This window comes from Girardinichthys multiradiatus, chromosome 22 (genome assembly GCF_021462225.1).
Source record: "Girardinichthys multiradiatus isolate DD_20200921_A chromosome 22, DD_fGirMul_XY1, whole genome shotgun sequence".
In the NCBI taxonomy this organism is placed as follows: Eukaryota; Metazoa; Chordata; class Actinopteri; order Cyprinodontiformes; family Goodeidae; genus Girardinichthys; species Girardinichthys multiradiatus.
The window spans coordinates 7,072,380-7,216,558 of NC_061814.1; the positions used below are offsets into that span (position 1 = coordinate 7,072,380).

The 144,179-nt window shown below is 41.1% G+C and overlaps 4 protein-coding genes, 1 long non-coding RNA gene and 1 pseudogene across 16 annotated transcripts; 3 read left to right on the forward strand and 3 right to left on the reverse strand.

The window, feature by feature from the left end:
- Positions 1-16,882: 16,882 nt before the first annotated feature.
- On the reverse strand, positions 16,883-25,816 carry si:ch211-189a15.5. 2 transcript variants are annotated; one of them, XM_047351624.1, is made up of 7 exons: positions 25,681-25,816; positions 24,175-24,605; positions 22,574-22,683; positions 19,889-20,015; positions 19,025-19,135; positions 18,343-18,838; positions 16,883-17,392 (listed from the first exon to the last, which is right to left on the reverse strand). In XM_047351624.1, exons 2-7 carry the CDS (start codon positions 24,511-24,513, stop codon positions 17,238-17,240), a joined length of 1,338 nt encoding a protein of 445 aa, XP_047207580.1. In that variant the 5' UTR covers positions 24,514-24,605; positions 25,681-25,816; the 3' UTR covers positions 16,883-17,237. The 2 variants fall into 2 exon arrangements, with proteins under 2 accessions (XP_047207580.1, XP_047207581.1); XM_047351625.1 differs by lacking the exon at positions 25,681-25,816 and adding an exon at positions 24,720-24,909.
- nvl (nuclear VCP like) lies at positions 24,331-43,947 on the forward strand. Of its 10 annotated transcripts, XM_047351617.1 has the most exons (25): positions 25,601-25,747; positions 25,873-25,958; positions 27,337-27,413; positions 28,012-28,082; positions 28,343-28,395; positions 28,614-28,704; positions 29,298-29,355; positions 30,343-30,540; positions 31,400-31,508; positions 32,179-32,255; positions 32,346-32,480; positions 32,693-32,794; positions 32,911-33,028; positions 33,623-33,767; positions 33,978-34,221; positions 34,425-34,646; positions 35,703-35,807; positions 36,116-36,178; positions 36,906-37,025; positions 37,362-37,461; positions 38,229-38,335; positions 39,672-39,748; positions 41,838-41,914; positions 42,446-42,543; positions 43,804-43,947. In XM_047351617.1, exons 3-25 carry the CDS (start codon positions 27,357-27,359, stop codon positions 43,846-43,848), a joined length of 2,472 nt encoding a protein of 823 aa, XP_047207573.1. In that variant the 5' UTR covers positions 25,601-25,747; positions 25,873-25,958; positions 27,337-27,356; the 3' UTR covers positions 43,849-43,947. The 10 variants fall into 10 exon arrangements, 9 of the variants coding, with proteins under 9 accessions (XP_047207576.1, XP_047207573.1, XP_047207572.1 ...); XM_047351620.1 differs by lacking the exons at positions 25,601-25,747; positions 25,873-25,958 and adding an exon at positions 24,331-24,432; XM_047351616.1 differs by lacking the exon at positions 25,873-25,958 and having other exon boundaries at positions 25,697-25,833.
- Positions 43,948-47,262: 3,315 nt separating this feature from the next.
- Positions 47,263-55,170, reverse strand: degs1 (delta(4)-desaturase, sphingolipid 1). 2 transcript variants are annotated; one of them, XM_047352233.1, is made up of 3 exons: positions 54,877-55,170; positions 49,864-50,606; positions 47,263-49,704 (listed from the first exon to the last, which is right to left on the reverse strand). In XM_047352233.1, exons 1-3 carry the CDS (start codon positions 54,998-55,000, stop codon positions 49,558-49,560), a joined length of 1,014 nt encoding a protein of 337 aa, XP_047208189.1. In that variant the 5' UTR covers positions 55,001-55,170; the 3' UTR covers positions 47,263-49,557. The 2 variants fall into 2 exon arrangements, with proteins under 2 accessions (XP_047208189.1, XP_047208190.1); XM_047352234.1 differs by having other exon boundaries at positions 54,919-55,159.
- A 7,066-nt stretch (positions 55,171-62,236) lies between these two features.
- On the forward strand, positions 62,237-63,531 carry LOC124859369. Its single transcript, XR_007036073.1, has 2 exons — positions 62,237-63,087; positions 63,348-63,531. It is a non-coding gene; the product is annotated as an uncharacterized LOC124859369 (long non-coding RNA).
- Positions 63,532-63,980: 449 nt separating this feature from the next.
- Positions 63,981-79,041, reverse strand: fbxo28 (F-box protein 28). The gene is made up of 5 exons (XM_047352122.1): positions 78,800-79,041; positions 76,129-76,238; positions 73,016-73,154; positions 69,202-69,397; positions 63,981-66,966 (listed from the first exon to the last, which is right to left on the reverse strand). The coding sequence occupies exons 1-5, from the start codon at positions 78,986-78,988 to the stop codon at positions 66,458-66,460; spliced, it is 1,143 nt and encodes a 380-aa protein (XP_047208078.1). The 5' UTR covers positions 78,989-79,041; the 3' UTR covers positions 63,981-66,457.
- Positions 79,042-89,467: 10,426 nt separating this feature from the next.
- Positions 89,468-90,768, forward strand: LOC124859627 (annotated as a pseudogene).
- Positions 90,769-144,179: the final 53,411 nt, after the last annotated feature.

Below are 144,179 nucleotides of genomic sequence, written 5' to 3' on the forward strand. Positions count from 1 at the left end.
GGTTGAAAATCAGACCTCGGTTCGGCCAAGAGGTATGTCAGTTCTGTGCGAAACCCCAGTGACCGTCTACCAGTATTCATCCCGTGAATTGAATGCTCCTAAGAAATCAACATACTACATCTGCAGGGTACAAAGACCCCCGTTCAACACTCTGCAGGAAGAATGGTCTTTGGAGCCATATGGCCTGGTTGGCAGCTGGGGTTATATTTTCATGTATGAAATAGGAGAGCTTTGCCTGTATCAATTGGATCAAGATGAGGTATTTAATGGATCACTGGCTCTGTGTACACTCACCCACAGCGACTGGGCTGTGTTAAAGCTTGCAATCCCGCACCTTAATGATAGCCCTGAAACAGTCTCAAGGCAGGAGAGGGAGGAAGAAGAAGAAGAAGAAAATGAACTGTCTCCTCGACCTGTAAAACGGGCGAGAATGTTTCATATACCATCCGATGTTGAAATAGCTGAGAGAGAACCTCTCTTTAGCGCAGTGTGGGGGTCAAAAACCACAGCAAATGGCCGCTGGTCTTTTCGGGCAAGCAGACGCAGGAACAACCGGACGAGTCCCTCAGATCTGTTTGTGTTAGAGGCTTTCAATCAAGACTGCGGCGTATTCAAGACAATGCTGGCTCTGCCGTTTGAAGCTTGGGCAGAGAAGATGAGTGAAATTGGACATCGTCTTTCCGACCTTTTCCAAAAGTCACGAAGTTGGATCGATGTCATGTCAGTGAAAAAAACGCTGATGTTTCCTGTTTTACGTTTAGAACGAACCCTCTTCTGAGGACACGCCCCTTCCTATGATATATATACGGGGAGATAACTGCAAGCTCACAGACACTGAGAATCGTATCTTGAGAATGAGTGGACCGACACCATACAGGGATCTCTACAACCACCGAGCAGAGATCCACTTCTCTCCTGAGCACGATGAAAGCTTCAACATTGGACCATATCATCCGCCTTCCCCTGACCTCTTCTCACCATCCACCTCAACATCCTCATTCTCAGAGAACCACTTCAGTCCTGCATCACCTACAGGATACAACATGAAATATCTACCGCTTTCTCCAGACCTCTGCTCACCATCACCGCTATTCATGGCTGAGTCTGTAGACGCGAATGTCCTGCCTGAAGACATGAAGGTGGTCGTGGAGGAGGAGGTAGCCATCGGCTACTCACCCTCTACCGAAGCCCCTACACAAACCCTGGGACCGATGGAGGACCCTCAGCCTTCAGCAGAGGATGAGAGTAACCAGGAGGACGAAATTGACGGTTGGTTCTCAACCACCCTCATCAATACGGTGAAAACAGCGATACTTCATTTATTCAACATAACCTCTTTGAACTATCTCAGAGAAACCTGCTATGGATGTATAACGAACCACCCAAGCCAGCGTCAACACCATTGCCTGGAGGTACTGGGGGAGGATTATTACCAAGTCAACTTTCAACGCATTGTACAACGACTCGTAACCCCCAAACTCATTCCTGCTATTCAGAATCTTCTGGTACTTCGAAGCATACAAGCGGATGACTTCAGAGTGAAGACGATTGCCAAGACGGTTTTATATGAACTGAAATCGGTACAAGGCATCCACAGTGCAATAGCGCACGTTTATGATCGCATGGTCGATGAGAAACATCTCAAACAACTTAACTCTGTTTCAGAGTGCTATGGACTGACAAACTGATCTCACATGTTTGATGACTTGTTGTATCATTTTTTTTTTTTTTTAGTATTCCAGTACTTTAGTTAATCTGCATTATATGATTTTTCTTCTTTTTTCTTTTTACTATTAAATACAATTAAAGTAGGAACATAGTAACCTTTCCCAAAAGTGTTGTTTAAAAGCTAGTAGTGTTTGAATTCATCTGCATTTTATCTGATTTTGTTTTCTGGTTGTTTTTTGTTTATATTAAATACAAAAATAAAATAAAAAAATAAGGATAAATCTACCCTCCTGTGTGTTTTTTCTCATTATTTAACAAGTAATCGGCAGAGTGAGCATAAGGCAGAGATGGCAGGAAGACGGCTGATGAAGAAAGTATATTATAGCCCTTCAAATCCGGGAAGTTTTGGGGGTGTAGATAGGCTGAGGAGGGTTATGCAAGATGAAACGGGAAAGAAGGTTGCGGTTGAAAAAGTTAAAGATTTTTTATCAGGAGAAGATACGTATACTCTACATAAACCTGCAAGAATAAAGTTCCAGAGAAACAGAGTTTTTGTCACCAGACCATTGAGGCAGTTCCAGGCTGATCTCTGTGACATGCAAGCTCTGGCCATGGAAAATGATGGTTATAATTATTTATTAACAGTCATTGACATCTTTTCAAAAAGGGCGTATGTACGAGTTTTGAAGAGGAAAACAGCCGCTGAGGTGGTAAAGGCATTTGAATCAGTTTTTACAGAAAGTCAGATCCCCAAAAAACTTCAGACTGATGCCGGTAAAAAATTTTTAACAAGAAATTTAAGGTTTTAATGGAGAAACACGGTATTGAACATTTTGCCACAGCGAGTGAAGCAAAAGCTTCAGTGGTCGAGAGATTTAACCGCACATTAAAAACAAGGATGTGGAGATATTTTACAGCTAACAATACCCGGCGGTACGTCGATGTACTGCAAAACCTAGCTAGAAGCTACAACCATTCCTACCACTCCAGCATTAAAATGAGCCCTATGGAAGTGACCCCAGAAAATGCCTTTCAAGTGTTTCAGAATCTGTATGATGTCAAGTCCAACAGATATTGCAAGGACTCAGTGACAACGTTTAAACAAGGGGATCTTGTCAGAATATCCAAGGTCCGTGGAGTGTTTGACAAAAAATACGAACAGAGTTTTACGGATGAAGTGTTTACAGTGGTAACCGGATACCCCGTTCTCCTCCTGTATACAAACTCAAAGATTTGGATGGAGAACCTATCGAGGGTTCCTTTTACGCTGAGGAACTTCAAAAAGTAAAAATATTTAACGACAAGATGTATCAAGTGGAAAAAATATTAAAACGACGTACGGTCAAGGGAGTCAAACAGGTTTTTGTAAGCTGGAAAAACTGGCCTGAGAAATTCAACAGTTGGATCAAGTTTGATGAACTTCGAAACGTATAAAAAAGGTTTGCACTAAACCTCACAGTTGACACAGCATCATGAACCGTCAGGTAGAGGATGATGGCTTTTACGTTACTCTTCCATCTAATGCTAGCATGGAAGTGTTTAAAAATAATACCAGTTCAAGTTTCCGTGTAAATTTAGCTCAACATATTGATTTAGAAGGCCAATGGATGGTTGCATTAGCCGAGATTTCATATCCTCATACATGGCATAATTTACCGGATTATGATGCCTACTTTGAATGGAGGAAGGTTGGTGATGTGGAGATCAATACGCAAAGGATCAGAAGTGGCTACTATAACAGCGTTATTCAACTCGAGACAGAGATGGAAATGTTTTTCAAAAAATTGAAATCGGGTTTACGCATTAAATTCAGCAAAGTTCAAAAGAGATTTGCATTTCAAGCAAACAGTCCGTATGAAATACGCTTCTTCAGCACTCTAGCTTATATGATGGGCGTGAAACCAGGGGAATGGATTCATGTTTCTGAACCAAAACTGGCTCCTTTTCCGGCGGATATAAAGGCTGGTTTCTATCACCTATACTGTTACAGCGACGTGGTCAGCCCTCAAATAGTAGGCGACACTTTTGCACCTTTACTGCGGACCGTCAAAGTACAAGGCACATTCAGTGATATGATTACTCAGACGTTTAATCCCGCCCACTACCTTCCAGTCTCCAGAAGACATATTGAAAATATCAATATAGAAATTAAATCGGACCAAAACGTTCCTGTAAATTTCATCTATGGAAAGACCATCTTGAGACTACACTTCAAACCGGTAATATCACAACGTAGCCTGAGATAAATTTTATTTGTATAAACAGAGATATATATAACCTCTAAGACTGATTGATTATCATTCATATTACCCTGGTCCTTCAACACTGCATCAAGCAGGCAAGAGAGAACATGGCACAGCTAAGTCTGAGACGTGATCCAAATCGCTTTGTAAATTACTATGTAAGTCAATCAGGTGGTAATCTGCCAGGGTTTTATGGGGCCCCGGTTATGTACGGACGCGGAATTGGATCATTATTTTCAAAATTATTCCGCTTCGTATCCCCTCTGGTTAAAAAAGGATTTGCAATTGCAAAACCCCATCTTAAAACGGCTGCATCAAATATCGCTTCGGATGTCATCGGTAGAGCCGTGAGTAAAATGAGTGGTTCTACACGCACCGACGGTCAAGAAGGTTCAGGAATTATGGTTTTATCCAAAAGACCCAGAACAAGACCCCCTGGTGATCGTTTAAGGACAGTTAAAAAACAACGACAAACGCGAAAAAGGAGATCAGTTGGAGCTGACAAACGAAGAGGAAGGAAGTCATCCGCAAGTTTTGATATATTTAAATAATGGCTCTTTTACATAACAAATCATCAGAGTGCACGCTGGCAGAGTTGGACTTATTTTCTGCCCCGATGACACAGCTATCGATCGAAGATAAAATTTACACCGAGATCCAGCCTTTATCAGCAATCACAGATGGAGGGCCGATCGAGTTTTTCATTCCGGGAGACGGAGAAAAGTATCTGGATCTCAACGATACGCTGTTGCATCTCAGAGTGAAAATTACTAACGAGAATGGAACAAAACTGCCAGATGATGCACCTGTAGGGCTCATCAACTACCCGTTAAACACCATCTTCAGTCAGTGTGACGTCACTCTCGGAGATCGAATGATTTCACAATCCAGCGCTACACATCCATATAGAGCCATGATTGAGACATTGTTAAACTTTTCTGAGGATTCTTTAAAAACCCAGTTTAGCTCTGGTCTTTTTTATAAAGACACTGCAGGTGCTCTGAACTCTATTGTTACAACTAACGGCCCTAACCAAGGTCTTAACAGCAGAGCAGGCTTTACGGCAAATTCCAGGGAGGTACATCTCCTAGGCCCCCTGCATGCAGACATATTTTTCTGCGAGAGACTTCTTTTAAACTCTGTTGACCTTAAAATTAAACTTACAAGAGCCAACGATGCCTTTTGTCTCATGGCCGCAAGAGACTCCACTTACAAACTCAGGATATTAGGAGCATCTCTTTTTATCAAAAAAGTTACTGTCTCTCCAGCTGTACGACTGGGGCACGCTTCAGCTTTAATGAAAGCAAATGCTCTGTATCCACTTTCACGTGTGAATGTAAAAACATATTCCATCCCTGAAAATTCAAGGGTATGCAACCAAGAGAATCTTTTCTTAGGCGTCTTTCCCAAGTATGTGGTGATTGCGTTACTGGATCATGACGCTTTTACAGGAACACGCAATCTCAATCCGTTTGACTTTAATCATTTTGATATGGAATATTTAGCTTTGTGTAAGGATGGCAGACAAATTCCTGCTAAAGCCTTCCAGCCAAATTTTAACCAAGGTCATTCAGTGAGAGAGTATTACAACTTGTTTACAGCTACAGGACGACATCTAAAAGATCTTCCACTGAGTATAACACGTCAGGAATTTAATCAAGGATACTCTCTATTCACATTTAATCTTAACCCGGGCGAGGACACAGATGCTCTATCTCCAGTTTCCAGTGGGAATTTAAGATTGGAAATGCGCTTCAGAAACCCGTTGCCTCATACCACCACGCTGATCATCTACGCTTGTTACGATTCTATTTTAGAGATTGATTCAAAGAGGCGTGTGCTGGTGGATTATTATTAATCTAATCAGGCATGAATAATCATGAAATTGAGAGCCTGATGCGTCATCTGCTGGGAGATTTGTTTTGCGGTGTGTGGCCGTGCGACCAGCTGCCGCTGCTAGCTGACAAATTCCCAGGGCCGGGCTACTTTATAGTAAACACACATCCTTCACACATGCCGGGGCAACACTGGCTAGCTCTGACATTGGATGAGAATGGTCAATCCAGCTTTTTTGACTCTTATGGATTCTCTCCGGATTTCGAGTTCTACCCGTCAAGCATCGTAACATTTTTAGAAGACAGATCCTCAAAAATATTGTATCATAATAATCAGCTTCAAAACACTCTGTCCACTGTGTGCGGTCACCATTGCATTTTTTATCTATGTCATAGAGCGTGCGGATTATCAATGCAGCAAGTGTTGTCGAAATACACCGGAGATGTGATTAAGAATGATTTAATGGTATCTAACTTTGTGAAAAAATATCAGAAATGTGTCATTTATCAAAGTTGTACATTTTATACTCACGGAACATGCTCTTTGGAGATGTTTCTGGATTGTTATGGAATTTAAAATGTCTTTTTTTTTTTTTTCATTGTTTTTTTTTTTTTTCTTCTTATGATTTAATATTTGTGTAATGATATCATATGTTAGTGTGTGAAGTAGAGAACGAAGTTAGACTTGAAAAATATAATCAATAAATATTTTATTGAATAAAAGAAATAGACTACATGTTTCATTTTTCTTATAACGGTTTATGGTGAAAATGTAATCCATCGGGGTGGTAGTGTCGTCTTACGAAGAGACCTTTTTGATCTCCCATCAGCATTTTTTGGATCTTCCAGCTCAGATCTCGACCAGTAGGGAGAATGAGTTATCTGCCTTCTTCTTCTTTTTCTTCTCTGCTTAACGCTGGGGGGTGTACCCCCATTTTCAATCGATGTACCCTCTGTTTTGAAACGTCTATATTCTTCACGAGCATAAGGGTTAATGACTGAAGATATAGGTATGTTTACTTCTGACATGGAGTGTAGAAAATCAGACCATCCTCGGGTTTGTGATGCTCCAGATTTTTTAAACGGAAGCATGAGATTTTTCAACAAATCAATCATGTGGGACCCCTTTATAACATTTCCGTTAAATACAAATTCACCTCGCGAAGTCCAACTCTCACTTCTTTCGGATAATTTCTTCAAAATGTACTCGGCATTTTTACGATTGTGTTTAGGAAGGCTTTTCAGTACTTCCGTAAGAACCTGATCCTTAGGGGCCTCGTCCTGCCCTGGGCCTTGTTTTTCTTGGGACCGCTAATGTTCAGGAACCTCTGTCACGCTGCAGCGTTAAACTGACTCTGTGTTTTTCTTCTTTGACACCTTGCTTAAGTAAAGTCAGATACCTCTGGAGAAGAGCATCGTATCTCTTGATTTTTTCATAAGAAGTCAAACCCAGCTTGTTTAATATCGCTCTCATTTCAGCATCCAAATTCTCCTCCGCCGTCTGTCTGATGGACGTGTCTGACTGGGTCAGACGCTTGAATTGATGAGGTGAAATGAGAAACATCTTCTGCGATGTTCTGAGAGACATTATCTCCTGATGATTCCACCCACTAGATCACCGATCAAGGGTGCAAGAGCCGTTAAGATGGGGAGAATAAAACCACCTCGTTGCTTTTTGAGAGCCAACTGTTTAGTTTTTATCCCGGTTCTTTTATCACCCAACAATCTGATGATATTTCTTTGTTTCTTCAATTGTCGGTGTTGAGAGGGTGATAGTTTAATGTTACCTTTTAGGATATTCAGTGCAATCTCGCACAGAGCCTGAATAAAGTCGGGAGAGCAGTGTGCGAGAATATCTTTACGTTTCTGTGGACAGGCCTGATACAAAGCTCTGAATAATGGTAAATTCCTTTTTATACGCGCTGACATGATGACTTACTTTGTTCTGGGTACGTACACAGCAGGCCACTGCTGAGGAAGTATCCCCGTTCTCAGTCTGAAATGTTCTGGGCAGGTAGGCGTAAAATCGATGATTAAATATCCATGAGCTTCTCTCGTTGCGTCTTCAAAACTCTCCAAGAAGAGACCCTTTTGAGATGGAAACATTTGGCGGGCCAGTATATTCAGCTGGAGTTTATCTCTCGGGTTCTTAAACAACACCATATAATTACAGTTCAAACTAATAGTGCGACTGAACTTTCCCTGATGAAAAACATTCTGAGTCAACATCATAACACTCATATTACGATGGTGACGAAACTGGGTAAAGACCTTCATCACGTTTTCATCATCTGAGGCTTGAGCAATAACATCGTCTAGAATAATCAGATGATTCTGATCAGGAGGAAACAGGTTTTCATCTTCAAAAGAATGAGGCAATCCTTCCACAAAGGTAATATTTTTATTCATCTTCTGCAATTCAGCATACATGGGTTGAAAAGATGTGTAAATCCATACAATATTTTCTGGAACAATATCCATGACATGATTACAGTTTTGTAAAATACTTTTTACAAAGAAAGTTTTCCCGCAGCCGCTGGGTCCAACTATCATACATGAGAAAGGTGCTCTAAATCTAGGATCAAAATCAATCTCCTGTAAATCCATGTGACTTTTTTTATTTTATTTCTTCTTCAACTCTAATAACCGAAAGGCAGAGTTGTCCCGTCAGAAAAAAGACGTCTCTTATCATACACCAGTCGAAACTTTTTAAGAAATGTCGCGTTTGTCAAACGGAATCTCTTTTTATCCCTCCTGATCGTGTGCTGAGGGATTTCAATGACACCCTCACTTGACCCCTGTAAGTAGCCCTTGACCAGCCCTTTGATGCTGTCAAAATTGACCCTCTCGCTGCCTTCATGCGTCTGAGTGATGCCTTTAGCACGTATCACTACTTTTTTACGGTTTTTAGTTTGGTATGCATAACTCTTGGGTCCTGTCGATGCAAACTCCGAAATGCTGTCACCATCTAACTCGTCAGTAAGATCACCCAGATAATTCCCCAATTCCAGAGGAGTTTCACCACTTTTTGTCACATAAATCAAACTGTCCGTGTCAATATAAATCAATCTGTCCTGTAACTTCTCCATGCTGCTGAGAAGTTTTAAACGTGCATAAGCGGTGGTGAATGCTGCTATAAACACATTATTTGTCTTACTTGGTGGATATATGACACGTTTGCTGTAGTTCCACTGCACTACACACATTTCAGGGTTGAAAAAATGAAAATAGTTAACCCTGTATTTACTCGAGAACATGAAGCTGAAAAAGTCTTCAGGGTTAGTGATGACTGTGGTCTGAGACAGATCGCTTCTTTGCGCAAATTTCCCCCAAAAACTGTTTAAACACAATTTTGCAACCTGCCTTTTGGCAGGATTCATCTCGATTTTCTCAGGGTCTAATTGGATGCCCTGATGCAGTTTGTAGTCGCTTATATACTTTGACTTACTCTCCTGATCCAATGCTTCAGACGGATAGCCTGAAGCCTCCTGCTTACCCTTTAAAAAGCAATGAATGTAACCTTTAAAGATTGTATCACTTCTCTTTTCAAAATGCCACACCTCTGTGATTTTAGCAAGACGATAACTACACTCCAACGCTTTACAGAATTCTACACTCGTCCAAACTCCCATCAACGCTCTTTCTTGATCATTATGCGTGCAAGGACCTGACTGGTAATTTAATTCAGCGCATGTGCGGCAGAGAGTGAACACAAGTTTACCTTGGGATGTTCTGTAAGGTAAAACAGGGAACAACAGGTTACGTGGTGGGTAGACCACAGCTTTGATTATACCGAAGTAGCTGCTGGGGTCATCAAAATCTTTGTAAATGATGGTGGGGTGTCCGAGGGGAAAAACGCAGTTGGCGTTTACATAAGGGTACAAAGATGTGTAATCCACATAGTGTACAGTTTCATCCGGTTCCGCTGTGTACCTCAACTTCATAGGACAGGTGCGTCCACCATACAGCGCATCCCGGGGGGATAGCGGTTCGGGTGCATTAACTTTCTCAAGAAAGCTGATCACCCCTGGGTCTGATTTTTTCATTTCAATCCACTCATGCTCCCATATGACTTCGAGACGAAGGCCGTACACAGTTTGTAACACCTTGCTTCTCTCAACAGTGGCTGCGTAAAACTGTTCAAATGCGACCCCTCTCAACGGACACTTGTCATGAGGCATGTAAACACTTTTTACAGCCGTGGAAAAAACAGCCATAAAATTCAAACGCAACTTTGACACCGTTAATCTCTGCATACCCATCCACTGAATATGGCCCGATTTTCTTTTCACCCCTATTTAATCCATGCTCGATAAATATGGCTCTGCTGTCTGCAATCCAGCCGAGCCATTGAATGGACGCGCTGGAGAACGTTTTACTGCTACGTCTGTAGTCCAGAGGTGATGGAATGGCTAAGGTTTGAGGAGGAAGGAAATTGGTTACAAAAACCTTCATGCAGGCTGATGCTATTGTGATACTTTTAAACGGATCCACACTTGTCTCCTTAAAGAACTCGTCTCTGAATTTTAAGCATCCTTGAAAAAGAATTTCAACGTCATTTTTACAATAACGAATAGCTTCTTTCTTAAAGTCAAAGACCTCTTTGCTCGCTTCTCTGTACTAGCTGCTAAACACCTGTTGTTCTTGAAGACTCATGCGTTCTACAGCGTAGCAGGATCGAGGAGGAAAAGCCCCCACATACTGGAGATGTTGTTCAGAGGAAAATAGGTGGGGAAAAAAAACCTTGCTTTGATCGGTAAAGCCTAACGCTTTCGGCATGGCACTAAGCTTCATGCACATGAAGGACAGGCTATCAATGTATTTTAACCTGTAATTAGGGTCGGTTAAACAGAGAAGTTTACTCCCTACCATGACGATATGAGGTTTAATCCCTAACTGCAGCATTGCTGTGAGAATCAGGTAACCATCGTACCCCCACGCATTGTGCGCTATTAAGGTGTAACCTTTGTACATTGGCCTCCTGAAATGCAGGAGAAATTTTTGGGTGCAATTCAGTCCATAAGCGTACCATTCATCACCTTTCAACGTTTTAGCACAGACCAGAAAGGGGGTATGCATGCCGCTCTCATTGACGAGGCATTCGAAATCATAAAAAATCAGTTTATCATCAAGCTGATTAATTGCACTGCAAGGCTGAATGTAACACTTATGATCATCGCATGTAATGTCTAGGCTGGGGGGTACATTTTCACCGCAAATACTGCATTTTACATTACACACGTGTGGTTTATGCGGTTTACTGATTGGAATAACGTATATCCGTTTGCATACTTTACACAGTTTTACCAACTCACAGTCACTCATAGGCCTTTCAGCACTATTTCTGATGCGCGGTTCCCTGTGTCTGCTGAAACATGAGGAATTACGACAGATTATTTGACAGCCTGCACAGTTTACAGGATTGCTAATCTCTTGCATACATGTATATGTTCGACACACTGGACAATAACCTTCACAATGGTGTGTATTGGCATTCTGATAGCTGGCGTAACAGTAATTACAAATATATCTGCACCCCATAAAACCTTTGAGATTTTTTATCCCATAGTAATGACCTTGAAATAACAGCAAAAACAGAGGGTTTGAACGATCAGGGAAACTGGTCTCAAATTTACACAGAGCAGTAGAGCCCGTGGTTCTGTGAAACACTACAATTTTTCTCTTCAGAATGGTTTCAAATTTACCAATATCACTAAAAGTAACTGCTGTTTGCTCGTCGAGGCCTGCCTGATGCTGCCATCTCCTCCCCAGTTCTACAGCACGGTGATCCGTGAGCTCAGGATCAGAGACGTGTGCGAGGCTGATTGCAAAACATAACTGATTACCGGTATTGTTTATAATATACAAATGACGCATTTTCTTATTAAACAGTTCACAGTCTAACGTTCCTGCAGCTTTACGCTTAGAACCTCCTGCTAGGTCATTAACAACCTGAAGAACAAATTCCATGTTATTATCTACAGGTATATTTGCATTCGATTGTACTAAATCGTCGAGGAAGTTTTCGAAAGCAGGCAGGATCATATTTCCATCATCTGTAACAGTAAATGTGATGTGACGATTGAGATTTTCACCCACTAATTCCAGCTGCACAACGTCGTTACGTCTGGTTAACGATCTCGCAGCGTCGGCTAATTCAATTATAATATGCATGATGTCTGTATAGAATGCTGCTAAATCTGGAACGTTACTTGGACAGGGCGGCGGTATGGTAAAAGGTCTCCTTATTTCATGGTTATTAAAATGTTCACGTTCAACCACAGCTGGAGGATCTCGCTCTATTTGATCAGAACTAACTGCTACGTTGTATTGAAATGACCCCCGTGCTGATCTGCGGCGTGTGACGTAGAAGGATTCTGATGAGTGTCAGGTGGATAATTTTGCTCAATGCTGTGTGGAGACGGTGCGCTATTTAAATCGGAAAGAGCCTGATTGATTACGTTTAAAACGTCACCGTGCCGATCTGCGGCGTGTGACGTAGAAGGATTCTGATCATTTTCCTCAATGCTGCTGTGTGGAGACGGTGCGCTATTTAAATCGGAAAGAGCCTGATTGATTACGTTTAAAACGTCACCGTGCTGATGTTCATTTATTACATTTTCACTGTTAGCAGGAGATGCATTTAAAACGATGTTATCTGCTACTTCTGCATTAACGGGGATTTCGTTAAGTTCATTAACTAAATTTCTTATTTCATCCAGGGCAAGTCTGATTATTTGATCAGAACTAACTGCTACGTCCGTATTGAAATGACCCCCGTGCCGATCTGCGGAGTGTGACGTAGAAGGATTATGATAATTTTGCTCAATGCTGTGTGGAGACGGTGCGCTATTTACTTCTGCATTAACGGGAATTTCGTTAAGTTCATTAACTAAATTTCTTATTTCATCCAGGGCAAGTCTGATTCGGTTATCCATTTCTATGAACATAAGAAACAAAATAAAAATAAAACTAACCTACAGAAAAAACAAAAAAAACAAAAAACAAAACACAGTGATCAGTTCAGTTTAAAATCCCCTTGATGTCACCAAAATGCTTCTTTAACAGAATCTGACATGCTGCCAGAAGCGTTAACGATGAGGCCTTATTACGAAGATTCCGTGAGGCTGTAGAGACTGTCTTCCTGCGCTGTCCGTTTCTGTGACCAATCTGTCCTACCATCAACGTTACCTCTGTAAGGAGAATGAACAAAAAATAAATAAATAGATAGTAAATATATATATATATATTGAAATAATCACATTAAAGCTGGAAAAAAAATAAAGGAATTCAAATTAATTCAGTATGTATGTATGAATTAAAACGTACCGTTCATTAATCCACTCACTAGTGTTGCTCTGCTTTGTAGCGCAGAGAGTCGCTGTCTTTTGGCCGGGGTTAAATATTCTGTAAAAACAGAAGACAATAAAAGTTATCTTACGCTGCGCAGCACAGCGTTCATAAATAAAACGAAAAATAGTTTTTAAAATACACAAGTTTTTTTTTATTTTGATCTTACTCCGATTCTTTGCGGTAAAACCTCCAGATTTCACTTCTTGTTGGACTGAAACGGTGCCTTTCTGCTGAAAGCTGTCTTGATCTTTGAAAAGCGACCTTCTGGTGGGCGGATTCAATGTGGCATCTTTGGATGTATCTGTAAACAGGTTTATATGACATTTTATTGAACTATGCTTAAAATACATATATATATATATATATATTGTTTTTATTTAATTTTTATTTCCTTACCTTGCTCCTGCTCGACAACTATGTCTTCCACAGAGCTCTCAGTCGAATCTGTAAACAGTTTTTTATCTGAGGTTTAAAATACATTCACTCTCAAAGAAAAAATAGATAGTTCTTAGGACTTACTTACTTTCTGGTGGTGCTGGTAACTTATCCGGTGTGTCTTCAGGGGAAATGATGATAATTGACGGGGGGGTATTCAAAGAATCAGTTTTAATTTCTGTGTTAAAAGAAAGTTCAGTTGTTGCGGGTTTTTTTTGTTTGGAAATAATTCGCCTTCTCAATTTTGACTGTCGATTCCAGCCACTGAACCCTCCAACTTGATCATTCGGGTTTACCTCTCTCATCAAATCTATAAATTGAAACATTGTCAAGGGTTAACTATAATATATATATATATATATATATATATTTTATTGCATTTAACATTTACTTACCATAATCTGATTGTGTCAAGATGAAATCATCAAGGTCATCAGCGGTGGGTTCTATGACAAAGAAACAAATATATATATATATATAAACAATATATATAAACAAAATTTGAGAACATTCACATGCATTTAATGATTTCTTAAAAATGAATACTTACTTACTTACTTACGTTTAAAGATGTCATTGTGCTTTTGTGAATTATCAGAAGTAGAAGCCACAATTTCTGGGTTTCCTGAAATATTTACCGACATTTTTTCTTGTCAGTACTGGTATTTTTCAATGTAACAAGTGTTATGGTTCAAAGACATTCAGCATTTGAAGACCCTGACACTGAGGTTAACCAATGAAACAGAGCCCCAACATTTACACACAGTATTTATACCAGAACATGACAGCGTTATCTCAACTGCAAAGACTATGTTTTTAAGACCAAAACCCTTCTTGAGTTCAAAGGTGATATGTTATCTAAGAAACAGACGTAACTGCCCCTTCCTGACATCGCCCCTAACAGTTGGATATGGTATAACTGTAACCCTGTAACTCTAAGATGAAAAAGTAAAATGTTTTAGAAAAGCTACAGGTAACTAAAATTATCATTCCTTTTTCCTAAAATGGAGTCTCTCATGATTCAAAAACAAACACATCATTGCTAGAGTCAATTTGTAACTTGGAAACAGTATACTGATGTTCTTTTTTTTTTTGTTAATCTGATATTCGTCTTACCTATTTCAGCTGCTTTTCCAGTATGTTGACGCAGAAGCTGAAGGTTTTTCTCGTTCCATCGATGTAGTGAAGCACAATTTTTTTTATTTACTTTTTTAGGTCTTTTCTATTTTGAACGGATTTAGACTGGCTCATATATTCAACAAATAGGTCCTGCTGTAAAGCAAAATTAACTTACAATTCTGTCAGGTTACACAGTTCCTTTATTAGGATTTCATGTGATAGGTCAACATTAAGTTGATTATACCTTTAAAATATAAAAGGATGCATGTCTTTTTTTTTTTTTTTTTTTAGATGTATAAACGCCTGAAAAAACATACAGATTATTAATAACACCCTTAAACACACCCCTGTGTGTTTTAATTGGCTCATTTAAGGCCTTCCCCGTAACACCCTTAAACACACCCCTGTGTTTTAATTGACTCATTTAAGGTATCGCCCCTAATGACGACAACCAATCAACATCCACTGTTACGCCCCTTGGACACACCCCCCTGCTTGACCACGTGACCTCCTGCCCACATGGCAACCACATGGCGCCCACATGGCCCCCACCGGAAGTCCCGCCCTCACCGGAAGTCCCGCCCACCTGTCAAAATGTTTGATGAAAGGGTGCACTTAAATTCTCTTCACATAGGTTGAACAGGATCTGCAAATTATTGTATTCTGTTTTTATTTACGTTTTACACAACGTCCCAACTTCACTGGCATTTGGGTTGTACGTTTCTGATGCCACCAGTTTGGTTTTTGATCAGTTTACGTGCCATTTCTTTACATACAGTAACTTCAGAAAATATTCAGGGTCCTTTCACTTTTTTAGTTGTACTATGTGGCAACCTGATACTGTAATCTATTCAATTCTTGTTCTTTCAATAATCTATGGTCAGGGTAGAATACAGATGGGACCAAGGCTTGGAGTTATAAACTGTATTTGGAACAAGCACACTTATGGTCACTTCCGGGCCATTAGGGTCACATGAGTCACAGGCCATATACCTTCTGTTTAATGTTTAGGTTGTTGTCACTTGACCAACATTTACATGTTCTTGAGATGTAAATGGACCGCTGATTCTTGACCCACTGAGTTTGCTCTTCGGAGTCGCAACATCCAGGCTGTCTGTTCTAGGGACTCCTCTGGAACCTCTGGAGATCATTGTGGAAAGAAGGATTCTTCATAAAATGGAGAACGTTATGGAGAACCCCGAGCATCTTCTTCATGAGACTGTTGTACAACAGAGTGTCTTCAGTCAGAGGCTTCTTCAGGTCTGCTGTAAGACAGACGGCTACAGGAGATCCTTCCTGCCCACAGCCATCTGCAAATATGTTGTCAATCAAATTTTACTCTATAAATAACTTTTCCTTAGTGCAAAGTATCACTTGGCAGCCTGGAATCATCTCTCCGACTGGTTTTACATCTAGTCACACCTTGGAATATGTGACCAAAATAACTCCCACTTGGCATCTTTAGGGACCCGTTTGGATTGTCAAGCAACATTCCACCAAACATTGAACTGAAAGGACGAAAGTAATACAGTCCTGATCAAATTCCTAAACTGGGGAAGAAATTATAAGTGTTCATACTTTATGCTGCTGGGTTGTAACCAGGTCGCAAGTAGAACTTCAAATACAAAAAAATAAATAGAAACAGGAGCCAGTGACCAAGCATGTAAGTTAGTGAAGATTCCATTTAAACATAATCAAGCTTTCATTGAATTTTCTGTCGGGCATTTACACGGTAACCACCTGCAGGCAAAGGCAAAAAGACTGTCTTGGAACATGGCTGGATCGTTGAGATGGATAAACAAAGCCTCTCACAAGGTGCCTTTGCTGCAGACGTTGGACCCAATCAGGTTACATTCTTCAAATGATCCCGAGGCGTATGGTAATAAAAAGTCTAGCAGACCCAAAATATTTACACCTCCACTGAGCCAGAGGTTTTACCAGGCTCAGTTTTGGATGTTTTTTCCCCCTTAGAAATGAAAGCTGTTTTTTGTATTTACTCAGGTTATATCTGTCTAATGTTAACATTTGTTTGATGATCTCCCCCATTACAGAAGAAATCTGTGAGGGCGAAGAACCTTTCACAGACCTGTAGATCTGCAGTTTGTTTCTAGATGTTCACAGAAGCAGGTGGTCCTGCTGTCACACATCTTTAATTTGGTTTTTATTTCAGATCTCTGTGCAGCCCATCCTCATGAGTTTTTTTCAATCACAAAAACATTAACAAAAGTATTTTTGAAATACCAATAAGTTTATTTTAGCAACAAATAATCATCACACCTATTGGAATTTTAAAGCATCTTATTACTAGACACCTAGTGAAAAATAAAAATTAAAACGTCTAAAACATTCCCTTCCTCAAAAAGCTTAGATTGCTCTGATTGGTGAGCTCCAGTGGCCTGATGATATCACTCTGCATCAGATTGTTTCACATCTGCACAAAGCCAAACAGAAGGAGAGTGTAAAAAAAAAAAAAAAATAAGGAAAATGATAAATATTTAAAAACATTGTCTCTTTCAGCCTCAGGATTTTCTTTGGCGATCCTTTCTCAGAGCTTGGTCCCTTGCTTTTGGTTTTCACACGTCTCTCAGTTCATGTCGACATGTTTTCCCTTCACCTTCTCTTCATCTCCTTGTACAGAAGGTTGTCCCATGCTCTCTGCCAGTGCTCTCAGTTGTTGTTCTTCATCAGTGGAGCTTAAGGAGGAAGACTCCGGTTTGTCATCCATCACATTTTCACTGCCTGTAGTTAAAAAAAAAAAAAAAGTTATTTTTGCCCCACTTCACTTCAACAAGGGCTGCAACTAACAATTATTTCCATTAATCTGTCAACCTATTTTTTGATAAATCGATTTGATTAATAATCTGATAGCAAAAGGTGCTTAATAGGAGATTGTTTTACAGAATTTGAACCAGGTGAAGCTAAAGCTCTGCCACTTCAAGAGTTCTGGATAGAACATATTTAGAGACAAAGAAGGCTTTTCATCTGAAATGCAAAATGTATATATGTTTTGTACAATTTTTGCCTAATCATTGCTCGGAATGGGTTATTCTTTCTGAAAAGGCATGTTTTAGAGTCAGTTAATGATTATTCGATTACTAAATTAGTTTCAATAATCAATTAATCACAATTAATTAGGTGAGTTGTTTCAGCCCCAACTTCAACCAAGAGTCGCCTTTATTAATTTATCATTTGACAACAGTTCCAAATGTTGCTTAAAAAGTAAATCTACATGCTGGAGGTCACAGCCTGACCTACATCCAATTCTTTGTTTAGATAAAATGGCATCTATACTTTATCTATTTGTCAATCTATCTATGCGAGTTGGTTTGTTGGTTCCTTGATAAAGTCCGTACTTCTGTGTTGAGTAACCCCTCTTCTGTTTAAATGAAATATGTTGGTAGACAGACTACTTGTATGTGTCACAAGGGGTTTGGTTGTGAGATATTTTTAATAAACTGCACCAGTCTGCACAGGTGACAGTGCTTGAGATCACATTTGTTTTTTCAATGTGACCAATCTTCTTTGTAAGACATAGTGACTGTCACAGTCATTCTGACTGATGAAATAACCTTTAAACCAAAGCTGAACTGGTTCCCTCTCTGGATGGGATATACCACGCTGCTGTAGTGTCATGTAGTGCGACTAGGGCTGTGTGTGTGTGTGTGTGTGTGTGTGTGTGTGTTTCTTACTTGATTTTTGCTGTGTGTCATCTGAAGACTCTGTGGTGGGATGAAGTTTTCCTCGCTTCATGCTTGACTCTGCTTTAGGTCCTGTTCTCAGTGTGATGTGAAGGGAAATGGCTTGAGGACCACTGAGGTGATCATCATCCACTCTGGTTTCATCAGAGTTCTTGAAGCTGAGGCCTGCAGTATCTGAGGGGACGGCAACCCCAACGTTGTTCCTGTCATTACAACCATCATCTCCACTGAGGACTGTTGGAGAAGCAGCTTTACTCTCTTTGATCAGGTTTGTTTTTGAAAGCACAGAAGTACCATCCGCAACACTGCCAGTTGTGGCGGGGTGTGCTTTTTGGGGTTGGTCTGGGAGCAGAGGGCGACCCCTGAAGGCCAGGTCTGGGTATGTCCTCTGCAGTTCCATAACTGATTGGTCTACACTGTTGATGCGATAATGTCGAGGCTCAGGCTGAGGAACTGATGATTTCCTGGTGTCAAAAAACGGAGGTTCCTGGAAAAATGAATCTGAGTTCAAGAACACTACGAAGAGAAGACCTCTTTGTGCTGCTATGAGGCCACGGTTATATTGCAGTTCTCTCAACACGCAGCTTTTTCTGGCAATGTTCAAGCTACTTTAGAACCCAACAAACCATATGGATAAATATTTTCTTAGTCCCACTTCAGCCTTCAGTCCTACCTCTGTCTTATCCAACTTATTCTTCTCATCGTTGTCTTGCCTTTCTTCCGGTATCGTCTGCTTTTCTGTGGGATCTACCAACTTTCTTCTCTGTAGAACATCTAACCACTCCTGCAGAATTAGTATTAGATAAGATGTGTCAATCCAAATACATGTCCCAGATCTATAAATGAAAAGTCAGGTATAAAACCAAAGACCATGTAGACTTTATTTTTAATCCATTAAGAATTTAATCTCAAGAATCTGGCTACATCCTGGTTGAGGCATTGACCTTCACTGATAAAAGTCAGTGAAGTGACGTCTTTCAGCCGCTGTGCCACAATGCAGCAGCTCAGCTCGTGTGGGTGACTAGCTTAACGTATAAAGCAGGAGAAGTTCCTGAGCAATTTGAACACTGTGGTGGTAGTGACAGAACTTCAACTTCCACTACCATTTTGACTGGACAGAAAGTTACATCTCTGGCTGAACACGGCTCCACTCAGGCAGCAAAGAAAAGGATATATTCTTTCCCCAACACATTTAAATGGGATAATACATGTGGAGGAACATCTCCAGGTCACAGCAAAAAGATTCACTGAATGATTCAATCTAAGTGACACTTACACAAATCAGGCATAACATTATGATCAGCAAGATCAACCTGCCAGCTCGGAGCCATATGCAATGAACTCTGAAGCACTGGATCATCTGACACCTTTCTATCAGAATCAGCCTTAACCTCTTCAGCAATTAGAGCTACAGCAGCCTGTCTGTTGGACATGGGCCAGCCCACCTACCTGCATGCTTTAATGAGGCTAGACCATGACCCTGCCATCACTGCTTTAACATCTGATTTACCTTATAACTACTATAAGCTGATCTTACCTGTGGTCCCAGTTGAGGCTCCACCATTAGGTCCAGGAAATAATAACATTCCACTCTGGCCAGCAGCAGCTCAAATCCCAACAGCAAAGCTCTGTCTGCATCAGCATCAGTACTAAGAATGAACTCACTGAAACACATCAAACAGCAGAGCACAAAAAACTGACAATGCAACTATTTACTTATACTGGACATTGGAAAGAAAAATCATGGAATTATAGGAAAATATTGGGACTTTTAGCTGGAAAGCACTTCTTTAAAGTGTGCGTTTGATATGTTTATAGCACCAGTTCATTTACTGAGCTTATTTACAACAAAAGGTCACATTAGGCTGTGATGTTAAAATGGTTAATAGGTTCAAATGAAGTTGCATGCAGTCCAGTTCAACTACAGTTAATTCAGATGGGAATCCAGTCACATGCATGTTGTGTGGCACTACAGGAGCTGAGAGAAAACATTTTTCAACATATTTTACAATGACATTACCTCAAGTTGGCCAAACTTGTTTTGTAGTGATTGTGTTTTAGGATTTCAGTTCAATTCAGTTTTATTTATCTACCGCCAATTCACAACACATGTTGTCTCAAGGCACTTTGCGTCAATTCAATCGAATCATACAGATTTCAAGTTAAGTACATACATAACAATTAACCCTAATTATCAAACAATGCAGTCAGATTCAGTTATTTATTCATATTGGATAAAAAGTTTTTCTGCCTAAGGAAACCCAGCAGATTGCATCCAGTCAGAGATTTGTAGCATTCACTCCTCCTGGATGAGCATGTAGAGACAGTGGACAGTCACTGGCGTTGACTTTGCAGCAATCCCTCATACTGAGCATGCATGTAGCGACAGTGGAGAGGAAAAACTCCCTTTTAACAGGAAGAAACCTCCAGCAGAACCAGGCTCAGTGTGAGCGGCCATCTGCCACGACCGACTGGGGGTTTGAGAGAACAGAGCAGAGACACAAAGAACAAAGAAGCACTGATCCAGGAGTACTTTCTATGGGAAGGAAAAGTGAAACATTAATCGTAGTAGTTCCTTTAGTACCTTCATCTAGGAGAGAAAGACAGCTAAGCAGATAAACTCGGAGCCAGTTTTCAAGACTAGAGGATGAAGGAGACACATACAGTTAGTCACAGTAGAAGCTCAGCCAGTAGCTATGTCTAGGAGATAAATAGGGTTAAACACTGAAAGACAGGGCCAAGTGTATCTGTAGAAGGTGAGCATTAAGTTGTTGGCAGCAGCAGCTCAGCTAATGCCCCTCTCCAGGAAGGAGCTACAGCTAAACACAGAGCCAGGTCAGGTGTAACTTCTAGAAAGAGAAAAAACAGAGAGAGAACATAAAGTTAAAAGTTGAAATAACAGCAAATAATGAAAAATTGGAGAGTAGTATGAAAATGTAGCAGAGAGAGTGAAAGTGGTCATTATGTCCTCCAGCAGTCTAAGCCTATAGCAGCATCACTACAGAGATAGAGTGGCTTAGGTTATCCTGAGCTAACTATAAGCTTTATCAAAAAGGTAAGTTTTAAGCCTAGCCTTACAAGTAGACAGGGTGTCTGCCTCACGGACTAAAACCGGGAGCTGGTTCCACAGGAAAGGAGTCTGATAACTAAAGGATCTGCCTCCCATTCTACTTCTAGAGACTCTAGGAACCACCAGTAAACCTGCAGTTTGAGAACGAAGAGCTCTGTTAGGAACATATGGAACAATCAGATCTCTGATGTATGATGGAGCTAGATCATTAAGGGCTTTATATGTGAGGAGGAGAATTTTAAATTCTATTCTGGATTTAAGGAGCAAATAAAGGGAAGCTAAAGTAGGAGAAATATGATCTCTCTTTTTAATTTTCATCAGCATTATATTGAGACAGCATTATATAATGGATCATTTTTAGCTACTTAGCTTTCTGATGAAATCACAATTATCAAGTGTCCTTTTTTAGCAGATATCAGGAAAGTTGCAGTAAATGATTAAAGCTACAAAAGTGAGATCTAGAAGCATCCAATTAACAGAACTACATATATGACCGGATTTATTGTTACCGATCATCCACAAGCTTCATGACAGCTGACAAAAACAACTAAAGATTTCTAAAGATAAGTTAAAACATTACTTTTAGCAGCCTGTAGCCATGGAGCAGTGATAGGTCTCTGTAGGTTCTAGCTTCAGGCTACATGCAGACACAAGCAGCTGTCTAAACCAGACCTACTTTTCTGGATACACAAATAAAAACCCTCAAGTGCAACAAGAAGAGAACTTCAAGGTTGAACTGCAAATGTTCAGGCAGCAGAAACCAAATGTTAAGGAAGAAAAGCATAAAGGTCCATATTGGAACAAAATTGAAGAAGTGGGACATGCTATCAAGAGCTAGAAAAGCCTGGACTAGAAGATAGTACAGAGGTCACATCCCTGCAGTATGGAAAGGTGGTCCCGCAGTTAATGTGGGAGACAACACCATCAAGGGTGTTGCAGAATGACAGGGCTAACATCTTGTAGGACCTGGTGGGTTTAGCAGACTCCAGCAATAACCATCAGAGATTGTTGTACAGAAGAGCAAAGATACTGAGTAAAACCCCAGGACCTCTGGTTGAAGACCTGGCCCTACATTCCTTTTGGAAAGTCTTTGGTCATCCTGCTGGTGGCTTAAATCTGCAGCATTTATAGTGGGTGTCTTTGTGTTCTTACCTCTGTGAAGCATCACTGTTAGGCAGGTAGCCGATAGAGGCCAAAACAGACTGAATAGTGGAGCCGCTGAGAACTGGCAACAGACAGTATACAAAGGCACCTGTAAAGGTCTGGAACAGACAGAAATCCTACTGTTGGCAAAATGGTAGTTCAGGGCCTCTTGAATGCGATACACAGTGCTGTGAGGTATGTTTATTTATATAGCGCTTTCAGTAACGAGACACTCAAAGCGCTGTACATACAATTACAATACAATCACAAAGCAAATAAACACAGATACAGACACAGAAAAACAAATCAAATGATACTACAATCCTTCTAAGAAATCTAAAAATCTATGAATCCTTCAGAGAAATCTAAAAATCTCTGGCCAACATTACAATGATACAGATAACATTAATAATCCTTTGGGTTTTATTGGTAAGAGCTGGTTCTAAACCAATCTTTCTAAAGAGGTAATTATATCATTAAGTCCTCTATGTAGGGGAAAGAATCTTGTGCTAAAAGAGAATGTAGTCCAATAATAACAGTCATTTGCATCCATTGAAATTTAACTAAGCAATCATTGAGTTCTAACTAAGGAAGCTGAGTCACTGGTGTAAAAACAGCTTTTGTTCAAATTTTTAAGAAACTAGTATTATTTTCCTTTCACTGGTAAATCTAAAAAATCTATGAAAAGGAGAAGAAATGAAATCCACATTACTGTGCACAAGTATTCATACCCTATCACAGAATCATACATAGTTGTCACCATACGGCCCCAAACGTATGTATTTTTGGGGGGTTTTCATTTAAAAAAAGAAATCTGAAAAGTGCCTTATATTTTTCCCCATTATTATTTCTGGAATAGTTCTCGTCACATATTCTTGGTTATATTTAGGTCTGGACTTTGACTGGGCCATTCTAACACGTGAATATGCTTTGATCTAAACCGTCCCATTGTAGCTTTGGCTAGATATTTAGGATTGTTGTGCTGCTGGAAGCTGAACCTCCACCCCAGTTTTTCACCAAATATAATGTTTCGACCCGAAGACCTTCTTCTACATGTTTGCGATTTCCTCTACACGACACAAAGCAAAGTTGTAGTTGGTCCATGGTCCATCCTCTCTCTATGATCAGATGATGGATGGAACAGAGCTCTGAGAGATGTTCAAAGCCTGGGGTGTTGTTGTAGAAGCTAACCCTGCTTTAATCTTCTCCACAATGTTCTCCCTGACCTGTCAGCTGTGTTTATTGGTGTTCATGATGCTGTCTGTTTTCTGAAGAAGGCCAGAAACAGAACAGGACTCTGTTTACTGACTGGGTGAGTTCTGATGGCATCTGGTTATATTTAGAGGCATCTGAGTAAAGGGTGCTGACTAAAGGTTACCCACATATTCAGATTTTTATCTGAATATGTGCAATATCTGCAAAATGTTGAAAAGCCACATGACACAGTTGTCTTTCTACAGTTAGACTTTCTTCGCTTTAAGATTTCTCTCAGTTTCTCTTGAAATATTCTGGGAAAACTTTAAAAGAAAGCTTATAGCTTATAGAACTTAGAACCATTCATTTTTGGACTGTTCTACGTGGTTCCTTATATGACATTTGAGAGAACGCACCTTGAGAGACCTGATCTCCTTCTTCCAGGGTTGCAGAAACATGTTGAGGCAGAGGGTCTCCAGCATTTCAGTGGCTTTGATGAAGGCTGTCAGGTGTTTCCTGCTGTCGGTGCCGTCACCACACCTCTCCGTCACAGCCTGGTAGAACGGGAACACCGTGAAAATGTCTTTCAGATTTGGGTTTCTCAGCAGGAACTGGGTCGCCCTCTTCAGGAGCCCGGGGTCCCGACACGGCCGAACCTCAGCACCGAGTTGAAGGTAACAGCTCCTGTAATCTCCGTACAGATCCTGGCGAGAGAAGACTTCATGTTCTTCATACTGTCCTGTTTCGTCCTTCATGACCGACACCCGACTGTGAGGCAGGCTAATGAGGAAGTGGAGCTGCCTCAAAGTGAAGAGGAAGCGAAAGTCACCGCGTTTGTTTTCTCCTGCTGTAAAGTGATGAGAAGCAGCTTCATATGATTACCTGACAGATCCTCAGGGGACAAACAGAATGACGGAACAATGTTAAAGTCTGAAAGCCCTCTTATTTGAAATAGGCCTACATTTATTATTATTGTAGCAGGTGGATTCCCGCACACCGGGGCTGTTTTAAAGGTTGGGGGCGTGGAGTGATCAAGCATGCTGCATGACATGTGGAGCGCCACAGACGAGGAGGAAAGATCGCTCAATCAGTGGAGAATGGGCGACCCTCTGATGGGCACAAAGTGATCCCTGTAACTAATGAAAGCTCTGCTTCACAGTGGATGGCTAATGATGGTCTGAAGCTTTCACAAACGTTTTGGAGGAATCTGGACTTCTTATGACCATCTCTATGTTCATGTCCTTAATTAGATTTTTCTACACTGCGCAGGATTCTTAACACAATTTAAGATTTATAGACTTTTTATTATTATTATTATGTTTTTAGGACATTAGGATCACCTTAAATTGAAAGAAGCGTAAAAAGTTCTAATTATTGACAAGTCAAATCTGGAATGAACGCATTATTTTTCAGTACTTTAAGCACAGTTTGATTTGTGAGGCTTTTACTTTAGGTGTAAAATCTGTCTGTCTAGATAAACAGGTATAGTTCTAAACATTGTATTGTTTTTGAAGGTCAATTTTATTAGGTGGAACGGATCTTTTAAATCATGATGGCTCTGACATGTTTTATAACAAACTAAAAGCTGAAGAAGACTAAATGTCATTAGTTCATTTAGTCAAATATATACATCCCCTTTATACATACAAATACACATAATGCAGCGACTCCACATTTAGAGGCTCCACATTTAAAAGCAACGGGAAATTTTATTTTGAAAATGGTCAAAGGATGTTACTCGTGTGCTGCGTTTTGTTCGTTGCTTGGAAATTTAGAGTTTTAGGACGTGGAACGTTTGTCACCAAGCGTGACCTCAAATCCAATATGGCTGCACACACACACACACACACACAGTCAGTCAGTAAAATTGTTACCACAGCCTAAACAACATGCTGAGGAATAAAAGTACTTATCCTGCTTACTGTGCACAAATATTAGCTACTCCACTTCCAACTGGAACGTTCAGTCCAAGATGTTCTGATTTCCGAGGTACATGGAACGCAGCATTAGTTCTGTTTCCGGGTGTTGGGAGTCGCACCGCTCACGCTTCTATCTTATCTGGAGATGATCGCTGAGTGAGTTTTCCATCATTGAGCTGAAATTTGTTCTCCCAGACCCAGGTGCTGTTTCCATGGTGACAGGAGCAGGGCCTGTTCAGGAGGTTCGGGCGGTAACCAAAACCCCACGTGGCTGCGTTCCGGTACGAAAGCGTGTTGTTGTGAACAGAGCCATGACATGTTAAACAGATCCGTCCTGTTTGAACACCAGTGTTCTGTGTGAGACGTACAGAGAGGTTCTGGTTAGAACTAGAGTTCTGTACACTTCCTGGATGAGGGATTGGGGGGCTCTGGGGGCAGAGGTCAATCAGACGGCGCAACAGCGAGTCTTGGGTAATATTAACATTCTAAAATGCAGCGTTTGCATGCAGAAGAATCATGGTCTTCCTGAAAGATGGGGACATCCATCCATTAACTGGCAGAAGGTTTGGGAGTTCATTCTTGAGCCCATCTTCAACTCTGAAGGTCCAATTAGCTCATCTTTGATAATACCAGCCCATACCAGTACACCACCGCTACCTTGCTAGCGTTCCAGTTGCAGTGAAGCTTTGTGCATGTTGCTGATTCATCCGTGGTTCCATCCATCTACTCCAAACTAGGACAGCACTAGAGGAGAATGGGTTTGAGGTATCTTCATGTTTGATTCTTCTCAAATCTTTGGCAGGTAATTTGGATCTTTTGTTTGCTTAACATGTTTTATGTGGTCATCTTGGCTATTTCCTACAGAACCTTTGATAGTTCTCAACCTTCACGCCCAAGCGCACACACACACCACCACTAACATCTTACCTGGGTTAAAGACAAAAGGAACTGGACTGTTGCTCAGTGGTCCAAAGTCCCTTTTTACTGATGGAAGTAAAGTTCGCATTTTGTTCGTAAATTAAGGTCCCTGATTCTGGAGGAAGAGTTGAGAGGCACAGAATCCATGTTGCTTGAAGTCCAGTGTGAAGTTTCCACAGTCAGTGATGGTTTGGGATGCGAGGTCATCTGCTGGTGTTGGTCCCCTGGGTTTTATCAGGTCCAAAGTCAGCCCAGCCATCTACCAGGACATTTTAGAATGCTTCCTGCCTCCTTCTGCTGACAGGTTTTGTGGGGATGCTGATTTCATTTTCCAGCAGGACTTGGTACCGGACCCACACTGCCAAAAGTACCAATACCTGCTATTATCACCGTGGTAACATCAGCAAGCTGGACTGACCCAAACCCCACATACCAAAGTCTTAATGACTTCGGTCAAGAGGAAGAAGAGAGGCACCAGAACCAACAACATAGATGAGTTGGAAACCACTATTAAAGCAAACTGGGCTTTCTGAACACCTCAGCAGAACCATACCGTACAGAACATGAACATTCTGTTCAGTAGACCCACATTTCTGAATTATAAATACTTTTTTATTGGTCTGATGTCATGTTCTCATTTTTGGACAAACTGAATATTACACTCACTGACTATCAGCTAATAAATCAAGTTGTATTTGTCTTCTTACTCAGTCTTGTTCTCATTCTGGGTTTCTCTTCCAGGCTCAGAGCTTCTGACCGAGATGAAGAACAGAGGTGGAGGCTGGTTGGACACTCGACTTAAACAAAGAGTGGAACAGGTCCGTGTCATAAAACGTCTAGGTTAAGTTACTGAAAAGACAGAAAGTCGATCCACACAACTCGAAGTGCTTTCATACAAAACCTTAACTAGAACTCTAAACAGAAAATCTCCACCTTAAGAGAAACTTTACAGCTCACTAGTCTGTCACAGGGCCAGCAAAGACCCATTCATGCATGCATAGAACATCCGAACCGCTCACAGGAGGTACCAGGACTAGAACAGGATGGAGTGTTACACATGCTATCAATGAAAATGCATGAAGTTGCACTCTGTACAAAAGCTAGGGATATGAATCGTATAAGCTGCAGCAACAGGAAAAGGAGGAATAAAAAGGAAGAAATGAAAAGTATATGGTTCAGTATTGATACATGGATAATGGATTCATATAAAAGGAACCAGGAAAAAGTCAGATTTTTCATTTCCATCTGGCAGGACCAGGGAATTCAGTGTGTATGTTTAAAAAAAAGCCTTTATTGTGTTAATGTATGATCATCAAGAAATGTTCTGGATTTCTTTAGAGAAATCTAAAGCTAGACTGGACTTGATGTGGCAACCCTGTGATTCTTTCTGATTGAATTGTTGAATTGTGTTTTCAGTACCTGGGCTCTAGCAGCAGTCAGTATGTTGACCTTGCAGAAATGGCCCTGGACCTTCAAAAACAGTACAGGTAATAATGCTGATCAGAACCCTGCAAACATGATGTTTCTGCTCCATTTACTTGGACTGATTTCATCATTTAGTTACAACTGAATTATTCATATTTCATTTTACATTAGTGATGGATTAATAGTTGATAAATTAATTTTAGGGCCAGCTACTTCAGAGTTGTAGCTACATTAGAGTTTATTTATGTGTTACCTGCTAGCTGAACTGGTCAGCGGCTGGAAACTGAAATGAAAATGAAAAGTGTTGTCATTTGGCTTTTAGAGTGGAGTACGGCAGAAGAAACAAGACGGCGTTCAGGATCCAGGTGGAGAAAGGTAAGAGAAAAACCAGATCATCACGGTAGGTTGGTTTCACAGGAAAAGCTTGGATTTAATATTGTATACGAGTAGAAATATGAACTGATAATGAACACGATGTATCAAGATCAAGAAAGATTCTGGAAAGAAATCAGAATGATGACCTCTCATCCATTATTATGGTTGTTGTGATGGTTTTGTGAAAAGACCTAATTCCTCCTGTCCTCCTGTTGAAGTGTATGATGCTGTCAAAGAGGACATGGACCTGAATGACCTGGAGAACAAACACCTGGCTAAGAGAGCCAGAAGCAGCTGCAATGATACTGGGTAACTGCAAACTCTGCACACTGGTCTGACCCACTAAAACCCAGTCCTGACTACTCCTCCAGGACTTGTTACCTGGTCCAAATTAACAGCCTTTTCTCCTAGAGCAGGGGTCTGCAACCTTTACCTTCTCTTTCAAAGAGCCATTTTTGCTTCAGTCCAGCTAAATAAAACTCCTTTAGAGCTGCAAGTGTGACATGTCCTTTTGAAAAAAGACAACTTATCTTTTTGCCACAATTATCTACTATTCTAAATTAGTTTTCATTTTTAAAGAACCACCATTTTATCTCTATTTTTAGGTTTTAAAATAACCAAAAACATAAAACCTTAGCAAAAATAGAACAGATACATTTTCTTCTATGGGATGTTTATAGAAAATGATTTGTCACAAAGGGTACCATTATTAATGCCACATTGAATACTCCATGAAGTTGCCACCTGGAGTTAGTTATGAACTTACTGAGAAAGTTCTCTGATTTGTTCTGGGGGCTGGCTCGGTAAAGTCTGCACATTGTTCTGTTCAAGCAGCCTCTCTGGCTGTAGGTACTGTTGTTCTGTGAGAGTGAGGAGCTTCCAACCCGTTTGTTTGTATGCAGGGACGGCAGCAGCTCGGAGGACTCCTCAGACACTGATGAAAGGCTTCTGGGCAACACGGTAAGAGACGGTGGTGAAGATCTAAACTCAGAATCAACTTTCTGAGCATACAGAACATACAGAAATACTGTAAAAAGAATGGTAACAAGGGGTGTCACATTATGTGTTCACTTATTGGAGGCTCCGTCCTTCTACATAACTGGCATTCTTTTAGAAGTTGATTTATACAGAACCAGCTCATCCAGCAGACCTTCTGCATGTGAGAGGAGCTAATCTGCACCTCCTGAACTTAGAAGAATGATGAAGTCACATGTGTAGCGAGCCATGAGCAGTGTGACTTGGAAATTCACTCATCAGAGCTCTGCAGCCGACATCCAGTCTCCACTTTTAAAGCTTTAATCTGCCGATAATGAGTTGTACCACATTTTATTTCTTTTAAAGAACCATAATACAGGAAGTAGTTAATAAAAGGTTTCCTGCCTTCCTGTCATGGCCGATCAGGATGATTATTTCTATTTGGAGCATAGGTAACATTTTATATCAAAGACGGTATGATTTATTTAGAGTTAGCATTTGAAACAGTATCCTATACTAGCGATTAGTGCAGGTAGCTGTGCTGCAACAGTTGTCTCTTAGAGAATTTTGAGCTGATGTTTCTAAAGGCTGCTAACATTTCCAAACATTTACCAGGTTTAAATTTGTGGAAGGTAAAGCAGAGCAACTCTTCCGAACTTTGTTTAGCCTTCCTGTTATCTGCTGAAAGTCTCTTTCTCTCTCTCTCTGTGACTTTATAATCAACGCCTCACTGATACTGAACAATGCTAACTTTGAGTCTTCTTCCCTTAGCAACAGCATCCACACTGAAGGGTGTTTAGTTAGTGCAGCCTAGTAGCACTTGATGTAGTTTATTCCCTTCCATTCAGTTTAATTATGTCCCACCAAAAGTCATCCCAAGGCTTTTTATGAGACAAACAGATCTAATTAATTTCCAGAACCTTATAATCCAATCAAGTCCAGTCGTAGATATCTTTATGTTTCCATCCACAGCCCAACAGCTCTGTTACATCCCTGTACCGGAAGGGCCCTCCTGCAGCCAGCTGTCCTGCCAGCAGAACCAACCCTTCTCCAAATGAACAAACTGTGGTTTCCTCTGGAGGCTGGTTCATTGATAAAGGCAGAAGCCCCACAACAAAGCCCGTCTTCATTGATCTGTGTAAAGAGGAGTCGGCTGATAGAGAAACAACTGTACGTAATCACTGAGTGCAGCTCTGTGTACCTGAGATGGACAACAGATACCCTGAGGGTAGCCTGTAGGTCTCTGGACTCGGAATCAATCAATCATATTCATGGAGCCCTTTGAGAGTAACACAAAGTTCTGTAGATCAGATAGAAATAAACGTAATCAACAAAGGGCTAATGAGCTAAACATTGAAAAGTACAGGAGACGTTCAGTTGAGGGAAAACCAGAATATTTACTTCTAAGAAGCAAAGGTTCTGAAATCTGGATTCAGGAGAAATGTTCAATTTAAGGAAAAAACAATAATATTAACTACATCTCAAGCAAAGCAATCAGTGTTGATTTGGTTTTTTAAAGCATGAGCAGTCTGAGCTGCCCTCAGGTCTTCGGCAAGACTGCTCTGCAGTAAGAAAATGATTCCTCACCATGGGCCTTGGTTCTTACTGTGGGGAACCTATTTTAGAACAGCTGAGGAATCAGGGCGGCTTACGCAATCACAGTAAATCCGGTTCTAAAACACAGTTGCGGCTAATGCAGGGACGTTATGTGGGTAAATTGTGGGAACTCACATTAAAAAGGTAACGAAGTGGGAGTTACATCTTTTTTATCCTGATCTGATAAAGAGCTTTGGTTTCTCTCAGAACTCCACAAAAAATGATTAACCTGCTTTGATATTGTGATTATATCTCAGTCTCAGCTGGAGATTTTATTGGACAGAACCCTAGCGATGTTCTTTAGGCCTGCTCAGAACAGACAGATGATGATACTCTAAAGCTTCAGAGTGCAGCAGACACTGTTCATCCTCTACCTATACATGCAGTGTATGCTAAGTTTAACTTCTGCACCTTCTACTGTGTTCATTTCTAGCGACAGAGAGGTGTGTCCCAACTGGAGCCTGAGATGTGTCAGAAGAAGTCAAAAAAAAGGGCAAAGAGCTCAGCGGAATCTGCAGAGTCTCGCACCATGAACAAGAAAGGTACAACCTAATCTCACTGATCAGTGTGGGTGTAATGCAAGGTTGCATCATGTGCACAGAAATGAATCTACTCGCATTATTAAACAGATTAGTAGAATGGTGATACTAGATGTTTGTACAGTATATCTTGAGGAGCGGCCATTTAATATGCCTTATTTTTGGTAATTACAAATTCATAATTATTTATATTATAAATATTATTTCTGAAGTCCCCCCCCTCCCCCAGAACCTTTAAGACAGGCAGGATTGATAGGATTCTCATCAGAATAAGCAACTGAAACACAGTCAGAAATATTTTAGAAGACCTTTTCAAAGCAGGTCAAGACACCAAGGACATGGAGGGTTGAGGTGAACTCTCTGCCGTTTCCCTGTGACGAACCAGAAGAGGCCGCTGCAAAGCCCAGTTAGAATGAATGGGGGTTATACACAAAACCAGAAGGCCTACATCCACACATGTGACCAAGATCTTTGGAACAACCCAGATTGTTCCTGCATCCGTTTGTAAGAGCAGCATTATAACATTTAAAGCAGGTTGTTTTCCTACATGGACGAACGAGGTGTTTTGTTTACAGTTTAGAGTATTTTTTGTCGAAAAGAGCCTTAAACAAGTTTCTACTGTCTGTGTGTGGCTTGTTATGTTGGATCTAAAAGTTTTTTATTTATTTCTCAGCTAAGTCAAAGTCCCCAGAGCTTCAGTACCCCTCTCTGAAGTTTGAAGATGTGGGGGGCAATGAGGAGGTTCTAACGGTTAGTGGCTTCTGGTGGCTCTGATGTTTGTTTCACATCAAAAATATAGTTATATATAGTAATTATCAGTGTTGAATTAATTTACTGCAGGAGGTGTGTAAGCTGCTGGTACATATGCGTCATCCTGAGGTGTACCAGCACCTTGGGATGGTTCCTCCCAGGGGTTTCCTCCTGCATGGGCCTCCTGGCTGTGGAAAGACCCTGTTGGCCCAGGCTGTGGCTGGGGTGAGCTATGCTCCAAATATCATACAGAGAATGTGTGTATAGATAGGTAGTTAAGAAGGAAGGAAACTGAAAGATGTGGTCAGGATCATGGTTTCGGATCACATTTTCTAACATGTCACTAAATCTGCTCACTAAACCCGACACCTTGTTAAAGATCTGTCTGAGATTTCTGGATATCTGACACTGAGCTCATTTAGTGGTGAATGTTTCAGGAGCTGCAGATCCCGATGCTGAAGGTGTCTGCTCCAGAGCTGGTGTCTGGAGTGTCAGGAGAGTCGGAGCAGAAGCTAAGGGAACTGTTTGACCTGGCTGTGGTCAGTACTTCTTCTCTTCTTATGGATCTACATCGGTGGTTCAAATCAGTAGCAGCTTACAGTAACAGCAAAACTGGTGACCCCTGATTCACACTCACCCTTTTTGTCCTCTGCAGACCTCCAGTCCATGCATTTTGTTCATAGATGAGATAGATGCCATCACGCCCAAAAGAGAAGTGGCTTCTAAAGACATGGAGAGGAGGATTGTGGCCCAGCTGTTAACCTGCATGGATGGTAGGACACAGTGTCTTCAGAATTTATTTCTGGAGGAAATCAGAGGCAGTGCGTCATATGTTAAGCACTATAAGAGCGTGGGGAAGGAAAACAATCATCATGTTATGTGGTATTTTAACAGGTAAAATAAAGGTTTGAATATAGAGCCAGTTTAGAACATTGTCATCTCAAGTCACCTTCTGAAAAAGAGGAAGAAGATCTAATACACATCAAATAACACGCATTAACATTTATCCAGAATTTGTTCCAATTAAATTCCTTTTAGTATTGTTTGGTTCAAACTCCATCTAATACAGTGTGGTTCTAAGGGGAACCCTGTTAAATACAGCTCCATCCAGTTCTTGGAATTCTGTCCCATTCAGTAGATCATATAAGATGCATGTAAGGAAGCCACCAGATTGCACCGAATCCTCACCTCATAAAGCAAATAAAAAGGGAAGAGTGTGGGTCCAAGCACTGAACCCTGTGGTACATATTTATGGTCCCTTTATGTTGAAGTGTATCTGCCAAATAATTACAATAGCAAAACAAATTCGTCTAGCCTGATGCTTTGACATTCCTTCACAAAGCTTTCTGTTGCTTGCCTTCCTCCAGACCTCAACAGTCCGACCGTGACGTCTCAGGTTATGGTGATCGGGGCCACCAACAGGCCTGACTCCCTGGATCCCGCCCTCCGCAGAGCTGGACGGTTCGACAGAGAAATCTGCCTGGGGATCCCTGATGAGGGCGCTCGGCTCGGGTAAGAACCTGATAACAGAGAGCCCGGAAACCATCTTGATGTCCAGAAACGACTTTCAAACAGCTGCTGTACAGATCAGATTTTTCTTTCTCTCAGCTAACGTGGTATGAAAGCAGCTGATTGGTTCATGTTGTATAAAATGTGATTGGCTGGTCTTTGCCATAAACCCATGTTAATGTAATACAAACAGGACGCTTGTTGCTTTGCCAGGATTTTGAAGACATTGTGTCGGAAGTTGACACTGCCTGAAGATTTCGGCTACCACCAGCTGGCTCGGCTAACACCAGGCTACGTGGGTGCAGACCTCATGGCTCTGTGCCGGGAAGCTGCTATGGCTGCTGTGAACCGAGTTCTGCTGGAAACAAGGCCACCGCCTCAGAGTCTACCCCAGAACTCTGCTGAAGACCCGTCAGGAAGTACGCAGCAGACTGAGGTTGGAAAGGATGAGCAGCAGGTGGTTTGGTGCTCAGTTGGAGAGCTCTTATTAAAAATGAACGAGTCAGTTTGTGACCTTCTTCTTTTACAAGGAGCCTGGCTTTTAGTTTTAATATGCCTGCATGGTTTGTTAGAATTTCAAAAAGTGAAAATCTTTCTTTACGTTTGCTGACATGCAGTTAGTTCTGTCTCTGTGTTGCTCTGACAATGTGCTACCTTTAGCAGGGTGAACTGTGGCAGCTTCTGAACCTGCTGAAAAACACGGAGACCCTGTCGGAGCAGGAGCTGGCTGGCCTGTCCATCCTTATGTCCGACTTTCAGGATGCTCTGGCCCGGGTTCAGCCCTCAGCCAAGAGGGAGGGCTTTGCTACTGTGCCAGATGTCACCTGGGAGAATGTAGGAGCTCTGCAGAACATCAGGGAAGAGCTCACCATGGCCATACTGGTAAACACTTACTCAGTGGGACAGTGCCTTCCCATCATACTGTTTCATAGTTAGTCGCATTGCAACCACAAACCGCAATGTCACAAAGTAGCACATTCATACAAAGTGGAAGGAAAATGAGGTATGGTGTTTAAAATTTATAACCAAATAAAAATGTGAAGGGTGTGGTGGGTAGTTGTATTCAGCCCCCTTCACTTTGATACACTTCAATAAAATCCAGTGCATCCAGCAGCCTTCAGAAGTCACCCAATCAGTAACCAGTCCAGCTGTAACTGAATCAGTCTAACTGCAGCGGTTCTGTTTCTTACCTCAGAGGTTCTTTAGAGAACATTACAGAACAACCAGCATCATGGAGACCAAGGAACACAGCAGGCAGGTCAGGGAGAACGTTGTGGAGACGTTTAAAGCAGGGTTAGGTTCTACAACAATATCCCAAGCTTTGAACATGTCACAGAGCTCTGATCAATCCATCATCTGAACATGGAGAGAAGATGGATCAACTGCAGACCTACCAGGACATGGACGCCCACCTAAACTGACAGGCTGGGCAAGGAGAGCATTAATCAGAGAAGCAGCCAAGATGACCATGGCAACAATGGAGGAGCTGCAGAGATCCACAGCTCAGGCTGGAGAATCTGTTAAGAGGACATTATTAGATTTTTTTTTTTAAGTTCTGTTCTGTCTGGAGATGTTCAAAGCTGGTAGAGATGTACAACAGACCTGCAGCCAAAGTTGGTTCTACAAGGTTTTGGTGGCCGAATATAAATCCACACCAAACGTTTAAGATACATTTTTCATCCACTTCACTTTTGCACACTACTTTGTGTTGGTCTGACATAGAACATTCTTCTAGGTTTGAGGTTGGAGCGATGCAAAATGTGGAAATGTTCATGGGGCTTCTGCAGTATAAATGGCTCCTCTCCGATAAACCTTCATTTTCCTCCTTTTTTGTATTCTTTCAAGGATGTAGTTTTGCATTTCTTCTATCAGTAACAGTTTTGAGCCAAACAGGTCTGAGCCGTGTACTGTTATAACGAATTGCTGTGTGTCCTGCAGGCTCCAGTTCGCTCTCCAGAGCAGTTCAGAGCTCTGGGTCTTAGTGCTCCATCTGGGGTGCTGCTGGCTGGACCTCCAGGCTGTGGGAAAACACTGCTGGCCAAGGTTCCTGCTCACACAAACACAACATGAATTATGTTCTAGTTGAAATCCTTCAGTGTCTTGTTTTTTAACTCATCATGAAAACTCCTGAACATGCACATTCTCATTAAACCTTCCTCAGGAAATGTTGTAGTAGTACATAAAGGGATCGCTTGTATTTGCTACGTTGTTGGTAAAACTTGGTTGTAATAGAAGTGAACTGTGATTGACGTTGATGGTATGAGAAGACGTCACGCCATGTTTCACTCGTCTTTTAGAGCGAAGCTGTTCAGTAAGGTCTCATTTTCTGTTCTTGTGCTCTCTCCTGGCAGGCAGTGGCCAATGAGTCAGGCCTGAACTTCATCTCAGTCAAAGGTCCAGAGCTGCTCAACATGGTCAGTGTGTGAGTCAGAGGAATGTTCTGCTGCAGTGCAGAATGTGTGTAAAATGTTTTAACATCCAGGAATCAGTTCATTACAAACATTTCTGCCCTGCTCTTCTATCACTGGGGATGCAGGTGTCTCACTGTTCTGCTCTGCTCTGTGCACAGACTCCACTATGTTCTATACTTTAACACAAATAACACCCAAACTGCTGAAACCTCGCTGTAATACCCAGAGGTCATGGTGAAATATGAGAACCACTGATGCAGGTCAGTGTTTCCCAGCCTGTATTCCTGTACTGGTCCCACCCCAGTGAGTTGAATGCACTGACATATACATAGGTAGTACTTACAAGGAGAATAAACTCAGTTTCTCTTTAGTGAGTCTGAGGGCAACACGTGCTTTTTCTTGATGACGTCATCATCCTTCTGGGAATATTTCTTTCAATCTGAATTATTTTACAAACAGACGTGTTCCTCAAAGCTGCAGTTAATGTCCTCTGTGATGAAATATACAATGGTGGTACTCATGATTCCTATAAGTAGAGTAAAAGACACTTGAGGTAACGCCTACGCTGCGAAAACAGAAAGATGTGTTCTGGCTCCCTTGGCTCACATTATGAGCAGAACTTTGTTCTTGTGTGGTGGAAACATGGGTATTCTGGGCGGTCTTCACTTCAGTTGCTGCATGAAATATCCTGGCCAAACAAAACATTGTTCTTGTTCTGTAATGTGTGCAGTATGTGGGGGAGAGCGAGCGGGCCGTTCGACAGGTCTTCCAGAGAGGACAGAATTCGGCTCCTTGCGTCATCTTCTTCGATGAGATCGATGCTCTCTGTCCTCGCCGCTCAGGCCACGAGGTGAGGAACATGGATCAGTTCAGGAGTCTCCTGCTGACTCAGCACATTTATCAGGCTGATTACAGCAGCAAGGAGGAAGCTGATTCTTTTGGTTTCTTTACTCTCTCTGAAAATGCTAAATGACTTGAACATCTTTTTGTTCTGGTCTAACAAATACAGAGTGCTGCCTGAACAATGACCTAATACGTTAGTTGTTATATTCGATGATGTTAAGTTACAAGATAACCGTTCAGAGCTTTACTTTGTCTTCTCTATTTGCTGAAACACACATTAACATTCAACCAACAGAGCCTGTTTTCTGCTGCTTTGTTGCTGACAGACATTGCTTGTGTTCAGTCAGGAGCCAGCGTGCGGGTCGTTAATCAGCTGCTAACAGAGATGGACGGTTTAGAGACACGGAAACAGGTCTTCATCATGGCTGCAACCAACAGGCCGGGTACGCCTTCAGTTGTTGTCTGACTCAAATTTTAGGAGATGTTGCTCCTAATCCCACCACCACACCGTTCTGTGTCTACCTTAAGTTTAAGTAGTACAGAAGCTGCAGAGTTTTAAGTTAATGACCATTCGGCATTGCCTGTCACCGTCACAACTGTGAAACATCATATATATCACACTTATGTATCACTGCTGCAGAATCAACTAAATGCTTCTCAGATGTCACAGGTAACGCTCCACTAATAACCCTAAAAAGCCCTGTGACCTCTACACCCTTCATCCCACTACACATACAGCATGCATAATGGAGGTGTATTATCAGTGAACCCCAGACATCATAGATGTGACCGAACTTGATGTGCCACAAAATGTCCATCACTTTTTCACATTTAGGCCTACATAGCACAAGTTTTAGATACACCAAAAGACATAATAAGATAGGTAGCAGTGTGAAACAGCTTCAGTCTATGGACCATCATTCTGTCAAGACTTCAAGCAAAGCTCACTTGGGTAGGCTGCAAATCTGGCCCTCAGCTGGAGGGAGCAGGAATAAACATGTAATCTGATCTTCATTTTCTGTATTTCTTTCTGTTTGGTACATCACTTCTTACATGTTGCATGTTTTCCAAATGTCGTATGATCCTAATTAGCACCTTGTTATCTTCTAAAGTAAAGTCACAACCTTGTCATCATCCCAGCTAATGTAGTTATCCACTTGTTTTCCTATAGATGGTTTGTTTTGGCCTTAAAACAGTTTGTGTTTTCCAGATATCATTGATCCTGCCATCCTGAGGCCAGGTCGTCTAGATAAAACCTTATATGTTGGGCTCCCATGTGCAGCAGATCGCCACGCCATCCTACTCACTGTTACTAAGGTAATCTGACAGCCAGGTAATGCAGAGGGTCTCTAAGAAGAATGTTAAATGGCATCTTCTAACCAGCACATATGGAAAATGAGTTGGGTGTTTGCTTGAATACAAAGATTAAAACTAAACATTTAGGCATAGAATAATCAAAAACCTAGAAACATGCTACTGTGGTCGGAATGTTCCAATACAGCATCTGTTAAAGGGTTTATATCCCTTCATCCACAGTTTGTCAGATCACAGCCATAAGCCTGAATGGTAATGCTATATTGGGATTTTATGTGAACCAGTCTTAGTGTCTGACTGCTGAAGGAAAATGAAACATGGTTTTCTATTCTATCTCTTCTTTTCTACAAACACAACTACAAACAAACACTTCCTCTACACATGGTAGACCAGAGAGTAACATTTCGATGATCTGACTAGAGCACCTTCTTCCTTTTTTTTCCTTCCTATTATTGCCCTTCCTCACCCCAGTACCTGCTGCTTTGTGTTGATCAGCCACATAAAATCCCAGTTAAACACAAAGGAGTTTGTGGTTGTGTTGTGACAAAATGTGAAAAGGGGTGTGAATAGTTCAGCAAGGTTCTGGTTGCAACATGGAATCTCCACTTTGTTTAACCTCACTGACCTCCTTGTATTTATTGTAGCTGATGAAATTGTGACATGGTGCTGATGATGTAATACCCAACCAGTTCAGTGTTCTAGTACTCAACACTGGTCAGTTCAGCTCACGGCGTCCACTGAGATGGTGCTGAAAGCTGTTAGATTGCAGATACAAGACAGTAAGGAATTACCTGGGGAGGCCAGAAGTGGGTTTCAGAATTTTCCTAAACTACAGAAGATCTTTAGATGTTCTTGTCATCCAGGATTGCATTAGATTCATATGAAGATTATACAGGTTTCTATAAAGATCTGTTGTAGATGCTGATGGCTGTGGGCAGGAAGGATCTCCTGTAGCGCTCCGTCTTACAGCAGATCTGAAGAAGCCTCTGACTGAAGACACTGTTGTTGTAGGACAGTCTTATGAAGAGGATGCTCAGGGTTCTCCATAATGTTCTTCATTTTTTGAAGAATCCTTCTTTGTACAATGACCTCCAGAGGTTCTAGAGGAATCCCCAGAACAGACCTAGCCTTCTTTATTGCTTGTTGGGCTTTTTTTAAGTCCCTGGCTCTGATGCTGCTACCCCAGCAGATGATGGTAGAAGAGATCACGATCACAACAGACTTATAGAAGATAAACATCCCAGGAAACGTCTGAAGCAGACTCTGGTGCTTTGTGATTCCTTAGCTGTTGTTTTTTTGGACCAACAGCAGCATGTGCATCTCTCTGACCTGTATGCAGGGTGGGACTAAACCTCAGCTGGAGCAGGACGTCCATCTTGAAGAGATTGCCTTTGATGAACGCTGTAATTCTTTTTCGTAAGTTCCTGCTGCAAACACCAATCTTCCTCAGACAATCTTCTCGGAGAGAAATGTTGAACTAGTCTATTAGAATATTCATTCAGTCACAGTTATGACCCAAAATTATTTTATTTGAGGACTTGATTAATTACTTTGTAACTTGTAAAAAAAATATGCAAACAACTTGTTTTCAATTGTAAAATACAGTTCTGAACATTTTATATCTGCAATGTGAAGATAAGAAAGGAAAGCTAAATTACCACCATCCAACAGAGCATTGTGTAGGATTTCTGCTGGTGTTTTTAGTTTGTGATCAGAACTATTTCAACTATGTTTCATCACCAACCCTAATGATAGACTGTGTGGTTTAGGTAATGAGCTCTAAACAGCAAAAAGTTAAGCATTGGGAATGTTTCTATGTAGAAAGCACAAGTGATTTTATACAGGCATAAAGAAACATTTTGTTAAATTTGAATCCAAGTTTCAACTCAAAACGTCTTAAATATAAAACAATATGACCTAAAGTAATTTGGTTCAAATCTCACTCTGTCTGTGTGGAGTTGCCTTGTTCTCCTTGTGCATGTGTGGGTTTTTTCTGGGTACTCCACTTCTTCCCATGGCCCAAAACATGCAAGGTAGTAGGATTGGAGAAATGGACTTTTAGTGTGAATGTATGTGTGTGAATGATTGCATTACTGTGTCTGCCTTCCAATAAGCTGATGGGTGATGGGATAGGCTACTTAATATAGTGGGGTCATGTATAATATGTAGGAGAACAGGAATTTGATGTGTCCGAGCTACTGCTCTGAGCTTCCTCTGAGCTTCCTCTGATTTAGCCTTTATTCCTCACCCAACACAATTTAGTTTAAATGAATTCCCAACACTCCTGACTAACACTCTTTGCAGGGTTTTTATTCCCACATCCACATAAACGGCACCAGTATGCATCCACGAGTTGATCTCTTCTCTGATCTGAAGACATTTCTTCCAACTCAACCTGTATTGCCTTAGTTGGTGTAGATCCGTTTGAACTAGCACAAATCCTCATTGCTTGATTAATAACTCTTTCCAATTTCAGTAAACGTTTTTAGCTGCTGCTCTTTATACAAGGCATCGATAATCTATTGTTGATCCCATTAGACCCCTATAAATATATATGTTGAGATTCATAAAAATATTGTTTATTATAACAATAAATAACACTGGACTAACAACACTCAACCTTGTTGAATTCCATTAATAACTTCAAATTCCTCAGATATCTTCTGTTGTCTGTGTATATTGTCCGAGCTACCGCACCCTGCTGGTGATCAAACGCCTCGGAGCTCCTCCGGTCCTTGGTCCCCAGAAGCGATCACACACTCTATCTAAAGACTCTTAAAGGAATGACCCTCAAACAGCTTCTAACTTTTAGCCCCTTTAATCTAAATTAAGGCAGAGGAATGATTACGGAGATCAGCGCTGAGGCTCCCGTCTCGGACCGTCGCCATCTGTTAGATGATGACAAAGAGCCTCGATAGAAGGTCACATGTAGTTTTTATATTTGGCACTTCAATGCAATGGATGCTCCCTCCCTCAGTGATTATCAGCAGACTATGTGTCACCATTGTGGTGTCTATCTGTTAGGTTGTGTAGTAGCGGGTGTCCATCCTTAATCTAAGTGTGCTGTAGGTTCCTAATCACACCAGATACCAGTTGCTCCACTATCAAACCCAGTGACCCAGCCTCAGGTCATCCATGACAACCCTTGGGCCATTTATCCTTGTAATGTGTGTCGATGAGCATTCTTATCCTATTGTAACTAAAGGGAAACATTAGAACTTATACTTTATATCATTTTATTTATGGTATAAATGGGAAAACAGCAATGAGTCATATTAATAAAGGTTATTCCTAACACTTAATAATAATTAATCTCAGATGTTTCCAGACAATACAATGATCCTTCATTTACCTTCAAGTGTGTTACTGTGTGTAAATTAAATCTATCATATTTTTGCACCTTAAACCCTTTGTCCAATCCTGGTGGTATTCTGAAAATAAAGATTTGATGGATTGAGAGATGGGATGGTATCATAGACTGCCTTCATGTGTGTGTTTGTTGCAGTGGAGCTGATCTGACAGCGTTAGTGAGGGAAGCATCTGTAAATGCCCTGAAGGCCTACATGAAGTCCCAGCACTGTGGTAATGACACGCTCCTCTGCGTACAGCTGATTACTGCTGAGTATTAGAAACTTTATGGCTCTGATCCTTTTACACACTAGTGAGACATTCTTGGTATATTAGAACATCAAGAGGTAAATGTGATCAGAAACAATTGTTTTATTGAGTTTTTAGCATCTATTTCTCAAATTGTGTGTTATTTAGTCATTATAACGTGTGACAGAGTCCCTTATATTTATTAGCATCATATTGTTCCTTATACTTTGAGGTCTGGTTGGAGCTCTGATGGTGGTGCTGATGTCCACCTGTTTCCAGCAAATATATCATTTGCTGGAAAGCCTCTGTTTAGTCTGTGAACGTGTTGTGTTTGTTTAACAGTAATAGAAGCAGCAAATGCTGTATGTCTGCATGCTATATATGTTCTATATAAAGCAGCTGTGTTCAACTGAAGAGATGATTGCATGTTTCCTTCACTGCAGCAGTTTTCAGTTGATTGAAAAGAGATCACATCCTCTGCTCCTCAGCTCAAATATCATTTACCTCTGCCTACAGCCCAGACATGTCCTTCTGGCTGCTCAGCCAGCATCAAGGTGAACAAACAGAATTTTGAGGATGCCTTCAAGACCATTCGGCCATCTGTGTCCAAAAAGGTGAGAAAGTACCAGCTGTATAATTATTTCTGTGTGCGATGTTATGCACATGTGATCACACTGTTTTAGGAAAAGCTACTTTTAAGAGCCGTTTAGAAACTGCAGGCCCTGTTTTAGTTCAACAAATACAAGGAGGTGGTTATTTTGTAAAGCAGAGTGCTCTGTACTGTGGGAGGTCTGAGGCTTCTAGAAAAACCTCCAGAAGAGCTGTTCAGACTTGTCCAACATTAAACACAGCTGGATCCTGATGCATACTCCCACACACCTCATTTACACAGCCACGCTGCAGCTTTTCTGTGCTCGCTTTATTAATGCAGCACCCATTAAAAGACACACTTCATATCCAATTATACACTCATCCTGTATGGTCCAATAAACTCAGATTTAGTTTATCATAAAAATCATCAAAGGTAACATCGTTTCTTTATATTTTATTACCAGAAGCCAAGCTAATGCCTTCCAAAGGTGAACGTTCCTAAGGTGCCAGAGCCTCTCTTTTACAAGTCTTCCAGGCTTTTACATCTATGAGTGATGCTTCTAGTTTGATTGGATTTGTCAGGCCTCATCTGCATAACAGTGCAGGTTTTCCATTCTGACAACTTCATAGCCAAGTGGAAGCATATGTGAAGCACAGAGGATTGATCGAAGTACTGGACCTTTGGTGCTCCATAGCTAACTCGGGTGTACGAGGAAGATTTATCAACCTGGACTGTCAGATAAATCTGATTTACTAGAACCATCAATGGTTCTGGAAACACGAAACTGCTTCAAATTAGGCTTCCCATCTTCACAGAGGTTCTGGTTTGGGTTAGATTTGATTTAAATGGGGATTTAAGTGCTTTGTGAAGTACTTATGAGACATGGATAATAATGAGTTTTCAGTAACTGTACCTTTAGCTGTCGTGTTAAAGATTCACCAGGGCTGCATGTTGGTTTAGCTAAAATAATTTATCTAGACCAATTCAAACATCAAATTTCAAAAAATTCAGGTGAATGTTGTATCATTTCTTTTCTATATCCAGGTTTTTTTTAATCTTTATAAAAGTAAAGTTTGTGATTAAGCTTGGTGGGTACCAGAAAAGCAGTCTGCCTTGAGGACCTGTTCTGTTCTGCCAGGAGGGCTCAGGAGATGTTCACTACTCATTATTACCTCACACAACCCCATTTGAAGAGCACCGAACCACTCCTTTCTGACAGCAGTACAGAGTCCTGTGGGTGCAAAATACGAATGGTTATAGTGCCTCTGTGTTGTCTTTGCAGGACCAGCTGATGTATGAGCAGCTCAGAGAGTCCCTCAGCAGATGACCACCATAGCGGACGCAGATGTCAACAAGAATTATGCAATTGTTTTCCTTGATTTCACACATTCTTTTTTTTTTTTTTTAATAAAATGTGACTAATTTCCCTACTGTGGCTTCATTTTATCAGGTAAACTGATGAGTTTCACTATTAGACCTGTGTCTGAGTACCCTGAATTAAGTGTTTTCATGCTACATCTACACATTTCTACTGCTATAGACTGGATCTAGGAGTATCAGGGCAATCTCCTCATGAACTCAGACCTTTCTTTAGAGCTATTCTGTTCCTCGTTTCTCTCCAGAGGTTAAAATGAGTCTGCACAGGCATGTTCTGGTCTCTCCAGAGCCGCTCATAATCTGGTTCTGATTGGGTTTCACTGAGCTTTCCTGGAGCTAAGCTCAAAGATCTTAACACAACTGAAATAATTTTCAGGGTGTGCATGCAGACAGAAAATCCATGAAAAAATTGTGACAAGTTGGACAAATAGTTCAAAATTTTTATTTTTGAATTGGAAATACCTGGGATGAGAAAACAGTCAACAAAAACAATGCATTTTGACTTTATTTGCAAAATTGAACAAAACTCATGAGTGTCTTTGTTTCAGCGTCTGCTACGCTCTTCATCACTTCTGAAGAACATGGTGGTGGCATGTGTCAGAGAGGGGATGGTGTGCTGATGGTAATGTGCAGTGTTGTGTTTTCCATCACAGGTTTTTTCATGTAGACCAAAAGGTTTCATTTTGGTCTCATCTGAACAGAGAGCCTTCTTCCACATGTATGCTGTCTCCTACATGGCTTTCTTCTTGCTCCTCCACCATAAAGTCTAGATTTGGTGTGTCTCCTTGCCCAGCCAGTCAGTTTAGGTGGACCTCCATGTCCTGGTAGGTCTGTAGTTGTTCCATCTTCTCATGATGGATTGATCAGAGCTCTGGGAGATGTTCAAAGTTTGGGATATTGTAGAACCTAACCCTGGTGTGTTCCTTGAAACTGTAGAATATAAACTATTTATGTGTGTAATATAGGTCCTTCTCAAAATATTAGCATATTGTGATAAAGTTAATTATTTTCCATAATGTAATGTTGAAAATTTAACATTCATATATTTTAGATTCATTGCACAATAACTGAAATATTTCAGGTCTTTTATTGTCTTAATACGGATGATTTTGGCATACAGCTCATGAAAACCCAAAATTCCTATCTCACAAAATTAGCATATTTCATCCGACCAATAAAAGAAAAGTGTTTTTTATACAAAAAACGTCAACTTTCAAATAATCATGTACAGTTATGCACTCAATACTTGGTCGGGAATCCTTTGGCAGAAATGACTGCTTCAATGCGGCGTGGCATGGAGGCAATCAGCCTGTGGCACTGCTGAGGTCTTATGGAGGCCCAGGATGCTTCGATAGCGGCCTTTAGCTCATCCAGAGTGTTGGGTCTTGAGTCTCTCAACGTTCTCTTCACAATATCCCACAGATTCTCTATGGGGTTCAGGTCAGGAGAGTTGGCAGGCCAATTGAGCACAGTGATACCATGGTCAGTAAACCATTTACCAGTGGTTTTGGCACTGTGAGCAGGTGCCAGGTTGTGCTGAAAAATGAAATCTTCATCTCCATAAAGCTTTTCAGCAGATGGAAGCATGAAGTGCTCCAAAATCTCCTGATAGCTAGCTGCATTGACCCTGCCCTTGATAAAACACAGTGGACCAACACCAGCAGCTGACACGGCACCCCAGACCATCACTGACTGTGGGTACTTGACACTGGACTTCTGGCATTTTGGCATTTCCTTCTCCCCAGTCTTCCTCCAGACTCTGGCACCTTGATTTCCGAATGACATGCAGAATTTGCTTTCATCCGAAAAAAGCACTTTGGACCACTGAGCAACAGTCCAGTGCTGCTTCTCTGTAGCCCAGGTCAGGCGCTTCTGCCGCTGTTTCTGGTTCAAAAGTGGCTTGACCTGGGGAATGCGGCACCTGTAGCCCATTTCCTGCACACGCCTGTGCACGGTGGCTCTGGATGTTTCTACTCCAGACTCAGTCCACTGCTTCCGCAGGTCCCCAAGGTCTGGAATCGGCCCTTCTCCACAATCTTCCTCAGGGTCCGGTCACCTCTTCTCGTTGTGCAGCGTTTTCTGCCACACTTTTTCCTTCCCACAGACTTCCCACTGAGATGCCTTGATACAGCACTCTGGGAACAGCCTATTTGTTCAGAAATTTCTTTCTGTGTCTTACCCTCTTGCTTGAGGGTGTCAATAGTGGCCTTCTGGACAGCTGTCAGGTCGGCAGTCTTACCCATGATTGGGGTTTTGAGTGATGAACCAGGCTGGGAGTTTTAAAGGCCTCAGGAATCTTTTGCAGGTGTTTAGAGTTAACTTGTTGTTCAGATGATTAGGTTCATAGCTCGTTTAGAGACCCTTTTAATGATATGCTAATTTTGTGAGATAGGAATTTTGGGTTTTCATGAGCTGTATGCCAAAATCATCCGTATTAAGACAATAAAAGACCTGAAATATTTCAGTTAGTGTGCAATGAATCTAAAATATATGAATGTTAAATTTTCATCATTACATCATGGAAAATAATGAACTTTATCACAATATGCTAATATTTTGAGAAGGACCTGTATTAACTATCTCTGTGTGTAACTGGCATGTGTACATAGAGCATAGGGGGGTTAAGCTTAGGGAGTGAAGCATAGAAAGTGCAAGGTCCTTAGGGAGGGAAGTAGAAAGTCCAAAGTCATAAATTAGTGAAGGACTAGGAATCACTGATGGGGGAGAAGAAGACAGGGGAGTACACCGCACAGAGAGGGCAAGGTCATAAATTGGGCCAGACACGATAAGTTTGTTATAGAAGGACTAGAAGTACTCCTTATTTGGATATGAGGTTATATGGTTGCTGGGGAGATATTCACAGACAGGATGATTGTGTATGTGTACTGCATAGCAGCGAGGGGTATATAAAGGTATTGTAGCCCCTCCAAAACACAGACATTTCCGGGTACCTGTGTAAGTGTGTGTCCCCTCTCTGAATTCAGATTGGTTTTTAATAAACTGATCTCTGACTGAGGATTGTCCTTTGGGTGCCAAATAAAATAGTCGGGGAGAGGTGAGGAGTAATGTAAGAGTTAACTGACGGCCAGTAAAGTTTTCCTACCTCAACAAAACACACTATACTTTGCAGATATGTCTAAGTCTGTAGCACGTATCCTTTTTCATCCAAGAATCCATGTTTCCCTGTGGAGTTAAATGATGTCAGATTTGCTCCATGATGGAACAAGCTTGACCTTCACATTAAGTTTTTTTTTTTTTTTGGATTACCCCTGTTCAGGATGACTACTATGATAGTTGTGGGATGCAGCAGGATGTTTCACCCAGCTCTGGTGATTAGGATGAACAAATTGGAACCGAGAAGCCATTTCTAGTGCAGCAAAGTATTTATTTGTTATATTCCATTGAGTTAAAATTCACAATAATGAGGAAGAAATAAATGAACTGAGCAAGCAGAGCACCAAGAACATAAGGCAGGCTTTGGGTTTTTTTTTAAACAGAAAACACAGAATTAGTTTTGGTAAAACAAGATGGTATCAAACCTTTTCTTTTAGGAGAGCAATATATTGGAACAACCTCAGTTCATATGCACAGGTGCCACCCACTTCAACATACACACAATGATGCTTTACGAATCACATTTTTGACCTATAAATTAGCTATACAAAATGGAGGACATTTGGTTGCTTCATCTCAGCAGCTATAATATAGCACACAGTCTGGAAGTCAAGCACTTGGGTCAAAAGCTGCACAAAGCAGCGGTGTACTTCTGGAGATGGCCTAAGACTGATGCTTGCATCTACTGGCAGGAGATCAGCCAGGGTTTTCCAACAGATATGTAGCTATCACCTCTTTGTATGTCTAGAGACACACTACAAGTTTATGGAATGCATCCTTAATTTGCTAGGAGGAACTGAACCCTCCCACCTGAAGACCTTTATCAGACATCATCAGTAACTCAGTGTGCCAACCTTCAGAAAGTTTAGCGCATGAGTAACCCTATCAAAGCCATCTTTGTCAAATAACTAAATAGTTTAGACACCATGAAGCAGCATCACTGAGCCTTAAAGGTTAGAGTGAATTAGTTTATCTGACTCTCAGCAGTAAACACGATGCAAAGGTTCAGACACAAGCTTTTAATCAGCTTTTAAGCATTAGTTTCTCTTGAAAATCTTCCAGTTCAATGGCAAGAACTTTTCTAACATTCAGGAGAATTTTTACTAACATGACCAAGACATTTCCAGACCAATTAGACTTGCGTCTGGTAAAACTCTTGATAACTGCCATTTTCATGTGTGTTAAATTTTCTACCGTTTTAACATAACTTCTGTAAGGCCATTGTGCAAATTGGATGTATTGCTTTTTAGAAGTAGGGTTGTGTGAAGTGGGCCGACACAGAACAGTAAATATCTTCTCAAGGACTTAAGTTAACCCCAAACATTTCAAGCTGAGTTCAAAAAACCCAGAAGACTCCATGTTACTTCTACACATAACCAAGTGAGGCCAAACAGGTGACCCGCTTCATCTGACTGGGTTTAGATTATGAAAGGAGTTAAAATGTGGCTAGATTCTAAGAAGCAGTAGCTCAGCCTCAACACAGAAATTCCGCCAGTTTCACCTACCAATGAGAAGGTGTGAGCACATCTGTACGCAAATTCATCCCCAGTTATTACCACAAGTTTCTGAAATGGGATAAAAATGAAATATCATTACAAGTTGACTGTTTACAAAATGTTATGAGGGGGAGCCAGCATGAAACCCCTGAAACAGCCAAATATCTTCTCTTTTAGTTTGGTTTTGTTCTTCCAGGTCCTTCATGTGTCGGGGTTCGTTAATCCTACTGCACAGCTGGAAAATCCCAAATAAAAAACGTGCTGCTGAAATGGAAATACTGGGGCCTGACACTGGGGATACTGGGATTTCAAAGAAGCTAGAAAGAAATTGCAGGTTTCCTTGGAGCTCAAAGGGTCAGGCATTCTGTAAAACACCTCACAAAGCTAAATGTTTAGAGCAGCTTTTGGACTTTAGCTGCCTGAATCTGCATTATGTTTGGTTTTATAGTGTTTTTACAGCTTCAGTTTAACATTTACAGATGTATCCACCTAATGTCCCTCTGTGTGACGGAGTTTCATTGACCTACCATATCTCCTACATAACTAACACTGCAGATACATAAAACCTACTAACCACCGCAGCATTTCCTCAGGTAAGGTTCCAGAACATTTTTCTCCCCGTTTCAAAACAAAAAAATTTGTAATTTCTGTTTAAAAAATTGTCATTAATTTTACAATGGTAACGAAAAAACACTGAGCAGTCTAGTTCAGCTCAGACACTAACTAGTTACTTAACACAACCCCAATTCCAAAAAACACCCCAAACAAACATAAATGGCCTTTAAGTGAGCAAATGTTTCTGAGTGGAGATTTGGTCATATTGCAACAATTCCAAGTAAAACACCAATTTTTATTCTCTATTCAACACCACCTGTTTGTCTGTTCTTTGTTTCTCTCTGTGCAAAAAAACAAAAACAAACACTCTCTCCCAACATTCACCTTGACTCTGTGAGATGAACATATGCAAAAAGCGTTAGAAGTTCAGAAATGTGAGGAGGCCCAGGTCATGTAGATACTGCAGCTTTGTTCTGGGGAAGCTCTCAGAGAAGCTACTCCTGTTTGACATCTCCCTTTAACTTCCTCTTGATCCGTGAGTACGGGCTCAAAGTGTCGTCCATGATGAAGTCATACAGGACCCTCACCCAAGATGTGTACTCAGGCAAGTCATCGTAGTACTCTGGAGCTATTTTCTTTACCTGGAAAACAAACAAAAAAAGTCAGTTTACCACAGACGTCCAGCCATGAGGTGGCTGCTTCCTACATTTCATCTTACAGCTTTACCACAAGATGAATACTTTCAAGTTTAAGTCATTACACTGATATAAGTGACCAATGTAAGCACCATCTGTACTTACCAAAGGAAGCCTTCGCCCTGGGATGCTAGGGAAGTCATGGTGTTCGTTGTGGTAGCCCACGTTGAAGGTGAGGAGGTTGAGGCAGCCATAGTAGGAGTAGGTCTCTTGACCCTTCAGGAACATGTAGTGCTCAGCAATGAAGTGGCCAGAGATGGGGTGCAAGCCCATTCCCAGCATGGAACCAGCCAACATGTAAACCACAGGCTTGGCCCCCCACATCCACCACAGCAGGATGTCAAAGATGATCTGGACTGCCACATTGGTCAGCTCCAGCTGGCTGACTGGTTTGGGATTGATGCAAAGGGGCCGGATAGCATAGAACAGGGGCTGCAGAATAATCCAGACGAACTTGCGAAAGCGTGTACAGAAGAACCAGCCTTCAAACTCTGTGGGGATATCTACATCAATGCCATCTCCACCCAAGTAGCGGTGGTGGTCCAGGTGGTAGCGTTTGAAGGAGGCAGAATAAGGCAAGCCGATAGGCAGGTTGGCAAACATGGCAAAGTAGCGGTTCCACATGGCTTTGCTGTTTCCAAAGGCAGTATTGTGAGAGATCTCGTGAATAGCAAGGGTCATTGAGTGGTTGATACAGCTGCCAAATGCATATGTCCAAAACAAAACCCATTTCCAGTCCAAGTCTTTGACCAGGTAGAAAGCCAAGAACTGTATAACCACCATCATGCACACAATCCACTTCAGCCTCTGGTCCGGACCCATCAATGACTTGATTTCCGGATATTTAGCTGAAGAAAAAACACAAAGAAAACTGAGTATAGCGCCAAATGCTGTATGATACCTTTAAATACAGGAGTAATGGGATAAAATTATAAAATAAATTGTCTGAAAAAGTTAATAGATGTGTTAGAAATTTTAGATGGCACTTAGATTCACCAACTTCTTAGCATGTAGCAGCTGAGGGTCTGTTAGTAGGGTAGTCATCTGGCATTTGGGTGGTTGTAGGTTTAATTCCAGCTTCTCTCAACTAACTATTGAAAAACTTTGTGCAAGACAGTAAACCCCACATTGCCTAAGGGTGTGTTTTTGTATTGGTGTACAAAATCACTCTTTTCTGTGTGTGAATGTCAATAAGATCATATTGAGTTTCAGAGTGACTAGAAAAGTATTTTATACAGTCAGTTCAGTCCGTAATGATTTACCAGAAGTATTTAAACAATAATGAGCTGCTGTGACATCTGTACTTCCAACATGCATAGCCACAGACTCCATTAGGTGCTGGTAATTCTGTTGCTCATTAATCTACATGGCCCTGAGGTGCATTACGATAACTCGTACTCTTCCGCTTATCCGGGACCGGGTCGCAGGGGCAGCAGACTCAGCAGAGACGCCCAGACGTCCCTCTCCCCAGACACCTCCTCCAGCTCCTCCGGGTGGAGCCCAAGGTGTTCCCAGGCCAGCCGAGACATAGTCCCTCCAGCGTGTCCTGGGCCGTCCCCTGGCCCTCCAGCTGGTGGGACGTGCCTGGAACACCTCCCGAGGAAGGCGTCCAGGAGGCATCCAGTATAGATGCCCGAGCCACCTCAACTGGCTCCTCTCGATGTGGAGGAGCAGCGGCTCTACTCCGAGCCCCTCCCGGATGGCCTAGCTCCTCACCCTATCTCTAAGGGAGTGCCCATCCACCCTACGGAGGAAGCTCATTTCAGCCGCTTGTATCCGGAATCTCGTTCTTGCGGTCATGACCCATAGTTTATGGCCATAGGTGAGGGTAGGAACGTAGACCGACCGGTAAATCGAGAGCTTCACTTTTCGGCTCAGCTCTCTCTTCAACACAACGGACCTGCACAGCACCCCCATTACTGCGGCAGCCGCACCGATCCGTCTGTCGGTCTCCTGCTCCATTCTTCCCTCACTCATGAACAAGACCCCGAGATACTTAAACTCCTCCACTTGAGGCAGGAACTCCCCTCCAACCTGAAGAGGACAAGCCACCCTTTTCCGGTCGAGAACCATGGCCTCGGACTTGGAGGAGCTGATCTTCCTCCCAGCCACTTCACACTTGGCTGCAAACCGCCCCAGCGCATGCTGTAGGTCTTGGCTAGAGGGGGCCAGCAGGACCATGTCATCTGCAAAAAGAAGAGACAAAATCCACTGGTCCCCAAACCAGACCCCCTCCGGCCCTTGGCTGCACCTAGAAATCCTGTCCATAAAAGTTATGAACAGGACTGGTGACAAAGGGCAGCCATGCCGGAGTCCAACATGCACCGGGAACAGGTCCGACTTAGTGCCAGCAATGCTGACCAAAACTCCTGCGAATGCCTTCTCCAGGTCCACAAAACACATGTGGACTGGTTGGGCAAACTACCATGAACCCTCGAGTACCCTGTAGAGGGTATAGAGCTGGTCCACACTGCTCCTCCTGAAGCCGGGGTTCAACTATTGGCCGGACTCTCCTCTCCAATACCCTGGCGTAGGCCTTACCAGGGAGGCTGAGGAGTGTGATCCCCCTGTAGCTGGAACACACCCTCCGGTCACCCTTCTTATGAAGGGGGACCACCACCCCAGTCTGCCAGTCCACTGGGCACTGTGCCCCGACCGCCACGAAATGTTGAAGAGGCGTCAGATGACAGAACTAATTCCTACATTTCCCACACTTTCTGCCCCAGCGTCATTGGACGGGGAGGCAGATCTAATTTGCCGTATACCTTTGGAACAACAAAAAGAAAAGAAGGTGGTGTTAAAGGCCATTAAACCAGACTAGGGACGAAGAAGAGGAATACACCTTTCAGTGCGAGGCAGAGAGTGGCCATGACACTGCGTATACTCGTGCCCAGGCGGCTAGGAGCATTGTGTCACATAAAACAGTTTGATGTGGAGACTTTTTATCGTGGAGCAGTTTATAGTGTGGCACCACGTACGCGGTTGTTAAAGTCGAGCTTTGCACGGACATGACTTGAGTCCGCACCTGTGGAGTCAAGTATGCATGACTTTGTTTTGCCCTTTTTAAGTTTTGGTTTTGTTTATATGTGTAGGAGGTGCTGGTTGGGGGCGTGGCCAGATACAGCTAAATTGCATAAAAGTGACAGACCCCTAAAACAGCTCATTCTGAAAGGAGCTCAAAAAACGAGAAACTGAGGAGGTGAAATCTCATTATCTGAGAATGATTTTGTGCATAAAATGTAATCAACATGTTTTGTATAGTTGATACTCCTATCCCAAATGTTTAAAAGGAAGTATAAAAGGTCACCTTTAACCAAATATAAATGTTATTAAATATTTACACTAACCACTGATATTTATAAAGCAATAATCAATGCCATTCACTAAATATTCTACAGGAATGTCTTAAAAATGTAATATTCTGTTTTCACAAGTTCTTAAATGTTCCAATGACAATTTTGAGTTGTTGATCACTACAATTTCAGATTTTAAAATAATTTCTAACCTAGATCCATAATGATCCAACATCATAAACACAACATGACCTGGTGGAAGGAACTGATGACCAAGGAATTACAACGGCTGATGAAGTGTCCAGGTTTTTTGTTTTCTGTTTTGCTGTTCTGCTCTGCTACTGAAGGAAGGAAGACAATGCCATTAAAATGTTCCAGGCAAGAGGAGGGAATGTTGCTCATCCCAGTAGAGGGAATGCTGCAAGTCACTGACTGAATGCAATCTGCTGGGTTTCCTTAAGACAGAAAAACTTTTTATCCAATTTGAATAAATAACTGAATCTGACTGCACTGTTCAATGGTTACGATTAATTGGAATATATGTACCTGACTGTTGTGAAGTGCCTTGAGACGACGTGTGTTGTGAATTGGCGCTATATAAATAAAACTGAATTGAATTGAACACCATTTGCTTTGATTTCTTTCCAGAGAAAATTCACTGCCATCAAGTCTGTCTGTGCAACCTTTTATAACATAGAAAGTACTCCTGAACCATTAGTTATGTGCTTTTTTGTTTGTTTCTGCTTTCTTTCCTCTATCTTTCAGATAAAAGGGAGTGGTTCCTTTCCAGTCTCGCCACATGCCTGCTCAGGATGAAATTTTGCTGCAAACTTGATTGAATGTAATCACCTGGGCTGTCTTAGACAAGAGCACTATGCAATCAGTTAGCTTTGATTATCGAGTGAGACTGTATGTGCTTGGATCTTAATGTGACCATATCATTGGACTTAATTGTATTAAAGTGGATTCGTTTGAACTGATTTTAAACTGTAGAGGAATCTATGTGACTGCACATGAATCGAACTTGTCTGTAAAGTGGAGGTGAGATGACATTTGTTGTAATAAACTGAATTGAATACATATGAAATAAGTTACTTGTTTATCGTTTTAGAGCAAGAGCTTTTATGGATCCTTAAATAAAACTATTTCCTTTGACGTACAACTCTGGAGAATTTTGTGAACATGCCAAGACTATTGCCTCAGTCATCGCCTCAGTTAGAAGAGATCTTTCCACCTGGATCACTTACATGCCCACCACTGTATGTGACCCAAATTATATCCAAATCAGACTGTTCAGTCCGAGAACGCAACTATTTTTGTTGATGAATGTTTGGACAACTGTTGCATCGCTACTGAATGGACGTGCAAACGTTTTATGAAATTGTTACATATTCTGGCATAACTCTCATTACTGAGATGCGTTTAAGCCCCTCTTTGAGAAACCGCACGCTGAGAATGTAACTTTAAGGAGTGGCGCCCTGACATCCAGTAGCGGCACACAGTAGAAAAGGCACATTTATTCCTGCGTGACGTACATGAAATAAAACAGCATTACTGAACCAACATCTTCATAAAACATACAGAACATGAAGCTGGCAGCAGCTACGAGGTTGGCTCTGAATCTTTGTAACGGGTGTTAACTGTTAACCACCGTTAAATCCAACTTAGGCTGAGTTAGCTTGAACCGGTGGAAACGGGACCGTTAGCTTTCCTCATCTGCGGTGGCGCAAAGCTAAAAGCGTGGCTTGTTATACAACTGAACCACATAACCAACGTCCCATATTTACATAACTTTTAGATAAAGTTTAAATCAATCGGAGTGTACCGTTTGTTGACTGGAAAATTGCTAACCCACAAGCTAGCTCACCCAGAATCTCCTTTCTCCTGTCGGCGTGCGGCTGGTCCGTGTAGACCCATTCATAGTCCTCACGGCCCACTCGGTTCCCCATCTTCTCTAACGTTGTCAACAGCTGCACTCTTACACCAACAGTAACGTTAAAAGTCAGAAGATTCGGATTAAATCGGAGCGCCTGAGCGTACTTCTCTCGGCTAGCCCTGTAACAGTCTGAGGCTCCTCCTCCTCCTCCTCCTCCCACCTCGGACTCTACGTAACTTGTTGCGTTTTATCACCAAACATGGATTCCTTCTGCAGCGAATGTGTTCTTCTTCCTTCTTTTCTTTTACTGGTAGATTGCAAACAGCTTAAAGGTGCACACCGTCACCCACTGTACAAGAGTATGTAACTCCACAACCTCCATTAACTAAATTCTAATTTACAATTTTGTATCCTGTAGATATCTAAATATTGTTTTCTCACATTATTATTTCTTCTTTCTCCCCTTCTTTTCCCAAGATTTTTTCAAACTCCATTCTCGCCCTGCCTCTTCTACTGTTTTCTTTAGCTTTTCTCTTTCAGTTAAATATACTACACATTTAATAAGAACATGTTCTACATTTTCTGTCCCTTAACAACAGTCACACTTTTCGCTTGTTCTTTTCCCTATTAAATAAAGAATGTCATTCAAAAATGTATGACCTACCCATAATCTCATACTAATCACTTCTTCTCTTTGGCTTCTTTCTCCAAAGTTCTTTGTTACTACTGTTGTTACTGCTACCACTATTGTGGTATTTTATATAAATGTCTTCCTTTCTTGTCTTCATTCTACCTTTTCTACCATATTTCTACTGATTTACTCTTGATTATTGATTTACCCTCACCTTTCCCATATGGAATATGTAATTATGTTATTTCATTCCCTAAGGCTTTTGTAGCCAGTTTATCTGCAGTTTCGTTTCGTTTCACCCCCTCATGTGCTGGCACCCATCAAAACTGTGTATCCATACCTCCCATGTGCAATCTAAACAAACTGTGATGAATTTCTAATAAAAGATTCTTCCTGTTGTTTCCTATAGACTGCATACTTTTAATGACTGTTTTTGAATCTGTGCACACCACCACCCTATCCAGTCTGAACTCCTCCACCCACTGCAGACTGATAATGACTGCCACCATCTCTGCTGTGAAAACCGATACATTTTCTGGAAGTCATTTGGAAATGCATATTTGGAACTCTGGTATAAATATCCTTATTCCTACTCTCCCCTTAATGTTGTTTGATCCATCTGTGTAAATTTCATGGTAATTGTGATATGCATGTCTAATATACACTCTAGTTTTCACCGCTATTTAATTTAATTTCCATTCTTTTTTCCTTTCTTTTATCGTTGGATACAATATGGTGAATGGCTATATAGTGTTAGTTTATCAATATTAATCTTTCTCCTATTTGTTATCACCATGAAGCAGGACTTACTTACTGATAGTTTAAACCCCTCATTCATATAACCATTTCTCTATGTGATTAATTGCTCTTTCAATGCTTTTTAGTACAAAAAAGTTTCACTGACAACAAAGTGTACCAGAGTCAAATTCCTTGTTTGTCTGTACAAACCTGGCAATAAAGCCGATTCTGTTTCTGATTCTACATGTGACTCATTCCTTCCCCTCATCTGCTTGTTTAATTCATCAATCTAAGTTTGAAAATATGCCATTTATCATAATATGAAATAATATTGGACTGATTACACTCCCTTGCAGTGTACCATTTTCTATTTTAATATCTCTTGAATAATCCAGTCCAATTTTCACTGTAATTTTTTCTGTTGTAGTTTTCCACCTATTCCCATTTGATTTCGTTTTATTAACAATCCTTCCCTTCACATATGCTTTTTCGATGTCTAAGAATACAATAATCATCATTTTTTAAATTTTTTACATTTTCTCCATATCATTACATACTCTAACCAGGGCATCTATTGTGGATCAACCTGCTCTGAAACCACACTGATAGTTATTAATAATCTCTTAATGTTCAGGGGTATACACTAACTTGTTGACTATTACTTTCTCCATTCATTTAAGCAAATGTGATGTTAAATCTGTTGGTCTGTAGTTATTTGGGTCAGTAGCATCCTTCCTTGGGTTATTAAATGACCCAAATATTGCTTTTTTTCCCATCTTCTTGGTATGATACATTCTCTCTAAATGTCACTAAGCAGTTTTAATGCTAATATTAATTATTCTTCTGGAACATGGCATAGCACATATTGTAATCCCCTGGAGTTGAGTATCCCGTATATTTTATTGCTTTTTAAAGTTCTTCCATTTTTATATCTTCATCTAGTGTTGACATACAACTTCTTTTCTTCTCACCTACACTGACTGGCCACTTTATTAGGTACACCTTGCTAGTACCGGGTTGGACCCCCTTTTGCCTTCAGAACTGCCTTAATCATTGGTGACATAGATTTAACAAGATACTGGAAACATTCCTCAGAGAGTTTGGTCCATATTGACATGATAGCATCACACAGATGCTGCAGATTTGTCGGCTGCACATCCATGATGTGAATCTCCCGTTCCACCACATCCCAAAGGTGCTCTATTGGATTGAGATCTGGTAACTGTGGAGGCCATTTGAGTCCAGTGAACTCATTGTCATGTTCAAGAAACCAGTCTGAGATGATTCGTGCTTTATGGCATGTTGCGTTATCCTGCTGGAAGTAACCATCAGAAGATGGGTACTCTGTGGTCATAAAGGGATGGACATGGTCAGCAACAATACTCAGGTAGGCTGTGGCGTTGACACGATGCTTAATTGGTACTAAAGGGCCCAAAGTGTGCTAAGAAAATATCCCCTACACCATTACACCACCACCACCAGCCTGAACCGTTGATACACGGCAGGATGGATCCATGCTTTCATGTTGTTGACGCCAAATTCTGACCCTACCATCTGAATGTCGCAGCAGAAATTAAGACTCATCAGACCAGGCAACGTTTTTCCAATCTTCTATTGTCCAATTTTGGTGAACCTGTGTGAATTGTAGCTTCAGTTTCCTGTTCTTAGCTGACAGGAGTGGCACCCGGTGTGGTCTTCTGCTGCTGTAGCCCATCTGCCTCAAGGTTCGACGTGTTGTGTGTTTAGAGATGCTCTTCTGCATGCCTTGGTTGTAACGAGTGGTTATTTGAGTTACTGTTGCCTTTCTATCACCTTGAACTAGTCTGGCCATTCTCCTCTGACCTCTGGCATCAACAAGGTATTTGCACCCACAGAACTGTCGCTCACTGGATATTTTCTCTTTTTCGGACCATTCTCTGTAAACTTTAGAGATGGTAGTGCATGAAAATCGCAGTAGATCAGCAGTTTCTGAAATACTCAGATCAGCCCGTCTGGCTCCAAATATATTGTGTTGCTGCCATGTGATTGGCTGATTAGAAATTTGCGTTACCGAGCAGTTGGACAGGTGTACCTAATAAAGTGACCAGCAAGTGTATATCACTGGAGTTTTTGTTCCTTCTATTGTCTATGTACATTAGCAAGATGTTCTCCGCTATGGACTGTTGCAAATACCTCACCCAGAACATCAGTCTTATTTTGGTCTGACACTATTCAATTCAATTCAGTTTTATTTATATAGCGCCAATTCACAACACATGTTGACTCAAGGCACTTCACAACAGTCAGGCACATACATTCCAATTAATCCTAACCATTGAACAGTGCAGTCAGATTCAGTTATTTATTCATATTGGATAAAAAGTTTTTCTTTCTAAGGAAACCCAGCAGATTGCATCCAGTCAGTGATTTGTAGCAGTCACTCCTCCTGGATGAGCATGTAGAGACAGTTGACAGTCACTGGCGTTGACTTTGCAGCAATCCCTCATACTGAGCATGCATGTAGCGACAGTGGAGAGGAAAAACTCCCTTTTAACAGGAAGAAACCTCCAGCAGAACCAGAACCAGGCTCAGTGTGAGCGGCCATCTGCCACGACCGACTGGGGGTTTGAGAGAACAGAGCAGAGACACAAAGAGAACAAAGAAGCACTGATCCAGGAGTACTTTCTATGGGAAGGAAAAGTAAATGTTAATGGATGTGGCTCCTTTAGTCGTTTCACGTAGAAAGAAAGAGCCAGTTTTCAAAGTAAGAGTCTGAAAGAGAGCACATATAATTAGTTACAGTTAAGCTCAGTCAATTGCCATGTCTAGGAGAGAGAAAGGGGTAAATACTAAAAGACAGGGCCATATGGATCATCGGTAGAGGGTGAGCATTAAGTTGTTGCCAGCAGAAGCTCGGACGATTCCCCTTTCCAGACAGGTGTCACAGGTAGACACAGAGTCAGGTGTCCTGGTTTCTAATCAGAGCTGGGATTTTTACAAGATATCTTTTCCCACTCATTTTCTTAAACATTGACCAGACCTGCTGAAGCTTTGTTTCAGAACCTATAGCAGAACATTTGTCTCCTCATTTTTTCTTTTTTGCATACTTAATAACTTTACAAGCTACTGCCCATTTTTTTGTACTCTATTAGATTTCAGTTGATTCAGTTGATGTTCAGTTGATTATTACATTGCTCTATCTTACCTATTAATGTTGCCGCCGACTCGTTTTCTTACAGTTTATTTAAAACATTTTTCCAGTTTGCGTTCTCAAACCACCATCTTGTTAATATATAATCTCCTTGTCTGGATAAACTGTCATTAATGATAGCATTTTTTGGAAAATGATTACTCCCTAATGTAGGATCTCCCCTTATACTCCATTCATATGATCTTGCTAGACAATCAGAAACTAAAGTGAGATCAATACATGAAACTGTACCTTTGTTTAAATTAATTCTTCTACCCTGACCATTATTAAACATACTAGTGACCTTTCATCCATAATTTCTTCCACAATATTACCATTATTATTTGTTTGAATGCTTCCCCAAAGACAATTTGTACTGTATTGTAATTTTACTGTATGTTGTTCCTGAGATTTTCTTAAATGTATCACTCTCTAGTGCAACAAAGTTTTCCTTTTTAACTATCATTGTATTTTCATCCACTTTACACTGGTGTTTTTACATGCATTATATTCAGCAGCTGGAGGAATAAGGATTTGCCTCTGGTTGATCTGATTATTATTTGTATCCTGTGTTGTGGATTTCTGATTTGTTTCTCCAGTTTTCAAGATTCCTTCTCACTTTTTTGAGTGCTTCAGCATATGACAGTCTTTCTGTTATCTTGATTTTTTGAGCTTCTCTGGCCTTCCTCTGAACTATACATCCTCCATATGCTGCGCTGTTGCAATCCACCAAACCTTTGTTTTAAATCCTACCTCTTAAAAACATTCCTTCCGACTTCCGTCGTGCTTTGCATTCACCTAGTGAATGTGTCTGTAGAAAAATACATGTCTAGGGAGCCGCGCTGCATGAAAGCAACGGCATTTTTGAACATTTTAACAAAGTCAGTTCCTGGTTGCTAAGTGTCTGTCCCCTGTTTATGCATCTTTATCTTTACATAAAGTTCATATCAGGTGTCAATAAACTTTTCTTAGTTTTCATGTAGAAAATACAGTTGGATAAATATAAGAAGCTATCAGTAGCACAGCAGACAACGGCCTTGACATCTTGGAGACTTCAGACAAAATTAACTTTCTAAAACATTTCTTAGTAAGTTCTAATCTTGTAATTATGCGGAACAATTAGGGTAGTTTACTCAGAGGAACAAAGATAAAAACAATTCACACATAAACATTAGGTGTTTAGGGGTCACAACTATGACAGTGGTCATCTATTTTTCTTTAATGTGACAAACGAGTCTCATCGGAACACATCAAGTATGACTCTGTGATGTGTAGCCCTGTGATGTGCTGACATGTCCAGGGTGTACCATGCCTCTCACCTATTAACAGCTTGAGATGGGTGCCAGCCCCCCCCGTGACCCTGCAAGGTTTAAACAGGAACATGTATGTAACCATGTACACATGACAGTCCCAGGACTCCTCTCCACTAAACCCTGATAATAAAAAAACAATATATTTCAATATTTACAGAGATTTTGCTGCTAAAACACTTTCCAATTAAAAGGCTTACCCCAGGTTCTTCTGTCTGTTTTTCTTTTTCTTTCTCTGTTGTAAAACTCTAACTCTGTTTCCTCTTTTCTGTCTTTGCTACAGTTCAATTCATTTCCCATTTGTAACGTGCTCCACTAAGTTGACTACATGAGCCTCCTCTTTGGCTATAGCAAAGCAGACAGTTATGCTTTTCTAGTTAATAAAGAACTTCTCTAGACTATTATGCATTAAAACTGATGCCATTTTGGAAAGCTTCTTACAGTTTAAGAAATAAATCCATAAACTGATCTTATATATATGCCTTTTCTTAGAAATCCTCCATAGTGGATACAGTATATTTAAAGTTTAAAAAGCTGTTTTTAGCTGTTTCAGGTACATGACGGTACTGAGGTTGGGTGACCAGAAATTCTACATACATTTACATTATTCTAATATAAAGTGAATTGCTCTAAAATGAATAGGGAGTCTTTTGTTTACCCAAATAGCTAAGTATCATATGACATTGTGTCTTTTAGTCAACTCAGAGGTAAGAACGATACAGTCAATTTACTTGCAAGGGTAGCTCTGCAGTACAGACTACAAAGTGTTGGCACCCCTGTCTCTTTATTTATACATGCTGGTTCACACACAGCTCAACAAACATTCAGGGTGTGTGTGTGTGTGTGTGTGGGGTCAGAAAGGTTAGGGTTCATGTGTCTTGATTTTAAGCAGAGAGAGAGTGAGTGAGGACTCGTACCAGTCCCTAGATGTTGCTGATAAAAGCATAACTCACTCTTCTGACCAATCTCCCTTTCTGTGACATGTAAGGAGGAAAAAGCACTTAGAGCAGACATGAGTGATAAACAATACAAAAGTTTTCAAACCCCTAACAGTGTCTTTCTCTCTCTCTGTGTGTTCATGTTACAGCTAAATAGGACACGTAGCTGCACACAGAGTGGGAACTAGCTCCCAAGACCAACTGAAATAGGCCTATTCAACAAATGTTTAAACCAATAAAAACCAATATTTGTAGATGAAAAGCAGCTCCAGAGCCTAGTTCACCTAAACCTCTGATTTTTAAGGTGACCTCAATGACCAGATGATTTACGATTAAATGTCCTACTAATGCAAACCTTTGTGTGCATTAGCAGGACAAAAGTAGGTACTTCTGTGCTTTTACAAACTGTAATTTTAAATTAATTATATGTAATAAATCCAATAAATGTTAAATTCACCAAGAATTTGTGTTCTGGAGTACAAATATACTTAAAAATGGCTCTATTACTGTGTAGATAGAAATATGTGTCCGATTTCGACAGTTTGGATTCATTGTTCAAGGAAACTTTGAACACAAACTAGAATAAAATAAACTTTAACTAGGAAGAATATTATTGTGGACATCTAAAATGAGGAAGAATTGATTTATGGATATCTGAAAAACACATTCATCCATCCATTGTCTATATCGGGTTATTCTTGCAGAGGATAATGCCCAGTGGCCACTGGAAATGGGCCACGGCCTTGCAAGGACAAGCAGGTATAGACAATGGATGGATAGAAAAACATTCTGTCTTATTAAGAAATGTTAACCTTGATTTTGAGATATCTTGTCCTTACTAGTACTACTAGAATAGCGATCCAGTTGTGGATATGTTTAAATTTGAGTAGTAAATCATAATATTGCAATCTAAAATGTTATGTTAGGTGGAGTTTTGCATTAAATGTTTAAATGGCTTGCCTTATACATGGGCGTCAGTTTATCAGGAGAGAATATATCTTCCTCTTCACCCTAAATGAGATGTGTAAACAGATATTTTCACCTTTGAACTCACGTGTTGTTAGGCATAAGGTGTAGCAAAACGGTATGAACCTGTCAGGTGATCACCATGACAACAGACTGGATCGATATCCACGCTCTCTGCCCTCAGAGGATGCACTGCTGAATGTCTAGCTGTCTTTTCGCTGTATTTGTGTCCTCCAACAGGCAGAGCAAGTAAGACAGAAGCATGCTACTTTGACAAAGTGGGACACCAGACATCATTCTGCTCAGTTACAGAAAATAAGGCACATATTCCTTTTGTTTATTTGATGGAAAACCCAGTGAGATGGGCTGTGTACACTGAAAGTCAGCTGATTAATTTAGCAGGATGAGGTACAAGAGATCATTTCATAATACCTTAAAACTATCTTCTTATTCTTCTGCAGCATGTCCAGCAGCTCCTTCAGTCTCTTGGCTGGCTTCTTGATTACTTTCCGTTTCGAAACATATATCACTGTGTATACACATCCTAAGAAAACATTCTGTACTCTTCTGCTGACTAATACCTTTGTATGATGTGTAAGGACCAGCAGAATAAAGTTACCGCTGTTTATAGTAACTATGTTTAAGACCACATGCCTTTATTTTGATAGCTTCCTAAGGAGCGGAAGTAGGGTAACGGAACCAGCTCAGTTGGACAAAAAGGTAAAACCGGAATGACTTTGGCAACACAGAAAAAGGATGACGAAAAGAGTTAAAAGGCAACCTAAGCTTAGCTTCAGTCGATAGGGGAACAAGGTTTGTAAATGTGATAAAGTGTATTTGAGTAACCTAAAATGTTTATGCGAAAAGATGTAAAAGGTAGTGATAATGTAAAGAAATGTACTAATGTAATGGGCTATGCATGACAATGGACTGTAAAATGTTTCAAATTATTATTTGCTCTTCTCTAGCTCTTACGTTGGTTGATGACACGGATGGATTCAATAAATCATCATTTAACCACCAGTTCTGGCCTTCTCAATATTGACTGGATGCTACATGATATGTGAGGTTACTAGAGTTTTGTCCCAGATTTATCATGGTCTCTCCTTGAAAAAAAACACAAGAAAAACCTGGCACTTTAACAGGATGGGGATGTTTTTGAGATCCACTGAATGCTCACTGGTGCCAGCTCCTTTCAAATCAAACCAGTGACAGACCCATTGCTTGTCCAAACTGGAACAGTGTTTCCCAGAGAGTGTAAATGAGGATTGAGAAAGTTATTAAGAATACAAAACAAAAACTGAGCTTAAAAGCTGTTGATATTTAATAGGTTTGGTTTATACATTGTAACAGTAATATGTGCAACAAAACTTCATAGTTGGGCCCAAACTGGGCAACTTAAAGGATAGGTTTCTTTGTTTTCAAACATGAAATAATTGACAATCTACATCTTAAAGTACATGGAGATTACAGTACAATGTCTCTCATTAAGCCACTAGATTACATTGCAAGTTCTGCAGCCCAGTGTTACTATAATACACACAAGTGCATTTCCAAAGAGTCATGCCATGAGTGGTTCAGGTCATCCAAACAACAGAAATACTTCAAGCAAAGAGAGAAAAGTAGCCACACAAGGATTTTACAGCTAAACTAGCAACTCAAGGCAAAAGCAGAGTTAGTACAGGACGGCAGCAGAGGGCCCTCACAGAGAAGCTGAGGAAAACCTCACCATTAAAATCAACGACTGAACATTTCCATCTCCAGAAGACTTGAACCTTTTCAGGAAACAAATGACATTTAAATGACCCTTAAATGGACACTGCATATGTTCCCATTAAAATGTGAAATCCTGTGTGAAAGCGACTGGTAGTGGAACTGCTGGACAGGGATCGGCCACATGATGATGTGAGCATCAAAGTTTATTCCTGGACAGGAACCTCACAAGTATAGCTGACCAAGAACCAGCAAAAAACTGAACCTTCACGATATCCACCAGATTTGCAATCATTTGCCTTAAAATTCTGACTTTTTGTGTTACAAACATAAAACCAACATGCTAACATGATCTAATATTAGATCTGGATCAAAGTAGGCATGGGTTGGTATGACATTCTCTGGTATAATAACCTCAGTTCCACATTATCCACAAATCATTTCAAACATAAACATGATCTAACTCTCTTATGACCAAAACCAAATATGTAATTCTGTCTGGATGGTGATAAAGAGTTTAATCAGAAAAGCATCACTTATTCCTACTGCTGCTAAAACAATGTTTATTATTGCAGTTGAAATAATGTGATCTGTAATGTCAGGATTTTAACATATAGGACTTGAGCAAAAACAAACAGAGCTGATATTAACTGATTAATTAGTCAGGCTATCTGCTCAGGAAGCCATTCAATTTAGGTGCTTGTCAAACATGCTCTTCACAACTTGACAGCTGTTAAAAAAGTGTTACCTGAACAAGAATGAGAGGTGGCACTCTATCACATTATGGTTGTTTGTGCATTTCAAGACCAGAAAATTTTTTAAACAGCCACATTTGTGTTTATTCTAGGAAAAAATGGGTTTTCAGCCAACTGATGGTCAGTGTGCAGCAACATGTGGGGAAGGCGTAGTTCTACGTTACTCTATGCCCCATTGAGGTGGAGATAACTTTAATCACTTTGGCTCTTTCTCCGACATCTCATTAAGCAGAAAATGAATCTGTGGGAACACTACTGGTGGAAAACTATGGTGTTTTATTATGACGTTGGAATATCTGATACTTGTCCCCATCCCATGCCTAGTATTAAAAGGAAACTGGAATATGAAATATGGGATTTATCTACAATGACTGGATGAGAGGTCAAAGATCAGGCCAACAAAAGGAGCTTGTAGTTGTATGTCTCACATTAAAGCTCAGGATCACATGATCTGAAACTCTGAATTATTGTGACGGAGTTTCAGAAACAGGAATAATGCTGTAACGTTAATAGTAAAATCAAGGGCATTCTAGATTTCTGGTTTTTTTTGCAGGATTCAAAATCCCAAACAGGCTTGATTAAAAGCAACCTTTACCTTTTCAATGTTTTCTGGAGGGAAAGGTACATCGGAAGGGTTGTGGAGATGCCTTTAACAGACGTTGGAAGTGCAGAAGAGCACCAAGATCCAATTACGAGTCTAAAGCTGTGGAAAGTTTTCCAAGGAACGTCAACCTGACTAATACCCTGAAGTGTCCACAGAAGCAATGCAGAGCAACAGTAAATGAACCCTACCAGACAAATAAGGAGAGTGCCTGCTTTACCAGATTCTTCTGCCAAAGAGCAGGACTACAGTTCAACACGTCATGGACTGCCCGCTGTCTGAGTCACCTCCATAGGTGCTGTTCAAACACGGGTTTATCTGGAGCTGAACACTGTCCACTCTTGCCTGGTTCTCAGTATACAATGGAGCAGTTTTAGTGCAATGCTTGGATGTTTTCCTGCAGTCTGCTGACAGAGAGAAACTACTGTTTATCAGCAGGCTCCAACAGTTCTCCGAGTGACATCCTAATGTTGACCCTGTCGATGCCGAGCAAAGTCCTGGCCCATGGCTTCAGCGTTGCAGCTGTGAACATCAGTAAGCATCATAACACGTCAAAAACCCAACACCACAGGAGGTGTTTGCATCACGGTGTGAGTAGGACAGCACACATGATGCACAGTGAGGGGCAGGGGAAGATGTGGGGCGTTGGATACAGAGTGTGGTCAGTCAAAACTGGAAACCTACAACAAAATTTACACAACACAGCGAGTCATTTCCTGCTGCGCAGCCGTTTGGATTGTCGTGGAAGGTCTGAGCTCTTTCTGCTGCGCTTCAGCGATAAACCGTTCTCCGCCTCCGGTTCTCCCTGTGGGGCCACAGCCACGCTGCCGCTTACCAACAAAGAACCAGATGTGCTGGCGACGGCAGAAGACATGGCGGGCGCAGTGGAGGCGGAGGAGACTGCTGTGGAGGATCTCGATTCTCCCATAGCAGTGGCACTACTGTCCATGAGTTCCCGGAGCTTGTGCTCCAGCTCGGCGAGGCGGGCGTTCTGCTCACCAATCACTTGGCTCTGCTCCAGCAGCTTCTGCTCCTGGTCCTGCAGCTGCTTCTGCTGCTCCAACTGCTTAACCCGGATCTCCTGCATCTCTCGCCGCAGTACTGTCATCGATGCCCCGTTCACCTTCACCTGCTGCTGCACCTTGGTCATCTCAGAGCGAGAGGGGGTGTTCTTAGCCAGCAGGGACATGGTGGTCAAGGAGGTAGACGGCCCAGCCACTGAGGGAACAGGACAGCCAATCAGAATCTGAATTTCACAAACAACAAACCATTCTGAAAAAAAAAAAAGCTCCAGGAGCAGAAGAACCATTTCAGGTTAATTAAAATCAGTGAATGATTTGTGCTGTGGCACATAAGATCCATACCCAACAACAGTTTAGATGTAATGAAACAAATGTATAAAGTATTCACATCCTCAACCTTCCACCCTTTTTCCTCATGTTACAAATCAGAAATTTCAATAAATGTTATTTTGATTTTATTTTTTTATAATCTGTGAAGTAGGCATTTCAAGATGTTATATAAATTTTAAATCTGAAAAGTTTATGCGTCTTTGTGTTAATTCCTGCTCAATCAATACTTTGTGGAAACACCATTGGCTGCAGCTCAAGTTTAGTCGAATTGGATGGAGAGCGTCTGTGAACATTAGTGTTGCCCAGATTCACATACAGATTAAGGGCTGGACTTTGACTAGGCCACTTGTCACATGAACATGTTTTGATCTAAACTATCCTACTGTATCTCTGGCTGTATGTTTATGGTGGTTCTCCGCATGAAGGTCAACCTCCACCCCAATGTCAAGTCTTCTGCAGCCTCCAAAAGGTTTCCATCCAGGATTATCCTGGATTTAGCTCTATCCATCACCCCTCAACTCTGACCAGCGTCCCCCTACTGAGGAAAAGCATCCCACAGAATGAATCTGCCACCACCATGTTTCACAGTGGAGACCATGTGTTCATAGTAATGTTCAGCAGACCACACATCGTAGATGTCTGTAGATAAGCCAGAAATAGAGCACATTCTTCCACATGTTTGCCGTGTCCCCTACAGGGGTTGTGACTTTATAACTATGCAAGTGCAGCTTTAGGAAGACGCTATGCTTTTCCAACAACTAAAAGAAAACAATCCTCTTCTCCAGCAGCTTCTAGGTGGTTAGTAGCTAATGCTAAGTAAGTAAACATTAAGCTGGATGTTTGAGCTCTTCTGAAAGGTCTGGCCTTTCTGCTAAACTTATTACCACTTTATCAGATTTATTGGACTCACAGCCACGGCATCAGTTCATTTTGGCAGGACAGACAAACTTAAAGCGTGGATTTATGCCTCTATTTTCTAGCGTCTGCACATGAAACCTTACATTGTATGTAGGAAGTGATCTGTACTTCAAAAAGTGTTCTTTACAGCTAATTAAACCCCTTACAATATCCCCTCTGCTTGTTAAAACACACTGAATGCTGGATGTGTGTTCAGGCTAAAATTCATCCCTGACAGATATGTTATACAGATATTCTGAGTTTGTTGAAGAGAGAATAACAAAAACTATTACAACTACTTATACTACTATTACTACTAATAATGTTAATACTTATGCTGAAGTTAAACTGAAAAAAACTCACCGAATATTTTTACATTCATCACCCACTTTCATCCTACTTTTTTGTCTTTCGTCCATAAAATCCAGATTTGTAGTGTAAACAAGTAATATTTGACTGATTTCTCCATCTCAGCTATGGATCTCTGCAGCTCCTCCAGAGTTACCATGGTCCTCTTGGCTGCTTCTCTGATTAATGCTCTCCTTGCCCAGCATGTCAGTATAGGTGGGCCTCCATGTCTTAGTAGGTCTGCAGTTGTTCCATCTTCTCTCCATGTTCAGGTGATGAACAGAGCCCTGTGAGACATTCAATGCTTGGGATGTTGTTGAAAAGCTAACCCTGCTTTAAACGTTCTCCCTGACCTGTCTGCTGTGTTCCTTGGTCTCCATGATGCTGGTTGTTCTCTAAAGAACCTCTGAGGCCAGAAACAGAACCACTGCAGTTAGACTCTGATCCAGTTTCTCACAGCTGGACTCTGGTTACTGATTAGGTGACTTCTGAAGGCAACTGGTTAGACTTGATTTTATCTAGGAATTATAAAGTAAAAGGAGGTTGGATGCTTATAAACAAATTTATTATATATTGAATTATAAAACCTTCATATGAATGTGTTGCATTGCGTTGGTCTGTCACAGTTAAGGGGGTATAGTACCAAAGTCCTGTATGGGCAGACTGACACTACATCTTATGTATAAGTGGCACTTTAAACCAGACAGGCTTCCATGTTGCAGAGAAGCATCTTGTACCTTCTGGCACCTTCAATAAATGCCCAAAGATGGCATAGGTGTTGCTTCTTAATGGTGACTTTTTTCAAACCAGTTTTGGTTTTAGTTTAATGGATCATGAGTAACCAAAAGAAAATGACCTGGTGCAGAACCAATGAGACGTCCAGACAGATCAGTTCCTGGCAGCTTCTTCTTCAGGATAGGGACAATCTTTTCATCAAAGTATTCCATAGCCATGGAGGAGATGTCCCTCAATTCCTGAAGAACTTCATGAGCTCGCTGGGGAGCTCGGGTGGAGTTCACATAGCGCAGCACGCGGTAAATTTCATCTATCACCTGAAAACACACCAAATCAACAGCGAAATAAATATCTTATCATCTTAGCAGGACAGTGTGTCATTAAAAGGTCAGATTAGAAGATTTCTATAATACGTACTGAATCCCTTAAACACAGTAGATCAAACACCCCTGCAGTGGTTCTGTGTTTTGTAGCCCTTTGAATATTGTTCTAAATGACAGGGAAATAAAATCATGGGGAAAATGTCTCCTGTTAGGATTTTAGTTGACCCTAAACTGTGTTGGGAACAAGAAGGCTAAGGCTGCTTTCACACTGGATGCGTTTCGTTTGTTTAAAAAAAAAAAACAAAAAAAAACTGGTTCGTTTCCTCCTTAAAAAAAGGTCAGGCTAAAAGTGAAAACAGCAATCGGACCAAAAGAACCATACTGACACCGCTTGAAGGAGGTGGTCTAGGTATGTTTCCAAACGAACTCCTGAGCGGTTCGTTTATGGCGTGAATGTGATCTGACACAGTTACCAGGAGTTCACTGCAAGCTGCAACATTGGTCAGATTCGTGTTAAATGTATGCGAGAGCTGTTAGTATCCAGGACAGCCATGTAACGGAGTTTTAAATCTCAGTGGGTTAAGGTGGTAATAATAGTGGTAATAACACAAGCTTCAGCCAAACAGCTTCCTGTAACCATGTTGCATTATGGGATGTGATAGAGTAAACAACAAAGGCGGCGTCTTTTTCTTAAAGCATTAAGGCTCATGAAACTTTCAAGACCTGTTACCATTTTGTTATCTTTTTCAGATCATTTTGCCCGAAATAGTACCAAGAAACGCATTAACATGATTATATTCTAAATGTTTTCTATTAGCTCAACACAGCATGTGCTTTCTGCATTCACAGCTGGTTCTCCCGCCCTGCACACATCGGACCAATAAACAGACTGAACGTTCCCACCTGGTTTGTTTCGCCTTGAGTTTTTTTCTGAGTGAAAAGAAACCGAACCACTGGACAACTAACAAGCTAAATCAACTGATTCGGATCAAAATAAACAAACTACAGGTGTGAAAACGCCTTAAAAAAAAGGTCAGATAGGAGGTCCTCCACCTGTGCCCTGAGATCCAGCAACAGAAGTGTTTCTGTGTGCTGGCCGGGTTCTGCAGCAAGCACAGGCCAGAGGGCTGGACAATAAATGCCTTAATGAAGCATGTTGAGCCTCAGGTTTTCAGTGTCACAAAGGTGGCTTTTATTTTAAACTGCCTGCATCGCCATGGTAACCGACACTCACCACGGTAACCGACACTCACCACAACATGCTCCAGAGCAGTTTTCATTCAGAGGTTTTAAGGAAACTACATCACTGATTCACTGCTGAGGCCCCAAAGACAAAACTCAGACTGAAAGTACGTTTAGGACAGAGAGCAGGATGGAGGAGGTTAAAACTAGTGCGGCAGCCATGGCTGTGACGGTCTAGCAAATATTTAAACTCAGCTGAATACCTACAAAAATTATTTAAAAACTATGCACTGGGTTGGTTTGTACATATCTGTGAAGTTTCATTTAGATATCCAGTAGTGGAAAGCTATTTTGAAAAATAAGGGCAGCTATGAACTAAGACTGAAACGATTCCTCGAATAAAATTCCTTGAGGCAAATTATCTGCCCCGAGGCTTCGTTAAATTATGTTTTACCATTCAGCGCAATGTGTCCCATCCGGATAGGTATTAGTGTTGCGCAGTTCTCTCACTTCCACCAATGACCTGTTGACCAGGGCAGACGCATGGACATTAAGGGATATTAGCAGCTATGGAGGAAGAAGTCAAGGGGAAAGAAGTGCCGCCAAAAAAAAAAGAGACTGAAAGCGTCAAAAGTGTGGGATCACTTTAAAAAGAATAGAAAGCGCAGTGCGTGAACTGCGAAATGGATTTGGCATATCATATCAACGCGTTGATATATGTTGCAACCCTCAGCAGGAAACATCCACTGCATACATCGAGCTCCCACAGGTGATGTTTATTTTCCCTTTGCAGTCTGTGATCGTTATGCAGCATCTGGCATGTTATGCATGTACAAGGAAATACATTTTGGCTGACATTCGGTACTCGCTGATTAAGAAGAGTAATGACATTATTTGTAGTGGCTACCAAGCAAGTAGAAAAGAACACGAAGCACTACTGCTAGTGTCTGACATGACATGTCTGACAAAGAACAGCAAAAGATGAACGGCTTGAGCTAAAACCCGTTTATTTGTTGATGTGCTTCAGCCTTCATTTATGAGCTACTTAGTGTGAACAATGCTAGTTCAAAAATTGTTTTAGTCATTAGTATGGTTTTCCTTTTTTATGACTGGCACCAATCTTCTGCTTTGGAAGCTGTCATTCGCCTTTAGTTTCTAAAAGTATTTGTTTACAGCTCACAGTCAAAATAACATTTTTTCAAACACTGGACCAACATAATAATAACAATATAGTCGTTATTGAAACATGAATAAATGTTTGCTATTTACTATAACTCAACAAAACTCAGTTCTTTGTAGCCAAATTTCTAAACTCAAACCTATTTACCCAATTGCTAACATTAGAAATCTGTAAAAACAATATGCAAGATTTAGATTATTTTAGTGCTAAAATGTTTGTATTTAATGCAACTTGGAACCTCCCATATATACATAAAAAACAAGTAATTGAAGCGTAAAATGCATTAATCACTTATTTACTTTTACAGCAGTAGGGTCATCAGCAGGGGTCAACAACCCCTTAACAAAATTAAGTAAATGTACATGTTTTTTCATACTTCAAACTTGAGACTCAAACTGTAGTGTCATATCTGTAAAAGGCAGTCAGTGCTCACTAATATGCATCACTTTAATTTGCCATTTAATTTTTAAGTTAATGTGAAATGTTTTATTTCTCATCTGTTTTTGCACTTTAGAAAAAAAGAACTAGATTTTTTTTCAGATTTCAGACTTAAAACTAAAGGTGATGTTTGAATCTTATTGCATTTTAAAGCAATAAAATGTTATTTTAAACCAACTGAAATTTTTACTTGCATTTTCACTTTCATATATTTCTACTATCTTAAGTTGCTACAGCAAAACAGAATTTTTATTTGATTACTCAATTTTTCGTCACAATAATCGATAGAATACTCGATTACTAAAATACTAATTTACAACAGCCCTACTATAAACTTGTTTAACTGTTTAATGTTTTATGTAGGTTGCATGTACCTTCTTGAAGAGGCTCAACCTACAAAACACGGGATAAAAATACTTTAAAAAAAGGATACAAAGTGATTTAGTGTTCATCCAAACAACAACAGTTGTGTGCAAACAGGAAATGTCTCTGGTATTTAACACACAAAGGTGGGAGTCATGCGATCTCATGCAGCCACATGACTACAGGGAGTTGTAGATTTTACCAGAGAAAGTTGTTCGAGTAGCTTCTCTATGAGACAGTGTAGCAACAGACATGCTTGTCTACAACCCTGTAAACTCATCTACAGGCGGAGACCTTTAATGGTCATCTTCCACTATTAGGTCAACTAGCATCTTAATGGACCTCCTCGGTATCAACTAAAAAGCTTAGGAGGTGTGTTTGTGTCTGTGTGTGTGTGTGTGTGTGTGTGAACACTTTAACACAGAGTGTGTGCCTGTTGCTGAGCTAACCTTTCCAGGGATGAAGCAGCACAGGTTGGAGTCGACATACTTCATGAAGGTCATGTTGAGCAGAGAAAGGCGCGTCTCCACAGCAGCCAGGATGTCTGCATGACGGGCCAGCGAATGGTTTCTCCTCTCCGACTCCCGCCTGAACACACGATGAGAGCAGAACATCTCAACTTGAGTTTTTTTCCAAATGTTTTAAAGGGAACCACACAAGATATATATTTTCAAGAGTAACAAGTACCCTTTCTATGGTAAACATTCAGCAGAGCCTTAGTAAGCCCCGGTTTGTTCAGGCTTGTTAAGTTCAGGACCAACTGCACCATTTTTTTTTCTGATTTCACCCAAACAGGAAAAGCCTGCTTCACTTTGCAGTAGTGGTGGTCAGTCTGCAGGGAGAGTTGGCCTAAAAATCGGTTCGTGTGAAAGGGGAACCGCCTGACCCAACCCCAGTGGCAGTCAAACAAACATGTTTGAAAATTTAGGATAAAAATAGGGTCATTTCAGCTGTGACCCCCAGTCTTTCAGTACCGAACCAAAAATCTGCTGAAACCAGCCTGGTTGTGGGAACTCCAAGTCTTTTCAGAAGCTGTGCGGGCTGTGTAAGTGGTGTAGTGTATTCCCAGCTTTAGTCTGGAGGAGTGAAGGTGAACAGTTGAGCTTGGAGGTGATGCCAGCTCAAAATGGCCTGCTGAACAAATCTGGAGTTATGTGTGGACTGTCTCTCAGTCTAGTACCGTCAGGTTAAGAATCCGAATTTTACTTTAAGACCTTTTTTATAAGAAAATGAGCAACAATACATAAAAATCTTGGGGCAAAATAAAATTTGTGTTTGATAGATTTTGTTTGTTCAAACAAAGCTTTGTGGCAATTTTTATGCATTTTTGGGCTGGGCAGGAGTGCGAGTATGTTGATATTCTCTGACTATACAACATTTGGCGGAGGCAGTGTGGTGGTGTGGGCTGGCACGTCTCTTACTGTAAACACAAGGCTTGTCATTAATGGAGTCAATTTTAAAGCAGATGCATCAAGATTAGCTTCTTGAACCTGTGCCAATTCCTGTGGACATGATGTCTCAGATGTCCTCAATCAGATTCAGGTCTGGGGAATAGGCGGGCTAGTCCATAGCTTCAATGTCTTCATCTTGCAGGAACTGCTGACACACTCCAGCCACATGAGGTCTAGCATTGTCCTGCATTAGGAGGAACCCAGGGCCAACCGCACCAGCATATGGTCTCACAAGGGGTCTGAGGGTCTCATCTCGGTACCTAATGGCAGTCAGGCTACCTCTGGTGAGCACATGGAGGGCCATGCAGCCCTCCAAAGAAATGCCACCAAACACCTTTACTGACCCACTGCCAAACCGGTTATGCTGAAGGATGTTGCAGGCAGCAGGTCAACCTCCACCCCAATGTCAAGTCTTCTGCAGCCTCCAAAAGGTTTCCATCCAGGATTATCCTGGATTTAGCTCTATCCATCACCCCTCAACTCTGACCAGCGTCCCCCTACTGAGGAAAAGCATCCCACAGAATGAATCTGCCACCACCATGTTTCACAGTGGAGACCATGTGTTCATAGTAATGTTCAGCAGACCACACATCGTAGATGTCTGTAGATAAGCCAGAAATAGAGCACATTCTTCCACATGTTTGCCGTGTCCCCTACAGGGGTTGTGACTTTATAACTATGCAAGTGCAGCTTTAGGAAGATGCTATTCTTTTCCAACAACTAAAAGAAAACAATCCTCTTCTCCAGCAGCTTCTAGGTGGTTAGTAGCTAATGCTAAGTAAGTAAACATTAAGCTGGATGTTTGAGCTCTTCTGAAAGGTCTGGCCTTTCTGCTTAACTTATTACCACTTTATCAGATTTATTGGACTCACAGCCACGGCATCAGTTCATTTTGGCAGGACAGACAAACTTAAAGCGTGGATTTATGCCTCTATTTTCTAGCATCTGCACATGAAACCTTACATTGTATGTAGGAAGTGATCTGAACTTCAAAAAGTGTTCTTTACAGCTAATTAAACACCTTACAATATCCCCTCTGCTTGTTAAAACACACTGAATGCTGGATGTGTGTTCAGGCTAAAATTCATCCCTGACAGATATGTTATACAGATATTCTGAGTTTGTTGAAGAGAGAATAACAAAAACTATTACAACTACTTATACTACCATTACTGCTAATAATGTTAATACTTATGCTGAAGTTAAACTGAAAAAAACTCACCGAATATTTTTACATTCATCACCCACTTTCATCCTACTTTTTTGTCTTTCGTCCATAAAATCCAGATTTGTAGTGTAAACAAGTAATATTTGACTGATTTCTCCATCTCAGCTATGGATCTCTGCAGCTCCTCCAGAGTTACCATGGTCCTCTTGGCTGCTTCTCTGATTAATGCTCTCCTTGCCCAGCATGTCAGTATAGGTGGGCCTCCATGTCTTAGTAGGTCTGCAGTTGTTCCATCTTCTCTCCATGTTCAGGTGATGAACAGAGCCCTGTGAGACATTCAATGCTTGGGATGTTGTTGAAAAGCTAACCCTGCTTTAAACGTTCTCCCTGACCTGTCTGCTGTGTTCCTTGGTCTCCATGATGCTGGTTGTTCTCTAAAGAACCTCTGAGGCCAGAAACAGAACCACTGCAGTTAGACTCTGATCCAGTTTCTCCACGGTGTCTCCAGACTCTGTCACGTCTGTCACATGTGCTCAGTGTGAACCTGCTTTCATCTGTGAAGAGCACAGGGCGCCAGTGGCGAATTTGCCCATCCTGGTGTTCTCTGGCAAATGCCAAGCATCCTGCACGTTGTTGGGATGTGAGCACAACCCCCATTTGTGGATGTCAGGCCCTCGTACCATCGTCATGGAGTCGGTTTCTAACCGTTTGTGCAGACACATGTACATTTGTAGCCTTAAAACATTGAACTATAGACCATTTACATGTTCATGCATGGGAAACCTGCAACATCTTCACAAGCTCACTAAAATATATCAGAGATACGGCAAATCTGGTCACTGAAGGCCCAAAGAAAAATACTGTAAAATGTTTGGACACTTTTCTTTCAGAAACTGTCCCAGTGGGAGTGTGTTGGGGGTGTTTGTGGCAGTGTGGCACCAACCTGGGCAGCTGAGCTTTGACTTGTCTCTGGCAGAGGCTGTGGTACCTCTCCACCTTCAGGAAGCCCTGATTCAGGACACGCTGGCAAATCATGTCCATGCGCTTACAAACCTGAAGACAGACAGACAGATTAGACACTAGATGTGAACATCTACATGATGCAGATTGAGTTTAATACTATTCTCCAGTCAACTCCTGGAGGAAACAGCTGTCAGCAGTTCAGTTCCACGGAGGACATTTCCCAGAAAACAAAGGACAATGTCAAAGCTATTTACATAAGAACCAGCACATGGACTTTCTGCAGAAAGACGGTGTTTCTGCTGGTTCCACAAGAGAGGAGCCTGATGGCTATAAGATCTACCTCCAAGCAGAAAGAGGAGGTTCAGATGACAGGTCTTTAACCAGATAGAAGAGGAGCTCTAATATAGTTCACTTAAACTCACTGTTTGTGTTTTCACAACTGAACAAAAAGTGATTGTGGCTGCTATATAGATAGTTCCTCATTCTGTACGTTCAGGCCTGTGGCAGCATCTGAAGCTTTTGGCTCAAATACATTGCTTTTTTTCTTTTTGGGTGTTGTCTCCCCACCTACTGCAGCAACATCCCGAGAGTGAATGCAGCTAGATAATCTATGGGTCAGAACCCCAGTTTGTGCTGATGGAGTACCTTCCTGCTGCCCTTCAACCTGACAGAGTGAAGTAATCACAATCATGTCCAAATGTTTTGGCACTATCACAAAAACTGCTTGATACTTCCACATTCTTTCGTTTTCTATTAAACATGTTGTTACATATGTTTCAAAAGGCTTTTATCAGCATATTTGTCAAGTTCATGCAAAGACCCAACATTTCCACAGGTGATTCTTCTTCTGTAAGTCTATCTGATGTGTTGAATATGAGCTTCTGGACCAAATACTGACTGAATATGAGGCATTCTTGTCTTCTTGGTTCTTGGAGTTGATCTCTGTTTGATGGCTTCTGTTTCTCCACAGTTTTTGAGAACAGACCACAGGTCCTCAAAAGTGGTCAAGTTTTGACTGTGTTCTTACTTTTCACATGTAGTATAGTTTCCAACATGCTGGAAACCCACAGATCAACACCACGCTGTTTCTAGATTGCTGGAAGAAGTAGCTCTTGGAGCACATTTTCATCCAACTCTTCATCCGTGGAAGTTCTCTTGAAAGGATTTGAGAGGAGGTCCACTCCCTGGGAGGAGAGGCAAGCCTACACGTGTCAGGTTGTTTCACTCTTGTCACTGCACAGGAATCATGATAGGTCTACCCTTTCTTGTCTGGATAAAGGATATTCCAGATCACCCAAACAATCAGAAGCAGGACTCAATGAAGAAAATAAAATGTTCTGCCGCCAATCCTTGTACTTCCTGCAGAATTCCAGTCTATCCTTTAGGGTAGGTATGGCGCTGTTGGTGTAGGGGTTAAGCTTGTGACCATGTGCAGAGGCTATGGTCCTCAATGCGGCAGTCCCAGGTTCGAGTCCCAGACCTGGCAACCTTTGCCAAATGTCTCCCCCTCTCTTTGCTCTCTTTCCTGTCTACCTACTGCTGAAAAATAAAAAATAAAGTCCTCTAATGCCACAAAAACAATTTTTTAAAAATACAATAAAATCATTTCCACCTGCTGCTGATGCTAAGCAAGCTCTGGACTGGTGGCAACATACCTCTTTGTGAGGAACTGGACAGTATTGGACATCCTGAAGTCTTCTTCACAGCAACTGCACCTCTCATCTTGAGGTTCTCTCAGATACAATGTTAAAGCAGGGCTTTTCTGCATGTGAGGCCATTTTGATGCAAAGTGATGATGGCTTTTTTTGGAAGTAACACAAGGCAATGACTGCAGGCACATCAGATCCTCCTTTTACATGGCTGATCATTAGTCTGAGTGATTTCAGCTAGACTCCTTCACAGCTTCACCTGTGCTGAGAATTTGACTTTAATTTTGTGAAGTTAGCTGATCATTTGGCCATGAACTAATATGCATCTAATCACTGTGGACTAATCTACAAACACCGCGAGCTTTAATGAAAACTCTGATCCAACTGTTTGCTAAAGAAACAGTTGGATCTGGATGAAATGTCACTATGTCAGCAGTTCGCTGAGCAGTAAACATACATCCTTTGTTGGGTAAATTATATTATTTGTTTCCACCAACAGGCTTTGCTTCCTTCTTTTTTCTGTAAACATGACTAAATCTTGTGGTCAGTTTAACACAATTAAAAAGTGGAACACCTCCACCCGAGTTAGCCAAAATCAAGAGCTGTGGCAGAAACACTGGTGAATCTAATAACCTCCTAGTCAACACAATCAACCGCCATCTGAAGGAAAACCATGGAAGCTGACCAATGAATGAGATGGAAATCAACCACCTGCCTGACCCTGCAAACAGATGAAAATCCCAGTTAGAGCCGATCCGCTTCAATCTAATAACTCCTGCAGTCAGAGCTGCAGACTCCTCAAGCAGAACCTCTCAGAAACCCACCAAGGCTGTGACGGGCTCCAGCATCTGCATTATGCCGTCCAGAACCACGCAGAGCCCCGCAGCGCTCGGTTCATACCCCACCTGTAGGACCGGCCAGCATGACATCTGAGGTGCCCCAGCCTGCCCAGGCTAGCGTTAGCTCTGCAGCCATCCAGCTTCCCTGTTGTGTTCTGCTTACCGAACGCAGCATGCTGATCTCATCGTAGGACAGGAAGTTGAGGATGGTATCGATGGCCACAATGGGCAGTCCCAGCAGTGGGTTGTTCTGGTGCGGCTGCTCCTGCGGGGACGTGGAGTGTCTCAGTGACACCGCGTCCGTGTCCAATGATCCAACACATCCATCAACTCTCTCCACGACGGCCGCCATCTTCTTCAGCTACTGAGGAGGCGGAAGTGACGTCTCCGAGGTAAACGCATGCCATTTCCGAGTAATGTAGCGGTCGTTCCATAAATATAACTAATTACAAAAATTACATATAGACACACAAGTGTCCTCATTTCGCTTCACAAAGCTCGGTTCTAACCAGAGAGGCCTCCGCGGGACCAGCATCTGCGTTGTAGGAGCAAGATTTTGTAGTTTTGAGCAGCTCTGCAGCTATTGCTGTTTGTGAATGTTAATATTACCGGAGAATGACGTCACACTCATCTTAACCATATATCAAATAGATAGGTTTGAAGGCCTCCTTGCCATCACCCTAATCGTTACCTCCCTCCACAGATTCTCTATCAGATGGAGGTCAGAACTTTAGCTGGGCTGCTCCAAAACAAATATATTATTGAGTCAGAAGAAAGGTGTTCAAATTAAAAGATCACTTTAGACCTAAATCTGTCTGGGCTATGGGGTAACTCTGGACTTTTTCTAGGTATAGAGATGGATAGGTTTTAGCCCTGATCCACACATCAAGCAGGGCTCTCACCAGCAGCAACCTACCTAGTTCCTTTTCACCCTTTTAAAAATATTTGTATGCACAAATTGTAGAGTTTGAGTGACTGAGGAGCACGGTGTCTTGATGGGATGTTTTCATTTTTTCTCATTTTGATTCCAGAGTCACACCTATCTTTTAAAGATCTTGTTGCAAAAAATACTCCAAATTGAGGTTTATGCCTGTCTGTAAAAAAAAATATATTTATTACTTTAAACAAGGGTTCTGTATTTTCTTCACACATTGAGGCAAAAGCAGTAAGTGGATAAAAAAAAAAACCAACATGGTTCATCCATTCATCATCCGTTCCCAATAATCCTTGCAGGGTTACAAGGGATCTGCTGACTATGCCCAGCATTCATTCACTAGATGCAGGGTACACTCAGAACAAGTCCCCAGTCCATCACAAGGCAACACAGAGACACACTCTCTGAACAAGGGGCAATTTAGAGAAACTAATTAACGCAACAGTCATGTTCTTGTGAGAGGAGGCCAGGGTATAAGGAGAGAACCCCTGCATGCTCAAGGAGAACATGCATGTTATGGGATTCAAACCCAAGACCTTCTTGCTGCAGGGGAATAGTGCTTACCAATGCACCCCTGTGTTGCCCAACTTGGTTAATTCATCAATGAAATATTTTTGATTCTCTAAGTCTTCCATGTCAAATGAGAGTTTAATATTTTGGTATAAATATTTAATGAATTATTTCCCCTGTTTCCTGTCCTCCTGGTTTTGTTGTTGGGCTTAAAGTCATGCTTGGCTTTGGTTATGGGTCTGATACATCCAGACCTGGGTGAAGGAAATATTTGTTGAAACTGAATGTGGACTGACCATGGTATCACTGTGCTCAATTGGCCTGCCAACTCTCCTGACCTGAACCCCATAGAGAATCTGTGGGATATTGTGAAGAGAACGTTGAGAGACTCAAGACCCAACACTCTGGCTGAGCTAAAGGCCGCTATCGAAGCATCCTAGGCCTCCATAAGACCTCAGCAGTGCCACAGGCTGATTGCCTCCATGCCACGCCGCATTGAAGCAGTCATTTCTGCAAAAGGATTCCCGACCAAGTATTGAGTGCATAACTGTACATGATTATTTGAAGATTGACGTTTTTTGTATTAAAAACACTTTTCTTTTATTGGTTGGATGAAATATGCTAATTTTGTGAGATAGGAATTTTGGGTTTTCATGAGCTGTATGCCAAAATCATCCGTATTAAGACAATAAAAGACCTGAAATATTTCAGTTAGTGTGCAATGAATCTAAAATATATGAATGTTAAATTTTCATCATGACATTATGGAAAATAATGAACTTTATCACAATATGCTAATATTTTGAGAAGGACCTGTATGCAGTGAAGGCATGGGGGATTAAAAGTTATCAAAATCGTGAGTTTTTGGGCATGTTTAGGGGGCGTGGCCGGGACACGGACTTGACGTTCGCGCTCAAAGTGAAAAAATGTAATAACTTTCCCAAATAAATGCCAAATCCCACCAAAGTTGGCATGAAGGAGGACCTTCGGGTTCCCGACGATCCTATGGGGTCCTATGCTGACATCATCAAAGCCACGCCCCCTGAGAACAGGAAGTCACTCTTTTCACTTGGAAAGGTGCCTCTCTGACCCTCTTAACCCAATCAACTTGAAACTGTGTCAGAAGACAGATAACTAGTGGGTCTAACTTTGTTTGAAGCACAGTGACGTTTCAGAAAAGGGCGTGGCCATGGCGGCGCGGCGAAGTCAGAAGTCACGCCATGGCCATACGCTTGGCTTTAATTTTCTCATACATCTTCTGATCTGCACCAAATTCAATCTGATTGATCCTTGTCCAGTCCCCAACAGAGATCTGATGACATATTTGGTGGGCGTAGCCTAATTTGTCCACAGCGACCCCTAGAAAATTAAAAAAAACAACCCCAAGCCATGCTTTGACCGAGGATTGTGAAATTTGGTACACATATGTATCTTCTCAGGACCTACAACAAAGTTTCTTGGAGCATTTGTCCAAACCCAACAGGAAGTTGGCCATTTGGGTTGGAAGTTGCCATTTTGACCCTTTTTTGGCTGTTTCTAGCCCGCATATCTGAGCGAACCCCTCCTACAGCTTTTGAATTACAGACATGAATATCACTCAGTATAAATGGACTGATAAATGGTAAATGGACTGAACTTATATAGCGCTTTTCCAGTCATACAGACTGCTCAAAGTACTTTACACTAGAGCCACATTAACCCAATCACACTCACTAATGCTCACACATTCATACACCAATACACAGATCGGTAGGTAACTTGAGGTTAAGTGCCTTGCCCAGGGGCACATTGACATATGGCAGGAGGAAGCTGGAATCGAACCCACAACCTTCTGCTTGCAAGACAACTACTCTTCCTACTGAGCCACAGTCGCCATACTCTTAAGGCATTGGGGATCAAAAGTTATCAAAAGCTTTTTGATACATGAAAGCGTGTGGGCGTGGCCATGCCTCAAAATAGGACTTCTCGCCATAAAAGACGAAATTGATATAGCTCCTACAAGGAAAGTCACACACAAATGAAACCTTCTGAGATTGATCTGTCTCTGGCCCTGAACAATATTCACTCATCACATGCTGACATCATCGAAGCCCCGCCCCCACACAACAGGAAGTGTCACGTTTTCCTTTAGAGAATCAATTTTTGATGTTCTTCACCTAATCAATGTGAAACTGTCCCAAGTAACAGATAACATGATGGTCTTAGACAGTCGCCAGTACTGACTGCTTTAGCTGAAGGGTGTGGATATGATGCCATGGCAAATTCTGATGTCACGCCACGGCCATACGTTTGGCTCTAAATTACACATGCATGGTCCGAGAGCGCCACCTAGGACATTTCAACTGTTCTATCTCCCTCATACATCATCGGAACCACTTCAAATGTAGTATACATGATCATGAGTTAATGATGGACATGTCGCTCACAGTCCCCCTTAGTGGCGCCATGTGCAATTGAACAGCAGCCTCATTGGTGGAGATGCCAGGCTCCCGCGGTGACTGCACAGTCCGAGTTGCGCTGAGGTGCGAGGGCCTTCAAGGCTGCTTGCATCTTTAATTATATGTGCTCTCTTTCAGACTCTAACCTTGAAAACTGGCTCAGAGTTTATCTGTTCTTTCTTTCTAGGTGAAATGACTAAAGGAGCTACATCCATTAACATTTACTTTTCCTTCCTATAGAAAGTACTCCTGGATCAGTGCTTCTTTGTTCTCTTTGTGTCTCTGCTCTGTTCTCTCAAACCCCCAGTCGGTCGTGGCAGATGGCCGCTCACACTGAGCCTGGTTCTGCTGGAGGTTTCTTCCTGTTAAAATGGAGTTTTTCCTCTCCACTGTCGCTACATGCATGCTCAGTATGAGGGATTGCTGCAAAGTCAACGCCAGTGACTGTCCACTGTCTCTACATGCTCATCCAGGAGGAGGGAATGCTGCAAGTCACTGACTGGATGCAATCTGCTGGGTTTCCTTAGACAGAAAAACTTTTTATCCAATTTGAATAAATAACTGAATCTGACTGCACTGTTCAATGGTTAGGATTAATTGGAATGTATGTACCTGACTTTTGTGAAGTGCCTTGAGACGACATGTGCTGTGAATTGGCCCTATATAAATAAACTGAATTGAATTGAATTACAATCATTGATTATTATGTTCTGCACAGCGATGCAGTTGCTAGCATTGTTACCCTGCAGCAAGACGTTCTCTGGGTTCAAACCTAGTCAGGTCCCCCCCGATGTACACAGAGAAAGGGTGGATATCAAATTGTAGTAAATAATTTAATATTGTAATTAGAAACATTAATTGTGTAAAAATAGTTCTATCAAATTCAGTTCACCACAAATTACTACCATTAGTAATTTACAATGCACACTGAGGAGCAAACAGAGCTGTTTGGAGCTCTGAATTTGGCTCTATACAAGGAAGAATGGGGACATCTGCTGGTCAAAACATGTGTTGCATTAAGGTGGTTGGAAAAAATCTAAGTGTGATGAAGAAATGAACACGGGTTACCCAAAGTGTCTCTGTAGGTGACATAACAAGGTAATTTAGGATTGTATTCTGGGTCATTTTTACTGGAGATGCACCAGTCAGACCTTTGTGGCCAATTTCTGCAAAGCTTTAATGTGCTGATAAAGATTTTAAAAATAATATAAGATTTTAGATATAATAAAAAGGTAAAAGAAAACATTCAAAATCTTTTTACTGCAGTAAGCAGTCATTAGTAAACGAGCATTGGTACACCATGTATGTGAGAGCGGTCAATGTTAAACAGGGCTTTACTATTTTAAAGTCAAAATGATTACAGACTGACATTTTAAACTTTTTTTTACCATCTTATATTAGCAGTTAGAATGGCTAGCATTAGTAAAACTCCAGTCTTTGTGTGGGGCAGTGGTGTTGCAAGCTTTCTAAAGTGTGGGGGATATTGTTTGTCTGTGAGGGGCACAGGCCATGAATTGAGCTTCTTAATGCCAGTGTGTTATAGGTTTTTATTTTAACAATTTCCTCCGCCTCTCTGTCATCATTACTCCTGGCCACATCTTAAAGTACATCCCTAAAACATTTAAAACTAAACTAGGAACTTTATAAACACTTACACACATGCACCTGGGGCGGCATCACACACACAGTCTGCTTTAATTGACCTCTTTCACAAACTGTAACTAAAACATAGTATAGTTTAAACCTACATTTATTTAATTACCGACCTCTGAACCTTTATGTGCTGTCACTGAAATTGATGCCTCTTGCAACTGCCTATCCCTTCAGGATAGACAGTTGCAGGAGGCATCAGAAGGGTGCAGTGTTAAAGATTGGGCTTAAAAGCCTGAAATATTTTATGGCTCAGTTTACACAAGAAAAGCTTAATCCAACAAAATATATTTGTATTTTTTTTATTCATATAGGCTTTTAGCTTTTTACAGCTTTCACAGATGCCAACTTTTCTTCATCCTAAGTGACAAAAAGACAATTAAAAGCATGACAGTGTCATGAATCTGACAGACATGACAGATACTGCTTTATGCTAGCACGTCCAGAGAAACAATATGTTAGCAATTAGCGACTTCTGTGTCGTTATACCGACAAACACATAACAGGCGGGACTAAAGGCAGGACCAGGGGCAAAAGTCCCATTTTATTTTTGGGGGGGAACCTAAACAGAAACATTTCAGACAGTAATTCTTGGGGGGGTCATGAAAAAAAAGCTCCCTCCCTCTCTCTTTCCTGCTCCTCAGCAATTTTTCAGCATGTTAAAATTATGTTCTTGAAAGTAATATTTGTAGTTATAGCATTGCTCTTCATCAGTCCATATTTTACCCATATACAGGTTTTTCTATGTTCAACCAGCAATGTCAACAATGGTAGTTGGTGGAAGGTAGCAATGGTCCATCTTTATGATGAATTTATTTGCATCCTGTTCTAATTACACTTTAGTCCATCAACATAGTTTTAGAAGAAATTGAAGCTCAAAGTTCAAAACTTTAAAGGAAATACCTTCAAAAATAATCCATCAAAATCAAACTCCTCCTCAGAAATATATATTTACTTTAGTGTCAACAAACAAAAATTCAACAACATATTAAAACTATGCCACAAAATATGGCAACTTATAAATGTGCAGTGCTTAACCTTTGAAGTTATACATTGTTACAGTTTGCTTATAAGTAAATTTGGCTTTAACCATTTATTAATGTATCTGGTGTATGTAATCTGTCTGTGAAAAACTAAATTACAGTGCCTGTCAACCACACGAAAACATTTCCAACTAACAAAAAATAAGCAGCACTCCTCTGAAGAAAAGAACCAAATGTACTTTTTCGAGTGTCGCTGGATCCAACAAACTCCTGACAGATCTTATTTATGTCCAGCTTGTCCAGTCTTACTTTATGGACATTACAGACAACTATGTTGTTGAGTCTTGTTGGGCAATAGTAGTCTTTACTCAACGCAAGCTACTAAAACTTCTCTCAGCTTCACATGAAGACACAGGCACCAAAATCAAAAACCTGACGAGAACTTCGACCTGATCGAACAAGCCCCTCACCTCCACTGGCAGTCCCCGGAGAACCTCTGATGCCTCCACACACTGCTGATGCACTGGAGATCAGCAGTGCTGTTGGTGCACTATTTGTTGTGAAAGAGTGGCAACTGTACAGAGAGAGAATCTCTGTTCAGCTCAGGGTACTGATCTAATGACTCATCTACTTCCCCAGTGAGGAGGGCATTCTCTACCTTTTGACTTTCCTGGTCAAAGCGTTGACAAAACTGAACCTCCACACTTTCTAACACTTTGAAGAACTCCGCCCTGTAGCTGTGCATTTTAAAATTCTTCATAACATATATCCGGTGAATTATATCATTGCAAAATTTTCAGATGTGGTTGACTCCTGCACTTTTTGCAGAAAAGAATCAGAAAAAAAAACTTCTAACTTATTTTTTAACTGTGATATAAGTACGAAATTTTGGAGTGATCTTGGGTTTCACCTTTTCGGTGCTGCTAATACTGTATCCAAAGTACAACTCAAAGATATTTTTTGTTACTACAGTAACAAAAAAAAGTGTGAGCATGAACACATGATGCATTTTATAATCATATATGCAACATTTTTTATTCACAAACAAAACTTTACAAAATCGACACCAAATTTTTTCTCAAAACAGAACTCTTTTATTGTTAATCGCTTATGCTGATTAAAAATGCATCTCTTTTATAGCTAACTATAAAAAGTTTTTTTTCCCTGAAACCTCTGTTTGGTTTTTCATTTGTCTTTTTTTTACCTTTTTCTTCTAGTCAATTCAATTCAATTCAATTCAAAGATACTTTATTGATCCCCGAGGGGAAATTAGAAGTGTAAGTCCTATAAGACTGTATTGTATTCTGTCTTCATCTGTCTGTATATCGTACATTTATTCCATGTCCTTCTTCTGTTATACTTTGTTTTTTGATGTGCTGCACTTCAAAATATGTACCTTGTCTGTTTTGTATATACGCTTTGTTTTTCAATACAAAAAAATAAAAAAAAACAGTCGGAAAAGTGAGGGTGTTCAACCATCTCCCCCATGGTTGCGACAAATGCAAAAAGTAAAGGTCATTGTCAATGGTCGAAATAAAATAGTTGCCTTAGAAATTCCCACTGCCACATGTGACCTTGACTATATTGAGCGTTAAATCATAAATAAATAATTTGACATTTTCAAATATTAGCATAGCTCTGATTTATGCTCTAACATATATGATATTTTTCTCTCTTTTAAAAATAAATACTGGATCCTGTCGGGCCCATTAGTCAACAACAGACCCGCTATCTTAATAAACAAAGGTAAAGTCAAATATTTTGTGAATGTTTTGCAGTGGTCGAGGTCAGGCTCTCCGTGCAGTCTCTGGGTGCATTTGGCTGCATTTTAAGGCGTGTGTACACTTTTGTTCTAAATCTTATCTAAATATCTTATTGGGTTTTGCATTTCATGCTGCTGGATTATCACCAGGTTGTAAGTGCAGCTTCAAAATGCAAACACAACAAACAGAAGCCAAAGGCAAAACATGAAGGGATATTGAAAACTAGGTTGCTGTTTATCAACTAATTAAACATTTAAGCCCATAGCCTCAAAATAATGTAAAACAGAACCGTGTCAAAATAGGGCTCAGTAGTAAGTACCCCCACTGCTCTTTAAACATTTGTTTAGACATGCTTGGTGTGTGTCTCCAGGTTGGCTGGTAGGAACATTGCTCCATGTGGCTTCATGAAGGCCATCCATGGTTTGGAACTGATGTTTGTTTTTGTAAAACTTCCTTTACCATGCACCAGCATTTTTTATTAATGGGGAACATGCAAGGTGATCCAAAAACGGGATGTTATTCTCCAAGAAGAGAATAAGAGGGATAAATGCTGCAACATCTCCACCTAGCCAACCAGGGTGTCATGCACCTGAGGGATCTCAAGAGGGATCTCCTTGTCATGCCAGTAATGCTGGAAGCCATTGTGATTGTCCATGTTCATCTTTTTCCCGTCTGAGAATCTTTCAGCTATCATGTTTGGTGCTCCCTTGAAAAGTCCAAACTGGCATGTTTGTGGTGCAGATGTTGTAGACATGGCCATTTGTTCTTTGAACCCTTCTCTCACAGATACCAACTTATGATTTTGGGCCTGCTGTCAGTGTCAGGAAGTGCTTTTATTTGGGTAGAGCTGAGCTCAGCACAGGTAGAATTATTTTGGATCTCCCACCTGACTTTTGTCCCAACCTCAATCCCTTCCCCATTGTAGTTTTGGCTTTAAAAAATGTTTGTCCTTCTTCGTCTAAGCGATGGCTTGCTGCACTAGGTTTTGTGTGAGCAACTTATTAGTATTGCAATGCTTACAGAAAGCTGTTGAACATTTTGTCTATGCCACCAGAGGTCATGAAAATGTGATTGTCTGTTGGAATATGGCATGAAAGCCAGATTTCTGTTCATATTTCGACTTGTTCAAGGCAACAGTCTAAACTTTTGATCAGCTGATGAACAGCTGTTTGAGTTTAAATACAGCTTTCAGTAAACCACCTGCTCTGTTTGTTTTTTCCTTTGGTAATTTTTCTTCTTTAAGTATTTAAGCATGATTTACAAGCATTAATTGCAAATACTTGTAATTTCCTCCCCAATCTTAAGATTTCGATCAGGATTTTTCAATCAGGCCAACACTTACGGACACTGCAGTATTTCTTTATTCCTCCTCATGAATAGTTCAAGCTCTGTCAACTCTTTTCAAGTCCAGCCACAAACTCTCAATAGGATAAATATCTGGGCTTTGATTTGGCCACTCCTGAAAATAGAGCGTATTGTCCTTGAACCATTTCTACTGCTTTTGCTGTGACCTTGGGGTTGTTGTCTTGCTGGAGGGTCCGTCTCCTCCCAGGTTGTAGCTATCTTACAGAATGAATCAGATTATTCTTTAGGATTTGGAAATATTTTTCTGCATTTATATTTTTCTACATTCTTCCAAATATGCAATTATCTACTCTACTTTGTGTATCTTTAAGTAACTTATATTAGTTTGTAAAAAATCTACACATTTTTATTGTTTTGAAAATCAATACTTTTTACATCTACTGTTCATGGTTGTCAACATTCTTTAACAAATTAAAATCTAGAAAGTGTGGTGTACTTTGATAGTCAGCTACGTTTACTTTGATACCCCTTAATAAAATCCAGTGCAAGTAACCTAATTTGTAAATGACTTAACTGCAATATCTTCACCTTTTAAAATTGTAACTTTTAATGTCTGATTGAGCATTTTTCAATGCATCAAGCAGAGACAGCATTAATTACAGAAGTTACATAGAGGGCTTTGGTAACTCTGGAGGAGCTGCAGGGTAGGAGTCATGCAGTTAGTCATACCATTCACAAATCTGGCCGTTATGGAAGAGTGGAAGGAAGAAGCCCTTGTTGCCATGTAGGGGACAGTGCAAGCATGTGAAAGAAAGTGTTTTGGACCAATGAGACTGAAATCTGTTTGCTACCATGCCAAGAGCTATGTGTGGTACAAATATGACACTGCACACCAGCCTGAACACAACCATTGCCCCCTTGACAAATAGTGGTGGCAGCATCATGCTGCTTCATTGCTTTAGTAAAGCTGGCTGAATGTTATGAGACGTAGATGTGCAAAGCTGGTAGATATACCCCAAATGTCTGCGATGGAATTACAGAAATTGTGTTTCTGCATCGTATTGACTTAAGGGGGGCTGAAGAAAAAATACACGTCACATTTTCAAATATAAAAAAAATAAACAATTATAGCACAGTCCTTTCATGTAACAGTTATACACTACTTTGTGTTGGGCTGTCACAGTTTGTGGGCATAGGGCCAATTATGTGAAAAAGTTAGAGGGCATGAATACTTTTTTAAGGCACCGTATGATTGACAAGGAGCTGACATTTAAATCTTATAAACTGTCTTCAGTTGCAGACACGACTCAGTTCGCTGTCCAGGTGAGGTGACCCTCGAGACCAACTTCTTTGCTGCCAGAGATGTCTTGACTCACTTCCTGCCGCTCATCAAACGTGGAGGTGCGAACACACAACTACACCTGAAGAAATGAGATAGAAAGTTCCTCTGAAAGGGGAACTCATTTAAGGTTTAGAATATGTTAAGAATATATGATGTATAATATTAGTTCACCTGCTAAAATTTTACTACTCTTGTCCTAAACATTTTAGCCACGGTCATAAAGAAATGCCAGATCAATTTTAGGGTTTTAATGATGTGTAATCAAAATTTATTAAAACAGTTTCCCTGATAGAAGCAAATCTGTAAATCAGATTGCAGAATGTTCAGAATGGTTTTTAGCGTCAATGTATTTAAAAACACAACAAAAGTATGATCGTAGCTCCTGTGAGGTGCCTACAAGTAAAAGATAAAACAGATTAAAAACACATATCCCCACCTCACAATAATAAAATCTGCTTTGGTCGGGTGCAGTATTTCAGGAAAGGTAGTACACTTGTTGGTAACTGGTAACTCACCTTTGTGTGCTTTTTAGGCCGTGTGGTGAACATCTCAAGCTTTGTAGGTCCCCGTACTTTAAACAAGTGCAGCGCGGAGCTGCAGCAGCGCTTCCGCAGCGAGGACATCACAGAGGATGAGCTGGTGGCACTGATGCAGAGATTCATTGACAAGGCCAAGAAAGGAGAGCACAAGCAAGATGGGTGGCCTGAAACGGCGTATGGAGTGTCGAAACTTGGACTGACAGTAAGACCTGTTTGCCTTGAAGGCTTTCAATGCTTCTTCTATTTCACAAACAAATTGTAGGATAAGTTATGTGAGGCCATTGACCTGAATGGACTCAAGTGACCTCACCCCATTTAATGCAGTAAGAAGAATTTCAAAAACTTATCCTTCTATTTTGGACCGAAGGTTTTGTTGTGTAATGATTTTAAAAAATAAGAGGAAACAATTCATATAATTTTTTTTCACATTTATCTATGTAAGATATACAAAACTGCAAATACTTTTAAGTATTTACACAGGTAAGACAAATACAAAACTGAATAAAATGACTTTAAAACTAAAATAGCTTATGATAAATAAAATGTGAAAAATGATAAATAGTCCTGTGAAGATGGACCAGGAACTCACTGGAATCGTCCATTTTTTTGTTTCACCAGTTCTGCCTGGTGAAACCCAAACATGTTTCAAATAAAGTCAGAGGAAACACAATATAGCTGCAAGAAGTTTTCTAAAAGGAAACTGTGTTTTCTGTTGTCTGATTTTAAGGATGTCACAAAACGTAACCACAAGCTGTGGCGACACTTTTGGGAACACAGAAAGAATCGAGCATCAAAGCAGTTACTGAGTAAAGATAGGGAGGATAAAGAAAATTTGACACACCTGATTGATATTGATCGGCAGTTTTTAATGCTTTCAACAGGTCTTTTCATGTTGTGTTTTGGGTTTTGACCACTGTTTTGACCTTTTGTTCAGTGTGTTTGAAAAAAAATTGGAAACCTGACAAGTGGAGTACATCAGAAGATTTAAGATTTATCATTAATCCTTGTCTAACCAATATGATAGAAGATAAATTTGATTTGAATTATCTTAATAATTAATCAATCTCATCAACAGGATTAAAAGAGGAGGAAAAGTAGCATTGAGGAGCTTAGCAGATGAAAGAGTACAATTGGAAAAAATAGCTGACAGTATTTGAACAGATTTTTAAAACATCTATTCTCAGTTACCCAATTTCATTTAACTTTAAAGTAACTTCCAAAGTTTGTTTCCCTCCATTTGTTTCCTGTCCATGATCCTGCCTCACCGTCTGTCCAAGGAGAGACCAAATGATGGGGTAACAAAAAGCAAGACTTCTTTTAAATATTGTATTTTATAATACTCTGTAATAAACTTTCTCTGGCTCTTAAGTCATAGTTTGAGTTCACATGTGTTTTTTTAACGGTTTTTCTCAGATCTTGCTGAATGCTTGCTGTCCAGGTTGGGTTCGCACCAACATGGCAGGTGAGGCAGCAGAGAAGTCACCAGATGAGGGCGCCGTCACTCCGGTTTATCTGGCACTGCTTCCTCCCAAAATCACTGAACCTCACGGAAAGTTTGTCTCTTACAAGGAAGTTCAGCCATGGTGAAAGTATTGCAGTTAACTAGCTAATTTTAAGGGTTTACAGAGATGCAAAAACGTATTGCTGAAATTAGTCATTTATAGGAACAACATTGCCTTAATACCTAGAAACATACAATGCAAAGTTTTTATATCACTCAACAAATGTTAACAAATAAATGTATTGCTTCATTGCTTAAAATAATGTACTGAACTGTACTGTATTACTGAATTACTGAATAATGATTTAGTTTATTAAGGGAAATAGCTATGCAGTTCATCCTAGCCCTTTGTGAAAAAGTAATGCCCCCTAAACCTATAACTGGTTGTGTCACCTTGGCAGCAGGATGTGATCAAGTGTTTGTAATAACTGGCAATGAGTCTTTTGTGGAGAAGTTTTGTACCAGTCTTATTTGTAGAATGGTTTTCATTCAGCAACTTTGGTTTAAGGTCATGCCACAACATCTGAACTGGATTACAGTCTGGAAAATGATTAGGTAATCTTAACACTTTTTCAAATATTATTTTTCAAATATTATTTTGGAAACATTTGTTTGCTTTTTCTTTGTTTTCCTGTTGAGATATTTGAGGTAGGGATGTCGACTCTGTGCTGTCCAGCCTTTGGGTTCTTTTTGGTCAGCAGTGGTTTTCTCTTTGTAACTCTCCCATAGATTCCATTTTCACCCAGTCTCTTTTTTACTCTTCAATAATAAAGACTGACCTTGACTGAGGCAAGTGAGGCATGCGAAGCTATAAATGCTGTTCTGGGATCTTCTGTGACCTCTTGGATGAGCTCCTGATTCACTTCTGGAGTAATTTCAGTAGGCTGGTTACTCCTGGGAAGGTCCATCACCGTTGCAGCTTTTCTCCTTTTGTAGGTAATGCCTTGAATTTCGCTTTTTGACATAATTTAGCCTACTTTAATTTGTCATTCAGGGTCTGTTAAATAATTTATTGATTGTACATGTGTTGCAGTAATGTGGCTGGTGAAAAAGTTCAAATTAATGTGGGTGATTTTAGCACATATATTGCTCAGCAGGGGATGTAATTATTTTTAACATAGGGCCAAGTGGGCCTGGAAAGATTTTTTCCCCTTCTTAATATAGAAAATCTTTGTAAAAGTAATTTTAGTATTTATCCAGGTTATCTTTGCATGATGTTAAAATTAGTTTGATGATGCTACACATTTGATTGTGTCAAAAAAGGAAAAAGATAAAACCTGTTAGGGAGCAAATACTTTTCCACAATAATGTATCTGTTTCACCATCTGTGTCTGATAATCATACTGTATGTTTAACAATAAATTTACAATTCAAACTTTTGTCTGGATTTTGCATGTCATCACTGTGCATTCATGGGGTTTATCCAGGTTCTTCAGTTTCCTCTAACAAACACAACATGCATGTCTGGTTTAGTGATCGCTGTAAATCACGCTTTGAGTGACTGGCTGTTTGCAGGCTTGTCTGTCCTGTGTGTCACTGTGTTGCCTTGAGTTGGACTGACAACCAGGCCAGGCTGTGCCCCACCTCTCGGCCTTTAAGCATCAGCTGCTGTTGTCCAGATGATGATGTCAGAAACATTCCTCGGAGACATTTATGAAGCAAATCTCTCATGTCAGCACATTCCAAAGTTGCTTTATTGGATTGCGATCTGGTGACTGTGGAAGACATTAAAGTACAGTGAACTCATTGTCATGTTGAAGACACCACTTCGAATTGAGTGGAGCTATGTGACACGGTGCCATGTCCTGCTGGAAATGGCCATCATAAGATGGGTACATTGTGGTCATAGGGGAAGAACATGTTCAGTTTTAAAAATACTCACTAGGTGCCAATGGGGCCAAAAAGAAACTTTCTGCCACACTGTTACACCACGACTAGCCTAAACCGTTCATAAAAGATAGAATGGATCCATGCTCTTATTTATGCCAAAATCTGAATCTACCATCAGAATTTTGCAAAAATGGAGACCTGTATGATGAGACAACAATTTTCCAATCTAATTTTGGTAAGCCTTTGCAAATTGTTACCTCTGTTTCCTGTTCTTAGCTAACAAGAGTGGCACCTGTTGTGGTGATCTGCTGCTGTCACATATTTACTTTAAGCTTTTCTATGTTGTGAGTTCAGACATGGTTTTCTGCATACCTTGTTGTTACAAGTAGTTATTTGAGCTACTGTTCGCTTCCTATAATCTCTAACACTTCTGCCCATTCTCATCTGACCTCTGACATCAATAAGATGTTTTCTGACCACACAACAGCCAATCACTGGATGTTTTTGCTTTCTTTGGACCATGCTCTGCAAACCCAAGTGATGGTTTTCTGCAAATCCCAGTAAATCTGACTAGGCTGCCTGGCATCAACAACCACGCCACATTCAAAGTCACTTAAATCCCCCTACATTTGCTTTGAACTTCAGCAAGTAATCTTCACCACATCTAGATAATTAAGTACAATGAGTTGCTGCCATTTGATTGGCTGATTTTCAATTTGTGTTAAGCAATTGAACTGGTGTACCTAATGAGTGTATAGTCAAGCAAAATTGCATTTCTTTTGTCCAGATGATATTTACTTTATTGATATTAACCCAGACAGGACATCCATTAGGGCTTTGTAGGGGAGCCACTCCTGTCACACCCAAGCAAAAGGACAAATTCAATGTGTGTCAAAACATTTGACAAACATCTACTGTTCGTTCGTTCATCGTCTTCCGCTTATCCAGGACCGGGTCGCGGGGGCAGCAGACTCAGCAGAGACGCCCAGACGTCCCTCTCTCCAGACACCTCCTCCAGTTCCTCCAGGAGGAGCCCAAGGCGTTCCCAGGCCAGCCGAGAGACATAGTCCCTCCAGTGTGTCCTGGGCCGTCCCCCGGGCCTCCTCCCGGTGGGACGTGCCTGGAACACCTCCCGAGGAAGGCGTCCAGGAGGCATCCGGTATAGATGCCCGAGCCACCTCAACTGGCTCCTCTCGATGTGGAGGAGCAGCGGCTCTACTCCGAGCCCCTCCCGGATGGCCTAGCTCCTCACCCTATCTCTAAGGGAGTGCCCATCCACCCTACGGAGGAAGCTCATTTCAGCCGCTTGTATCCGGAATCTCGTTCTTGCGGTCAGGACCCAAAGTTCATGGCTATAGGTGAGGGTAGGAACGTAGACCGACCAGTAAATTGAGAGCTTTGCTTTTCGGCTCAGCTCTCTCTTCACCACAATGGACCGGCACAGCGCCCCCATTACTGTGGCAGCCGCACCGATCCATCTGTTGATCTCCCGCTCCATTCTTTCCTCACTCGTGAACAAGACCCGAGATACTTAAACTCCTCCACTTGAGGCAGGAACTCCCCTCCAACCTGAAGAGGACAGGCCACCCTTTTCCGGTCGAGTACCATGGCCTCGGGCTTGGAGGAGCTGATCCTCATCCCAGCCGCTTCACACTCGGCTGCGAACCGCCACAGCGCATGCTGTAGGTCTTGGCTAGAGGGGGCCAGCAGGACCACGTCATCCGCAAAAAGAAGAGACGAAATCCACTGGTCCCCAAACCAGACCCTCTCCAGCCCTTGGCTGCATCTAGAAATCCTGTCCATAAAAGTTATGAACAGGACCGGCGACAAAGGGCAGCCCTGCCGGAGTCCAACATGCACTGGGAACAGGTCCAACTTAGTGCCGGCAATGCGGACCAAACTCCTGCTCCGCTCGTACAGGGACCGGATGGCCCCTAATAAAGGGCCCCCGATTCCATACTCCTGGAGCACCCCCCACAGGGCATCACGAGGGACACAGTCGAATGCCTTCTCCAGGTCCACAAAACACATGTGAACCGGTTGGGCAAACTCCCATGAACCCTCGAGCACCCTGTAGAGGGTATAGAGCTGGTCCAGTGTTCCACGGCTGGGACGAAAACCACACTGTTCCTCCTGAAGCCGAGGTTCGACTATCGGTCGGACATTCCTCTCCAATACCATGGCGTAGGCCTTACCAGGGAGGCTGAGGAGTGTGATCCCCCTGTAGTTGGAACACACCCTCCGGTCCCCCTTCTTATAAAGGGGGACCACCACCCCAGTCTGCCAGTCCAGAGGCACTGTCCCCGACCGCCACGCAATGTTGAAGAGGCGTGTCAACCATGACAGCCCTACAACAACCAGAGACTTGAGGTACTCAGGGCGGATCTCATCCACCCCCGAAGCCTTGCCACCGCGAAGCTTTTTAACCACCTCGGTGACTTCAGCCTGGGTGATGAAAGGGTCCAACCCCGAGTCCCCAGCCTCTGTTTCCACCACGGAATGCGTGATGGCAGGATTGAGGAGATCCTCGAAGTACTCCTTCCACCGCCCGATAATGTCCTCAGTCGAGGTCAGCAGTCTCCTGCCCCCACTATAAACAGTGTTGGCAAAGCACTGCTTCCCCCTCCTGAGGCGCCGGACGGTTTGCCAGAATCGCTTTGAGGCCAACCGGTAGTCCTTCTCCATGGCCTCACCGAACTCTTCCCAGGCCAGAGTTTTTGCCTCTGCCACAGCCCGGGCCGCAGCACGCTTGGCCTCACGGTACCAGTCAGCTGCCTCAGAGTCCCACAAGCCAACCACAGCCGATAGGACTCCTTCTTCAGCTTAACAGCATCCCTTACTGCCAGTGTCCACCACCGGGTTCTGGGATTGCCGCCACGACAGGCACCGCAAACCTTACGGCCGCAGCTATGGGCAGCAGCATCGACAATAGATGTGGAGAACATGGTCCACTCGGACTCTATGTCTCCAACATCCCCCGGGATCTGGTCGAAGCTCTCCCGGAGGTTGGAGTTGAATACATCCCTGGCCGAGGGCTCCGCCAGGCGTTCCCAGCAGACCCTCACTATGCGCTTGGGCCTGCCAAGTCTGTCTGGCTTTCTCCTCCTCCAGCGGATCCAACTCACCACCAGGTAGTGATCAGTGGACAGCTCAGCCCCTCTCTTTACCCGAGTGTCCAAAACATGCGGCCGAAGGTCTGATGATACGACAACAAAGTCGATCATCGACCTCCTGCCTAGGGTTTCCTGGTGCCAAGTGCACTGATGGACACCCTTATGTTTGAACATGGTGTTCGTTATGGACAAGTCCAATAACAAAACACCACTCGGATTCAGATCGGGGAGGCCATTCCTCCCGATCACGCCTCTCCAGGTGTCACTGTCGTTCCCCACGTGGGCGTTGAAGTCCCCCAGCAGAATAATGGAGTGCCCGGGAGGGGCACTATCCAGCACCCCCGACAGGGACGCCAAGAAGGCCGGGTACTCTGCACTACCACTCGGCCCGTAGGCTGAAATGATAGTCAGAGACCTCTCCCCAACCCGAAGGCGCAGGGATACGACCCTCTCATCCACTGGGGTAAACCCCAACACGAGACAGCTGAGCTGGGGGGCAACAAGCAAACCCACACCAGCCCGCCACCTCTCCCCGTGGGCCACTCCAGAGTAGAAGAGAGTCCAACCCCTCTCAAGGAGATGGGTTCCAGAGCCCACGCTGTGCGTGGAGGCGAGCCCGACTATTTCTAGTCGATATCTCTCGACCTCCCGCACAAGCTCAGGCTCCTTCCCCCCCAGCGAGGTGACAGCGGACGAAGGTGGAGACCTCAGCGGCCCGATCCCCGGATGCTTAGGCTGGCTCTAGGGACGTGGAATGTCAACATCTACTGTATATCTTGCTAATAGGAATCACCCTGTTGGGTAACAAACAAAAATCAAACAGAAACATTCGTCTGAGTATGGTCAACCATTGGGCTACAAGAATGGAGTGAAAAGCATCCAAAGAAAACCTTTGAAAACACTTAAAACTTTAAGAAAACCTGATGAAATTCTGCTAATTATTACCAGAAAGCTTTACAAAACTGAAGTATGGTTCAAAACTTTGAAACATTAGTATTTATGGAAAAAAACTTTAACCAAAAGTCACTACAGTAACCCACCCAACAAAATAAGCGGTTCCAGGGTAGGTCCGATGTGCCCAGTTTGAACATAGCGATATACAGGTCCTTCTCAAAATATTAGCATATTGTGATAAAGTTCATTATTTTCCATAATGTCATGATGAAAATTTAACATTCATATATTTTAGATTCATTGCACACTAACTGAAATATTTCAGGTCTTTTATTGTCTTAATACGGATGATTTTGGCATACAGCTCATGAAAACCCAAAATTCCTATCTCACAAAATTAGCATATCATTAAAAGGGTCTCTAAACGAGCTATGAACCTAATCATCTGAATCAACAAGTTAACTCTAAACACCTGCAAAAGATTCCCGAGGCCTTTAAAACTTCCAGCCTGGTTCATCACTCAAAACCCCAATCATGGGTAAGACTGCCGACCTGACTGCTGTCCAGAAGGCCACTATTGACACCCTCAAGCAAGAGGGTAAGACACAGAAAGAAATTTCTGAATGAATAGGCTGTTCCCAGAGTGCTGTATCAAGGCACCTCAGTGGGAAGTCTGTGGGAAGGAAAAAGTGTGGCAGAAAACGCTGCACAACGAGAAGAGGTGACCGGACTCTGAGGAAGATTGTGGAGAAGGGCCGATTCCAGACCTTGGGGGACCTGCGGAAGCAGTGGACTGAGTCTGGAGTAGAAACATCCAGAGCCACCGTGCACAGGCGTGTGCAGGAAATGGGCTACAGGTGCCGCATTCCCCAGGTCAAGCCACTTTTGAACCAGAAACAACGGCAGAAGCGCCTGACCTGGGCTACAGAGAAGCAGCACTGGACTGTTGCTCAGTGGTCCAAAGTACTTTTTTCGGATGAAAGCAAATTCTGCATGTCATTCGGAAATCAAGGTGCCAGAGTCTGGAGGAAGACTGGGGAGAAGGAAATGCCAAAATGCCAGAAGTCCAGTGTCAAGTACCCACAGTCAGTGATGGCCTGGAGTGCCGTGTCAGCTGCTGGTGTTGGTCCACTGTGTTTTATCAAGGGCAGGGTCAATGCAGCTAGCTATCAGGAGATTTTGGAGCACTTCATGCTTCCATCTGCTAAAAAGCTTTATGGAGATGAAGATTTCATTTTTCAGCACGACCTGGCACCTGTTCACAGTGCCAAAACCACTGGTAAATGGTTTACTGACCATTGTATCACTGTGCTCAATTGGCCTGCCAACTCTCCTGACCTGAACCCCATAGAGAATCTGTGGGATATTGTGAAGAGAACGTTGAGAGACTCAAGACCCAACACTCTGGATGAGCTAAAGGCCGCTATCGAAGCATCCTGTGCCTTCATAAGACCTCAGCAGTGCCACAGGCTGATTGCCTCCATGCCGCGCCGCGTTGAAGCAGTCATTTCTGCAAAATAATTCCCGACCAAGTATTGAGTGCATAACTACATGATTATTTGAAGGTTGACGTTTTTTGTATTAAAAACACTTTTCTTTTATTGGTCGGATGAAATATGCTAATTTTGTGAGATAGGAATTTTGGGTTTTCATGAGCTGTATGCCAAAATAATCCGTATTAAGACAATAAAAGACCTGAAATATTTCAGTTAGTGTGCAATGAATCTAAAATATATGAATGCTAAATTTTCATCATGACATTATGGAAAATAATGAACTGTATCACAATATGCTAATATTTTGAGAAGGACCTGTACTACAGAGGAAAGGTCAAGTAAAAAGTTGACTCTCTTTGACTTGTAACATTTTAGAACATTTAGATTCTGGTATGCGCAGTCATTGGATGTACCTATATGCACACACAGATAACTACAAATGATATTCTCCCTGAAACAATATTATAAGAGCTGTCAGGTTCAGTGACATTGATGCAGCTGCACGGCTGGCCAAGCACAGAAAACCTCAACCTGCAGATAAACCTGAGATTGTATTTAGGCTTCAAATAATAGAATTCAAAATGGACTCAAAAATGTCTTTTCAATTTTGGACTCACCTGATCTAAGCATCCAAACGATACAGTATATTTTGATCTAAGCATCCAAACGATACAGTATATTTTGCCTCTATATTGTGAAATAATAACTTTTGCCTCTATATTGTGAAATAATAACTCTGCTGTGTGGTGGAGCTGGTGCGTTTTTGGATGCCAACTCTGGAGCTGTATCCGTTCGTGTGCCCTTCTTGGTTGATCTTCACAATACATCCCAAACTTTGACTTAAATCAGGAATGCGGTGAATGCATCATTTGCATCTACTGATGTGTTAAAAACAAATGGTGGCAAAAAGCATTACTTGACCTGCTGTTACCTTGCCCGTGTTGTTTTCAATGTAGCTACAGTAGAAATAGAGACTTTTGAAATATCCAGACTGTAGGAGAGTCTACATTTATGGAGATAAAGAAACAGGACTAACAGAAAGAAACCAGAAAACAAGATGGTAACAAGAAAACACAAAAGCAAGAAAACAAGCAAAACATAAAACCCAAAAACGTCTGTTTGACACGCATACATTGTGGAATCTTATTTCAGTTTTGGAATTGAACCCAAATACTAAGCCTGTTTTAAATGCCAAACACAAAGATGTCCGAAGGAAAAGCCTTCTATAGATGCTCAGATATTGTTTCTGGTTAAAATCCTGCAAATCACAATTCTCTTCTCCGTCTCTTCCTTCTTTGAGTCAATATCCCAGCAGAATGTGAGTCAGTGTGGTGCTGATGTATATTATGTGTTACCGTGGGAGTTGTAGTCCTGTCAGACAAGAGTAAAGCCCTGATTACCTTGCAGATAAAAACTAATCCATTGTGTGCGAGCAGCGTGGAGATGGCCAGAGACAGAGGGGAAAGATAATCCTCTAATCTCTGCTGTCTGCCAGTGGAATTCCCATCACAGACTCTCTTTGATGATTATAATGACCGTCACTGTCATTGTTTGTAAGCGCCGAACAGGCAATATAATTACTTTATTGATCCTGCAGTTGGGAATTCCCTCAGTGGTGAACACACAAGTGATACAACTAATACAGTCATCAATAACAACTTTGATTTTGTGCAGCACACAATTAGGCCGGACAAGAAGGCTTTTTTCTCTCGAATTTCTTTATCTGACCGAACTTTATATATATTTACCATGAATGATCAAACTTTATGACATGTATGCTGATTGTATTACAAAAAATATGATTGTATCTAGTGGGATGAAAGTAAAGTCAGACAGTGAATCCAAAAGAAAATGGTCTCAACCAAACTGAGGCTATTTGAAAAGGTAACCAGCTCCTAAACCTAATAACTGGTATTGCCAGGCTTGGTAATCTCATTTGCCATCAAGTGTTGGTGATAACTAGCAATGATTTACTTGATGATGCACTTGACTCTGTTTGTCTGTCTCCCAGAAAACGCAATTGAATGAGTTATTGCTGCTCTCTTCCATCCCTTAGACCTGAATCACGGCTCTGAGCTTTTTTGCTTAGTTGTGTTTCTCTCCTAGATGAAGCCATTAACCATATTTAACACAGATCATACTCCTGCATTGGTGTTTTTGTTTTCTTTGTGTGTATGCTCTGTCTTATCATTTCACAGTCTGATGTTCCCTTTCAAGTAGTTTGCTTGGCAGACGGAAGGACAAAGCCACAGAAACTAATCCAAAAAACAAAAAATAATGGCAAACCTAGGCCCTTTGGCTGCTCTTAAAAGTTATCTGTCACTGACACCTCTGTTTGTCTCATCTGTGCATCTGGCTGGAGCATATTTTCAGAGATTAAAATGTAATGTGTAGTAGTTATTCTCATACAAGTTGTATTGTCATGGATGGAGTCAAAGCGTCATTTAAGTGAAGATTAATTGTTAAATATGTTTATTCAAATACGATTCTGTAACATTATAAAGAATGCAATGACTTGCAAAAATATTCGGACCACTTACACACTTACAGACTTTGTGATGTTACAACCACAAATTACATTGTTACATTGTTTTTATTTGGGATTTTAGGTCATAGGCCAATACAAAGTAGGCAATAACAATAAAGAGCAAGGAAAAGGATATAAACGGTGGAGAAAGAGCAAAAGTATAAAAACATTTTTGGACAACAGAGCTTTATATGACAAAAACCTAACAACACTGCACAAAGTTGAAAAGGAAGCTGGATGGAGCTAAACACAGGGCAATCCTAAAATAAAACCTGTTAGTGGCTGCAAAATACTTTGGACAGAGATATTTATTCACCTTCCAGCAGGACAACGATCCAAAACATACAGCTACAATGAAACGGTTTAGATCAAAGCATATTCATGTGTTGGATGGCCCAGTCAAAGCCCAAACCAAAATCCAATTGAAAATTTGTTTCAAGACATAAAAAGCTCACCATCCATTCTCAACTTTAGCTATTTAGCAAGGATGAACAAAGCTAGTAGAGATATCCCCCTGAATACTTGCAGCTGTAATTTTAGCAAAATGTTATTCTATATGAGGTCAGGGGGTGACCTCATATAGAATAACATTTTGCTAAAATTACAGCAGTTGAATACAAAAGCATGCCACAGTTTTTATAAATTTATTTGTAAGAAAATTAAAAAATTTTTTATGCTTTTCCTTTTACATTACCAACATTATGTCAGCCATTCTGCATGAATGTAGAGAATACGTTTTAAAAGCATCTGTGGTGAAAGCACCTACTTTATTCATGGATATATACTTTAGTGTTCATGTTTGTAAATGAATCACCTGAGAATCTCTGATTACTGAGGTTAATAAAAGGGTTTAAAACACAGACACAAACACAGGTCATGTTATTGTTGAGAAGCTTGGCTTGCTCTGGTCATTAAATATGGGTGATTTGTAGCTTGACTGGTTCGACTGGTGACTGACAAATTAAGCTCACAGTAATATTTAAATACACTTGAATAGGACCATGCTGTGTATCTTTCCACACAGAGTATACTGCTTATAGAAAAAGATGTAAAATCTGAGGTTTCCGAAACCTAATTACGTTTTTTTTTATTCTGTTAGGTAACCTCACCTCAAGAACGTTATATTTGTAAGCTGTCACTTTGTCTGAAGTAATCAGAAAGTCTTAGATGGTGAGAATGAAAAACTCAGCGGGAGACACTCTTCAGAATGTTTCCAATGCAGGAAATTGGACCAGAGGTTCCAGTGAATTTCTTTTATAACAGATTTTTACAAATGTAAAAGCAAAGTGTTTCATGAGCACTGATGAAACCTGGCTTGTAGGGAACAGCATAAAACTGACCGACAATGATTCAAAGTTATAAAACACAAAACATCAACCAAAATGAAGCAACAAAATAGGGTGACTTTAAAAAGCCCTGTCTTTATTCATAACATTACATAAGAGTCCCATAAAGTCGTTTATTAAATAAAAACATAGAAACAGGGATTTATTTGTCTAACTAAACAAATTACAAGTTAACTTTTTGCCTCCCTGCACTTACATTTATCGACAACCCTCCTTCCCAGGTGCCTTAACTTCAAAGGTCCAAAGATCACTGTCGTCCTTGCCTCTCTTTTAGAGGGCTAAACTTGGTGCTTGAGGTCCTTTCTTTGTTCCCTCATTCATTCTCTCCTTCATCTCCTCTTAAAGAAACTGAAAGCTTTTGGGCTTAATCTCTGATCTCCACCCCAAGGGCCTCCACGGCCCATTTCAACAGAACACAAGCTTATGCAGAATGCAGCTTCATATGTCCTTTTTGACGCCTTTAAATGTATCTATAATGTAAAATACTAGATGACTGATGACAAAGTAGAAAGCAGTAATGTGATATTGGACTAGTTGCTAGTGGATTTGAGAAAGTAGTATCAGTGTATACATGTCTGGGGAAGGAAGCTGGTTTTTGGAAATAACAGGAAGACAGCAGTGTGAGAATCACGTTCTTTGATTTCCTGAATGAATGAATTCCAAGTCTAATACAACCAGATTTACTGTGAATCTCCAGAAGACACGTGAACCCACAGTCCATTCACAATCGCCTGAATTAATGACTACCTGACATACAGACCATAGTTTGTGAGGCTGAATAGTTGCTTGTCTGACAAGGTGTATCAGCAGAATAGGAGCACCACAGGGCACTGTATTCTTACTACTTCTTTTCACTTTTGTGCTACTTGCATGCCTCAGCCTTTCAGTACGAGTCCTGTCATTTGCAGAAACACTTGGATGGCTCTGTATTTACTGGATGTATCACAAGGGACTGAGTTCAGAGAGATCACTGACTGCTTTGTGGCATAATGTTGGAACAATCAACTCATCATAAAGGTAAACTAGAGCTGGTAAACTCGGTTCATTTCACGAATTCTAGTTACTCAGAGTAATCCACGAAGATGATCAGGTTCAGCTAAGTGGGTGTTATTGCTCCTCCCACCCTGCTAACTCCAGTAAATGAACTGATTCAATCAAATCGTCTGAGTCTGGGGCATTTCTATGAGTCCGCAAAACTGCTTTGTGCATTCAGACTCAATCAAGGTTACTGGAGACCTTAGACTCAGGCTTTATGATTCAGTATGAATATTTAATTTAGGAACCAATCAGCTCTAATGTAAACAACACAAATGATTTATTTGTGAATTGTAGGAGAAGCACGAATATGTATAGATAGTGCAGGAGTATAAATACTTTGGTGTTCACCTAGACAACTGACTGTGATCAAGATGCAACAGTGAAAACCACCTAAATCTGTTGTGGAGAGTGCAGTCTCTTCCGCAGTCATCTGCTTTGGTAGAGCATCAGAGTCGCTGACTTTAATAGCCTGAACATTCTGACAAAAAAGGCTGGCTCTGTTCTGGGGACCACCCCGGAACCTCTGTGCTTTTCTTGTGCAAAAAAAGATGCTTCATTAAGTAAAAAACATAATGGAAAACCCTAAGCATCATCTGGACTAGACGTTTACGCAGCAATAGAGTGTCATCTAATTTCTCTCTAGGATTATTAAACTACTACTGAAATGAATTGAATTTGACATGTACAGCGTGTGAATGTGTGTATGAATGGGTGAATGACTGATTGTAGTGTAAAGCGCTTTGGGGTCTCTAGGGACTTGATAAAGCGCTGTACAAGTTCAGGCCATTTACCATGTAATTTTGTTAATTTCCTTTCCCCTCTTTATCTTACATTAGTAGAAAAAAAATATTAAACACTGTGAATGGTAAGGTTATGTTGCAGTCTAGCAGTCTCTATTGCTTACCACCAGATGGCAGTAACGCAGTATCTGACATTTCTGCTGTTCAGTGTACCTGCCCAGCATTTTAATACCTCTCTTTGCTACATCTGGTGCTTCCACAGGATCTTCCTGCTTACTCAATTCCCTCTTGCTGTTAACTGAAGTCAACTTTGACAAGCAAAACTGTCCTTATTCAGATGATGGCTTTAACTACAAGAGGCAATCTGAGCTTGGTGTTTTCAAATGACCTTTACGGGAACTGAATGTCTTCACAAAATGCTGGAATCAGAGTCATTTTAGTTCAGCTACCATTTTAAAACCAAGCTTTCCCATTTGATGTTTAAATTTAGCCCATACTAAGCTAAGGTGAAGGGTTAGAAATTAAATGTCAGATTAAATGTCATGCGTAAATGTCAGAGAAGAAGTCCAAGCCCTAAAATGTAAGACAGCACTGTTAAAATAATCTTGTGTGTGTACCATTTCATCCCGGGTGCTTTCAATAAATGTGCTCACGTAGTGAGTTTTCCCTTTTCCCGCTCCCTGACAGGGACACAAACATGACATCAAAGTCAGAAGTCACTGAATAAACGCTGAACTGAAATGATCTGGCAACCCCCCCCAGGAAGCCTGCTTGTCCTCTCCAGAGACTTGTACTAACAGGACTCACTTCTTATTCAGCGTCTTTGTAGTTGAAGGGACACCATGGTGACATCAGACAGAGCTGATCTGCTTTTGAGCCCCAAAATGAAGGGAGAAAAAAAACATTACAACATCAGCAGGGGACACACTTCAGTGTAAAACACACAGCAGGGAGGAGGTCTTTTGGTTTAAACATGTTCAAACATGACTGAAGGTATGAGCAATAGCGACGTTTAGTGGGCAAACAAGGTAACTGCGCTAATATGCAAATAAATTAAGATTATTATATACGGAATATACCCTCACCAACCACTAACAAAACCCCATCTTAGATATTATCCGGATATCTATGCAATTTTGTTTCACTATGCACTATTCACTTTATTAGGTTGATCTGTTAAAATGCTTTTTTGGACAAAAAGCAATTCACCCAATCAGATGGCAGCAACTTGATACATATAAGCATGCAGACATGGTGAAGACGACTTGGTAGCGAGAAATAAAAATGGCAAATATGCGATATTGATCATTTGGAAGTCCATGACCTTATTTAGCTGTTCTGCATAAAGTACTGTGACGTAACAATTCAAAACACATAACAAAGGATAGAGACAACTGAACAGACAGAAAAATATGACCCAAACAGAATATAAAGATAAATTAAACTTTTCTGGACAGACATAATGTATTTAAAGGCTAAAAAAATGGATTTTGCATAATAAGTTCTCTTTAAGGAATAGATAATGTACAGCACTTTGTGTTCAATTGGTTTAAAGAGAAATAAACTGTCAGAAGTCATAAGAAATAATTAATAGCTGCTGTTATATTTGGATATTGGACATTGAACTTTGGCCTACTCACAGACCTCTGGTTTTGCAGTTGGAATTCCGACTTCAGTCATTTTTTACCACTTATTCCATAATGGGTTGTGGGGAAGCTGGTGCGTATCTCCAGCAGTCTATGGGCAAGAGGCAGGGTACACCGTGGACAGGTCGCCAGTCCATCGCAGGGCAACACACAAACAACCATGCACACACTCATTCATACACCTAAGGGCAATTCAGAGAGACCAATTAACCTAATAGGCATGTCTTTGGACTGTGGGAGGAAGCCAGAGTACCCAGTGAGAACCCACGCATGCACAGGGAGAACATGTAAACTCCATGCAGAAAGACCCCTGGATGGGAATCAAACCCAGGACCTTCTTGCTGCAAGGCAACAGTGCTACCAATTGCGCCACCGTGCAGCCCTGTAACTTTGGACATATGGATGTTTAATATCAATTATCGTTTTACCACGGCTGTAACACTGAAATTTCTCCTTGTGATACACAAGGAATTTCTATTGTTATGATTTCAAAATTGAATTATTACATCAGAACAGAGGACATGTTTGGCATGCACCAAAAAAGCCTTCCAGCAAAAGACCTTCATAACAGCTGTGAAGCACAGAGGTGGAAGTGTCATGGTTTGTGGATGCTTCAGTGCTGCAAGACCAGGCCAGCTGAGCATCATGGAATACATCTTGAACTCTACTGTCTATCAGAGAGTGCTTGAAGAAAATGTAGGCCATCTGTAAAAAAAACAAGTTGAAGCAGAACTTGACCCTAATACCTGAAAATGACCCATAATAAGCCAGTAAATCCACCAAGCTGAGAATAAGGGAATGGAAATTCCTGGGCCGTGCCAAAGCCCAAACGTTGATCTCATTGAGATTCTGTGGGGGGACTTGAAACAGGTACAGTTAAAAGTGAGAAAAAGGAAAAAAACTAGCCAGAAACTTTTAGATGGCTATAAGAAGGTTCTCAATGAAGTTATTCAAGGTAAAAAAAGAAATTTAACAACAAAGCGATTTCCAAAGAACCAAACGCTGTAAGCTGATCAGTTAAAGAACAAATTAGAAGAGCTCAGTCTGGTCGCCGAGAAACCCACCATCACACGGGTAAACAACTGAAGGCCTGTTGTCCTGACGCCTGTGGCCATGAAATCCTCTGACTGGTGTTGATGCATCTGAAGGACATGCCCCCTGCTGAACCCCCTGCAGTTTGTCAACCGGGCAAACCGGTCAGTTGATGATGTAGTCAACTTTGGACTACACTTCATCCTGCAACACCTCGACCACCCAGGGATATATGCCAGGATCCTGTTTGTGGACTTCAGCTTGGCCTTCAACACCATCAACACAGACATCCTCCACCAGAAGCTCACCCAGCTCAAAGTCCTGACCTCCACCTGTCGGTGGATCACTAGCTTCCTGAAGGACCAGCAGCAACCAGTGAGGCTGGGGAGCATCTTCTCCCACACAAGAACCATCAGCACCGGCACCGCCCCAGGGTGACAGGAGTCTCCCCACTCCTCCTTTCCCTCTACACAAATGACTACACTTCAGCCGACCTGTGTGTGAAACTCTTGACGTTTGCAGATGACATCACTGTTATTGGTCTGATCCAGGACGGGTCTGCATACAGAATGGTGGATCAGCTGCTCCACCGGTATGGTTGCAACCACCTGGAGCTTAACCCACAGTGAAGATGTTGATGGACGTCCGGAGTACACCCTCACACTGCCTCCCCTCACCATCCTCACCAACACTGTAGCTGCTGTGGTGATAAAACTCAAGAGCTAGTACAATAATTATTAAGGACCACAATGGCCAGAGTGGGTCAAACCGAAATAAAATTTTACTATTTACAAATCATAAACCGTGCCTGAAGGCTGAAAGAAAATAAAAAGGACACATCAGCTTTCTGAATTACAGGCAGACGGCATGCTTTATTTAAAAACATCGTAAATCAGCTGATTACACATAAAACCAGCTGTTCAGACACAAACATTTTCCACAAAACACACAAAACAAAACAACCTCCATGAAAGAGTGTGTCTGGTCCGGAAATGTTTTGAAGGTCCATCAAGTGGAACTAAACCCAATGTAAAATAATAACTCCGCCCACAGACAAATTTTGAAAAACAATGTGTGGGGTGTGACATAGACATGTATCAAGCTGTACCATTTGAACCAATAGGCAATTCAACTGCAGTAGCCACCGTTCAACCCTAAGAAGACACCACTAAGACAGTCTTAAGACATGTCAAAAACCTGGTAATCTAAGGGGCCTTTAAGAGCCACTCCATCCCAAAGCTTTGAGGTCCAAACACATTTTAGTTATTCTAGTGTTAATGCCAGTGTATTACAAGAGCACAAAATGGGAACGACTACAATGACAGCTAACTTTAACTGATTCACAACCTCCGTCACCCTACTCTGCATTCTATGCAGCTAACTGAAACTGACTCCTATTGTAAATTAGTAAGGCAGTGTCTCATTTGAAGGACGATGATAGGCAGTCCATTGCACACACCTCATCTACCCATTTAGGCTTCCATTTCCACTCTGAAGAGCAGAATGATAGAAAGGGGAAGATGAGTGAGTGTCTGTCATTCAGAAAGCTCAGACATACTTTTATGCAAAGCTCTTATTAATGTGTGGCTCTGAGATGCAGGGTACTGACTCACCTGGAAAATAGAGGCTTGATGGAAAAGGTTCAGGCGTTTAAAAAGGTTTTATTAAATGTTTTTTCACCCTACTTGAAGTTATCTGAAAACTTTCCAACAAGTTTCTCATTTAAAAAATTAAATATAGGCTTGCAATTGAAATGGCCAATTGTGTCTGTTTCAGATATAAAATTTCTTCATCGACAAAGAATATTAGTTTATTTTATTTTAAAGGGAATGCCAAATAGAGTTCATGCAAGATTCTTTTGGAATTAGGTCAGTCATTCTGAAGTCTTCAGATCTTTGTCAGATTCTGAATCCTCTTTGGTAAAACCCTCCGTCTATCAGTCTGAGGAGAGATTGCCAGCTCTCATTACAATGTAAGTGGGTCAATGGTAGTCAAGAAGCATTAGTGAAAGATGCTACTGACTACTGATGACCTCTGATATGGAACTTACAGCACATCAAACAAGAGTGAAGCCAAACAACGCCTCCACACCCAACAGGGTGTCAGGCCCTTTGTAGTTGGGGCAAACATGACCGGGGGTGAAAATGAAGGAGGGAGTAAAAGTTTGATGAAGAACAATGGTGAAGCAACTCGGTCAAGATCCAGGTTAGAGAATGAACTAAGTTCAGTGTGCCATTGACACCCTGTGATCAAAGTCATGGAAAATACGGAAGGAATTTTCCCCTTCTGCGTCTGCAGCAATGTTCTCTGGAGAAATTCCAGTCTTTTATGTGTAAAACCTTTGGGACGGGGCAAAAGGTAACTTGCACTTTTCATTTGCAACAGAAACTCACAAAAGAAGCTGGTTTGATTGACAGCAGTTGTTCAAGCGGTAGGTTGGATAGCAATTCCTTTTTAATGGATGAAAGTGCTGGTAATTGATTATCTGTCAACAAACTGGCAAACCGTGGCTTCTTAATTTGATTCAATCCGCAGTTTTTATGTTGTGACATAAAATGACTGTGGTTCCTCAGATTATAAATACGCTTAATGTTGACATGTAGTAACTGAGTTCTACTGAGCCTTGCAAATATACTATATTCACACTTCTTGATCTTTTCCAGATTTTGTCATGTTACAACCACATGGTTCAGTATATTTCATTGAGATTTTCTGTGATAGACAAACACAAAACATTCTGTAACTGTGAAGTTAAATGAAAAGGGCTTTTCAAAGATAAAAATCTGAGTGTGTCATGCATTTTTATTCCACCCTCTTTATTCAGATTCCCCTAAGTAAAATCTATTGCCATTAAATGCCTTTGGATCTCAGAACAAACTGCATCATGAAGACCAAGCAGCACAGCCAACAGGTCAGGGAGAAAGTTGTGGGGGGTTTCTTAAACAGTGTTCCAAGCTTTGAGCTTCCAGTTTGCAGTTTTGACCCCATTGCAAACTTACCATGACATGACTGTTATAAAACAGATATAAAAAAGCAGAAAACAAAGAAAAACCTGAAATGAAACACTTCATATGTTTCCTTTTTTGATGCTGAACTGGTTTCTGCTGTTCATGATAGCTTCTAAATTTGGTTTTCAACACACATTAACCTGGTTACAGGGAATGGTTAATATTGTTAGAGCCTAAATAATCTGAAATAAAACCATTTTTGGTTTCAACAGTAACTTAACTAATGCAATGTGACCTCCTTACATTTGTCTTGCATTTTTGTTATAGAAAAGATGTTGTACCTCTACATGAGTATGACCAACTCAGAGAAGACATATTGCTCCATCTCAATATAAAGATATTAGCTCCCCCAGCTTGTCAGAGAACAGCAATGAGTTGCTCAGAATCACCGTTGTTAATCTGCATCAGAGGAGCAACTGTGGTCATGGACGCCTAGTTGACTCGTACTGCAGGGCTGCAAAGAATCGTGGTTTATCACTTCCTGAGTTTTAAAAGGGTAGCTTGAATTGTGTTGTCGAGTCCAGCAGACTCAGTTACCCAGCTCGCCTGCATCCCCCTGTGGGAGATCATGCAGGAAGACAGGAAGCTTCTCTGACACACGCACAGTCCTGCTGTCACAAAGATGTATAGACCTCAGAGAAAAGGCATTCAGGGTGAAAAAGATTTTTTTAAAACAAAAACACTCTGCCAAGTAAGCTACACACTGCTGCCATGGAGCATTAGCTCATATTCCATATTTTAAGTATTGGTGTTAAATGATTTTTCCCTAAACAACTCAAAGAAACACAATGCAAGCATTTCTAATTGTTTGAAGTTGTTAAGGACACAACAGACTAACAATGAAATTGGTCTGACATGAAAACAAGATATTGCATGGAGAGCCACGAAGGTCCTTATATGCCTCCTTCATAATGTCAGAAGAGGTGTACAGTGCTGTGAAAAAATATTTATCCCATTGCAGATATTTTCAGGTTTTTTTTTCTCATTACAGTTAAATGTTTCAGAACCCGAGTAAATACAAAAGGTAGTTTTCAAATGATGATTTCATTCATTCTGGGAAAAAAAACAATTCAAATCAACCTGGTCCTCTGTGAAAAAGTAATTGGCCCCTAAATCTAATAACTGCTTGTGCCACCCCACATCAGCATTGAATCTTTACACGAATCATTTTACAGAATTGCTTATTTCAGCTACATAGGTGGGTTTATAAGCATGATCTGCCTGTTTTGAGTCATGTCAAAGCATTTCAATTAAATTCAAATCCAGACTTTGACTAGGGCACTCCAAAACCTTTTTTATTTGTGTCTATGTTTTAAGCAATTCAGAGGTGGACTTCTTGTGCTCTTTTTTCTGGTGCATAAACCAAGTGTGCTTGAGCTTTTGGCCACAAACTGATGGCTGGACATCAGGCTTTAGGATTTTTGTAGTACCGAGCAGAACTCGTGTGTTTTTTTAAGTATGGCAAATCATCCAAGTTTAGGTGTTGTTTTGGGTTCATTTGTGACCCCCTGGATGAGTCATCTTCGAGGAATTGTGGAAGACCAGCCACTCCTTGGAAGGTGCACCACTGTTCCACGTTTCCATGTTTTTGTGGATAGTGGCTTTGTAAGTCTTTCTAGACTGATCGAGCTTATTTAAAATACGTCAAGATAGTTTCTTTAGTTTCGGGCACAATATGTTGCTTTTGAGATCTTTTAGGGTATATTCACACCAGGAAGGTCCGTTGGCCCATATGTTTGGTCTGGACCTAAAAGTGGACATTTGGACTGTTTCTTTCCTTGGTGTGAGTTACGTTCCCTTTGCACTTTTTGAAAGTGAACTTGTGAAAAAGATCTTATTTTACAAAGAAAGAGATCGATAATCTTCACTCAGTCATCTTTTTATTATGGACCTTGCAAGGGAGAACAGCTTACAGCATCACATGTGTACAAGAGGTTTTCAGCATCTGCTCTGACTAGTACAAAGGGAAGGAACTTTCTTATAACTATTCCAAGGTAATTCCCATGAAGCCTGGTCACCCCTTAGGAGAGGCAGGGTAAGACCTGTTATTATTCTTCCCTAGACGTGTTGGCTAAAGTGTCCTCTTTTGGCCATTTGTAGAGCCATTTGGCCCTAACCCTGACATAAATCAGCAGGGTAACAGGGGAAGAAGCAAATACCTCAGGTGAAACAAAGCCGTATGTGTGACAATTGTTTGTTGCACATGCCTGTAGAATGCCTGTAGAATGTTGGCGAAGTTTTTTTCACTTTAATGCGACATTTCTTGCTAAACATGCTAAACATGATCGCATTCTTGTGTGTTTTTTCTAGCAGTTCAGTTATGTGTGCATCTACCCAAATACTGAGGAAGCACTGTGTCCTTGTTGCTCCAGGTCTGTCCACGGCTCATTGTTTGTAGCATCCATGCAGTAGTAGCATTAGTAATACCGAAGGGCTAATTTTCCAAATATGCCCTGCTTTTTAAAAGGGTATGTTTCCTGTAGTTGGGTTGGGTCTAGGCTGGTTCATTTTCACAAAAGAAGAGGTCCAAGATCACCTCAAAAAATATATTTTTTTCTTTTTTCACTTCACCAACTTTGACTATTTTGTGCAGATCCATCACATAAAATAAGATTTAAAACATTTAACTTACAGGTTAAAATGTAACAAAATAGGTAAAAAGTCAAAAGGTGTTGAAAACATTTGCAAGGCACTGTAGATGTGAACATGACTTGCTGAGTTCAATCCTAATATCAGAATGTGGGAGAAAGGGTATTTAAATTACTTTAAACATGGCATGTTCGTTTGTGCCAGTGATCTCTTCGGGCTTTCATGCACAACCATTTCTCAGACTTATAAAGAATCAAAAAAAGAGAATGTATCCAGTGAGAGCCAGTTGTGTGGACATGAATGCCTTGCTCATGTCAGAAATCATACAACAGACTGACTAGAGATGATAGAAAGACAACATTAGCCAAGCAAAGAATACCTCCTCTATATAAACAGCATGCCGAAACTTGAAGCAGATTGGCAAAAGCAGCGGAAGACCACAGCGGGTGCTACTACTGTCAGCTGAGAACAGAAAACTGAGGATACAATTTACACAGGCCAACCAAAATCAGACAATAGATCAGAAAATGGCTGCATGCTCCGATAAGTCTTGAATTTCAGTGGCAGCATTTAGCTGGTAGGGTCAGAATTTAGTGTAAACATGAAAGCATGGATCCATCCTGCCTTTTTTCAACAGTTCAGGCTGGTGGTGATGGTGTAACAGTGTGAGGTATACAGGTCCTTCTCAAAATATTAGCATATTGTGATAAAGTTCATTATTTTCCATAATGTCATGATGAAAATTTAACATTCATATATTTTAGATTCATTGCACACTAACTGAAATATTTCAGGTCTTTTATTGTCTTAATACGGATGATTTTGGCATACAGCTCATGAAAACCCAAAATTCCTATCTCACAAAATTAGCATATTATTAAAAGGGTCTCTAAATGAGCTATGAACCTAATCATCTGAATCAACGAGTTAACTCTAAACACCTGCAAAAGATTCCTGAGGCCTTTAAAACTCCCAGCCTGGTTCATCACTCAAAACCCCAATCATGGGTAAGACTGCCAACCTGACTGCTGTCCAGAAGGCCACTATTGACACCCTCAAGCAAGAGGGTAAGACACAGAAAGAAATTTCTGAACGAATAGGCTGTTCCCAGAGTGCTGTATCAAGGCACCTCAGTGGGACGTCTGTGGGAAGGAAAAAGTGTGGCAGAAAACGCTGCACAACGAGAAGAGGTGACCAGACCTTGGGGGACCTGCGGAAGCAGTGGACTGAGTCTGGAGTAGAAACATCAAGAGCCACCGTGCACAGGCGTGTGCAGGAAATGGGCTACAGGAGCCGCATTCCCCAGGTCAAGCCACTTTTGAACCAGAAACAGCGGCAGAAGCGCCTGACCTGGGCTACAGAGAAGCAGCACTGGACTGTTGCTCAGTGGTCCAAAGTACTTTTTTCGGATGAAAGCAAATTCTGCATGTCATTCGGAAATCAAGGTGCCAGAGTCTGGAGGAAGACTGGGGAGAAGGAAATGCCAAAATGCCAGAAGTCCAGTGTCAAGTACCCACAGTCAGTGATGGTCTGGGGTGCCGTGTCAGCTGCTGGTGTTGGTCCACTGTGTTTTATCAAGGGCAGGGTCAATGCAGCTAGCTATCAGGAGACTTTGGAGCACTTCATGCTTCCATCTGCTAAAAAGCTTTATGGAGATGAAGATTTCATTTTTCAGCACGACCTGGCACCTGCTCACAGTGCCAAAACCACTGGTAAATGGTTTACTGACCATGGTATCACTGTGCTCAATTGGCCTGCCAACTCTCCTGACCTGAACCCCATAGAGAATCTGTGGGATATTGTGAAGAGAACGTTGAGAGACTCAAGACCCAACCCTCTGGATGAGCTAAAGGCCGCTATCGAAGCATCCTGGGCCTCCATAAGACCTCAGCAGTGCCACAGGCTGATTGCCTCCATGCCACGCCGCATTGAAGCAGTCATTTCTGCCAAAGGATTCCCGACCAAGTATTGAGTGCATAACTGTATATGATTATTTGAAGGTTGACGTTTTTTGTATTAAAAACACTTTTCTTTTATTGGTCGGATGAAATATGCTAATTTTGTGAGATAGGAATTTTGGGTTTTCATGAGCTGTATGCCAAAATCATCCGTATTAAGACAATAAAAGACCTGAAATATTTCAGTTAGTGTGCAATGAATCTAAAATATATGAATGTTAAATTTTCATCATGACATTATGGAAAATAATGAACTTTATCACAATATGCTAATATTTTGAGAAGGACCTGTACTTTGTAACAAATGACCATTGTTTAAATGCCACAGCTTACGATATTATTGTTGCTCACAATGTCCAAACCTTTATAACCACAGTGTGCGATCTTCGGACATCTACTTCCAGCAGGAATTGCACCATGTAATCAAGCTAAGAACGTCTCAAATTGGTTTCTTGAACATGGCAGTGAGTTCACTGTACTCCAGTAGCCTCCAAAGTCATCCAACCTCAATCCAAAAGAGCAGTTTTGGGTTGTGGTAGAAGTAGGTTGATTAAGTCTCTGAGAATTGTTTCCAACACATTTGTTGAATCTATGTCATGAAAAATTAAGGCAGTTTTGAAGGGAAAAGGGGATCTAACCTGCTTCTAATAAACTGTTTTTTTCAAAGAAGATTTTTTAAAGGTTGTTACAATATGTGAGTTAGAATCATGTTCTTTTATATGTGTAGCAAGGACAATGAAAAATATGTTTTATTGTCAGCTGAGGAACAATTGCTTTGTAGTTTTGCAACAGTAGCTGCTTGTGGAACAACTTATCACAGGATTAAGGATATCACATCAAATTGCCATCACATAAACCTGTGATTCTCTCACTTTATGCTACATACCTGCAGTTTTACGGTGCTGATACCCTGTTACAGCTGTCATTCCAGGTGAAAAACATTTCCTAAATAGATTCGTGCAAGAAATATCATCAGGGCTCTCAGCCCTGGCCACCAGGATCAATAATCACTGTTCTATATTTATGCCAGCTTGCTCACACAAGCCCTTCTCATTACAGCTGTTGGGATTATCATTGATTACAGTAATTTCCACAGCCGCCAGCCCTAATCTTTGACTTTGCTTCTCTGTGTAACACCCTAATCCAAACAATGATCTGGAATGTGATCCTAATTAACATTAAAGGTCTACTGTGGTCTTAGTATAAACCACAAGCATTTTAACCTACTTTACTTCACTGATTCTGGAGTCGTATTTGTCCAACTGCCCAACCAAAACCTCTGTCATCTCTCACATATTCATGGACAATTATTCCTGAAGCTGTTGCTTTTATCCAAAACATCTTGAGGACCTCACTCTCTTAATTTACCCAGAGATAAGCAAATTAGGAACAATTTGAAAGATTTGGTTTGGTCCAAGTACACATCAACAGATTACAGAGGTGGAGAACAAGCTCTAAGTTTTATGATTAGAAGAAAACAACTCAGTTTACTGTCTACAGTGATCAACACCCCCTGATCCGAACTGATCTGCCTGTGGTGTTGATTCAATTCATTTCTATTCCCAATAAGCCATTATTTTGATTTACTGGGTTGTACACAGTCAGTATGGTAAGCTGTTTACCACTGTGTGCTAGAACATGCTGGTTTTTGGGTGTTTTTTTGGCCTTAATCTGTTTGAAGTAAATTTATGCTCAGTAATACAGTTCTTTGGAGAGTTCCCTCCAAGCTCTTATGTCACAGCAGGATGTTCTAGCTCCTTGTTTGCAGACTCTGAACAGGCAATGAGGGAAATGTTATATGGGTAGTTCAATTTAATAACTTTTGCAGTAATTTCAAAGTAAACTCCTGTAGAGAAATGTTATGTTTTGTTTCCAAACTGGGTAAAACTCATTTTGGTGCCTAATGTAAAAACTGGAGACCTTTAAAATGTCGCATTGACGTCACTTGGATTAAAAGATAAGAGGGCTTTACCCACAGGGATGAAAAAATCCATGTATCCCTGAACTGCATGTCAACAGAATCTGACAGAGCAGATTCTGTTGTGCGTTTTAGTTCATTTAAGGTTTGATTTATATAACTCTAGAAGCCAAATACCATATTGTTATTATAATGTCCTGGTATTTGAAACTACTGAAAAGGGGTGTACTCTCTTTTTACCATTAGTGTATAAATACAATTATTGAATTCGATATTGTTTCCATGCTCATGTACCCAGGGTTGGTTGCCATTCATTTAGTCAACTTAGAATTACAATTAGGTCCCTGTACCATATTAGGCTGCAGCTAGGGAAAGCAGAGTTGAACTGGGCAATATTAAATCTGAAATGTTTTAGTTTAGGCTGTGCCTTGGTGCCCAGCTGCTACAATAAAACTTGTTGCCTGAAAAAATACCTCTCAACCTGCCTCCATCTTCCCCTGTAGTATCATGAAAAATGTTTTCACATCCACCTGGTCCATAAATTAAAAGGATATATCGCATCCATTGCATTAACAGAAAAAAATGTCATTTAGTATTTACTAGCAGCAAAGGATTCTAACAAGAACACACTGATAAGTCAAACCAGCAGATGTGGGGTGGAAAAGAACAGAGAGTGGCTAGAAAAATATCACCATAGGGGAAATGAACAGAACCAGGACTTCATTCAAACATGATCATTTAAAATAATTAATAAAATCTTGAATTTATTTTTATTTATTTATTGTCTACTGCTTTAGATAAATAAATGCTTGCATTGATGTATTTTCTGAAAAAAAAACACATTATTACTAGTCCAGGAAATATAGTGAGGGTTTAGGTCTGTGTGAGGGAGCCTGATGCCTCCATAACTAAAATAGACCTAAAAACGTCTACTTTCCCCAGACGTTAAAACTTAAATCTCGGAATGACAATACTTCCAACTCAACCATGGTGTTCCTTGTTTTGCTTTGGCAATCTCGCTGAAAAATTCAGAAACATACTTTATTTTTATATAATTTTAAAGGTAGGCAGTAAGTGAATGACGTGCATAGTCTGCAACGTCACAAAGATCTGGGTTGCAAGTGGATTTCCATGGAAGGACCTGCTGGGCAGATTGCAATTGATGAAACATCACACACACACGCTTCATTGTCTATCACAATGGGAGGAGTGCATTTGCCTTAACCTAAATAAGGTATTGTCAGCATGGTGCCTAAATTTGAATGTGGAGCCGAAACCCCACTCAGGGCCTGATCTACAAAGATTCCAAATAAGGGGTGCTAAATTGCTTGCTTGCACAAAAAAACAGAAAAAACAAATTGCACATGCAATTAATGGGCTTGTTACGGGCGATCTACTAAGATTGCTTGCGCAGATGTCTTTTTCCCCCACATTCATGGCATTATTATATTGTGGAATATGCAGCAGATAACTATATTATGAGCCACCTTTTCTGGGCTATATAGAAACACTCCTCCAGTGCAATTTAGACAAAGGTGTTGTACCACAGAGTGATGGTGCACTAGAAATATCCAGACACAAGATCATGCAGCGTTAAAAGGAGATATGGCATGGCTTCTATATGTGACCAAATCAGCCCCTAAATAATGGCGTAGCTGGATATATGATATGTCTCTACTATTTTTATATCTGACAGTCCAAATATGTTGACAGGCCCACAGAAGGTTCTCACTCTCTGTGTCGTCTGTCACCAACTGTCACAACTGTTTCCACTGTCTTGTTTTCACGGCCCCCAAATGGGGGTGGAAACAAGACATAGCTGGAACTAAACAGGAATACAATGACGCAGTCAAACCTAAGGGACATCTTACAGATAGACCAGAACATAAACTGAAATGCACTATAAACAGAATACAAGAATCATAAGAAACTAAATCTAAGGAAAGAACTAAAGCACCACCTGTAAAACAATGATCAGAAGCAAGATCCAAAACAGTCAGTCAGTCAGTCAGTCATTTTCTATCACCTATCACAGGGAAGCTGGTGCCTATCTCCAGCAGTGTACGGGCGAGAGGCAGGGTGCACCCTGGACAAGTTGCCAGTCCATTGCAGGGCAACTCACAAACAACCATGCACACACTCATTCATACACCTAAGGGCAATTTTTAAGAGACCAATTAACCTAACAGGCATGTCTTTGGACTGTGGGAGGAAGCTGGAGTACCCGGTGAGAACCCACGCATGCACGGGGAGAACATGCAAACTCCTTGCAGAAAGAACCCCGGCTGGGAAGCGGACCCAGGACCTTCTGGCTGCAGGGCCACAGTGCTACCAACTGCGCCACCATGCAGCCCGATCCAAAACACAACTTGAAAAATTTAATCGGAATCAGAGAAAAACCCAAAACACAACTCAAACACTTTTAAATCATGATAGTATATGTTTCTTTTGTATTTTAAAAACAAAAAACCCACTTTTTTAAATAACTGGTTTCTGATGAGAAAATCAAATTACAAAAAGATCCTCCTAAAGTGGACTTTTTGAGTACTAACATTTTTAACCCCCTTTTTATAACACTTTCTTGGTCAGATGTTATTTTCATATCATCTCACTTTTATATTCACATATACAGGAAGCACATATAAAAGATAGTGTTTGAGTTTAAGGTGTCAGCCCTTGGTGAAATATTGCTGAAATAACCTATGACTTGTATCTTTTCACATTTCCTCTGAAGATGTATTGGTAAACTAAATAAACTAAAAGCAACAAAAACTCTAACTAATCAGTATTTACTTATATAACCAGTCAAGGAGAGGAATCACGATACAGCTCAGTTCTCTATAAGTGAAACACACGATCTCACTTATCTTTGTCAGTAATTGGAGCGCACACCCACATGTCCAGTTGGCCTTGTGAAAGCAGACAGAAAGAAATCTGCAGACATTCTTCCCACAGTCTTCATGGTACAGTTCCACAGACACTAGAGGAAATAGACAAAAGAGAAAATTAATGATCTGAGGTGTACTGTATGCAGCCACAAGTCTCTTTATTACGTATCAAACAGACCGAGAACACAAATTTGCCTTCCCCTAAGATCCTGTAATGCCATGTGAACATTCACTTACTTGAAAGCGTGGGGAGGATTCATTTATGCTGTGGAAATGAGGTGCAGTGAAGTTCTAAATGACTCTGTAACAGCTGCAGGATGTTTTCCCCTGTTCCAGTAGAGAATGAGGTAAATTTCTGCATGTAAAGTCAAGGTTTTTCTTTAATCCTTTCAGTGCTTTTCACATTCTATGTTGCACACAGAGTGTACACAGATAATTATAAGCATAGTTATATCGAAATGAAACATATGTGATATCTGTGCTAGTTATGGAATTAATGTGGACTGGTTATCCAGAGAATAATAAAAACAATGATGTAGTGGGCTACTTTGTGCATGCTCATTTTCACCTTCTGTGTTTAAAGCTATGATAATAGTGGAGCCATTTTTAAGTTATAATCTTTCTTTTCTTGAGACCACGCTTAGGGCAATCATTGTTAAGCATAAAAACCATCTTAAAATAGATTTAAAAAAAAAACCCTCTGGAGTAATGTAGCCAAGGCCTAAGACTTCAGTCAAGAACAATGATATTATTCTGATGTGTTTGATATTGGAAATCAGACATTAAAGTTAGACAAAATACACATGAACTGCTTTTGGGTGACCTCCGTGCATAAATGTCTTGATCTCGCTGGCTGAATCACTGTATCCTCAGGATTAACCTTGGAACCAAAGTAACGTATTGTCTACTGTCTGTGCATCCAGTGACCATACCCTGGCCAAAATGAGGTGCAAACACACCCTCCATTTCTGCTACCTGTATGACCCCTTCTCTTTTCCAATGGTTATAATCAGTCTGACAGAGAGAGGTATCCCAATCCTTGTGGTTTTTAGTATAACAATGACCATCAGTGGGACCCTTTGTGGGGTTCCTTGAGACGACATTGTTGTAAATAAGCGCCATTTAACTAAATAATCTGAACTGAAACTATCTGTGTAGTTATGCTGCTGCTATAGGCTTAGGCTGCTGGAGGACATAACGACCACTTTCACCCTCTTCGCTACATTCTCACACTACTCTCCAATTTTGGATTATTTGCTGTTATTTCAGCTTTTAACATTGTTCTCTCTATTCTCTTCCTAGAAGCTACACCTGGCCTGGCTCTGTGTCTACCTGTGACACCTTTCTGGAGAGGGGAATCGTCCGAGCTTCTGCTGGCAACAACTTAATGCTCACCCTCTACTGATGATCCACATAGCCCTGTCTTTTAGTGTTTAACCCTTTCTCTCTCCTAGACATGGCGATTGACTGAGCTTAACTGTAACAAACTCTATGTGCTCTCTTTCAGACTTTAACATTGAAAACTGGCTCAGAGTTTATCTGTTCTTTCTTTCTAGGTGAAACGACTAAAGGAGCTACATCCATTAACATTTACTTTTCCTTCCCATAGAAAGTACTCCTGGATCAGTGCTTCTGTGTTCTTTTTGTGTCTCTGCTCTGTTCTCTCTAACCCCCAGTCGGTCATGGCAGATGGCCGCTCACAGTTTTTCCGCTCCGCTGTCGCTACATGCATGCTCAGTATGAGGGATTGCTGCAAAGTCAACGCCAGTGACTGTCCACTGTCTCTACATGCTCATCCAGGAGGAGGGAATGCTACAAGTAACTGACTGGATGCAATCTGCTGGGTTTCCTTAGATAGAAAAACTTTTTATCCAATTTGAATAAAAAGCTAACTCCGACTGCACTGTTCAATGGTTAGGATTAATTGGAATGTATGTACCTGACTGTTGTGAAGTGCCTTGGGACAACATGTGTTGTGAATTGGCGCTATATAAATAAAAAACTGAATTGAAAATAATAGGGCTAGCAGCTTGAAACTGGCTGTCTGAGCTCCTTCAGAAAGAATCTAATAATAGATTAAAGCTGCAAGCAACATTGAAGGCCCTCGCAGCTCAGCGCAACTCAGCCTCTGCAGCGACCGCGGGAGCCTGCCATCGCCACCTGCACCCCACTGACAAGGCTGCTGCCTGATTCCACATGTTGTCACTAAATGGCACTGTGAGCAACATGTCATACGATGGTCGGTCATGCAGAGTTGTGGACTGGCGAGAAGCGTTAAAATTTGGCCGAAATCTGGCCTTCCTGATGAAAGCTGCACTCACTTGTTTGTTAGTGGGCGGGGCTAAAGTGATGTCTTTAATTGACTGTGTCAACATGTTCGGCACTGATCCATGATCATGTATACTACTTTTCAAATGGATCCGATGATGTATGAGGGAGATAGAGCACTTGAAATGTCCTAGGGGGGGCTGTTGATCCAGACTCCAATGTAATCCAATTGAGGTGTTTGGGGGTTGACAAAGACCAACCATATTCAGTTTGGAGCAAATCGGACCTTCCCGATGGAAGCTGCATTCACGTGTTTATTAGTGGGCGGGGCTAAAATGATGTCATCAATTGACTATGCCAACATGTTCAGCATTGATCCATCATGATGTATACTACATTTGAAGTGGATCCGTTGATGTTTAAGGGAGATAGAGCTCTTGAAATGTCCTAGGGGGTGCTGTTGATCCAAATTCAAATGTAATCCAATAGAGATGTTTGGGGGTTGACAAAGACCAACCATATTCAGTTTGGAGCAAATCGGACCTTCCAGATGGAAGATGCACTCACTTGTTAATTAGTAGGGGGGGCTAAAAAGATGTCATCAATTGACTATGCCAACATGTTCAGCATTTATCAATGATCATGTATATTACATTGAAGCGGATCCGATGATGTATGAGGGAGATAGATCACTTGAAATGTCCTAGGGGTCGCTGTTGATCCACATTCCAATGTAATACAATAGAGGCGTTTGGGGGCTGACAAAGATCATCCATATTTATTTTGGAGTGAATCAAACCATGTATGTGTAATTTAGAATCAAACGTATGGCAGTGGCGTGACATCAGAATTCGCCACGCCACCACAGCCACACCCTTCAGTTAAAGCCATCAATACTGGCGACTGTCTTAGAGCATCATGTTATCTGTCACTTGGGACAGTTTCACATTGATTAGGTGAAGGACACCAAATATGGACCATCAAAAGGAAAACATTACACTTCCTGTTCTCAGGGGGCGGGGCTTTGATGATGTCAGCATCTGATCAGTGAATATGGTTAAGGGCCAGAGGCAGATCAATCTCAGAAGGTTTCAGGTGTCTGTCTTTCCTTGTAGGAGCTACAGGAGTTGGACAATGAAACTGAAACACTAATTTATTAGTAATAATTTATTAGTATGGTGTAGGGCCTCCTTTTGCGGCAAATACAGCGTCAATTCGTCTTGGGAATGACATATACAAGTCCTGCACAGTGGTCAGAGGGATTTTAAGCCATTCTTCTTGCAGGATAGTGGCCAGGTACCTAAGGGATACTGGTGGAGGAAAACGTTTCCTGACTCGCTCCTCCAAAACACCCCAAAGTGGCTCAATAATATTTAGATCTGGTGACTGTGCAGGCCATGGAAGATGTTCAACTTCACTTTCATGTTCATCAAACCAATCTTTCACCAGTCTTGCTGTGTGCATTGGTGCATTGTCATCCTGATACACGGCACCGCCTTCAGGATACAATGTTTGAACCATTGTATGCACATGGTCCTCAAGAATGGTTCGGTAGTCCTTGGCAGTGACGTGCCCATCTAGCACAAGTATTGGGCCAAGGGAATGCCATGATATGGCAGCCCAAACGATCACTGATCCACCCCCATGCTTCACTCTGGGCATGCAACAGTCTGGGTGGTACGCTTCTTTGGGGCTTCTCCACACCGTAACTCTCTCGGATGTGGGGAAAACAGTAAAGGTGGACTCATCAGAGAACAATACATGTTTCACATTGTCCACAGCCCAAGATTTGCGCTCCTTGCACCATTGAAACCGACGTTTGGCATTGGCATGAGTGACCAAAGGTTTGGCTATAGCAGCCCGGCCGTGTATATGGACCCTGTGGAGCTCCCGACGGACAGTTCTGGTGGAAACAGGAGAGTTGAGGTGCACATTTAATTCTGCTGTGATTTGGGCAGCTGTGGTTTTATGTTTTTTGGATACAATCCGGGTTAGCACCCGAACATCCCTTTCAGACAGCTTCCTCTTGTGTCCACAGTTAATTCTGTTGGATGTGGTTCATCCTTCTTGGTGGTATGCTGACATTACCCTGGATACCGTGGCTCTTGATACATCAGAAAGACTTGCTGTCTTGGTCACAGATGCGCCAGCAAGACGTGCACCAACAATGTGTCCTTTTTTTAACTCTGGTATGTCACCCATAATGTTGTGTGCATTTCAATATTTTGAGCAAAACTGTGCTCTTACCCAATGTGCAATCAATGAAGACTGGCTACCAGGTTGGTCCAATTTAGCCATGAAACCTCCCACACTAAAATGACAGGTGTTTCAGTTTCATTGTCTAACCCCTGTATATCAATTTCGTCTTTTATGGGGAGAAGTCATATTTTGAGCCGTGGCCACGCCCACACGCTTTCATGTATCAAAAAGCTTTTGATAACTTTTGATACCCAATGCCTTAAGAGTATTTTATTTAATTTCCCTTTGGGATTAATAAAGTATTTTTGAATTGAATTAAATTGAATTGTATACTGAGAGATTTTCAAGTCTGTAAGTCAAAAGCTGTAGGAGGAGTTTGTTCAGATATGTGGGCTAGAAACGGCAAAATCGGGGTCAAAATGGCAACTTCAAATCAAAATGGCCAACTTCCTGTGGGGTTTGGACCAATGCCCCAAGAGACTTTTTTGTAGGGCCTGAGAAGTTACATAAGTGTACCAAGTTTCACAATCCTCGGTCAAAGCATGGCTTGGGGCTGATTTTTATAACTTTTCTAGGGGGCGCTGTGGAAGAATTAGGCCACGCCCACCAAATATCTCATCAGATCTCTTTGGGGGACTGGACTAGGATCAATCAGATAGAATTTGGTGCAGATCAGATGATCTATGTGGAAATTGGAGCCAAACATATGGCCATGGCGTGAATTCTGACTTTGCCGCACCACCACCGCCAAGACCTTTAATGAAAATTAGACCCATTAATTGTCAGTCATCTGACACAGTTTGAAGGGGATTGTGTGTAGACAGCCAGATATCGACCTTTCCCAGTAAAAAAAGGGACTTCCTGGTCTGAGGAGGCGGGGCTTAGACAATGTCATCATATGACCCCATAGGATCATCGGTAACCAGAAGGTCCTCCTTCATTCCAACTTTGGTGTGATTTTGGGTTTCTTTGGGAAAGTTATTGCAATTTTTCTCTATCGGCGTGAACGCCAAGTTCGTGCCCCGGCCACGCCCCCTAAACATGGCTGAAAACTCACGATTTAGCCTTAACTGCATATTGACCAGTTTGTTAAAATTCGAGGTGAGTAAAAGTGAAAAACGGGCAAAAATTTGCCTTTGATCCAAAATGGCCGACTTTCTGTGCCTTTTAGGGCACACCCCAAGAAACCTTTTTTCTTGGTTTGAGGAGCACTACCACTGTGCCAAATTTCAGATCTCTACAATTTACAGTTCGGCCTATCTCACTTTTGGGGGCGTAGCTAAGAGGTTTGGCCACGCCCACTGATGACGACGACAAAAATTTCACGCGGGGGACAATTTTGGGTAAAAGCAAGTGTATCCAGGGGAGTTTGCAAAGTCCCCAAATTTCCCCGCAAAGAGGCACCGGGATAATAATAATTAGAAATCCTACGATTACAATAGGCCCTTGCAGGCTTCCTGCTCGTGCCTAATTATCCCAGAAGAGACTGGTCTGTCTCTAAGAACTTCAAGGAAGCAATATCCCTTCCACTGCCCTGAGAAATGATACCATAGCAACCGTAGCCCTGCAAGCTGAACGCATGCGCCAGTCTGAGCAGATGCTCACCCCAGCTGCAGACCAAGACTGGCCGTCACGTTTTTGTGTACTGAAAAATGTGTTTTTACCTGGGTCTAATAGAAACACTCCTCCAGTGCCGTTCATGAAACATTAAGATCTGTCCGATCACTTTTGCTGAGATGTCACCATCTCTATTTACTTTTTTCATAGAAAAGGATGAACTGTCCGGGAATGGCATTTTAAGCCATTGATACTTATTGCCCGAATAAATAACAAAGTAGGTCAAGCTGTCAGTTTCAAGGATCTGGAAAGCTTGCATCAGAATGTTTGTGTTGCAGTCTAACTTACTGTATCTGGTCATCAAATTGTGTATGCTACATTGGTAAATGTGTAATAAGGTGATCCTGGGGTGTTTTTTCTGATGGAATGATGTCTTCTAATGCCACTGGAATGAAAGGCACAGTAGTGTGATGGTGGTACTTTGACAAAAAACACAAAGATTACCATGTTTTGTGGTTGTGATGGTCCCAATTGCAGACAGGACAGTGGCAGGTGCAAAGTGGTGAGACGATTTTAATAATTAAAGTAAATAAACTGACACGCATGAGGAAGAAAAGATATGGAACCAGAGTGACAGTAAATGAAAGATACAATCAGACTGGGGAGCTTAAATAGTGAGGAGGTGTTATTATTTACATAGAAACCAGTTGAGTCTAATCAGAGGATTGCAGAACAGCTGGAGAAGAAGGTATTCAGGGAACTGGGGGAAGGTGACAAGTAAGCAAAGAAATAAAAAAGAGGGAGAGACTAAAGAACACAAAATGATCTTAATAAGCAGAGAATGGAGTGGAGGAATACTACTTTTATGCTGCTGCTACTGGAAATTACCAAGTTGCTATTAATGCTGTCAAAATAAATTATTGTCTTACTGGTGTCCCTGCTTCATGCTGACATCTTTATATAACAAGGCTCCAAACCAAAATGCAGAGAACAGAACAAAAGAAAAAAAAAAATTAACTCAACACAAAGGAATTAACCAATGTGGAAAGACCTTAACAACCATAATGAAAAACCTAAATATTCTGAAATACAAACACAAGTGAAATCCAAGAACATAAATAGCTGTGGGTGATGAAAGCCTGCACGGGAGCTGTGGAGCAGGCTCATGGTATGTTAAAGTAGGACCGGGCCAACCCTTGGAGAAGAAATGGTGATGCAGATCCTTGATGCTGGGCTGGTCTTCGCACTAAGCAGACCAAGAGCAGCTGATTTGCCGTTGCCCACTTCAAGGAGGAGCTATAAACAACCTCGTACCCCTGAAAGGCACATCGTTTTCTCTCCCTCCCACTGAAGGTACTTATACAGAGTAATCATTTATACAGCTGTCACTGGGCCCATTGTCTTGTGGGATTCTTCTGTCATGTTTTGTGATTGGGCCAGACCCAAACACAGGATCTTACTAACCAAAAGCTAAAAACTAACACTGATTATATATATATAATCAGTCAGATTTGTGATTTGTGCGGACCTTGATGATAAGTAGTGAGATAAATCTGGATTAACTGCAATCACTATCATTATCATTGCATTATCAAGAATAATTTCACAATTTCAAATTGCAAATATATGTATGTACATATATATTGCAAATATATAGTACATATAGTATACATCAGTATAGTTACATTCTTTGATCGTCATAATCCATGGATTTTACGTTTTGGAACTCAATTGTGTTTATTTTCATCTTTTTCTTGTATGTTAAGTTCTATATTCTTGCCGCATTACTTATTTCTTTGTGCTTAGTTTCTTAGTTGTCTCTCATGAGTTTTAGTATTTTATCTGTAACATCTCCGCTCATCTTCACTTTGTGTCCCAGCTGAGCTCTATTCATGTTAAATAGTCCCCCTTTCCAGTCTCCCTGCTTGCCTTTTGCCCCAGCTGATCCACATATCCTCCTGGTTACTCCCACCTGAGTTCTATGTAATTTCTAAACTCATTCCTCAGTATTTAAGCTCACCTGTTTTTATTGTTTCCTGCTGCATCCTCCCATTTCACTCCCCAACCTCATGCCTGTTACTCAGCCATTTTCCTCGTATTGTATCCTTGAGCTCGGTCTGCGTTTGGGTCCTATTCCACAACCAAACTTCAACACAATGATTCTCTTTTGCATTTCAACTTATTGGGAAACAAATTTAAGCTATCTATAAAAACATGATTCAGTTTTGAGGTCCTACTATATGTTAGTTTTGAAGTTCCTTTTCTTATATTTTTATATTTAGAAATTTGATTGTTAAAAATTACAGATGCTTTATTGCAGTTGACAAAATTAGGCTCCTTTTTTGCAATGTGAAAATATTTTATAAACTACTGCTGTTGTTACAGCGCTACAGATCTATGTGTCTTTAGCAGTCAGAAAAAATGTGCCAACCTCTAATTTTAAATATGGACATAGATGCTCAATCATAATTTTCTACACAGTCAAAATTACATTGCATTATTTTATTTTGTTTTGTTATTTTGTTTGTTAAAGAGAAATGTGGCAAGGCAGCTTTCAGAGAAGCTAAAGATAGAAACCTGTTGTAAAGTGAACTGCAGCTAAAACACCATTTAACCAGCAAGGTGTGTTTGAAGCTTCATCTCCCCCAACAAATATGGGTGTAGTTGTGTTAAAAAGGCTGAACTGCAGCACTCAACTTGTGCTGCAGTTCATTATCACAATAGTGAACTTTATTGTGATAAAGTTCATTATTTTCTATAATGTAATGATGAAAATTTAACATTCATGTATTTTAGATTCATTGCACACTAACTGAAATATTTCAGGTCTTTTATTGTCTTAATATGGATGATTTTGGCATACAGCTCATGAAAACCCAAAATTCCTATCTCACAAATTTAGCATATTTAATCTGACCAATAAAAGAAAAGTGTTTTTAATACAAAAAAACGTCAACCTTCAAATAATCATGTACAGTTATGCACTCAATACTTGGTCGGGAATCCTTTTGCAGAAATGACTGCTTCAGTGCGGCGTGGCATGGAGGCAATCAGCCTGTGGCACTGCTGAGGTCTTATGGAGGCCCAGGATGCTTCGATAGCGGCCTTTAGCTCATCCAGAGTGTTGGGTCTTGAGTCTCTCAACGTTCTCTTCACAATATCCCACAGATTCTCTATGGGGTTCAGGTCAGGAGAGTTGGCAGGCCAATTGAGCACAGTGATACCATGGTCAGTAAACCATTTACCAGTGGTTTTGGCACTGTGAGCAGGTGCCAGGTCGTGCTGAAAAATGAAATCTTAATCTCCATAAAGCTTTTCAGCAGATGGAAGCATGAAGTACTCCAAAATCTCCTGATAGCTAGATGCATTGACCCTGCCCTTGATAAAACACAGTGGACCAACACCAGCAGCTGACACGACACCCCAGACCATCACTGACTGTGGGTACTTGACACTGGACTTCTGGCATTTTGGCATTTCCTTCTCCCCAGTCTTCCTCCAGACTCTGGCAGATTGATTTCTGAATGACATGCAGAATTTGCTTTCATCCGAAAAAAGTACTTTGGACCACTGAGCAACAGTCCAGTGCTGCTTCTCTGTAGCCCAGGACTGGGGAATGCGGCACCTGTAGCCCATTTCCTGCACACGCCTGTGCACGGTGGCTCTGGATGTTTCTACTCCAGACTCAGTCCACTGCTTCCGCAGGTCCCCCAAGGTCTGGAATCGGCCCTCCTCCACAATCTTCCTCAGGGTTCGGTCACCTCTTCTCATTGTGCAGCGTTTTCTGCCACACTTTTTCCTTCCCACAGACTTCCCACTGAGGTGCCTTGATACAGCACTCTGGGAACAGCCTATTCGTTCAGAAATTTCTTTCTGTGTCTTACCCTCTTGCTTGAGGGTGTCAATAGTGGCCTTCTGGACAGCAGTCAGGTCGGCAGTCTTACCCATGATTGGGGTTTTGAGTGATGAACCAGGCTGGGAGTTTTAAAGGCCTCAGGAATCTTTTGCAGGTGTTTAGAGTTAAGTCGTTGATTCAGATGATGAGGTTCATAGCTCGTTTAGAGAGCCTTTTAATGATATGCTAATTTTGTGAGATAGGAATTTTGGGTTTTCATGAGCTGTATGCCAAAATCATCCGTATTAAGACAATGAAAGACCTGAAATATTTCAGTTAGTGTGCAATGAATCTAAAATATATGAATGTTAAATTTTCATCATTACATTATGGAAAATAATGAACTTTATCACAATATGCTAATTTTTTGAGAAGGACCTGTATTGCATTTCAAAGCCACCAAATGACTGGAACTCATCATTGGCTTAGATCTATTTTAATAGGTAATCGGTCTACCTTTAATTAAATATTATAATTTTATGGACCCAAAATCTATGGCTCACAGGCTTCAGGAGTCCAGGAACCACAAGTTGAGTACTACTGCATTGAACAATGGTGTTAAATTTCTGCAGAGATTGAAGGATTGGCTAAATATATTATTTCTGCTTGGACAATAATCAGATTTAAAATTATTAGTTCACAGCTCCTAAATTACCTCAGATCATATTTGCTCCTATCCCAGTTCATAAGAAGCTTCAGACAAACATTATGCTAAAAAGCCAAAAACAAAACAAAACAAAAACCAGATCTGTTTTAAAATAAAGAAAAAGCATGCTTAAAAAACTTGGTACTGTGGTGGAAAATAACTCCACGGTTCTGAAGGCCTTTTCATGCAGAGTCTTTTAGGAAACATGAGATTAGTTTAATTTTTGTGTGGTACCACTGTCCAATCAGATTCTTTCTTACCTTCAAAAATAACCCAATTTTTCCCATTCTCATTTTAAAGGTTTGTTTTACCAAGGAAAATATGTTTAACAAAACCAATTACTCTCAAAAGTTTTAAAAGTTTTTAGCTGGTTATATCTTAGAAAACAACAAGTGTTTTAATATTCCTATGCAACACAGAACTGATTAGGTTTCTCTTTCCTTCTCCAAAGGGAGAAAAAAGGAAACTGCAGAACCAAGCCTTTCATAGTTTTTTGTCAGGACCTGATATAAGGTACAGTGTAAATCAACACGCTGCATGAATCAGAAGAGCGAAGAAAAACCTAATATAACCTCTTCCCAGCAGTTGTAGTGAAAAACAATGAATTTGTACCTTCCATAAGCGTCAGTTAGCACTTGCGGACAAAAACTGCACCAAACTGTAAATGCTGTGTCAGAGACTGTATGAAGACCATCTGCAGTAGAACTAAGCCTGTTTTAACGAGGTCTCTACCCATTAGATTTATGGGATACAAAATCTGACAACAGAAAATAATACATGAAGGAGAAACCCATCAGGTTTTACGCATGCGCTGGGTTTTAAAAATGCTCCTTCATGAGATCTGTCCTGAGAATAACATAGAAACATTTGGTTACTGCTGAGTTTTGGAGATGTTGTAACTTCCTTTGCTTTTAATAACTTTTAATAACTAGAATAATTGACCCTGAATATTCCACGACGAAAGAGAACTTGCTTCTCTGAAAGAATTAACCGGGAAGTATCAAATGAGCTAAGTTATCACCCTTTTAAAGATACTTTTCTAACCCTAAAATAATATTTTAACCCGCTATATCTGTCAACGTCAAGCAAGCGTCACATGAGCAGCGGTTAATAAGCGTTCTTCGTTGCAGAAAATAGGAAAAGATTTATGCAGATGTGTGTGTGTTTGTACGTTACCCCCATCAGTTTCTTAATCGCTCCAGAGTCAGACTGTTATGGCACACAGTTCTCTATCAGTCCAGACAAACCAGGCCCTTCCCAGGTCTGTTGGTGAGACATTCAATCATTCTTTGTCCACTTTAACTTCTTTCAGGAGGGAGAAAGAAGAAACTTTGCTCCGGCCTGTTTCTCTTCTGCCCGCATAAGATGCTTTCAATATAAATCCAGTGCATTCACTCTTCTGGCTCTTGCAAACAGCATGGATCGTTGTCCATCTCAGTGAGGCCAGACTTCTTCTGAGTTTCGTTTTGGTGGAAACTCAGACTGCAATTTGCAACAAGCAGGCAGACAGGAAGTCAGATCTCTCTTTCAAGCCGTGCTGGAGAAGCGTCTCTGGCGGAGTCGCCATGGAGAAGGGCAGGTTTCTAAAATCCAGACTCAAAAACGCAGATGTTGAACTAAAATCCCATATATGTGTGTATTTGTGTGTGAGAGAGGCAGAAGAAAAAGTTTAGTATAGGTTCAGATTTTACACAAAGAAATATTATCAGTCAGTCAGTCAGTTGTCCACCTGCCTGTCACTTCCTTCCACAACATGCATTATACTCCTTTCTAAAACAACTTTCTTTTCGACTCTCTAATGTCCCTTTTCACTTTTTATCTTCTTTTCCGACTGATCGCAATATTTAAGACAAACAAAACTTCCTTCAGGAAAGTTTTAACTTCTTTTTTTTTTTTTTTTTACTTGTTTACACTTAAACTTCCACACTGTGAAAAACCAATGTTATCTTCCAAATTAAAGCACATTTAACACAATCATCCCCACTTTTTCCTTTCATTATTTTATAAATCAGAGTATGAAGAAGGAGACACCCCTGATGCCTCAAGGTTCCGGAACCATTTTTTTTCCTTTTTACCCGTTCAGCGGCACGTCTGCCGTCTGGGTTTTCTTCTTTATGAGGTGTAGAAAATTGCTAAAAACCACCCGCAAAACCCTGTGTTTTGCTTTATCCCATTGTTACCAATGAGAACCTCCCTGCAATTCCTTTACAGGGTGACCGGGCCCTCAGCTGATGTCCTCCCTCTCGCAACTCTGGAACCTAATTAATTAGTTAGGAGATGATGGTTAATGTGTAATAAAAATAATAATATACATTATATCATACAGAGCAACTTCTCACCCAGATATATTTGAAGACAAATAGTTCGGATCCAATCGGCCAGAAGCCGCAGGCGGGCACCCGGACTCCCCTCCCGTAATATGGAGGTGGACTGACGACAACGTCTCCAGGCTGGCCAGGCGTCCGTGTCCTCTCCTGCGGTCTCCTCTGGCAGGTTAGATCCTGTTAGTGATGCTACAATTGTTGTGGAATGTTCTTATCAAAGTGGGTAGAAGTTGACTCGTAACAAGAGAAAATCCGGACTTTGTCTTTATAAGTTTTATTCAAAGGCATTCAGCGTTTGAAGACCCTGACACTGAGGTTACTCAGTGAAACAGAGCCCCGATCAACAGTTACACACAGTATTTATACCAGAACATGACAGTGTTATCTCAACTTCAAAGAGTCTGTGTTTTATGACCCCAGACCCTTCTCGGGTTCAGAGGTGACAAAGTTATCTAGGAACCCATCTTTCCTTCCCAACACATCATCCTAACAAATGGGTTTTAACCATTAAACATCTGATAATGGCTTTTACAGCTTCCTCCCCTAATACAGATGCTCAGAGGAGTGAGGTAACCCAAAGGTCTTACACTTTGGAATGCTTACTGCAAGAATTTCCATTACACGCGTGTGCAGGCGCACACACTGGAAGCAGCTAGTCTCTGTGAGCATTGTAAAGCATTGAAAAGCATTTAGATCATACAAGGGACACTCCAGGTTTGTTAGATTGATGTCCACAGTCTGAAACACAGTTTAGCAAGGTGTGCATGTAAAATTACTGTCAAAACGTAGCAGTGCAAAAATTAGCAACATGGGTCGCTGAGGTTGGGACTGACAAAAAAACAAAAAGCAGACCAAGAACTGGTAGTTAAATTTTGTCCAGGACTCCAATACCGATACTTTAAAAAATCCCTTTCATAATTTTAGTGACATAGACACAGTTGACTGATGGAAGTAATTTCATGTGATATTTAAAGATATCTGAGCCATCAATTATTACCTACAGTGTGACTTAAAACATGAAACATCTGCATTAACCTATGGTATGCACCGATCATGATATGTCTTGTCAATGGATGCTTGACAGGTGCCACAAAATATGCTGAAACCCTCTATTATCATGTTTTTGCCCTAACTGTTCTGTAGCTTTGGACTTGCAGAGGGCTAAACAACACTTCCTTTATCCTTTACCTGATCATCTATGGCAGAACTCCAGTCCTTGAGAGCTACTATCCTGTAACTTTTAGATGCATGATGCATCCCTTCTCCAACAAACCTGAAATAAATGAATGGTTCATTACCAGGCCTCTGCAGAGTGGAAAGACATGTTGATGAGGGAATTCAGCCTTTTGATTCAGGGGTATTAGAGCAGGGACGCATCTAAAAGCTGCAGAATAGTAGCTCTCGAGGACTGGGGTTGGACACCCTGATCTATGGCATTCCACATTTTTAGCTAATAGTTTTTATGACATCATCTCAGTGCTCCTAAAATCCTATATTGAATCTATCACACTGTGCTATCTTTGGTATTATTGCTACATTCAAAAGAAACAGGAACTAATTGTGCCTTTTGCTTTAAACGTTTTCACTTAATTTTGACCTGTCTGCTGTGCTCCTTGGTCTTCGTGATGCTGTTTCTTTACCAAACCACAGAGCAGCTTGGTTTGTACTGAGGTAAAATTACACACAGGTAGATGCTATTTACTGATTAGGTGACTTCTACGGGCGATGGGTTGGGTTTTATTTTGGGATACCCGAGTACAGACGATCAAATACAAATACGCACCACACTCTCCAATGTTTATAAGTAAAACATACAATAATACTAAAACCTACATATCACTGTCATTCCACTTCACAATTATGTGCTACAATCTGTTGGTCTATCTCACAAAATCTCTTTAAAATACATTGACGTTTGTGGTTAAGTGAGACATAAATAGGCAAAGCAAGGTTATTTATATAGCACATTTCAGCAGCAATACCATTCAAAGTGTTTTACATGATGACAAAAGTACTACCCAGTGCCAAAAAACACAAGTACATTGCAGTGCAGGTCAAGAGGTACAAATACCTTTGTAAGACACTGCATCATTTAAGAACATTTTGAAACCTTACAATTAACTCTAACCTCTTTAAAACCAAATTTTGGATGATTAAGACATTTTGCATAACACTGAATGTGAAATTAATGTGACTGTTTTCACCTCTCTGCATGAATGACTTCACTGCTTTCATAAAAAGACAACACTTCCACTCATTTTAGGTCCAAACCTGAATATGCGTGAACATATCTGCAGTGTCAGCTGACTCGGAGGACTTCCCGTCTGCTTGTATGTTATTCCACAGCTATTTCTTGACCCGAGTTTTCATGGATCTCCAGGGAACACTTTGGCCGTCACATCTCATCTCATCACAGCCTGGTTGTCCCATATGTTTCTGAGGGAGGTGTCCTCCTCTCTGCCACCTTTGGGGCTCACAGCTTCCCTTCATACCTGGAAATGAGAGAATGTTCCACATGGGGATGCTACACACCCACCAGAGGCAGTGGCTATAAATATCCACGTGTGACATATGAGACAAAGGTTTGCTTTTTTTATTAGTTTCATCATTTTAGTTTTGCTTTGTTTGCCTGTTGTAAGGTTCTATGAAAGAAAAGAACCAAAAAACTTACTTTGTTACACAGTACTTCATCTCATAAAGAGGATTTGTGTTTTGTTTTATGATGATGATGAGATATTAGTGTTAAGGCATTTTAATATTTCAGGGATGAACTATAAAAAGCTAACTCTTATGTGCTAAAAAATATAGCAAGTATATTTGTATATAATTTTTATTCAAGTAAAGACAGATGCAGGTTGTATTTTTATGACTCCTTTGCACCTTTGTTATGCCTATTTTGTTTCTTGCCTTTGGCTGATAAATTGAAAGGCTGGTAAGGCCTGAACCAAAATGGATTTCTGTTCTGGAAGGAGATGGTTTATTGAGTTGAATTTTCTACCTGCTGGGATGCTGTCAATATACCATAGTCCAAAATACGGCCTTTGATTTGTTGCTCTATTCCATTCAACCGGTCAGTGAACAAAAGGTCATGTTTGTGTGTTTGACACCGTGAATGTGTATGGTCCATTTCTGGTGCGGTGGAGACACAATCACATAAAGATTTCCCCTCTAATCTGCTTAAAGGCTTGGCCCACTGGATAAGTAATAATAATATTTTCAGCAGTTTTCTAGCTCCCTTCAGAGGAGAGTCGCACTATTTTATTTGGTTTAAAGACTCATAACCTTCTTAACATTCTGGGAGGCCAATCTTGGGACAGATTTTTGAGTCGGATGTCTGAGTGTAGACGTGTCTTGGATACTGATTGTCAGTGTGTGTCATTTAGGGTGAAAGTGGCACTGACTGAAGATTTAAAAGCCTTTGGCAGCAGTGGTGCAATGCTGATTAATACTACAAGCTTATGTTTTTTAATGCAAAAGTGCCCTTTTCAAATTGTAAATTAATTTATTTTCATTACTCAATTTGTAAACAGTGTTGCCTCATTGAATGTTACAGGCATACTTAGATTATTGCAAAGGACAAGATGCATGCCTTTAGGGGTTTGGTTATGAAGCACATTTTCTCTTCAGAATCTTACATTTTATGTGATAGAAAAAACAAAAAATAGTATGTGACTGTGAAGTAAAAGGGAATCATAATTTTGTTTAAAAATATCTCAAAAAGACGTGGTTTGCATTTTTATTTAGCCCTTTTATTCTGATACCCCTAAATAAAATCCAGTGCAAAAACAACCTTTAAAGGGTCACCTGATTAGGAAATAGAGTCCACTTATTTATTCTTATCATGTCTTCATCGGCTGGTTAGAGGACATTTGTGAACAAACAGCATCAAAGGCAATGGAACACAGCAGACAGGTCAGGGATTAAGTTGTGGCAATGTTTAAAGCAGGTTGAGCTTACAAAACAACATCCCAAGCTTTGAACATCTCATAGAATACTATTCATCATCTAAAAATGGGAATAGTACAGCACAACTGCAAACCTACCAAGCGATGGCCTACCTCCTTAACTGACAGGCATGGTAATCAGCCAAGAAGCAGCTATGAGGCTCATTAGCCTCCCGATATAGGAGAGCCACAACACCACTGGCTACTCCCAAACACGTCATTCTCGGCAGGAAGCCATGTGATTTCTGGTTTGCAGTTTGCCATTAACTGAGGTTGAGCTATTTGTAAAGAAGAAAGGGATAAACTTGCAGCTGTAACTGCAGCGAAAGTTGCTTCTAAAAAGTATTCTCAGTGGTTTAATACATATGCTTGCCACACATTTTTCAAATAAATTTTTTTTTAATTTCATGTTTTTCAGTTTCTTTATTTGTAAATAATTTTGAAAACATTTCATTTTCCTACCACTTCATAATTATACATTACAGAGACAATAGTACACCTTTCAATCAAACTTTTTGACAGGTGACCTTTGACCTTTAAAGGGGGGTCATGGGGGATTGAGAACAGGTAGCAACAGGTGGTGTGGGGTGTGTGACCGAGGGGCGTAACCGTGCATGCTGATTGGATGTCGTCATTAGGGGCGAGACCTTAAATGAACCAATTAAAACAGAGGGGTGTGTATGATATAAATAGAACAAGACAAATATGGTATTATCAGAAACTGTATAGCATCAGCACCAATTAAAATAGAGGGGTGTGTTTGTAAGGCTCGTTAAACCTTGAATAACCCAATGAAAACAATGGGGCGTGCTTTAGTGTTTGCTTTAAATACTGGCATAAAACTCTGCACTTTACATGCGGCATTCGTTGGAAAAGAACCCCGTTCAGCAATGGTTAGAGTTAAGAGAGTTAATTGTCAAACCGAGGAGAAACGCAATGCGTGCCAAGATGATGAACAAGCAACTGCATCATCTATATAATCAACTTCCTCATCAGAAATACCTATCGGAATTCCCATCATGACATACTCTACTGATGATGATGATCCAGCTTCAACAACCACGGCTGAAAATTAGACCTCGGGTCGGCTAAGAGGTACGTCAGTTCTATCAGAAGGACTATTGCTAGTGTGTTACTGTTCCAGCTGGCTGCAGGGACACTTTGTACTTTACTTTGCCTTCTTTTCTTTGCTCCCTTTTGCCTTGGCATGGCTTGACTGTTTGGACTTATCCAGCTCTCTTGCATATTTTGAGCATCATGTTAAGTGACTGGCAGTCAGCTGGTGGCATCAGGTCTAACACAACTCCACCTCAAAAATTGATTGGAGTGAATGTGCGTGCAGAAGGATTAGAATTAACCGAGTGGTCTATGACCATGTGTGTGTTTTTCTTTTATTTTTAAGTATTGTTGTGGGGAATGATTTGTTAACTGTTTGTATTTTCCTGTGCAGCTGGGAGCTTCTCATGGGTGTGGTGTCTGGTTCCGTCACTGGGGTGGCATCCCCTTCCTGTGTGACATTTTCATTAGCCCTTTTTTTTTCCACTGTGTGAATGTTGGTGTGCTACATGGTTGACCTGGTGACAGGCAGGATGTCCACTTGTCTTTAGTGTGCCCGGTGGTGGCAGCATTATGCTGTGAGCCTCATGGTACTTGTGCATTGTATAAAGCAAAATAATAGATTAGAACAGTTTCTTTCCAAATTCCAAAAAAACAAAAATACCTCAGTCCAACTGCTAGATTGATGAAACTTTGACACATTTGACTGTTCAGATAACACAAACATATAAACTGGTTTTGAAAAAATTACATTAGGTGTCATGTTTGATCATTTGCAGGAATAAAGCACAGACAGGAACTTGGGAGTTGCAAGTAAGGTGACCACATGTCCCGATTTGTGTGGGACTTTGCTGCATTTTTCACTCTTGTCCCAATGTCCCTCAAATAGAAACAGTGTCCCACATTTGACTGGGTCACATTCTGATAAGTCAATAAATTATTCGACAAGCGCTTTTCTGAAATGTAAAGAATACAGAGCTGCAGCCACCATCATAGAGACGCATCCACTGTCCATCAAAAATACTCAAGAGTATCCCACATCATAACCACCCCCCACGCTACAATGCTAGTAAAACAAAAGACTCAGAAAAGGATTTTGATGTAGGCTATACAGAATATAATGGTAAGTATGTCAAAAATAGAAAAAAAGAAAACGCAACTACAAGATAGACTAGGAAACGGTTTATAACTGTGTGAGGTCAGTGACATGTGATTCTCAGAGAACCTTTTGTTAAGTTTGCCAAACTTATTTTTAATTTTCACACGGAGGGGAGCACGATCTGAAGCGACACTGTAAATGTGAGTCGCACAAGAAAAGCACAGCTGAAAAAGCCACCTGCTGATCTATGAACTCATTTTTACTCAAGCCCAGAGAAGACTGCCGGACAGACAAGGTAACAGCAGCCGTGATTACCAGTGTCAAACTTTAAAAGCTGGTAAAGCTTTTGTTTTATAAACTTAAGAATAACTTTAATAATCTTTTTTAACCAGTTTTTAAACAGTTGTGTTAAGTAATAAATTTTTTTTAAACTTGTGCTAATTCCTTGTGCACCAAGAACCAGAAGACCCAGCCATGACCCATCTTCAATGCCCTTACTGAGGGAAGGAGGTTGTTGGCTAAGATCTCCCGATACACAGCCCCATCCATCCTTCCCTTATAACGGTGCAGTCGTCCTGTCCCCTTTGCAGAAAAACATCCTCAAAGAATGATGTTTCCACCTCCATGCTTCAGGGTAGGGATGATTTTCTTGGGGTTGTACTCATCCTTCTTCTTCCTCCAAACACACCAAGTGGAGTTTAGAACAAAAAGCTTTATTTTTGTCTCATCAGACCCCATGACCTTCTCCCATTCCTCCTCTGGATCATCCAGATGGCCAATGGCAAACTTCAGACCGGCCTGGACATGTGCTGGCTTGAGCAGGGGGATCTTGCATCCGCTGCAGGACTTTAATTCATAACAGTTGTTATCTTCTCACCAAGCTGCTCGGCTATTTTCCTGTGGCCCATCCCAGCCTTGTGCAGGTCTACTATTTTATCCCTGATGTCTTTCCGCAGCTCTCAGGTCTTGGCTGTTGTGGAGAGGTTGGAGTTTGTTTGATTGAGTGTGTGGACAGGTGTATTTTATACAGATAACGAGTTCAAACAGGTGCAGTTAATACAGGTAATGAGTGGAGAACAGGAGGGCTTCTTAAAGATGAACTAACAAGCCTCTGAGAGTCGGGATTCTTACTGGTTGTTAGGTGACTAAATACTTATGTCAAGCAATAAAATGCTAATTAATTACTTAAAAATCACACAATGTGATTTTCTGGATTTTTATTTTACATTCTGTCACTCACAGTTAAATGGTAAATGGATTGAATGTATATAGCGCCTTTCCAGTCAGATAGACCACTCAAAGCACTTTACACTAGAGCCACATTCACCCAATCACACTCACTAACGCTCACACATTCATACACCGATACGCAGATCGGTAGGCGACTTGAGGTTAAGTGCCTTGCCCAGGGGCACATTGACGTGTAGCTGGAGGAAGCTGGAATGAAACCCACAAGACGACCACTCTACTCACTGAGCTACAGTGGCCTCGTTATCATAGGTTAAAGAGTACCTATGACAAAAAATGATGTTCTCCCCACTGTATATTTGGACGCTTGTGCTTATTTATCAGGAGGATCAAAGAACCAAACCAACCGCACAATGTACAGGTCCTTCTCAAAATATTAGCATATTGTGAAAATGTTCATTATTTTCCATAATGTCATGATGAAAATTTAACATTCATATATTTTAGATTCATTGCACACTAACTGAAATATTTCAGGTCTTTTATTGTCTTAATACGGATGATTTTGGCATACAGCTCATGAAAACCCAAAATTCCTATCTCACAAAATTAGCATATTTTATCCGACCAATAAAAGAAAAGTGTTTTTAATACAAAAAACGTCAACCTTCAAATAATCATGTACAGTTATGCACTCAATACTTGGTCGGGAATCCTTTGGCAGAAATGACTGCTTCAATGCGGCGTGGCATGGAGGCAATCAGCTTATGGAGGCCCAGGATGCTTCGATAGCGGCCTTTAGCTCATCCAGAGTGTTGGGCCTTGAGTCTCTCAACGTTCTCTTCACAATATCCCACAGATTCTCTATGGGGTTCAGGTCAGGAGAGTTGGCAGGCCAATTGAGCACAGTGATACCATGGTCAGTAAACCATTTACCAGTGGTTTTGGCACTGTGAGCAGGTGCCAGGTCGTGCTGAAAAATGAAATCTTCATCTCCATAAAGCTTTTCAGCAGATGGAAGCATGAAGTGCTCCAAAATCTCCTGATAGCTAGCTGCATTGACCCTGCCCTTGATAAAACACAGTGGATCAACACCAGCAGCTGACACGGCACCCCAGACCATCACTGACTGTGGGTACTTGACACTGGACTTCTGGCATTTTGGCATTTCCTTCTCCCCAGTCTTCCTCCAGACTCTGGCACCTTGATTTCCGAATGACATGCAGAATTTGCTTTCATCCGAAAAAAGTACTTTGGACCACTGAGCAACAGTCCAGTGCTGCTTCTCTGTAGCCCAGGTCAGGCGCTTCTGCCGCTGTTTCTGGTTCAAAAGTGGCTTGACCTGGGGAATGCGGCACCTGTAGCCCATTTCCTGCACACGCCTGTGCACGGTGGCTCTGGATGTTTCTACTCCAGACTCAGTCCACTGCTTCCGCAGGTCCCCCAAGGTCTGGAATCGGCCCTTCTCCACAATCTTCCTCAGGGTCCGGTCACCTCTTCTCGTTGTGCAGCGTTTTCTGCCACACTTTTTCCTTCCCACAGACTTCCCACTGAGGTGCCTTGATACAGCACTCTGGGAACAGCCTATTCGTTCAGAAATTTCTTTCTGTGTCTTACCCTCTTGCTTGAGGGTGTCAATAGTGGCCTTCTGGACAGCAGTCAGGTCGGCAGTCTTACCCATGATTGGGGTTTTGAGTGATGAACCAGGCTGGGAGTTTCAAAGGCCTCAGGAATCTTTTGCAGGTGTTTAGAGTTAACTCGTTGATTCAGATGATTAGGTTCATAGCTCATTTAGAGACCCTTTTAATAATATGCTAATTTTGTGAGATAGGAATTTTGGGTTTTCATGAGCTGTATGCCAAAATCATCCGTATTAAGACAATAAAAGACGTGAAATATTTCAGTTAGTGTGCAATGAATCTAAAATATATGAATGTTAAATTTTCATCATGACATTATGGAAAATAATGAACTTTATCACAATATGCTAATATTTTGAGAAGGACCTGTATGCGATGATTGTAATACTAACAGGCATGATATGCCATTTTTTTGCCATTCATTACATTGCAGTGAAACATTTGGTTTGTCCAGAAGGGAGCAGCACGTCTTGCATCTCTTGACACCAAGGAGTATCTAGGAAATCAGTGTAACTAATTGCTCAGTAATGTCTGGGTACCAGCCTGCTTTCAGTCTCCATGGTAACAGTTGGACAGGCTAAAGGGTGGTGGGTCCACCACTTTCATTAATGTATCCAGTTTTGAATCCAACCTTCTCCCACAAAATCTGAGTATCTCACAGCAAACCTTCTGGTTTGTCCTTTGAATGGACAGATGTTGACTTCCAGCTTGATAGTAAAACCATCTGGAATCAGATGCGTTGCTACGGAAACAGTAGGAACATAAACGCTTCGTTGTCATCCTTGGTGGTGTAGATGCTGCATATGTGCTCGCAGTGGTAAATAATCCACTCTATTATCCAGGGAATAACAGCAATTTGCTCCTGCAGATATTAGCAGTGCTGGCAGGGCAACGTCCTCGCATCCTCCCTGAGCCGTATTGGCCGTAAAAGGAGGCCCTACACCATACTAATAAATTATTGTGGTCTAAAACCAGGTGTTTCAGTTTCATTGTCCAACCACTGTATTTTCATTTATAGTGTGCATAAAATGTGACCTGAGCACAAACAACAGGTGCAGATGGTATTGATTTATTAGAATGAAATTATGACTGTGTTAACATAACCATCAAAATGAATGGTGTATACACGTCTGGCAGATTTGGCAGATGTCTTCTTGTGATTACCCGGAGCTTCTGTTCGATTGGGCAGAGACATTTTTTTAGCAGTAGAACCTGACATAAACAGACTTCCATGTGGACATACTTAAATATTTAAATGTCCTGTGTTCGCCATCACAGAATTACTTAGTTCATGTCAGTGTATGTTTACTGCACATACAGCAGTCTTTCCCCTAGGATTTGGTCTTGGGGGGGAGGGGGGATCATTATATATATATATATATATATATATATATATATATATATATATATATATATATATAAATTCGGTGGTGACCAGAATTTGCTGCATGGCAGGGCATGAAACCCTTGGGCTATTTTGTGTACTTGTTCCTTCACCATATACACCAGAAGTAGTCAACCCTGCTGCTACTACCGCAGATATCCTTGCCTGCTGTCCAGGTTTTAGTGGCATGTGTTTCTGTTTGCTCTCTGTCAGCTGTCGGGAGCGTGTGTTGCGCACCTAACTCAGTCTGTAAGCGTCGACACAGAGTATGAGGAGTGTGTTTTGGTCCAGCTTTTGTCAAGTTTGGCCATAGAATGTAGAGCAGCAAAGACGCATGGACAGAAATCCCTCATGACCTGATCTAATAAATGAATGACATTCACTGTGAAAATTTACTATTACTCCATGCCCTGAGTCTCTTGGGAGGTGCAGGCGGTCTTGCTGGCTAGCCGCTCCCCTTGGATAATGGTAGGAGAAAAACTATACAGTGCTGGCCTCCTTACAGATTTCTTCTCATTTTCTTTCGTCACACTTAAATGTTTCAGATCTGTCAATTTTCAGATCTTTCAGTTTTCCTTTAGACAAAGAGCCTGAGCAAATATGAAATGCAGATTTTTGGGATCATTTTCAAAATTAAGGGAAAAATCCTACCTAAAACTACCTGGACCCAACGTAAAAACTTTTTCACCTCTCTTGTTAAACAGTTACTTAACTAAGATTAATACATTTTTTGGAGTTAAGTTTCCCTTGCCACACCCAATTATGAAATGCCCTAACTGAAACCTGTCTGACAACATGAAGGTGGCTCAAAAACCAACTCATCATGCCCCAATCTAAAGAAATTCAAGGCTTTGGGAAAAAACAGCAATTTTCCACAAATGGAGAAAACATGGAACAACAGTGAGCCTTTGTTCCACTGAGTGGCTGGCCTACCAAAATGACTCCAATAGCACATCAACAACTCATCCAAAAGGTCACAAAAGAACACACGACCATATCTAAAGATCTTCAGGCCTCACTAGCCTCAGTCAAGGTCAGGGTTCATTATTCAACAATATCAAAATAAGAGTCTGGGTAAAAATGGCATCCATAAAAAAGTTTCAACTTCCAAGACCCCTGCTGACTGAAAATAATACAAAATGAGTGAGATTTGCCAAAAATACAGCTGACCTTTGAGAAAATATTAAGTGGGCTGAGAAGACAAAAGTCTAACTTTCTGGAACATGTGCAGCTCATGTAAGGTAAAACTAACACAGCATTTCAGAAAAAGAACATCATACAAACACTCAAGCATAGTTGATGTAGTGTGAAGTTCTAGGGCTGCTTTGGTGCATTAGGACCAGAATGACTTGCTT

Coding starts and splice junctions, on each gene's coding strand:
- nvl (XM_047351620.1), top strand. CDS start 27,357: ATGAAGAACAGAGGTGGAGGCTGGTTGGACACTCGACTTAAACAAAGA. Junction 32,256..32,345: donor GCAATGAGGAGGTTCTAACG/GTTAGTGGCTTC, acceptor AATTTACTGCAG/GAGGTGTGTAAGCTGCTGGT. Junction 38,336..39,671: donor TCCTACTCACTGTTACTAAG/GTAATCTGACAG, acceptor ACCTGTATGCAG/GGTGGGACTAAACCTCAGCT.
- fbxo28 (XM_047352122.1), bottom strand. CDS start 78,988: ATGGCGGCCGTCGTGGAGAGAGTTGATGGATGTGTTGGATCATTGGAC. Junction 76,239..78,799: donor AGATCAGCATGCTGCGTTCG/GTAAGCAGAACA, acceptor GTCTGTCTTCAG/GTTTGTAAGCGCATGGACAT. Junction 66,967..69,201: donor TCTCATTGGTTCTGCACCAG/GTCATTTTCTTT, acceptor CTGTTCCCTCAG/TGGCTGGGCCGTCTACCTCC.
- si:ch211-189a15.5 (XM_047351624.1), bottom strand. CDS start 24,513: ATGAAGGACGAAACAGGACAGTATGAAGAACATGAAGTCTTCTCTCGC. Junction 18,839..19,024: donor ATAAGTTGGATAAGACAGAG/GTAGGACTGAAG, acceptor TCATTTTTCCAG/GAACCTCCGTTTTTTGACAC. Junction 17,393..18,342: donor TGACACACAGCAAAAATCAA/GTAAGAAACACA, acceptor TTTTAACTACAG/GCAGTGAAAATGTGATGGAT.
- degs1 (XM_047352233.1), bottom strand. CDS start 55,000: ATGGGGAACCGAGTGGGCCGTGAGGACTATGAATGGGTCTACACGGAC. Junction 50,607..54,876: donor AATTTTCCAGTCAACAAACG/GTACACTCCGAT, acceptor TTTTTTCTTCAG/CTAAATATCCGGAAATCAAG. Junction 49,705..49,863: donor CAGGGCGAAGGCTTCCTTTG/GTAAGTACAGAT, acceptor TTTGTTTTCCAG/GTAAAGAAAATAGCTCCAGA.